The following is a 144179-nucleotide window of genomic DNA, read 5'->3' on the forward strand; positions in this document are numbered from 1 at the left end:
CTGTTGTTCTTGCCAGAAATGCCATGTCTTTTTCACTTCCTGTGAGCTGCACTAAATGCCCAACCAAACAAAATGTTATCTTTATTCTGTAAACGACTAATCTCCGCAAATGTAATACAGGTAAACAAAAGCAGACATGGCTAAAGTCCAGCATGAGTGAAAACCATGGCTTCTTTTATTATTAAACTACAAAAGTGAATGTAAAAAAAAAAAAAATGGTAAAAAGGTAAAGAAAAAAGGCCAGGTAAAAATAATTAGGGAAAAAAGGAAAAAATAATGCAAATGCAAACTGTATTGGAAAGCTGTAATATATCAAATATTCATTTTTTTAGGTTATTCCGTTTTTTTATAAAAAATACATACTGTGTACTGAGTAGTGTCTAGAAATATAAAAATAATCTTTTTTTGTTGTTACTTTCTACTACAAAACTCACTTTTGTATAGCTTTTGGCTACCCTCAGCCTTGTATTGGGAAAAGCAGTTTCCATGCAGCGTCTGGCGACTGGCACCTTGCCTTGGCCACCTGCAATGTTGATGATTTTTTGCACAGTTTGCACATTTTGCAGCAGATAGTATTAAACTGTTCACTACTATCCTAATCATTCTCAATGTCTACATGTAGAGTTTAACCGAAATAAGTGGTTCGGCAGTGTGAGGAATCGGTAACCACACTGCAACCCCACTGCCAGCCTTATTAAATAAGTTGTAATATTATTGTAAATAGGCAAAGTGAGTTTACTGAGCCTTGTTGTGATAACCCAATTCTAATCTGCCACCTTCAGTAGCCTGTTGATAAAAATTTTTGAGCTTGGTTCCTCATCCAACTTGGTTTGTCCAAATGAAACACTTGTGTAAACCACCAGGCAATGAGATTGCTGCCCTGTCTGTAACTTAACATTGGTTCAAAACTAACACACACCATTAGTACACAGCCGACAATGCTCTGATTGGCTGGATGTTGTCAGGATGTGTATCTTAACAAGTGAATTTCATCCATAAGTTAACATTGGTTTTTGGCCATATCAGGGACAACTGGAACTTGGTCATGTTCCCTGCTTACTAAACAAGAGTGCCAAAAACACTTACTACAATTTAAACCTGTGTATTTTGGAAAAATAATATATGTCACAGGGTGCTGTTCTTAAGAATTAGCAACATATTTTTTTCCTGTAAAACCCAATCATTATCAAGTTCAGTTTTTCGTTCTTTCAGCAGCTTATAAGTCTTGAAATGTTAATTCTTTGTGGGAAGATGAGCCTCGGGATAATCACTCTATTGATCTGTAATTAGAAGGCAGATTTGCCCTTGGCACAAATCATCTCTCTCGCTAAATATCGGTGTGTGAAATGACCAAAAGATTTATCTGATTTACTAAAGAAACAGCAATTTACTTAAAGGAACATTTAGAAAGTACAGATATATAGAACATGGTAGATAATTAATTGAAGCAATTTTTTTGTGCATATCCAGCAATGGGCCTGATTTATCAAATCTCCAAGACTGGAGAAGATAGACTATCATGGGAGAACCTGGGTGATCCTGGAATAGATCTGGCTCAGAAATGAAAACATTTGCTAACTAATAGCAAATGATTTTTAAGAAATCCATTCCAGGTTTGTTGGATGACTAAGGTTCTCCTATTCCTATGGCAGTCTATCTTCTCCAGTGCTGGAGAGCTTTAATTATTATTATTATTGTTATTATTATTAATAAACAGGATTTATATAGCGCCAACATATTACGCAGCGCTGTACATTAAATAGGGATTGAAAATGACAGACTAATACAGACAGTGATACAGGAGGAGAGGACCCTGCCCCGAAGAGCTTACAATCTAGGAGGTGGGGAATTATCACACAATAGGAGGAGGGATATGGAGTGGTTGGGTAAGGCTATGTACACATGTGCAATAGTTGTCATTGGAAAGGATCTTTCAGGACCCTTTCCACCAACTAATGACTGCACGATGCATGAACAATTGCTGTACATACAGCACCGTTGTGCTCTATGGAGAAGGGAGGGGAAGAACAATGGAGCGGCTCCCTACAGCGCGCTCTCCCCCTTCACTTTAATTACAATCGTTCGTTGCCTATTGTTCGTGGATCCACCAGGACGGTCGTTCGGACGATGGACGACGAGCACTGTACACATGCCTCTCGGTCCTGTGCCAGTTATCGGATGGGATCCATTGCACATGTGTACCCAGCCTAAGTAGTCAAGGTTTTAAGAGACAGAAGCAGATAGGTAGGAAAGTTTGAAAAGATGGAATAAATCAGGATTTAATAAATCAGGCCCAATGTATTTACAGAAGGGAAACTTATTGTGGCCTATGTTGTTGTATGATAGTGGTACTCATTGGACTTTATTTGAAGGTCCAATCCTTCAAAAACATATACTTCGTTTTTTTGGCAAATGCTGAAAAGCTAAGTTTCCTGATGGGTTAAAGCTTTTCCACATTAAATCAAGTTCTGCACAGCTCTTAATGCTGTTCAGCCTTTCCAGCTGTTGGAGGTGGTAAACCAGCTTCAATCATTTTGGAGTTATCAAAATTCCGTCTTTCTTGGTATTCATATTTTTGCCAGGTCAGTAACCTAAAATATTGCCAACAACATCCAGGAACTCACCAGCTACAGCCAGACTAGTAGCATTTTTCCAAAGGCAGCACCTCTATTTATCTTGGGAAAGGTTCATTTTAAAACATCCTATCCTTTTTCATGTGTAGTCTTCTGTGAATCACCATCTGGCGATCCCTTTGGGCGGCTTCATTACGGATACATTAGCACTGTATGTATAAAAGTTCATTAGCCAACGTGCAGTGTGACCCCTGAGTTTATGTATGGGTGTTCATTTCCCTTCCACAATTTCATACCTTCACTTCTGGCACTCTCCGGTGTTTATTTCAACATAGAGAAGGGATTCCTTACACTGTATTTACATAAAAAAATAAAAAGTGGCTAAGATGAAAGGACCGTTGACCAGAAGGTGCTGATCTTTGGGTAGTTACAGTGGAACTTGATCTATGCTTCTACCAGAAAATCCCTTTTCAGTTACTGAGCTTTATTCCTGGCAGCCACGATCAGGTTCCAGTAGGGAAATTCTCTGTTGTTTGCTGGGAAAGAGGAGAAGAAATAGTTTTCCTTTCAATTTCAGTCTGAGAAGTGATTGTTTACTTGATAGAATGAAGTTTTATTTGTTAGAGGATTACCTCCGTCCTCTACGGCCACCATAACTAACAAGATTAGAATAATGAGCATACAGTTCACTGCTTTTTTTATTATTTTAAATCTGCTTCTTTCCTCCTTCTAGCCCTCAGTGCACTGGGCCATGATTAATTTATATTGCTTGTAGGGACAAGCAGAGAAAGAGATATGAAAGTAACTTTGGAGTTTCAGAGAATGTTGTCTTAAAGAGATGAGCAAAGATGAGATGAGCTTTAGATAGAGGTCTATTTCTACCAGAGGCTAGGTGAGGTTTTCGCCTTATGTTGAACCCTGTAAAGGTGGTATGAGATAAGTTGTTGGTCTTTTTGTTTAGTTCTCTTCTGATTTTAGGTAAAAAATTCCAAAAGTGTATGCACCATAAACAAGTCTTACTTTTTTCAGTATGCATTCATACCCCCAATAACAACCAACCCCTTATATTTATCGTCCCCCTCAAACAGGGTCAACCCTTAGCCCGAGCAACCTTTGCCATTAAAATTAGCTAACAAGATAAGGAAATATTTTCCCCCTTATTAAGGTGAAGTGACTACATCTGTAAACATACTTGATTGTTGACTGGGAGAGGTGGGTGGGCATAGGCAAGAGTGGAATGAACGGAGTAGTCCTAGTGTTGCAAGCTTATAGGGAATGGTCTGAGGGCATTGGCAGGTAGTGGATGGAATGACCCAGAACTACTGTGACAAGCTTATGAGAAATGGTAAGTGGGCATTGGCAGGTAATAGATGGAAGGGCCCAGCACTAGTGTTTCAAGCTTATGGGAAATGGTGGGTGGCCATGGGCAGGTAGTGGATAGAGAGCACAGTGATAATAGTTAAAACCACCAGGGAGAAGTTGGCAGAATGGTACTGGGTGAATTGGTGCAGCGTTAGTGAATCACTTCTTACTTTACTAATAGGATGAGTTAACAGTCAAATGCTACCCTTTGGGGTGAAGCCATTGCCTATCCCACCTCAATAGGGAAAAAACATTAAAAAAACATTCAATTACTACCTGCTAGGTTCTATGTCTAATTTGGCACAGGATGTTTATGAATCCTAAGACCATTTCTGCCTTCACACGTAACCTATTCTTGCCCATAGCATTACTGTTTTACCTATACCCCCGCCCCCAACCACCTAAAATTCTGAACCTCTGAACAAAATCCTGAACAATTAACCTATCCATGAAAATGATCATTTATGGCTTATAGTATATGAAAACCCAGGCAATATTTTTACATACTACAGGTTACCAGTCCTTAGAGTGGCTACATTGATTTTTTATATGCCCCATTTTATTTTATTTAGTGGGGATTGGGAATTTATTGAGGACAAAAATACATTTTTATAAAGAGTAGTACAGGGTTACAATCATTCTGAATTTGACTCTCTTTCTTTGTATTGTTGTGCACCTCACGTATTGTCCCAAAGACACAATGAGTGAGAAGAAATGTCTCCAAAGTAAAATTCCCTCTTAGACTATTGTCAATGAAACAGGTTGTTGAAATGGGAAATTTTCCCTTACCTTCTGGGGAGCAAAGCAATACCATAAACAAGGAGCACTACAAGCTGACATAGAGCATTATCATGGCTCACATTGAACACTACAGGGCACTGACATAGAACACTACAATGACAATAATATAGAACATTACAATGGTGCAAGCAATGAGCACTACAATGCCATAGACATAGAGAACTACAATGCTGCTAATTTATAGCACAAAAATATCCTTAGATAGAGCACTATAATGGTGCTAACACATCACAACAATGGTGCCAGATGAGCAAAACTGAGCTGACAATAAGCGCTAGAATGGTGCTGATACAGAGCATTAAAGTTGCACTGACAATAGGCACTACAATAGCACTGGCTCTGGCCATTACCATGACGTTACTATAGAGCACTACATTTGCACGGCACTGTTAATAAACAGTACAGTTATACTAATACAGAACACTACAATGGTGCTAACATTACACTGTTGCTGATGCAGGGGACTAAAATGGCCCTGACATAGAGAACTATAACAGTGCTAGCAAAGAGCACAGCAATGCTGCCAGGGAACAAAACAGTAAGCTGGCACAGAGCACCAAAGTGGCACTGAAAATGATAATGGAGCTAACATAACACAGTACAATGGCGATATTATACAGTACTACACTGGCATTGAGAATGAGTACAAAAATGGCTCTGATATAAGGCACTATATTTATACCAATGCCAGTGGCACTGAGCACTGCAACGAGGTTAACACAGAGCACAACAACTGCACGTAAATGTGAAACTACAATAGCACCGGCAATAAGCAATACAGTGACAATAATACAGGACACTAAAATGCAATACACTGGCACTGATATAGAGCACCACAATTGAAACATAGAGCGCTACAATCGAAATAACACAAAGCACCACAATGGCTCTGGCAAAAAGTCAACATTTCTGGCGTCTCTGGTTTCTCAACAGATGTGGATACTTTTACAAGTTTGAGTAAGTTTTTTATTAGCACTTTTACATAATCTAACATTTTCATTTGAGCTATGGCAGTCCTTTAATCATTTAGCAGAAGGAAGCCTGTCTTCTTTCTTCTTCATTTCCAGTGCCTGTAACTTCTGACCTTTCCATCTTGTGGTAACCTATTTCCTATTAAAAGTTGACTGATCTAGGACAGATATGCCATCCTATCCTCTGCTGCTTAGAGCTCTATTGGCAGAACGCCCGGGAGGGGGCTGTCATTGTCTTTAAGGGTGATGAGCTCAGAATGGGCAGCAGATGTGACTACAGTCTGGGACATCAATAAACTGAAGGCACTGAGGGGTTTCCTAAAACCACAACAGGCTTTATTCAAGCTATAGTCTTTCTTTAATGCGAGGAAGGAACCAAACCAATCCAGGTGTTCCCTGCATCTAATGCATACTATGAAAGGATTACAAGGATTTCCTTCGGGCCTTAGTGATTTTCACAGTTTCACTTGTTGAGGCCTGCCCTCTCCTCCTCCGCTTGTTTGCATGAGTGCACAAACCACCAATTGATATTTCTCCCCCTGCTAACTCAGAATGAAGTAACTGCCTAGCTGGACCTAATGACATGAAAGTTTCTTTAATTCATTTAGAAGAGAATGGCTTAACTTTTGTCATGCTGGCATAACATATATGACTCTACGGGTGGTTGTTTGTGGGTACAAATACGACCCATTCTAACGTTGGAGTGATGATCACAATGTGATTGCAGGTGCAAAAATCAAATTAGAGAATGACAGTCCAATTTTTTTTGTAAGTTCATGGTTGGAATGGTTCGATGTATGCTGATTCCTTTCAATGGCGTCTGTTACTTGATGAATGTGTAGGGGCAGTGCTGACATATTGTGCTTTATCTGTGTGACTAACAATAAAAGGGGTCAACTGTTGCCACATGGTATATAGAATGGTATACAGATGAAAAAAAGTGTTACAACAGTGCCTATAGTAGTTAACAATCTTCAATCCCTAATGAGTATGACTTGAAACGCCAACAATGCTCATAGGTTGTCAGATCAGGAATTAGGTCAAACAATGCATTTTTTATATTCAAAGTAGAAAAAAACAAAATTTCCTTTACTAAAAAAACTTGATTTGGTAATGCTCATGCATCTTAATTTATTGTGTGAATTTTTTTAACAGGTCCGTCAACTTAAAAGTCAGTCCGAGTAATACCGTTTCTACATCATTCTTCACCACTGAGATTTTATACTTGCAGAGGGAAAGGAAGATTGGCCATCAGAATTAGTCACATTTGTAACTGAAGGGTTTCATGCTGAATACACAAATAATAATATTTAAATGGAGTGGGGGTCAATAGTGGTCATAAAAGAACCAAAATGATATGGAAAACGACTGAGATCAGACCTACCCCGGATCAAGCCATTCCAGGTGATTGGCACCTTACTACTTGTAGCTTCTCCTCCCGAGGCAGCAGACAACTGGCACAATTTGGCAAAAACTACACTGCAACTTAATTTCCGAGCCAAACATAGCTCAAGACACTAGAATTGTTTGGGGGCGGGGGGGGGGGGGGGGGGGGGGGGGGGGGGGGGGGGGGGGGGGGGGGGGGGGGTTTGGTCTGTAATGATCATATAGGAATAGCATATGAAAAGCAGTTGTCTGTTGGCTTTGATTGTACTTTATGGCCTGTGCTTTACCATATTAAAACAGATTGGATACAGATGAGATTATTTCATTTGCCCAATGTTTAATATATTAGTGTTTAAACATTGAAAAATAAAAAAGAGAGAATGTTTTTATTGTCCTCCTTCCATGCCCATAGGTCTAGGTGTCCTTATAATTCAAATACTTAATATTTTTTAAACTAAATACCATCCTACTTTTTCATTCCACAAGGCTGCACCAGGATTGGATACAGAAGCTAAATAAGTCAGCTTGTGTCTACTAAGTTTGCTGTTCTTAGCTTGGGGATTTGTGGACTTTCACCCAACTGTTGCCTAGTAGGAAGCTAATAAACGTGCAGTATTTTATAGGTGCATTTAACTACCTTTTAATCAATAGCACTTTGACGGTTATTTTAGATTCCAGGTTTAAAAAAAAAAACAGTTGCTTTGGAGAGGTTCTTCGAGATGAATCACTCTTGTGGTATATACTGTACCTCTGCTGTAACTAGTATCATTCTTCTTCTTGCTTATTTACAGAAGTCTTGCTGATGACTCAAAGAGCCTTGGTATAGTTAAGATCAGTAAACTATTAATGCTTACTAGCAGAAAAGAATGTATACAAAACATATGACACTTTTTACAGGAACGGTAATTGTTTTTATCCAAAGAAAGACACAGCTTCCAAGTTCACGTTTTACATTTTCTAGAAATAGTTATAAAGTGCTGGTAAAATTTCCTCTGCCATTGTAGACTTTTTTTTTTTTACTAAAAATGCTACTTGCCTTACTGTCATTCTGACTCCTTGGTTATAATACTGAGTCAAAAATACATGTAAGTATGCTAACAAGTAGTTGAACTATCATTTTGTTGTATCTAGCATTTATATTTAGGGCACTCAAAGAGAATTAAGAACAGAAAGTAGACATGGCAGACAGTCATTTCAACATTTCAGGAACAGGTCAATAATGGCAGGCTCCATTTTACTATGCACAGTTTACTTTATTTGCCTTTAAAATAAAGATATGTTTGCAGAATGCTAGTTTAGGATTTTGGTAGGCATTGTGTTCTGTTGCTATACGAAGCTGCTCTCTAAGATCTGATGGGTCTGAGGATGAGGTCCTGAGGTTCCAGTAATATGTCATGTAAATGAAAGTGGTGGAAGATGTATGGTTCAGAGTCCCGTTCATACTGGTTTCATTCCTCATGGGAGTAAAAGTGATATCCAAGGCATTTTCGGTGCCTAACCAATTACAATTCATTAAGTCATTTGCAAGTGAGGGTTAGAAGGTAAGAAAAAAGTTGGACTGAGCTAACTGAGTGGTGGAAACCACAGCAGACCCTTAATCCGTGCTAGAGAAATCTTGTTCAGAATAGCCACTCTCAGCCCAGCTTCAAAACCACACCTGTATAGGTGCTGATCGAGGGGGTGGGAGGAGGCTGGTTAAGTCTCAAAATTTGTCGGATGTCACATTTTGTACTTTTACAAAAACTGAACTACATCCTATGCACTACATTTGGTGCTCTCTACCCTCTACTCCAATATATGGTAGGAATGTATGGATGATGAGTTTGTTTGCTGGTGTGTTCTGAAAATGTGTTTATGGTTTGGACTCTGCCTAAGCAGGGGCTCTACTCCTGCCATATGGAGCACTGGTACTATATACCTGCTGTGATCATTTGCTATGGTGGTTGAGATTGCACGTAAGGAACTGAAAATAGGAAATGGTTTTCTAAAGATGCATCTTGCTGAATTTGTTTTTTGAAATTGTATTTTTATTGAAAATTTTTATGACTCAAATCTAACTACAAAGCCAGAAAGCTTTATTATTAACAGGAGATTTCTGATTCACATTGTTGGAGTGAGACAGACTGTAAGACAGATTTACTATGTGACTGTAGCTTGACTCATAAATCAACATGGTAGGCCAAAATAAAACAGGTCCCTGACCACTTCATCATTGTGTGCTTTGTGGGAAAACCTGACTAGATGTTTGTGAAACTTTCTAAAATCAGATATCTGCAAAACAGTTGTATTGTGGATTGCAGACAGGTTGATCTCAAATGCCAACTTCTTACCACAAACTGTTTGCAGGGAGATTTTTGAATGCTGAACATAATTTATCATAATATAACTATCTTTTTTTAATTTTAGGTTGATGGAATCTTTATACAAACATGTAAAAAAAAACCCTCCCCATGTCCTAGGCACCTTTGCATTTGTTTACCTTAACCACTTTTTTACTGCTTGATTCCAAAGCAGGTCTTTTAAACTTCATTGGAGTGACCAATAGCCAGGTCCTGGCACATGGAGTTGGGATAGTGAAAGTGACACAGACTCAGACTTTTTTTTTTTTTGCATATATTTATTACTTATTTTTCAAAAATGCAAAGAGTCACATACACACAGAGCAATTAACTGAACAACAGAAAACTAGAGATATTTGTATACAAACATTACAGATAGTGTCAAAAGAAAAAAAAATCACACATTATCACTTCACCCATAAGGTAGTAAACAAGATAACTCACCACCAGCCCACAATTACATTTTAATAATTTCCACTATGACAGAAGCTCTCAGTAAAATCTTTAGAATCATATTTGCTGAGTTTCTTTTAGCTTCTGAATTGTATGGCATTTCCGACCTGAGCACCCACAATAGCCTACGGAAAGACCAATCAAAGTCCACACTATGTCCATGTCTATGGATGGGCCACCCAACCAGCAAGCATAATCAACAATGGGAGGGATATTTTAAAGCATATTTAACTCTCCTGAGACGCCCTTCAATTATTATTTTAGATATTGATAAGATGAGATGTATATGAGGACACTATCTGCATGGAGTTTTTAGTTTCTCCCTGTGTCTGCGTGGGTTTCCTCTGGGTACGCCGGTTTTTTTCCCACATTCCAAAACCATGCTATTATGTTAATTGGCTTCTAAAATTATTTAAGGACATATAACTATGGTAGGGACATTAGATTGTGAGCCCATTTGAAGAACGCCTAGCTATAGTGGCTTTAGACTTTGTAAAGTGCTTCAAACTATGTTGGTGATATATAAAAACTGGATAATAAGAATAATAACTCTTGGTGGCTTTGCAGTGGTATTGGGCATCTAAACAAGGTTAGGTCCTTATGATGATCAAAAGAAGGTTGGGGTAAGCTCATTAAGTAAGTAAATGAGGGAGTCTCTTTTCGCTTCTCTCTCTTTCCCAAAAAAAAAAGTATATATAAATATACTGTATGTGTTAATGACATATGACTATGGTAGGGACATTGGATTATTAGCCGCTTTGAGGAACAGCTAGTGACATGACTACGAGTTTTGTAAAGTGCTGTGTAATATGGCGGCGCTATATAAATACTGGGTAATAATAATAAATAAAACTGCATAAAATACTTACGTAGTAGCTGTTTTATTATTATGAATCCATTCTGTTCTTTCCCATCATCATATTTTGTTAGCACCATTGCTGGGAAGTGAATATACGTGCATGGAAGCTGGTCATTGTTTGCAGTGTTTTGAGTGTAATTTAGTTTTTGGATTGAAGGAACTGGTGTGGGAAACCTGCAGTGATATTTTAAACAGGAAATGGGCTGAACAAAAATCTTCCTGACTTACTATTGTTCTAGTCACTGAGAGGGAAACACAGTAGAAGCCATGCCAATTTTGAAAAAGGAATTCTTCACATTTTAAAGTCAGTGCTCTATTCACCAAAACAGGTATCAGTACGTCCATTCTCTAGTAGCACAATATTCTGGTAAGAGAGCAGGAAGGAAAAGACCTTCTATTTGCATAGCAAGCAAAGAAGTAAGAGCTGGGTAAATATTACAAAATCTTTATGGCCTTTCTTATCTTTTTTAATGTCATTGAGACATTGTCCTCTTGCCCTCGCCTATCATTAAAATCAGACTTTGGGATATATTCTTTAAAATCAGTGGTTAACATTTATCAGTGTTTAATAAATGTTGTATGCAAATGTGTGTATTATCTACAAAACTTTATGATAGCAACATACTTCACAAAACCTAAATATTACTAAAGCTGCGTACACACGTCCAATTTTTATCGTTGGAAATGAACGACGAACGACCGATTGGCCAAAAATCGTTTGTAAAAAAAGTAACCAACGACGCCGACGAACGAGGATAGTCGTTGGAAATGAACGTTGACCATCTATCGTGTGTACGGTCGTTCAGTGATCGTGCATGTTCTGAGCATGCTCGATGAACGAACATTTGATCGATACAGGCTGTATTGTGTATGTGAGTGTATGTGTATATATATATTCATATATACTGTGTGTATATATACGTGTGTACAATATCTTTGAACGATCGTGCCGTTATCTGTATGTACAGGATCGGTGCTATACGATCGTTCGCAGATATCGTGCAGGATCGTTCGTCGTTTGTTTACAAACGATAATATTTGGAAGTGTGTACGTAGCTTAAGCCTGTGCAAGAAACCAAATATTAAAAGGGCAATTTTGGGCCCTCTTGTTTCCTGGTACTCCCCATTACCCAAGGGTATGTATTTTAATTTTTTATATCCTTTTAGCTTGTTAGTCTTAGTTAGTCTTTTAGCTGGTTAGTAACATTCAGGGTCATCTTCACACATAAAGTGTATTAATCCACATTGATCTAGTCTTGCAGCGCTAGGCCCCATCTTCAAATCTTGGCCAGAGCATTCTCTGCATGGAGTTTGCAGGTTCTTCCTTTGTTTGTGTGGGTTTTCTCTGTGTACTCCGGTTTCTTCCCTCATTCTAAAAACATGCAGTTAGGTTATTCGGCTTCCCTCCAAATTGAGCTCAGAGTGTGGTAATGACTTATGGCTATGGTAGGGACACTAGATTGTGAGCCCCTTTCAAAGAAAATTAGTAAAATGACTATGGACTTTTTAAATTACTGCATATTATGTTGATACTATAAAACCTTCCTGGTGGTATGATTATTTTAGTATTTTTAAATGTCAAATCAGTACATTTGACATTTATAAATGTCAATTTTAAATTTCCCAGTGCTCCCGCCCCCTGACACACGCCACCGCACACATGTCGCATGCCCGGCTGGCATCTGCAACCCCTGGCCTTGTGTCTCCAATGTTCACACGCCGGGTTGTGAGGCCAGGGGACGCAGTGCCGGGCATCGCCAATGGGGTGCAGATGCTGGCCGGGCATCACCAAGTGGACACAGATGCCGGGCTGGTATCGCTGGAGGATGTCGCTTGCTCATGAGCACCAGGTAAGCCCTCATTTCAACCCCGAGTGTGGCTGGGGGTTACCACTTTTTGTAATGAAATTTCACCAGGGGGGATAAATACCATACAATAATAATTATCCTTAATGGGTAAGGTATTGCAAAACAAATCAGTCCTAACTGATCAGTCCAAAATCTTTGTGCAAAAAAAAAATGAGTAGCATACACAGTACACAAATATGTTTTACCAAAGACACAACATGACTACAATCTCCTTACATGGGTGAAGTTAGAACTTTCTAGTCCGAGGAATTGCAGTGAGTTAGGATGCAGTGTTCCTCCAATTATCACATAATATTTTTATAGTGTTAACATATTACACAGTGCTCTACAGAGTCCATTGCCATGTCGCCAACTGTCCTCACAATCTAATGTCCTTTCCGTAGTCACATCATTAACACAATCTAAGACCATTTTTTTAAAAGGAAGTCCATTAACATACCAGTATGTTTTTTTGGGATGTAGGTGGTTCCTATATGGGAAAACAAAAGCTCTTGGCAAGTTTGTCCTCAGGATCCGTTTAAACTTTTAAATTTAGCTAGAATTTATTTTAAAAGGTCAGCTTTTTTGAGTGGATGATAAAGGTACAAAAATAAAGACATTAGGTATGTCTTTATTTTTCTAGCTTCTGTCTTCTTCTTCTTCTAAAGTGGCAGAGCAGACCCAGGCACTCTACATATAAAGAGACTAGTGAAACCTTGTCATGGAAATAAAATCTGCAACAAGTAAAGATTGCACTTGTGAAGACAGAAATCTTCTATTATAAACAGATGATTCATACCATAATTCTGTATCACAGAGGCTTACACATAATGCACCCTGTCACGTTTACGAGGAAATGTCAGCTTGAAAATGACAATAACTTATTGTTTTTAGCAGGAGAAGTGGAAATAAAGTAGATACAGTAACTTCTTGTTAAAGATGTTTGTTAAAGGGAAAACTCTGGTTTCAATAAATGTGATGTAAGAAAGTTTCTAAGCAAGCTGTTTTGGAATCTGGTTAAAAATAATTCCATTCCATTCTTCAGTCAGCTAAGATAATCACCAAATAAAATTTCTGCCTTGGAGCCATGTTACAATATTCAGGGTTTTGAAAAATTCTAATCCCTCTGCTTCTGTAATTGGCTCACTGCCTCTGTGAGTAATCTATATTGACCTCTAATTAGAAGAATCCTTAGGTTCACTGCACTGAGAGTTTCATCATAGGTGAAGTAACTGCATATATAAAGCCCAGCTCCAGGTTTGATGGGCAGTCCATTTGGATCACCTTAGCACCACCTTCATTGGACTCTCCTACATTCAATGTTCAAACATTTATAGTACATATAGATTTTGCACAATTGTCTCTTTTGGAATACATACCTTTTTCAGTTGTTTGTTGGTGGTGGATGTCCTACAAGATTAAGAGAACAGTTCTGAAGGTATGACATTAACATCTTTTGTAGCATTGTATGGGGAGCACAGGCCAACATGGTATTACATTCCTAGGGGGGAATATTCATGACAGTATGCTTACAGAAAATAGGTTTAATGATCTATTTAACCTGAAGGGACCAAAGCTGGACAACAAAACAATAAGCTGGGAGCCCTGAAGAAGCAGTTAATATTGTACTTAAATTTTTTTTAATGTAAGTATGGAGGCTACCATTGCTGACCTTCTTTAGATAATGCTAGTTGTTGGGCTGTGAGACTTTAGGCTTCAGCAATATCTCAGTCAACAACTTGAAACAAGCATGCCGATCAGAAAAATCAGAACTTCTGAGGAAGTCGAGAAAGAAAATCCTAAAGGACCCTTTTGTGGAAGACCTTCAGAGGTCCATGTCCCCTAACTCCCCTCAGTTTCAGAGCTTAATCAGTCACCTAAGCATTCAACATAGGTAGAAGCATTGGATGCCCAAATTTTCCAGCATTCAACTCCTATGGGTCCTGTGTTGACATAGGGGTTAGAGATATTGTAGGTTTCCGGACTTCTGGACATGGATTGATGACAGCTGCCATTCATTGACAACATTGGCAGGCATAAAACAAAAGTGAAACGTCTATTAAAATATGACAAAGAAGCTTTTTCTGAAAGAGTTATCCTTCAATAAAGAACCTCCACAGTGCTTTTATCTTGAAACTAGGTATCTTCAGTCTGACAGACAGCATTTGTATCCACTTTTTCTGAGCCCAGGCTAGTCATGGAAAATCAGCAGTCATTTTTTCAGCTAGTTGATCTACAAAGAGGGCTTCTATTTCATTCCATTTCAATTAATATATTTTAAATTCATCTATATTGAAACCACGGCAGTACATAGTGTAAATGCTCTTCAATAGAAACAAAGCAACTTTTCAAGCCTCCATAGCCCCTCTTACGAACCAGTAAGTGGTATGTAATGTTAAAAAATAAGAGCTTTTTTTAAATAATGATACTTCACAAGTCTCATGAATGAAATTATACAATATTTATTTTAGCCAAAGTCTGTCAATGGGATGGAGGCCGTGGCACTTTTTTGCATGTGGTCAGTGTGCTCTCTTACTAATACTTGATTTATAAATATTTTTAAACTTCTCTTAAATGAATATACATATTATTAGGTGTTCATATTTACACTATGCCAGGACTAGCACAAAAGGTCAGCGGGTATGCATTCCATCACTGACAACTCAGTGGAACTACCCATTTCCATATAAAAACAAGTTGGAAGAATAAGAGTAATTAAATATAACTGCTATAATCGCCATCAGGCATATGATTTAAAAAACCTCCCAGACTTGGCTACATACTGTACACATGGCAGGCTGCCATACATTTTAAGTTATGACAAGCCTAACTGCTTGGTTTCTGAAGGGTTATGGTGGGACATGCTTCTAAGGCCCCTTTCAGACTTGTAGTTGAAAATCGCAGCTGTCAGCCACTCCCGTTCTTCTTTAACTACTTTGCTATCAATCGAAGACTATAACAACTGTTTAGTCATGCTTTTATGTGAAGGTGAGGCTGGGGTGAAGTTCTTGCTCCATAGGAGGAAAAGCAACCACATAGCTAGGAACCGCTGTTGAATGGGAGCAGTTGGGAGCTTAGTTGAACCTACAGTAGAACTGTGCAGTCAGCTGTAAGTCTGGAATAGTACTAAAGCTAAGTGTACATGTCCAATGGTTCTCATTCGATAATCAGCTCAGGGCCGCTATCGGACAAGAATCTGGTGTGTGTACAGTGCCCGTAGTCCATTGTCCAAACAACCATCCTGGCAGATCCACAGACGATGGACGACGACTGATCCTAATGTAAGGGAAGCGGAGAGCGCGCAGCAGGGTGCCGCTCGTCCTTCTTCTCCTCCCCTCTCCATAGAGCAGAACCGTTCTGTATGTACAGCACTCGTCCATGCATCGTGCAGTGCTTAGTCGTTGTAAAGGATCGTGAAAGATCCTTTCCAATGACTATAATTCCACGTGTGTATGCAGCTTAAGAGTGACAAAGGCAATATCTTTGCAATGTTTTACTGTCCCAAATTCCTCAGTGACACTCATCTGTTGACTGGTCCAGTGATCTGGTATGGGTGAAGAAAGCATGGTGCAGTACAGCATTGGTCCTTCAAGACCTGTCCATGCACTGCTACTCATCTACTGCAATATTCTACTCATTAGGCATTTACCCAATATGAAAGGGCAAGTTGGCTAACTGAATGTTTTTCTTTCCCAGACCAAAGGTTTCCCATGGAGAATAATGTAACTTAACATGAATATGAACTTAGCAGTTTACAAAGTTTCTGGTAGGGTCGGTTGATATTGTATCCCACCTATAGTATAGAAATAACAAAATTGTATATTTACCAAATCAAAGGTTATCAAATAGAAGAATATCATGTTTAAGGGTTTCATACTCTTTACCTTCATAGCAAATACAAAAAAATAGTCAGATAGTTTAAACTTTTAATGATATTTTCCAGGGCTCCAGGCGTCTGCACAAAATACCCCCTTTATAATCAACAAGTGCAGCAGGTGGAACATTTTCTGCTGCTTTATTCATACATGCTATAACTATTGCTGGAATTTAAAGCAGGTGGACCAACTTGTTTTTGTGTTATTTCTCTCAGTCCAATTCAATTCAATAACATGAACAGCTCAAAATTTTATTGAGCAAAAACAATACATGTAGGTGACTTCATGTTTACTTAGTTCTGTGTATACTTGATTTCATATGAAAGTAAAATCCCAAAGTCCTAAGCACACAGCCTGCAAGTGTTGTTATACACAAGCCAACCACAGTCTTTGACAGAGTCACTAATGCTGTGTTATTTTTTTGTACGTGCTTGTCCTTCCACATGGAAGAGCCAACTCATGATGACTGAAATGAGGGCTGAGGATCCAGCATGCTTTATGCTTAAAGAGGTGTTCAGTTTCAGAACCTCTGACTTTATTCCTTAAGGGGAATTGAATAGCTCCTGTCATTAAAATGTAACACCAAAAAAGTCTAGCCAGGCAACATATATTCAGACCACAAAAAACGGAAGGGGTCATTCGTGCAAAGGAATGGAAAAAAATCCTAGATGTCTAGATATGCCATGTAAGCCAAGTAAGAGGGATCTGAAAACTTGGCACTGAGGAAATCATGCCTTGATATTTTCACTGAAAGACAGAGTAATCCTGATTTATGCTGTGTTTGAAACATTAGAAAAGAACATCCCTGCCACCGCTTCAGATGCACATAATCTTGCTAGAGCTGGACATCTTGGACATCTTGTAGTAGAACCTAAATGCCAAAAAAGATGTTCCCCCATTCTCCATCATAATTACACTGCTTTTCCAAAAATAATGCTTGGTAATTGGTATAAAGTCATCCCTGTCCCATGGTTGTGGCCTTGGTGGAGACTACAAGTGGTTGTGCCACAAACATGGTCCACCATCTACATGATAACCTCAGTGCCACTCATAAGATCTTTATACTGAAAGTTTAGGTGACATCCAGGCCAATTCCGTCCTTTATTAACTGGATGCCCTCAACACTATTCAACCCGGAAGACTGAGAACTTCTTTCAGTTTAAATATTTAACTTTGAGTGAGAGTTTTGCAGTAAAAATTGTACTTTTTAATTAGGGGCTATAAACAAAAGAAAAAAATATTAACCTACAGCAGTCTTTCTGAGCCAGGGTTCCTCCACAGGTTGATAGGGGATAGAGCACTAGGCGTTTTGTTACTCTCAGGTCCGTTTTACTAACACCAATGATCTTTGTTGGCCATCTGTAAGGGTGACATTCTTCCCATTGGCAAGCAATGTAAGATACATTCTTCCTACTGACCAGCACACTAATATACTGTGAGCTGCAGATAAAGTATTTGGAGCAGGTGTTCCCTGAAGACCTAAATATTTTTTCAACGGTTCCTCCATGTTTAAAAGGTTGAGAAACACTGACTTAGAGTATTTGCTGTCTTTTTCAGAAATGATACAAACAGGATTGTGGCAATGGTTTTGGATGGGCGGTGTTCTGTGCAAAGGACAGGATATAATGGACTTGTTACAGCCTGTTCAGAAAGATAAATACTGAGCTTCAGTCACTGATCATTCAGAGTTACTTCCAGTTCCAAAAGTGAGGACTCTCCCGCTCACTTCCATATCAATAGGTACATGGAGTTCAATCAAAGTTGCAACACTCATGTAACATTTTTTCCCTTAAGCGTGTGAAAACACAATTGTGAATCATACCTTATTTGCTGTCACTGTGTTTTCTTTACTCCTCTGTCAGATGATAAATCATCTCTGTTTTCAACCCCTTCTCATGTTATGACATTTAAAATACCTTTCCCCCTCACTGACTTTGCCACGGCCATGCCAAAATAATCATGGTTTTAGCAGCACCCTCATGCCTTTGCACTGATGTTGTGTCAGGTTGTTGACAGGGTTGTTGGGTTATTGCTTCATTTTCGGCAACATAAAGATAACTAACAGGTTTTTGTGTTTCTTCTGTTCATTATTCTCTCAATTTGTTAAAATATAACAAGGTGTGGAAGGCATATTATGAATGTTTTTGGCTCCTTAGGAGCATAAACTGAGAGAGGCCCAAAATAGTTCCAGATAGCACAAAGGTAAACTTATCCGGGCTATACATGAATATTCAATCCTAAAGCAGACATAAACTGAAAGATACATAGAAAGTCTCTAATTGGAACACCGCACGGCACATGCAAAATTAGTGGCTCTATATGTGGCACCATTGCACTTCAGAGCCAGCCACTGTAGAGAATTTACCACCATCAGTGACTATCTAATGGCAAAGAGGACTGATCTGGACCCAGAAGTCTTTCTTGTGAAAAAAGTCCTGGCTTCTGGTGGCTTTTTCTTTAACTGCAACACTGCACAGCACATGCAAAGTTATTGGCTCTTTATGCAGCACCAGAGCATTTCAGAGCCAGCCACTGAAAACAACCTAACTTCATCAGTGGCTATCCAATGGCCAAACAGGATTGATGTGGACCCGAAAGTCCACCTTGCAGTCGGTGGTGAAGATGGCGGCTTTCTGGGAAGAGCAGTGGTAGAATCCCCGACCTATCCTTGCTTACATTGGTGTGCTTACAAACAGGTGAGTATGGGCCACAATCTGCAGGTATGCTGTGCATACTTACTGAATATGGCAGAAGCTCACTACCCAGCAACAAGTTAATTTCCACTTTAAAGAGACAGAACAGGCTAAATGACAAGTTCTCTTGCTTATTTTCTACCTTGTGCTCCTCTTTTGAAGCTTTTAGTCCAAACCTTGTATGAGCTCTCTAATAGATTTGGATCTTACACATTCTAAGTTTCTTCCTCCCATTTGTCATGTGGCACTTCTTGTGCTAGCCACTTGACTTCTTAAACCCCAACACTACATTCTGGCAGGAGGCCACATGCTTCTCCATATCTATATTTACCAAGGGCTTGAACAGAGCAATGACTAAGGTGAGTATTACTAACTACAGAAACTGTGCAGGATGGGAGTTAGAGCTGGGAGTGTGCAAATCAGTATTGGAACGATATCTAGTAGTAGGTAGTCATATTGACTTGGACTTGTTCTTGTAATGCTGAACTGATGAAGTTTTTTAGAATGCTGCAAAACAACTTTAACATTACAAGAATAAGTCCATTTGAGGGTGACTAATGACTATTAGATATACAATGACCTGGATAAACTAGAACCTTCACAGACATAGAAGAAAGATACTTTAATATTTTAGTTGAGTCTTATATAAATACTTCTTCCAAAATGGGACCCTGCAGTATGACTTTCTAGGAATTTATTTCACAGGTTTAAAACTTAAATCACTAATATTTTACCTAACTTGAGTTATACTATATGCTATATGTACTAATATATATGTATACTATAGATGCCCTGGCTTGGCATGGACCCTCTTATTCTTTTACATTTTTCTGGTACAAGGCCTTTCTGTGTAATGACACCTGACTGAAGGTTAGCAGCCTTCGGAAACCTGTACACCCTACCTATCTAATACCAAAATCAGTGATATTTCCATATGCTGGATTAAAAAAAATACACAACTCTTTGATAACTTTAATGCAAGGTACATAATTAAATAAAGATGTTAGGAGAAGTATCTACAACTTTTTTTTATTATTATTATTTTTATTATTACTATACAGTATTTATATAGCCCCAACATATTACACAGCGCAGTACAATAAATTGGGGTTGCAAATGACAGACAAATACAAACAATGACACAGGAGGAGAAGAGGACCCTGCACAGAAGAGCTTACAATCTATGAGTTCCACTTTAAATCAAACCTATACCCCTTCTTCATATCCCCTTTGTAGTAGTATAGACATGTAGGTCATCATATATCATCCCTACATGTAAATTACAGCCAGTGATCATACATACTGTGCATGGTATGCATTATTCTCATGTTTCATTATGCCTGTGGGGTAAATATGTGTTTTTTTCCTTGAACTCAAGTAATTTCTTCTCATACCAAATAAATCATAATTAGATATTCACCAGCAAGCAGCCCCCGGGCCAGCCTGACAAACACATCATAACAGGCTGAAAGTATTTTCTGTCATAAAGAAAAAGTGACGATAAAATATTCTTTGTATGAATTCCTGAAGAAATGGGAGGGAGGTCTACTCTCTTACTACAAAACAGACATTTCACTGAGGTAACAGCTATTTTATGCCAAGAGCACGCTCCAGGTTATGTGCAAACAGAGATTCGTCATATGCACACCAGAACATCCATCATTTTATTGCTAAGTGGATATTTAATAGGGATTTCCTCTTTGCATTTAAGTGTAGCTCAGCTAGAGAGTCAGGGCCCAATTTTGGTCATTTTGGCCTTTGTAGCGCTAGGTCCCAGGTTCGAATATCGTCCAGGACACTGTATGGGTCTCCCCGTGGAGTTTTCATATTCTCTTGGTGTTTGAGTGGGTTTCTTCCAGGTTTTCATCCACATTCCAAAAGCATGCAGTTAGGTTAATTGGTTTGCCCCCAAAATTGACTTTGGACTGTGGTAATGACATATGACTTTGGTAGGAACATTAGAGCCCCTTTGAGGGACATCTAGTGACATGAATATGGACATTGAAAGTGCTGTGTAATATGTCAATTCTAAATAAATACTAGATCAATAGTTTGTGTTCAGTCCACTCAATGCCATGGGACCTCATTCTGTATTGCTTGCTAAACACATGGAGCTTCCCTACCCCAATCATTGATTTGCAGAATCTCCACATTCTGTATGACTTCTTTCCTTTTCCTTCTTCTAATTTCTACATACTCAGCCACAGTTGCATAAACACTGTACACGCTCTTTTTAGTTCTTTAAAGAATAGAGGGCAGAAGGCACCCCACTGTACCCTCTGCCATAGAAAATGACATGGGTCATTCCTGGCCAGCCATTTAGTGATCTACCATAGCAGATTGTTAAATGACTTCAAGAAATTGCTGCACACATGTAATATGTGGGCCAAAGCCCATAAAAATATTTGTCTTGAGCGACAATGATTTAGAGCATGTATATAATTTTATACAATCAAGTAGTTAAAGATGATCTACTACCAATAACTTTAAGCTTGTTTGTGGGCCCTCTTACTCCTACTTTGCAGCTCCTGCCAAGTAAAATTACATTTAAATTGAACAAGGCCCCAACTGTTCTCCAGTGGATAAAACAGGCACTTCCTTTCCTTGTAACGAAATGTAATCATCTTTTCCATGGACTTAAGCAGGCATGATCCTCAATAGAAATGGGACCTGATTTATTAACGATCTCCAAGACTGGAGAGGGTAGACTATCATGGGAGAACCTGGAATGGATCATCTATATTCACCCGAAATAGCATATCGTCTCAAGTCTTGGAGAACTTTGTTAAATAAGGCCCAATGTGATCCCCTTGAATAGCAATTCTACTTGGTTTGGTCCACTGTTTAGTTGTATATTAAACCAACCACAGATTTTTCAATTTGTATAGTGTGGGGAAGGATAAGAGCTCCCTTCAAATGTTTACCTTCAGGGAAGATCTGCAAAAGGAATACAGACAGAAATAAATATTTCACCATGGTTCTAGCTGTTGTCTTTTCCACTATGACTTGTGTTGCTGTTGGCCAGTTCCCCTTACTTCCTTTTGGCTAAAACATTGTTAGCACAACAGGTAACAAATGTAAATCACTATAACATATCTCCTGATAGCAGTAAAACCTTGACAAGAGTTCTAACCCTTCCCCATTTATTCCAAAATGAAAGTAAAAATTGGTTCGACATGGCCCTGAAGCGGAACTTTCATATAAATAAAAACCTCATTTACTATTTCTTCTGTAGAGCCCCCAATCCCTTCACACCTGGCCTTGTATCTGTCCCTTGCCATCCTGGAATCCTCCTCCTTCATGGCACGGAAGAACCACCAAGCGCTGCTATCTTTTTCTCCTGCCTTTTCCTGCCTTAGTCACTAGATCTCGTAGGCGTGAGATTGGATGACGTATCCTCCTGTACAGTGGTCGCCAACCTTTTCAGACCAACGGACCACTACATTTACCGGCTCTGGACCACACATGCACGGGAAGCAGGGTGTCACTCAAAGGGGACTCCTTAGAGACGTCATGATGCCAGAACCCGACCACTAGGTCTAAGCCTGCGATGGGACAGTGAGATGGTTGTCCGGAGACATAACCTGCCCACTTCTCTGAGCCTGCGATCCGTACGGGGGACTGGGTCTGTGGCTCTGGACAGTGCTCCCTCCCAGCGGGTCCCTCTTCTGACCACGCTTGGGGGCACACCAGCCAGAGCCACAAACCACCAAAATTTTCTGTTGACAGCTGCACCTGTGTATGAAAAAAAAGTGCCAACCACACTGCGTATGAGTGAGATCAGCACTTTTTTTTATTACAAATTAGCTATTTTATAAAGCTTTGATATCGGGTATGCACAGAAAGAGCAGCCTGAAGCCTCCTGGGATATGTTCTGTACCCCTATTTGGTCTATACTGCAATGACAGTAAAAACAGAAGGAGAGGGTCTTTCCTTTTTTTTTTTGTTATCTACTCCTGTTTATAAAGTAAAAAATATGGTTATAGGTCCCCTTTAAGTATCCACTTTAAGTGGTTCAAGGTGCTTGACAATTGTATGTGGCTAGTGGACTCAGATAAATAAGATATTGCTTGCAGCAAAATTAATGTTTTCTGATTGCTTTAACAAGTTGGATCAATTACAGGTGACATTACAACCCACAGGCCACCTCTGGAAAGTAGCATTTCAGGTTAGATAACAAGACAGGTTAGGACAGTTCTATGACATCCACAATGATTTATAGATGATAATCCAGGTATAGTATACCTTCCAATAGACTGTAAATATTTTTCCTTCCTGTTAAGATAAAGTAACTAAAAGTCTTAGGTTTCATTTTTTTTTAATTTGAAGCTTTCATATAGGTATATAAGGTTTAAACAAATTCTCACATTTCTGAAACAAACTATTACGTTATTTGTCATTCCTCAGTATTACACAAGAAAAAATACCATGGATAAGAATAAATAAAAAAGAAGAAAAGAAAAGTTAATATGCAAATCAATCCAATGTTTAAACTTCAGATACAAATTGGAAGTGCTAAACTTGTTTCCTCTGCTGCTCCTTTGGTGCCCAATCAGTATGTTTGGGGTAGAGATGTATTAAGGCTGTACTGCTTATTGCCGAAGAGAAAAGCAAGGTAATTTGTGCATGCAGTGTGAGTTGTGGGGATCAAAAGAGTGAATGAACAGAATTACTTTGTTTTGTTCTTTAACAGCAACACACAAATAAATCTTTAAGAAGTTAACTAATTGTATGTTTTACTGTTTCAAATTTTACAGATTTTACCTCACTTCTTGTCTGGCTAAACTTTGACCCAAGAACAGAAAGCATGGGGAAATCTGTCTAATGGGGACCTGAATAACAAAGAACCTGATACGGGTTTCCAACTTTTCTCTACCAACAACAAAACTGTTGTGGGAATGTATACACTTCAAAGGCTAAACGGAAAATCTAGGGTGTACAGAGAAAGGTAGGGTCTGATTTCCTTCTGTCTCCAAGACTAGAGAAAATAGACTAACTTTGGAAAAGCTGGATGATCCAACAAATTTGGAATAGATCTGGTCCAGGATTTCGACCCCTTGTCAACTCAAGCAAACGATATTTAAGAAACCTATTTCAGGTTTGCTGGATCAGCCAAGTTTACCGGTCTCGGAAAACTTTATTAAGTCAGGGCCCATTATGTTTTGTTAGACAGTCAGAATAGGCATTCCTGGATTGCTCCCATCAGTTGGCACTTTACCAGCCTATCAGTTATCCCAACTTCTGCTCTGCCAAGCTGTGTTTTACATTTATACCTATGCAGACTTCCTGACACCAAGAATGAGAATATATATTAGAGTTATATATAATAGATTGGTGCAAAACATTTCACACTTCCTGGTCTTGGATGATCAACTTCTGCAGAGTCCCATTCCATGATGATTGGATTAAGGTGTTTGTGCTGTGTGATACGAGGAGGTGCTGAGAAGTTCCTGGCTTTCCCCCCTTCCAGATGAAATGAGTGTGGGGGCACATGCCTAATACCTTAGTATGTAACTGTGCAAAAATCAGGTCTTTGGGATTCCTACAACTGTTTTTTCTTTCAGTAAGAAGCTGTGGCAGAGGCACAAGCAAGTTTCACGTTGTTGGAATTACAGGCCGTCATGAGGTTTTTGTTTCTCCAGGGAAAGTCAGCAAAGGACATTTACACTAAGATGTCACAAACACTGGGGGAGAAGTGTCCTTCCTAGAGCACTGTCAAAACCTGGATATCTTGTTTCAAGACTGGGCATTTCACCGTTGAAGATGAGCCCCGCAGTGGGCGCCCCCCAACCTCAACTGACCTGGCAACCTGTGATGCTGTCCATGAGCTGATTATTGAAGACCGGGGAATATCCACCAAAAAGATAGTCCAGATACTTGACATCTCACGGGAGCGTGTTGGGTTTGAACAGTGATCAGAAGAAGGAGTTGAAGTATCCAAAGCTGTTTTGGTCCATTTTGAAGCTGCACGGGACTTTTTGGCTAGGTTAGTGACTGAGGATGAAACCTGGCTCCACATCTATGATCCTGAAACCAAGGAACAGTCAAAGGAATGATGCCACAGTGGGTCCCCGCGGCCGAAGAAGTTCTGAACCCAGAAATCGTCCAAAAAAGTAATGGAGTTCGTTTTCTGGGAGAAAGACAGTATTCTATTGCTGGACTGCCTACGTCAGGGCCCTAGTATCACCAGACAGTATTATGCTAACCTCCTGGACCAGCGGAAGGAGGCAATTAAGACAAAATGCCGTGGAAAATTGACTAAAAGAATCCTTTTTTTGCAGGACAAAGCACCTCTGCACACGCCAAACATTGTGGCTGCCAAATTGAACACCCTGGGTTTCCAATTGGTCCATCATCCCCCCAACTTAACTGACCTGTCCTCTTCAGACTATTATTTGTTCCTGAATTTTAAGAAACACCGGAAGGCGCAATGTTTTAAGGACATTTCCGACGATAGGGATGCTGTTCAGAGCTGGTTTGCGGTCCAACCAAAAGCCTTTTATTTGATCGGTCTAGAAAAGCTGCAACTATGCTGTACCAAGTGCATCTGTCTCAGGGGGAAATATGTTGAATAAATGTGTTATTTCATAATTCTAGCCCTCTTCTTTCTGGACAAAGCCAGGAACTTCTCAGCACCCCCTTGTATATAATGCTGTTTTTTCCTACACTGGTAGAACTGATAAAGCAGCTTGGAAATGTCGTTACCATTACAGGAATGGGTTCAGCTGAATGAGACTAAGAACTACTAGATATGTGGACCAGAACTGAACCACTCAATATTGCTCCCATGCATTCTTTCTGGGTGGCATGAAGGCTCTCGAATATAGGTGTGGTTTAAGGACATAAGGAAGCCATAACCACAACACATCCTTACCGCCAATCTGCACTTAGCCTTATACTTTACTGCCATTTAAACATTTTTGTTCTGTACTTTTTCACATCAATCTGACTTTTATCTCTTCTGTGGATGTGTTCCCTCAAAACATCAAAATAATTTATTTTTTCCAGAAAAGCTTTCTGCCCCACACAGCTCTGGTGATAAAAAGAATTTCTTTTTGATTGCATTAAACCTCTGGGATGCACACAGATGATTACATTCAGCCAGGTTTTAGTTACATAAAGTATTTCCAAACACATTTTGGAAGACCTATAAACCTCAAAGTAAAAAACTGCTTTTGCACTCATAATCTTCCTCTTCTCTATCAGCCCATATTAACGGATTTTATGCCCTAGCTATCAATTATATTAGACTGCTCACATTTATAGAAGTAACATATGCTCTACAGACTATCCCAAGTGTCCCAAATGATTTTCTCTTGAAAGAGGGCCTATCATCAAAATAGCAGCATCAGAAAACTGTTTTGTACAACGTCAGATATGTAAAGGATGATCTTCCAGGATGAGGCAATTTTGGCAATTGGTGCTGGAATTTCGGCAATGCCTGTTAACTTTTCATGATTGTGTTCAATCACCTGGTTAAATACTGATACATGGCTTTTAGAAGCTCATGGGAATCACCTGTACAGTCACTGCCAGCGGAAAGAAAGATTTGCCTATGGAACGTGAACAGTGCAACAGTCCTAGTAGGTAAGTATACATTTGGGGGTTGGGGTTCTACCCCTTAAAGTTTATGGTAATCATGTCCACTGTTACTGTGGTCAAACAACCCTATCTTTGATATTTCTGTCAATTAGATTCAAAATTATTCTGAAGTATTTTTCCAAGTTATTTCTAAGCACACCTCCGATTCAGATAAAATTGTTGTGATCTCTTTCTGATTTGACGCCAACTGTTTCATGGATTACGAGCAGATCTTGTGATTTTTTGGGAATGTTGAAGACTCTTTAGGCACTAAAAAGCCAACACTTTGGCTTTTTGATTGCTTTGCAGAATTAAAACATTCATAAACTTTCATCTGAGGGCCTTAGAAATCTGTTTTGATTTTGACATGATGAATTTACACACGCCAATAGCAAAAAGAACATCAGACCCTTGATATCTAAGGGTTAAACAAGTCAGGTTACATCTGCATATTCCCTAATGAAGTTCTAATAATTGGCACCAATTTGGAGCACCTGCTTTTATTTAAGTATGTTTAAGGGGTGGTAAAATGTTGGGATGTGCTTACTATTTCCACATAACAATTTATTTTTTTTCACTTAGATTAGGAGAATAGATATGTCAAGTCAATTTAATATGGTATTTGCTTGAGTATATCAAATGTATCTGTAGGCAGAGTGTGAATGAAGATCTAATGTTTGGCTGTTCAGATATGCTGAAAAAATGAACAAATTCCATGGAGCATTCTTCTTTATATGACTGTATTTCGTGCCCCAGGCTGACTGTGCCAGGCTTTTACAACAGGAGGAAGCTGAACATTGTCAGATATGAAAGTACACAAAAGCCAGCCTTAATGTTTACATTGCACAGCATACAGAAATCCAAGTGCAATCATGATAAGTGAACCAGACAGCAGACATTAAAACAAACATTGGGCCTTGGTAAAATCTGAGTCATCTCAATCTCTTAAATCCTTTTTGTTTGCAGTCTGAAGAGTTAACATGAAAAAAAAATCTTTGAAAGTACTGTAGAGCCAAGTATTTCCTGTAGACCAATTAACACAAACTATTGGTGGAAATGTAGATTTGAACTTGTCTCACATTAGGTGCAATCCAGCACTAGAACCATTGGGTAGAATGTTAAACAATGGAGGTCAACTTACTCAAAATAGTGGGCATCAAGTGTAGCCGTCAACATCCCCAAATAACAGCATGTAATATTTAGTGAATGTAATGCTAGGGAAAACTGCAGACATGCCACAGGAAAAAGTAACAGAATACACAGGCAGAGATTGTAAACATTCTGTAGGATGGAGGTTTTTAGAGACTATGGGGCTGATTTACTAATCAAATTTAGGCTGTTTACTTAACAAGGTCAAAATATACGATTATTCATGTGTCTTGTGCACAATTTCTGCCTTTTCTCAAAGTATTTGTACGCCACCCCATACCCACAATTTTGAGATAACCAGGTAACAAAAAATACTGGTAGGGCTGACAACAGTCCACAAAAAATGTGTGTGTTGTCAGCCCACAACAGGGCTTCTGACCTAAATGAGATGAGCATAATGATTTGTCTCGAGTGAAAATCTGTCTACAGTGGTCCCCCGGAGTCGTTTATCAATCCATCGCCTCTCCATTGAACAGAACAGCGCAGTGGGTGCAGTGCTAGTTCCATTATCTGTCTCTGGAAATCATCACAAACTATTGTTTCCAGTGACAATCATCTAAAGTCCATTGGACATCTGTATGAGGCTGTACATTTTTATCTCACTAGGGTCATTTTCACTTTATTTGCCCCTTATGGCTCACTTACCTACAATTTGGATCCTCCATTTATCTAAGGTTAGTTTAATGATGATTACCATGATTACAATAAAGGTATTTTAAAAGATTTTTAGACCATGGTAATATTAGATTTAGCAGAATTTTAAAATATTTGGCCTTGTGTAGGCTGGCTCCATACAATGGATTAAATTAAAGGGCTGAACCAGAAATGAGTGAAGCAATAGTTTTAAAATGCAGTTGAATTTCAGAGCATAACTACGAATTGTGGATCACAACCTTTCCAGATATTGTCTGAATTTGTTGGGAAGGCAGCATGAAGTTTAAGAGAGGTTTGATATCAGGGAGCTATGACCCTGAAAATGTTCTTCCACTTAAGAAAGTCAACGGTTTTAACACAAATGGTGAAAAAACACTTAAATAAATGTGAGAAGTAAATATTTCCTAACAGCTCTATATAATCACCAACTCTAGTTGTTTTCTGAAACAGGGGCTATTAACTGGTGGTCCTCTTCATAACATTCAATAGTACTTGTTCCCCTTCTCGTCAAACCACAACACAACCGGACAATCTAGACCAGGGGTGCCCAACACGTGGATCTACCGGTAGATTGCAAAGGCAACGTGGAGCCCTGCCTTTCAAAATAAACTCTACCATGCACAGGAGTTATTAAGTCCAAGTTCTGTGGAACCCTGGGGTTCTTCTAGAGGTTGCTGGGGTGTTCTCAAAGCAATGAGCAATTCTTGCCCAATGACACCAATGATCTTTTTGACTACCTATAAGGATAACATTCTCAGTGGCCAGCAATGTAAGAGGCATTCTTCCCACTGATCACCACACTATTGTACTGTGTGAGCTGTGGATATAATAATTATAGCAGGGGTTCGCTAAGACCTAAGAGTTATTTTAGGGCTGAGAAACACTGATCTGTACGTTAAAACGCTTGTAATATAACAACAGGGATGTTTTAGAAGAAGTGCTCTCTGGTTTCTAAAGATTTTCCTGGTGATTTATTAGTTATGTTTCAACAATGTTGTATTGCAACAGTTAGTCATTAGGGCACAGGCATCCGGGGAAGATCATCATTAGTGGAAATATTTGGATGATTTCTTGCGAAACTAAAACATATCCCTAATGTGTGCTTGTTTACAGAGAACAGCATAAAAAAAAACCCACAAAAGGGAAACATCACTTAAGAAAAACATTCCCAAACCAAATATATATATATATATAGAAGAAAGCGGACAAGGTAAATTCTAAACAAGTAAATACAGATTCTATACAGTGTATGAGAGCAAAGGAATGGGTAGAATATCTGTTTAATGGGTCAAATGTGCTTGCACACTGCATTCCATTTACTTTTTTTATCATTTTTGAATGTATCTAATAGGAGGATAATTATGCGTGGTCATGTGACACTCAAAGTAGAAAGAACAATAGATGGCACACTACAGTTGCCATCAGAACTTTGGATAAACTGAAAAAAAATGGCTTTTGGCAATGTGCATTAGTAAATTTACAAATGTATTTGTTATATACTAACAGAGATACTTTTGGGGGTCCATTAGGGACCAATACTATGTACACAGCATATTAAATGCATAAAAAGCTCCAACAGAAACAGGGAGATACCAAGTCTAGTATCATGTAAAGTCTCAATACTGCATTTCATCCGCAGTCTTCTTGTGGAGAAACAGAGACAATGTTCAAAAGTGTCTAGAATGATCAGAAAGCAAGTATACTTCAAGTAATATGTAGAGGTAAGTTACAAAGTGTGTTGCACAAAGGTATGTACCAATAATACAAAATATTCAATCAGATACTATGCATCCTAAATAGATATATCTATGGATAAATAAATTGTTAACTTCCTTGTTCCACAGATTATTGGGAGATTGCAGAAAATAGGAAGATTGAATACTGATAATATTTTTAAAGGCAGATATGTAATCCAAATATGTGTTGGTCAGAAAAATCCTCAAAAAAGTTCAGTTTTTAAGTGGAACAAATTTAAGGTCCTAATTTGGTCTTGTCTTTCGTATTGGGCTCTTGTATTATCATCTGCAGAGACCCCAAGACAGGGACAGTACCCTAGGCCAGGGGTGTTCAAACTTTTTGCAAAGAGGGCCACTAACCAGGATTAGTATGGACGTGGTCTGCGCAGGTCCCGCACAGTTTACTTCCACCAGGGTGACGTGAGGGATTCCTTGTGCACAATTCCTTGTGAGTCTGGTGTCAATGTGGGCTCCGTGCGGAGCACGTTCTCAGAGTGGAAGTGGTCCATGCTGGACTCACACAGCACACACCCACCATAATGACATTAGGGGTTTCCCTGTGATAACAGAGGCTGCCGGCTGGTGGAAATCTCAACACAGGCCGCAATTTGGACCGGACTGAACTTTGGACATCCCTGCCCTAGACTAACCAATGTCACCTAAAGTGTATATATGATGGGGGTGAACCTGGTGATCAGAGGAGACAGCATAGCATTGCTTGTTTATCAGTTGGCAGACTAGGGGTCTGCACCAAGCTGGCCAATGCCACTGAAGTTATGGCGATACTGTTCAAATCCCAAAACTGGAGAAAATAATTACAAATAGTTTGGTGTGTAAAGCATAAAAAGTTAAATACATAAAAAGATATTTAGCCAGTTGCCTGGAGTCCTGCTTCTTTGGAAATCCTAATACTTTTGTATAGATTTAAATTGAACTGCCCAGTAGATTATGGAATTGCAATGAGTCTTAGGACATCTGCATCCCACAAACAAGTGGAACCACTCTTTTAGCAATAGTTAAAGTATATGGAAAAAATCCCAAACATACCTGTTTCTTTTATGAAGTGCTACCTCCTTCCATAATACAAAAAGTGGAAATGTGCCATATGGTAGGTAGACAAATTTGTACATATACTCTGATATAGTCCTATTTATTTTAGAACTGGCTCTGTCTATCTTGAGACCTATAGTTTGTTCAGTTCTTCAGAAAATAGAGAACATTTGAAAGGTATGTAAACAGGCGTTTCCTTTCAACCAACCTTGGACACAACAGTGACTGCAAATGTTATTCTTATCATTGACCTGTAGCTGAGAACCTTTCCTATCAAGTGACCCCGAGATTATTTACACAATGACATCATCATACGGTTATCATTACTGTTCTTTCCAGAAACATTGAGAACATGCTATGCATTTCTGACTGCAAATGCTTAAGTTTTCCTTTACTTACTGCTTTTTGAGGCTTGAGGCTATTTGTTACATGAAAATGATTTCAGGATACTAATATCCTAAAAACTATCCATATAGTACATCTCTAGCCAAACTTTTTTTAGAGACCATTATCAGTTGTTATTGCTTTGTTATTTATGGATTATTAATTCTCTCCTTTTGTTCTAGTGACCATTGTAATGGAGATACCAAGCGATTGAAAATCACAAATCACTAGATCAGGAGGTGAAGGTGAATCATTCATTGGGGATACCTGTTCTATTGGTACAAATTAATTTTCCTTCATTTTGGAGAGCTTTATCCTTACTTCCTGTTGTGTGTCATAAATTAGAGGAAATCTTCATGAAAAAAGAAAGGTTCAAAGATACAAATAGAAGACGGTAAAATGCTATGTATTACACAACACATTGTATTATATTACTATATTTTAACTGTGTAACCAAGGTACCTTGTCATCCTCATCAATGTAAGAAGACATAAAAATGACAGGGGCAGAGGGAAGGGAATAGGTGTAGCTTGAGAATGGTGTAATTGTAATGTGGAAAGGCATGGCTAGGTACGGTCAATGGTACCCACCAAATGCAACTACTAAGTGTCATAGTGCCTCCATGGTCTCAAGTGATGTGAAGTTTGCAAAGTAGCTCTGTGCAAAGTGCTTTCATCATTCTATTTCTACCCATAGGTTAGCTTCAAGTAGTTCCTAAATTTAGCACAGCTGCATATTTTCCTTGATAGCATCAACAGTTCACAGATTGACTCCTTGCTTTGAGTTGTCCTTTAAATGAGCAGAAAACCAAAACACAGTATGAGAAATGACTGACCATGCTGATTCTTTTCCGCAAGGCTCTACGATTAGGCTTTTCTGACTTTAGCAAAGACATGATGGGGCCTGCACGCATTGAGCAATACTCTAACATTTGGGAGTAAAAGACCTGTTCAAATCAATGACATGACAAAGTCTGTGGAACATAAATCAACAGCAAACAAACCTTGAATAGTCAGGAAGAACATTTGCTTCTAACGGAAGATAATGTTTTCTCCAAATTAAACATCTGCTTGTGTTTTTCAACATGCATTTTAAATTCCATTAGTGACTCCAAAGACTTTTTCACACCCAGATTCCTTCTCCAAATATCCCCAGACATCTCAAGCAATTGTATTTTTCTGTATGTCTGTTTTCATCAAAGGGGTTTACCACTTAGACTGTTAAATTTTTCATAAAGCTCATTGATTAAAAGGTAAAAGGTGCCATGTCTACACGGTTTTCATTCTAGGTAATCCTAATGCAAAGTTTTAATGATGTTGCTAATTAAAGCATTGCCTTAACTTTTCATATCCTGGATATGTATGGGCAAGCAACTTGAGGGGGACTTTGTTCCTTCCAGAAGGTTTATCAGCAGAAAGCTTTTGCTGATCATGATGTTGACTTTCACAAACACAATAAAGCAGAAAATGTTTGTCCTTGCTGAGTTAAAAAAAAAACATTTTGTGATGTATGGTGGAAAGCAGTCTTCAAGAAATTGAAAAGAGGCCTGGGGGTTAAATTCAAATTAATTTAAAGCAATATCTAATATTAGTTTCCTATCATAGTAAAAGGAGCTAAAAAATCAGGACTGGGGAAGGGGCATGGGTGTACATGAGTGTACATTAACATGAAAATGTAGATATTGCTATAAAAATACACATATACTGCATATATATATATATATATATATATATATATATATATATATATACACCTGTGTGTATTCTACAAAGCCAATTTTGTAGGACACCAGAATGGCCATTATTTCTATCTAACAATTTGGATAAGGGTACAAAGAAGCTGTCAATCTTGCCCAGAACTTTTAGAGGGTCAGATGTCATTCACACGGTCTTAGCTGGTAGAAAAATTATGGTGATTGTATTGGCTTTCCAAGGAGGATGGGTATAAAGAAACTCATATTTGCTTTAGATCTACGTATATAGGATACTTATATTGGCTTACATAACACTTAGGCCTCCACGTGCACTTTTAACTGAAGTCTTGAAATCTGATGATATGCAGTGTACGGTGATAGGGCAAAGGTTAGAGACAAACTTTTCTGGTGAAAACTGGATTTATGGATTGTCAAACATTTATTCTGCAAACATCAAAGGACAACTCTGAGAACAATACAAGTCGCTGTTCTATGACAGAACATTTTGCTACTCTGACAAATTTATATGTGCGATCCTTTATTTGACCGAGTTAGTCTTTAGAGAACAGGTGTACACCTGATTTATGTATTGATGTGGAAAAAACTCATATTGGAAAGTTATTGATCAGACAGTCAGAAGACCAAACCAATTACTAAATGTGTGCGCACAGTCTGGTTTGGAAGATTTAAAGAAGGGGTAAAACTCATAAGGTTATATTTTTTCTGCATGTTATTATTATTATTATTAAACAGGATTTATATAGTGCCAACATATTACGCAGCGCTGTACATTTATTAGGGATTGCAGACATATACAGACAGTGATACAGGAGGAGAGGATTTTAAAGGACATCTTCCAAAAGTGAGAATAATTTCTTTCCTAGTCAGTTGTCCCCAAAACAAGTGTTACCATTGGAAGATCCCCTTGCCTCTTGTTCTGGGTTCTTTATTACATTCATTTCCATTGTCATTGTCAAAGACAAGGTGAATGTTTTGAAATAATTTTGTTAGCAGACAAGTTCATATTTTTCTAATTTGTTTGAAAAATGTATTATGTTGTCATTATCAGAAGTATTAGCTTCAGACAATGGTCGGGTCTACCCCTGCTATCTAAGGTCTATTGGTGGTTTGGTCAATGAAGTTTAGTAGAGGAATATCATGATATAAAGTTCTGGTTGGATTTAAACGTTGTGCCCCTTCCTCCCTTGACTAACTGTGCTAACTGGCTAGCAAGCTCCCTACAGAGACTACATTTTACCCATGATGATTACAAATGGTCTTGAGCAAAGTCCTTCAGTAATAATCTAGTGAAATACCATACCCAGCCAGACAACAATAATTTAGAAAATAATTATCATTACTATATTCTGCTTTTATCAGGATCATGTGTCCAAGGTTCCAGGTCTTTTCTCATGTGTCCAGCAGTAAGTGGAACTTTAAGCAGCATTTTCCCCAGAAAAGTAAGAAGTTTTAGCCCTTTGATGCTCTTTATCAGTATCACCAACCAAGCAAGACTGTAAACAAAGCTTTATGGTTTTTTAGACGTGTTCCTATCATCATTATAAATGACAACTTTGTAGGCCTTTAAAAGACCCTTATTTGGATGCAGCTTTTATATCAGATTTTTATAATAACCTCCAGATTATGTTATACCTCTAATACAGCACGCAAAAAAAAACATGCCTAGTGAACTCTCAAGTCTTGGTTTTGATATTGTTTAAATTGGAAACACATGCAGATATTTTCATCTGTAAATTGTCAAATGACCAATTACTAAAGTGCCCTTGATTCTATGAGAAAGGCCTTGGTACCAGCCAGTGGATTGGATACAGCTGTGCAGAACCATTTGACAAAAATTAAACAAATATGGTTGTTTCATGTTTTCAATATGGAAAAAAAATGTTTTTAATAATACTGTAGAGACGTTGTTCAGTGTAAAAAAAGTAAATCTGTTCAAACAACCATGAGATTCGCTGAAATCAAATATTAAAAGATTGTCAATTTTTATTTGGTGATTTTTTTAGTTTGGTTTTAAATGTCTACCAGCCAGTTTGAAGGCTCTGATAGCAATACCAACCATAAATCCAAAGCTTTCCACCACAGAACTTCATGTTTGCACCAAGATGTCTCCAGTCTTATGTTATGCCTTCCTTCATTTACCCAACAGATTGAGAACCTATCCCAACAGACTGGGGACATCCTGTCAATACAAAGAATAGCTGACCTGCCCACCATCACTATGGCACAACCAATTCACTGAGAATGGTGCATAGATCTGGTCTGCATCACAGAGGTAAACTCAAGTTATGGAAGAGGTAAAGAGGACCTTATAGTACTACTTTAATGGCCCAAAGCCTTCTGGAAAATGGGAGGTGAATAGGACACTGTAGCATTAATTGATTGAAGATTTCTGGAGCTAAAATAGTAAGAATAATGGAATGCAATGCACACACAATGCTAATATGTGAGAACATTCTGTAAATACAATGCGTCTGCATCAGTTCTCTAAAACCGTAGAAAATAGATTTAATGTGAGAACTTGGGTGATCCTAGAAACCTTGAATGGACTCCAGGTCTTTAATTGCTTATAGTTGGCAAATATTTAAATCTTGAACCAGATCCATGGCAGGTTTTCTGGATCACCCAGTCTATTTTTTCCAGTCTTGGGGAGCTATAATGATTCAGACCCAACAAGTCATTGGTCTACCCACTTGGTTGTGATCACTATGACACCATGAAGTGACTCAGAATGGTTCAGATCTTCTCTGCATCACTAAGGTCCACCCAAGTTTTTGAAGGGGTGAATAGGAACCCATGGGTGAATGGCCCAAAAATTTCTGAAAAACATAAAAGAGTAAAAGTAATGGCGTACAATATATACTATATAATGACTAAGTATGAGAATAATAAAGAAAGGGCGAGACAGACCTTCCTAAAGAAGTCTGGATTGCTCACAGGCTTGTATACTCTGACCACATAATGTTGAGTCAGGACTCACTGGAGAAAGCCCTAAATGTAGGAATGATTCAAAGCAACTGGTGGTGAGAATTAAAGAGGTAAAGTGGATGGACAACATTACTTGAAAACGTATATGAGCCTGCAATAGCTCAGAGAGACAACCGCTGACAGACAGGCCTGAAGTGCACAGTCTATGGGATCACAGAGAGTCAGACCTGACTTAACAACTAAACACACATAGAAGCATAAAAGATTGCTACAGATAACCTCAGGACATCCCAACTAGATGAAAAGTCAATCAGTGGGTTTAGAGGTCACTTCTTCCATTTACCAATGTAAGTGCTGGTCTATGACATATTTCTGCTGTAAACGTTTACTTAATGAAAAAGTGACAGTTGCACTTAATCCAAGAATTATAAATTTATTTATGGATATGATTTTGTGGGGATTTGGGAAAGTAGTATTGCAAGTTTGGTTAAGATTCTTCTTTTGGTCTTCTACACCATAACTTTTTAGTTTAATATGTAATAAAATACACAATATGAAAAGTTGCCTCTTGACGGTTTCCAATTCCGCAGGACGAGATGGTGAACTAAGATTATGGAAGAACCCTAAACCGACATGACAGATTGTTAGAGGGGTTGGCTGTGTGAGGGACAGGACAGGATTACAGACTGACACATGCTGATAGCTAAACTCAATTACCTTTCAGCTCTCCAAATTAGTTTCAGATAACTCCTACCCTCCAAATCAGCGGAAAAAATGTTCTGTAATATAATACACCTCGCTACTCCAATAGGAGCTCTCAGTATATTGAATTGGAGCTCTCATAATAAAGTGATTCTGCAATTTGCATAAAAATTGTATTCCATGTGTTCATATACATGAAACAACTTGCATTTTCTTGCCGTAGCACACGTTTACCTGTAGAAACATCTATCATCCTTCTATAATGAATTATGATTGTGCTTTGTTTTGTGCACTTTTGGATAACAGTAGAGTTAAGAACCTCTGCCTGTCTCTTGGTTTACATTGATGTCTGCGTTACCATTGAAGACTTTCCCTAATTTCCTATCCTAATGACAACATTGGCATTGTCTGAAAGGCCCATTTCAGACTTGTGATTTACCATGAGCCCATACACACTCCCATCCATGCTCCCAACCACTGCTATTCATCTGAATGCTGGTGAAAAATGTTGTGCATACATTTGTGGTTGAGTTGTGGTTGAGACACAGTTCCTGGAAGTGACATGTTGCTTTTGCCAATGAGGCTGCTTTTTCTGCTTTAAAGGAAGAACTGCAGCACAACCACAAATACAAAGATGATGCCTGCAAATGTGTCAACCTGTGGCGCTACTTGCCATTCCTGGGTGCATAGCAGCTTACTGCATGGTGTCAGGAAACCTGCAGCTCCCTATGTTGCCTGCTGGTGGCACTGTGGTTTAGCATGCCTTGTATCTGCTTCTACGTGCAACCAGCAGGTGGCTTGCTGCAGAGTCACCTCCAGGTTTGGCAACACCTTTGACTTGGTATTATTAGGGCTAAATATTCTGGCTTCACAAGCCTCTTACTGCCTAAGCATTGAATCTGTATCCTAGGATCTAAATCATGGCTCTAGCCATTTGCCCTCTTTACTGTCAGGAAACCTGCAGCTCCCTGTCGCTTGCTGGTGGCACTGTGGTTTAGCACGCCTTGCAAGTGCTTTTACAGTGCCGCCAGCAGGCGACATAGGGGGCTGCAGTTTCCAGAAACGGTTCGCAAGCAAGTATGTAAGAAGACTAGGAGTGAGGAATTATTGTATTTATATTTAAGTTAATCCCAGTGGTATAGTCCAGAGAACCCATAGTACTATACCCTTTCCAGGAAAAATTGGGAAATTCACCCATCCCACTGTCCCCTCCACTCCTGACCCCTGAATTTCCAACATTTGCCTTTTCCATGAATTTAAGTGTAACTATAAGCATATCAATATCTATAAAGTTGTAAAGATAAAAAAACAGCCAGTTGGAATGCTGCCTGTTGTATACCTTAACTACTGCTTAGAAGTTCAACCACTCAATTTTTGCATGTATTGGCAGAAAGAGCATTAGGTGAAAGTCTGAGTTAAACCCAAGGTGGGAGCGAACCTCTGACTTCTGTTTCAGACATCTACTATTGTTTCCTCTGTATTGTATATTATATAAACACTTTCTTTCGCCTAGCTTGAGGTCAATCCCCTGTGTTCGGAGCTCAGCTTCCTACTAAAAATACATTGTTCCTGAACTTTGTTCACACCCAAAATGTATTTATATGTATTTACTCTTACTTAGTCTATTCAAAAAAAATGAAAAAAACTGGCATTGAGTTACATTAGATGACATATTACTATTGTATATACCAGTAATAATAAATCAAACCACATAAAACTATACAACCTATACTGTATTGTTTTAGAACAAAGATGTGGAAAAATACGAACTTCTTCAGATTGCATTTTACTATGCTGTGTTCACTACTAAATAAACAGAATATTATGCACAAGACATACTTATGTTACCAATCCCAGTCCAGAGTAAACAAAAGAGAACAGCATAATACAAGAGAACAGAGGCTGGGTGCCACTGGGCCATTGTTCAGTGTGAGCGGAATCTGCAGACATTCCATTGTACTCATACAGGTGTGTTTGTAAACTGAACAAAACTCCCCATCTAGTGGTATGCGCAGTGTGCTTTCATTTTTCCAGGTGCATTATTCACTAACTGAATGCTGGCAATCTGGAAGCAAAGGTAATCCAATGTATCTTTCTATTAGTTAACCATTATTGAGGAATGGTACATTGGATGGATATAAACATTTACAATGTTGACCATCGCTTATGATTGCTAGCCACTTTTTTTGTCATCTAGGGGGCGATAAAGAGCACTCCTATTGATCATTAGAAACTGTTTCGGCAAAGGTAGAGTTTACAATTAGTTCCATTGGGGGTGAAATGTTCAAGCAATTTAGGCTGCTCACTTACCCAGATTTATTTATTTGTATTATTTTTTTGCAAAGGTTAGGTAATGTGATGATAGTTCAACATACAAAGAATACCTAATTAGGCACAAAGGAATCTAGAAAACAGGGTTTATCCTGCACATGATTGGATGATGGAGGTCAGAAGAGCTACATGTATTTATTAAATTAGAGTAAATATGTTTTTTTCTAGGGGATAATTCACTTTACAATATTCATTCTCTAGTAAGTCAACCCCATTATCTCTCTTTTGGTTGGCCTAGAAATGTGAATATTGGGTGAAAATAATGGTGAATTTTTATGGACAGTGGTTGCCAACCTTTTCAGGACCTACGGGCCACTAAATAAATGGACTCCAGACCGGGGAGCCGTGTGTCACTCAGAGAGGAATAAACTTCCCCCGAGTGACATCATAATGCCAGAACCCACCCACTCTCCAATCACAGGTCTGAGCCTGCGATGGGAGAGTGGGCAGGTTGTGTCCAGAAACAGAAACCGCCCACTGGCCTGAGCCTGCAATCCGTACTGGAGACATGGTCAGCGGCTCTGGCCGGTGCGCCCCCCCAGCCGGGTCCTTCTCCTTACCCCACTAGGGGGGGGGGGTGCACCGGCCAGAGCCACAGTTACCATTCATATTGAAAGATCAGTACTCAAGCATTTGATTGGAAGTCTAGATCATGTACTGATGTTGGATGAGAAGATCTGGTCTGGCTTAGTTTTACTAATCATATTAAAGATGTTTAGTCAGGGCTCTTGACTCTTGCAGGTAACTCATAGTTCTCCACACTAAAGTCACCAAGTCTTATGGATTTGGCTTTCTGGACAGGGGAACAGTCAGGCAAGTACAGAAGTTGCCCTCCACCAAACCTGGTCACAAGGTTGGGGATCAACAAATGTCTATCATGTCTTTGTATGTTGTAGCATTACCGTAACCAATTATATTGAAAGCCCAGAACTGAAACATTTGAAGGGAATGTGTGAGGTCATGTTGGATGAGAAGATCTAGCTTGGTTTTTTACAATTTGTACCAAAGGTCTGAATCATACCAATTGTACAGAAGTCAGGGCTATTGTCCAGGGTCACTTGAAGTTCTCCACGCCAAACTCACTAAACCAGGTCTTATGAATCTGGCTTTCTGCAGAGGGGAACAGTCAGGTAGGTACAATAATAGGCCCTCCATCAAGTTTAGCCACAAAGGTGAGGTGAAACACGTCTTTCTACGTTGTAGAATTACCATTACCATGGATATTGAAAAACCAGAACTTAAACATTTGAAGGGAAGTCTACATACTGTCATCTAGTGTACCTTTAACTCCTCACTGTTTTATGGTTATACACTATTAAAAAGTATAAACATTAGTTACTCATAAATCATTAACAGGACAACAAAAACCAAAGTGCATATAAAACAACATCATGATGGGAACAAACAGATGAACTTTGCCCGTTTTATACTATTACTCTTTTATTGTTGCGGATTGAGTAGTTGTGGTGACATTGCATGTAGTGACTTATTTAAGATAATATAACCATCCCACACTCCATTACATGATAAGAGGGCGAGACACAAATGTCCTATCCCTCCATAAAGCTCAAAACAAGGCTTTCTTTTTACTACTTTCCTGTTTTATGATTATTTTCCTAGTGTCGGGCTAAAGACCAGCTGATTTTCATCTGCTGTAAAAGCACAATGTACAGTAATAAATATTATCTGTAGGATTTGCCGCTCTTTTTTATGCAGCCATGTCAGGTTCAGATTAGACCTAAAACAAAACATATGCCACAGAAATAAAGACATGTTACAGAGATTCAGATATGAAATTTTCATAAATAACATTCTCAAATTTATAATGAAGATATTTCCATATAACATGAGAATCCTAGTATAAAAATAGAGAACATTTCAGAGTATTTTTTAATATAAAGTTATATGGAACTTTTAGCAGAAATTTAATTTTGCTTGCTGTTCTGTGTTTTTGTAGGTTATTTGAGCTATAGATCATGGTCATTTGTATACTTGGGAATGTGGTTAGCATTCTCTGTACAGTTGTTGTATTAAACTTATTTAGCCTTAGGGTATGCTTAGCTATGAGATGACAATTGTGATGGCAACAAATATCTTTTTATGGATGGCCCCCAAACTCACCAAGTGCTTTTTTTTGGGTAAAATATTAGGTCAAGAAATAAACTGCTTTTCTTCATCAATCTAATACCTTCTTCCAGTGCCTGAGTGCAAGCAAGTCATATTACCCTTGTGAGTCTATGGGCAAAGATGTCTGTGCTTGTCAGTCAGTAACTCTTGACTTCAGGGCCACCGTCAGAAATTTCTGGGCCCCATACTAGGTAAACTTCCTGGGCTCCTCTCTAGCTTTTCTAAAATTTCCAGCATTGCAAGTCAAGTTCTTTTTATTTGGGTACAGTACAGAAGAACCCCATACACACTCCTAATAGGGGCCCGGTCTGACATGTACATTTAGAGATCAGCTGACATTTGATGACCGTCTTGGCTGAAATGGATCACCATTTCTTTAAAATATGTGATATGACTGAATGGACAGATTGAAATGTTTATTACAAATGAGAAGATCTGCTGCCAAAATTGTGCTCAACCAATCAATATTAGAATTGGTACACTATCAGGTGTGCCTGAATGCTGCACATATGGTGTGTCAGCCCTATCATTTTCCCCAAATAGAAAGTGATCAAAATCAAATAATATGTATAAACAAAAAAAACTACAAGGAACTGGTCTCTTCACTTGTCTCTTCACTTCAGATCTGATTGTTTTATTGAAATGTAATCTAATAAAGGAAGGAAAATAGAAAAGATTTCAAAAAGAGTCTTTTTTGGCAAAAAATGTACAATAGGTTTACTTATGCAGACATAATACTTGCTTCACTACTAACCTAATTGCAAAAAGTTATCAATAACATATAACCAATGTAGGGTTCATTTTTTAGTTACATAATGGCATTTAACAGTTCACCAAATTTGTTTCTGTATTTCCAACGCGTTTCGCCAGTATGGCTTCCTCTGGGGATTCTGAGAGACCAACTAAGTAAGAATATAAGTCTGGAGGATTGCTGGATAAGTTCAGCAATTGATTCTTTGATGAAGTGGAACCAGTGGTAATGTTTTAGTCTTGTAGATTAAAATTAAGGAGTTTAGTGGGTATGAGTGGATAGCTGTTAGTCCTATCTGATTTTTGCACTTGTTTTATATTGTGGTATAAAGTGTGCAAAAAGTCAGGAGTCAGCTTCCAAAAGAGGGAGAGTTAATGAAATGTATAAAAAGAAACAAAACATTAGTTTAGAAAAGTTTTAAAAAAAGTTTCAAACTCTTTATACAAAGATATTATGTAAAAGATTTCATGTGAATATACACTGCATTCATAGGAGTTGTGGTCTTTTTGTTCCTATTTCCTCCAGTTTTAATGAACAGCCCAAAAATAATAATTGCAGTGAAATATACAAACAATAACCATTGGAGAAATAAAATTGATAAAACAAGCATGTAAAGCACACCAACAAGTACAAAAATGAAAATATTACAATGAAAACATAAAATACTCTAAATCCAATTGCTGGTATTAACGTTGTTCTGTTCATGACATTTTCTTCTATTTATTGATAATTTCTGTTTCAGGGAGGTTTGGATGTGTTGAATAGCTGAATGAATAGAGCTGTTCACCAGACAGAAGGCTTTAATGTTCTGTGAGTATTTACATTATAAAAACAGATTAGCTGTTCTACATACTTTAGAAATAAAGAAGATTACTGGGGAAATTGAGGTGGAATAATATAAATCCCAAACAAAAGGAACAAACAGACATCAATATTCATGAATGTCACAAAATCTGGAGTATCCAGTTGCTATGATTCCCATAACCTGTTATTACACACCTAAAGATTGAAAAAGGCAGGTGCTTTCATTTCTGGCCCCTAGACTGGAAAACATAATGGAGGGACCACATAGATATGGAAGGAAAGAAAGGAAGGAAGGAAGGACCCCCAGAATGGAAAACATAATGGAGGGATCAGAAATATATAAAAGGAGGAAAAGAAGGGATCAGAAAGGGATTCAGAAATGAAAGAAAGTGGAAAGAAAAAGATGATAAGAGAAGGAAGAAGGAAAAGGGGAAAAAATTAAGAACTAAGGTGGGGAAAGAGGAAGAAGGTAGGAAGGAAGTAAGGAGGAAGGACAGGTAGTTATGCAGAGTAAAAAGGTAGGAGAGGAAGGACCCCCAGAATAGAAAACATATTGAAAGGAGGGGAGAGAAGAAGAAGGAAGGAAGGAAGGAAGGAAGGAAGGAAGGAAGGAAGGAAGGAAGGAAGGAAGGGATAGGCAGAGTAGCAAAACAGGAAGAAAGGAGAGGGGATGAAGCAATAAAGGATTGGGAAGGAAGAAGGACCTGAAAATTGAAAGAAGGAAGAAAGTCAGAAAGTCAGGAAGGATACAATAGAAAGAAGGAAGGTGGGGAAAAGAAAAGGAAGTTGGAAGGAAGGATCTACTGTAAGAAAGACAGGTAGATAGGGAAAAAGAAGCAAGAAAGTAAAGGGGAGGAAGGATTGGAAAGGAAGAAGGACTGGAAGAATGACTGAAGACGATATAGAGAAGAGAAAGGAAGGAAAAAAAAAGAAAAGAAAGAAGGAAAAAGGGATTCCCCACCTCTTAGATTGTAAGCTCTTCGGGGCAGGGTCCTCGCCTCCTCCTGAGTCACTGTCTATATCTGTTTGTCATTTACAACCCCTATTTATTGTACATCACTGTGTGATATGTTGATGCTATATAAATACTGCTTATTAATATTAGGGGGACAGAGATACAGGAACAAGGGGAGGAAGAAAAGGTGAAATTAAGGAAGGAATGTAGGAAGGAGGATGGAATGAAGTGAGCATGGGAGGAAGGAAGTGAGGAAGAAAAGAAGTAAGTGATAGCAAATGAAAGACAGAAGAGAACAAGTCAAAGAAGAAATACATCAAGAAAAGGTCAGGGTGCTCGGTCCAAAACATAACAAATATCAAATATGTTTTTCATAGTGTATAATTTGAGAGTTGTGCAGAAAAATGTTCCTGCTTGAAATCTGAACATAATCCATTACATTTAATTTTATTACATTCCTTAAACCTTAAAATATAAATGTGTATATTATATATCTGTGTACCAATATCTATTCACATGAACCCGTCAGTTACTGATATGTGGTACTTTAAGACCCGGCCCAGGCCTTTGCAGCCGTAAAGCCGTCACCTAATAAAAACAGATTACCAAGAACCATTCTAAGATATGAAGTTTGTTGCTTCCATATTTCCAGACAGGAGCAGTCAGCCTGACATTTGTGACACAGAAGCAGAAAAATTGACCTCCATCAAATGTTTTATATTACCGCACTTGATACTGTACAGTTATCCTATATGTAGTGTGTCTAAGCATCAGCGGCTGCTATCTGATTTCCAGTAGTATTTGGAACTCTCTACTTTGAGACGCTGCCAGCTGTCCTATGCCAGGTGGTGGGGCACATTATCGAGGTGTGTGGTTTCCATCCGCTTCTTTCCTTTGGGATCAGCTTGATAGATGGGGGTCTACAGGTCACATTTTTCACTTTCATGTTTTTTGTTTTCTCATAGAAGTTAGGATATGATTCATCTGCACTTTGCAAACACTTCCTAATGTTTTTAGCTGTGAAATCTGTTGCAATATTTTTTTTTTTCATGGTGCTTACATTTTCTGTAGGGCTAATAGAGTACATAGGATAAACCATCCACTCATCCGCTAATTTTGTAGGTTTTAGAGTCCAAAATTATATGCTATATGTATTTTATGGATAAATTGGATTCTCCTAGCAGGACCCAAGCATGACATAAATGTAGAGCAGTACCTGCATGCTCACAATGCAGAGAATATCAATGTAAGACAAGATGAGTATACAATAGCTAAGGTGCCAGTTCCATATTATACCTGATATTCTCTGTGAACTTAATATTGCAACCCCCCCATCTTATGGAAGTAATGGAAGGAGGTATGTAACCCTCTTGGCTGGATTCAAACTTTTTTCTCCCTATGCCAGTTTGATTGTACAACCCCCTGAAGCTGAAAAGGTAAAGGCACCCCCAACCTTCCCCTTGGCCCGCTCCTCCCAGTGCTCTCACCTTGTCAGTACCCAGCCAAGTCTTCAGGATCTTGCTGAGTTTTTTTGACAGGTGGGAAGTAAGGTGGAAAATGCAGCATTGCCATACTCGTTTTCACCCTCATCAACCCTCAGTGGAGCAACTTTAACTGTTACTGGGAATTTGTGGGACTTAGACACAGCAGCAGCTAAAATATACAACATAGTTTCCCAGGTTCTAACCAACCATACACTGATACTTCACCTATTGTATGTCTTTGCTGCACAAGCAAGGGGGGTGACCATGCATACACACACGGGATGTATTTGTCAATGTGAGCTAGGCTCCCCACTGAGTACTAGAGCCATCAGTGCATCCTCTGGTGGGCCAGTCCGATGGTACAAATACCCCTCCCCTAGTGTCTATGGCATTTTATAGCCAAAGTTTAGGCAGCCTTTTAAAAATCCAGCCCTGGTAGTCCTAACATACAAATACATACAGGGACTTTACAAGTGCCATGTGCTTCTTGTTTTATTGTGCCCAGCAAAAGTGGACACAATGGGCCTTATTTATTAAAGCTCTCCAAGGCTGGAGAAGATACACTTTCATCAGTGAATCTGGGTGATCTTAAAAAGTTTTCTGTTTGTTAGCAAATGTTTTCAATCCTGAGCCAGATCTATTCCAGGTTTGTTTATCACCCAGCTTCACTGATGAAAGTGTATCTTCTCCAGCCTTGGAGAGCTTTAATACATCAGGCCCAATGATGGAAATATAGTATAATGATTATATTTGAGTGCACCCCTGTAGGAACCTGATTTATGTATGGTGTATGCAGCACTGTTGTCATGTACTTCTCATGTTCATGTTCTGAGATAACAAAGGTGGACATGTTTTAGCACAAAGAGTGTAGACAAAGGACAAGTAACTCAATTACATGGACCAAGAAAATAAAAGCTGATTAAACCCACAAGTGTCTTTTGTCACAATTATCTTTCCTGTATATTGGCTTTTCAAAATAGTAAATGTACTAATTTAAGGCTGGATGAAAGGATTAGGATAATATAACACAATGGTTGAAACCTGTTAGATATTTATACATCAGATTTAAAATGAGGGGCAAGCGAGGAGGAAAGAGGCACCGAGATCCAAAAGAATGACAATCCCTGCCAAAACCACAAATCACAACAATTCAAACCAAGTAACCTAAGCATAGCACCCCTCTGCCCTGCCACTATAGTGTGCCAATACACCACTTACAACCTAAAATAAAAAAGTGAATGGCTGTTTCTTAATTTATTTTTTAACAAACAGAATAATAAGAAATGACAGTAGACATTGCCTAAGCATCCAAATGTCCCTGTGTGACCACAGGTGAATCATTGACAATCCTCGAGGAATGGAATTGTTCGCTGCCAAAATATTCCTTCTGCAGACAAACATTAAAAATAGAGAGAGAAAAAAATTTGGCGGGTTTGTAGACTAGATGTCGTTTATTTTATTTCCCCTTAAGGTAGGTTGGATTCTATTGCTGCAAGCTCAGCTACATCAGTAAAACATTATTGTTGAGGGTATTAAGCATTCCTGACAAGGTGTTACTTGCCTGTGTGATTTACCTTAAACCCAGTTTATGTTGCTTTAAGGGCTTTAGGAACAGAATAATAGTTTACTTATTTGACTGAAGTACATAGCTATAATAATGGAGAAAAGATACATTCAGCAGTAAATACAAGCACAAAAGCACAAAACTATAAATATATATATATATATATATATATATATATATATATAAATAATTATAAATCATCATTTCTTGCTTTGGATCATCTGATTAAACACTGAACATTTGTAAATTCTGGGATATTGATCATAAATAGAAATCTGTGCCTTGCAATAAAGTAATTTATAGTAAGTATTTCCCTAGTGGTTGAACTTGATGGACCTATGTATTTTTTCAACCTAACCTACTATGTAACTATGTAATATAGTAAGTCATATAGTATTTCAGGTCAGAGGAACAATTATCTATATTACACAGTGCACATCAATTCAATGATGTTCAAGCCTATAATTTTTGTAATTAGGCAATGTAAGGATTATTAATAATGTAGACTGGACACTGACCAATCAGATGCTAGTTTACAGTTAGAAATGTGTTTTGCTTTCACCTAGTAGGGATAATTTAAGGATTTTTGCAAAGTTGTCTTTGTCTCTAAAATCATGTTTTGGCTTACTTTCACTTTTTCAGTAAAATGCATTGCAATTCGTGGCTGACAACTTTTTTGGTAATTACTGGAGGAGTCAGGGGGATCCATGAGAGTATGTCCAAAGTACAAAAACATTTTTTTTAGAATTAAAATATAGACATTTTAAAGCTGGTAGTGAGGGGAAGGATGGGCCATTTGTATCATAATTTAGCTCATGAACATATTTTGAACAACAGGTTTTTGTCAATGAGTATTATCTCTAACATTTTCATTCATTCTCATAGGTCACTTATTGTCTGCAGTGGTTATTGTTTGAAAAAAGTTCATGAAAAAAAATAACATGTTGAAAAAAATTAAAAATGTAAAGTTTCCAATAATGTTATTATCAGGCTCTTCTCTGGACATGAAACATGGCTGGCCAGGAAAAGAAGGGGCTATTGACTGTGTCCTGTCCATACCAGGCCCATGGGTAGTCAGAAAAAAGGTAAAGACTGAGTGTTTCCCTTGTCTTGGACATGCCAGACCCCTATGCACTCAATAGACTTGATTTATCAAAGCTCTACAAGACTGGAAAAGATATATCATCATGGGAGCACCTGGGTGATCCAGCAAACCTGGAATAGATTTTATAAAAACTTTAGCATTTGTTTGGCAAATGTTTTCAATCCTGGACCAGATTATTTTTATGAATATTTTCATGAATATCTTCTCCAGTCCTGGTAAATATGGGGGTATATATTACCCTTTATCCATAAAGGTTTTAGGAAAAAAGCTTAGAAATAAACACAATGAAACATTGAAAAAATAATTTATTTAAAATAAAAACACAATACACAAACACGTTTTTATGTAAATTCAATGCACGTTGACTACCATGGCTACAAAGATGCCTTGTCGGCATTTGCAAAATTACCAGCAGCTGAAACTGAGGACCTACCTAAACCATCCATTTAATTTCCAGGCAATTTGAAAGGTTTCTGCATTACTTTTGGTGGTGCGCATCTTTAAGTTGCTGGTAGGTGATTGTACAATCAGATGATAACTTCTAACAATATTTGACAAATAATGGAAACCCAAAATTGTAACAGCTTGTGTCATTGATGACTAAGTTATTTAAAGAAGTAAAAGATCCTGCTGAAGTCCCCCACAATCTGCATTATGTCAGAGCTCATTGAATGAAATGCTCTCCCGCTGGGTTTAGCTGTATTTGACATTTCTTAATTCCATCTCGCACATATTTGTGGCAGTTTGAACACCCAGATGTGCCAGGATTTGTGAAAAACAAACTTGCATCATTGTCAGCTGTGTGACATGTCAAAACAAGCCACAAATAGATGGGTGAATCTGATATTGCCATAGGGCTCTCAGTGCTGGCACAGACGAATACGAGCTACAAGGGGGCATTGAAAATATAACGGAGGGCAGCTTCGCATTTTCCACAGGAAACACAAATAACAGGACTTCATCGAGGGCCCAGGACATCACCATCGGATTCAGGATCAGCAAATAATTGGTATTTCAGTGTCTTGCTGACTAGGGATATAAGGTTTATTCATAAAACTTGTTTTATAGCTAGAAAAAGGTTTCTATGATATGTGAAAATCCACATAGGAACCTAACGCTGAAGTTTGATCTGCTTCTGTCCTGCCTTGTTCTAATTTTCTTTTGATGCCCTAATTACATTTTTACAAACCATTTCCATTTTATTTACATGCCTTAATATAGACCCCCTGGGGTCACTAGTGGGGTGCAGTGCTTGTCTAGGCTTGTGAGAGGGGCTTCTTTAAATCAGCCCATAGTTAAGTAATAATAGATAGCGTACACTCACAACCCATTCTAATTCCAATGGATAACAGGATTTGGACAGGGTCAGCCAGACTGGGGAAGAAAGGATGAAATGATAATGGACATTCTTCAGCCAAGAAATAAAGTGTTCTGAATATGACTTGCTGCAGATTCTAATGAACGTTAGGAGAATTCTAAAAATGTGCAATAAAATTATAATTAGCATCTTCAGTAAAGGGACCTGCACAAAAGTGAAAACTAAAGAGAAAGCTATAATACAGATATTATTTCGTTCAAAGGTAACAGATGTTATTATACTTTGAGTTACTGTTGTTAAAGCTCAACTGTTGGCTTCCCCCACCTCCCAAATTTTCTCCTTTTTCCTATAGATCCAACCTTCTCTTAATAGTGCACACAGTGGGCCTGATTTATTAAAGCCCTCCAAGGCTGGAGAGGATACACTTTCTTCAGTGAAGCTGGGTGATCCAGCAAACCTGGAATGGATTTTCTTCAAAGTAATTTGATATTTACTAGCAAATGTTTCAAGTCTTGGGCCAGATCCATTCCAGGTTTGCTGGATCACCCAGCTTCTCTCCAGTCTCCAGTATTCTCCCCAGTCTTGGAGCTCTTTAATAAATCAGGCACAGTGGATTAAGCCAAGTGCAGACCACTGTGGTGACATCCGGAACGGGGGACAGAGTAGGTATATACCACCCTACAATCAAAGGATGCCCTCAGAGATCCAGGTTGAATTGTACTGTTTAGAAGACTTGGGACATCTATTGACAGAATAGTCATTCTGCAGGGGCTGCACCAAAAAGTATTCCGCCTCAAGCTGATTTTATCTTTAAAGCTATTGGAAAAAAAGAAAGAAAAAATGTCGGGAGTTAGGCTTAATTTTTCTTACTCTGCCATACATTTTTTTATACAACACTTTTGGCTTGCAGTCCTCTTCCACCTGGGCAGCTGGTGGAATGATAACCACAACATCCACCATTTCACCCATGAACTTATTCATCATTGTACAGACATGGCACACAATACTCCTGGCCTAAGGGGCACTCGGGTGTCATTATGTGAATGCTTCTCAGTCCAGAAGGAACAGCCGCTCACTACCACCACTAGAACATTCCCATGAGAATATTGGACTGACCAGAAGACTGCAAGATTTATAAAACTATGGAGGAATGTGGAAGAGGGGTGGGGAATAGGATGCTAATGTTCAACTTTAAAGTTAGATATGCAGTGGGGGTATGTGGTCTTTATTGTGATGGACAGAAAATAAGGAGCTCAGGGTGGCATCACCATACGGAAACTGTGTACCCAGCCAGATTAAAATCACCTCTCCATTGCTAATATTGAACTAGTGTGAAGTTAAATCACTTTGCAGGAACTTAGGATAACTTCACCTAATTTAGGTAAATTGTGAGGGTGGTGATTGAGGGAAGCCTAGCTAAAATAACCTATTTATTGATCATTGATTGATTTTTGTTTCTCATGGAGACCATCAAAATAATCAACCATCAGGTAGGCCCAGTAGTCTTTCCTTACTTGTCCCTCTTTTTGGTGGATATATATATACCTCTATAAAACGTATTAATTATAACTATCCATATATATATATATATATATAAAGGTTTGCAATAAACCTTTATCCAGTCTCTAAATCAGTGTTTCTCAACCAGGGTTCCTCCAGAGCTTGCTAGGGGGTCCTTGATAATTTGGACCTCTTAGCTCAGTTTAAGTGACACCATGATGTTTTTGGCTATCTGTAAGGTTAAATTATTCCCACTGGCCAGCAATGTAAGAGACATTTTCCTTCTAACCAGCAAGTGAATGTACTGTGAACTGTGAATATAGTAATTATAGCTGGAGTTCCCCAAGACCTAAAAGTTATTCCTTTGTTATGATAAAAGTTTGAGATACCCTCATTGCTCCAAATTATTTTTTTAAATGTTAATATAAATGTAGATATGAAAAAAGCCTACAAAACGAAGGTCTTCATAGTTTGAGCTAAACAGGTCTTTTTTCTTTATCTCCATAAACTAGTAAGTATAGAAAGATTTTACACTAGGGCAGCAGTTAGAAGATATATTAAAAACAATTAGCATTCAGTTCTCTCAAATAGTAAAGTCTCAGCTTTTCTGCAGGATTACTCATTCAATATCGAAGGAAGACAAGTAGACTGCCAAACCCAAAGGAGAAACGGCTTACGAATAAGAGATCAGGAAAACAGGTTCAATCACCAATTCCTTTGTTACCTGGGGATTGAGGTGTTCCTGCAGGATGATGGATCCATACAAACACACCCTCCGCTCACAGATATATAGCATTGGATAATATAGTAGAATTTTGGCTACGTACCCTATAATTTGGAGCAATTTCCCAGGCTGTGTTTCAGATGGTTGCCACAGGAATACATTCCATCATCTCCCTCTGCGACTACACTGTGCCAGAAGAGGGTTGATTTTAGGAAACAGGAGAGCAAAAAATGCCTGGAGAGCAAATGTGCTTCTTCACCATAACCTTCTTTACTGTTCTAGGCTTGTCCAACATCTTTGTCTCTGATGGCAAAGAAACAGAAAACTACTAAATCACAATATCTATTATTTACAGACTTGGAAAGACTTGTGAGGATTAGGAAAATGTTTATCTGGAACAGGAATGAGGTTGGGAGTTTGGGCCTTCTGTGATGTAACTGTTAACGTGTAGCTGCATTTTGATGAAAAATATATTAATGTGAAGACAAGAAATGAAACAGATAAATGATTGCAGGACTGCACAAATATAAGTATGAAAAGAAATGTATAAATAAAATATAATAATGCGATGTAGTTCTCTGCAATTGATCTGAATTATACATTTGAAAATTGGAAGGTGTCTGAAAGAATCATTTACACTATTGTATACTGTGTTAGACTACAGAATATAACTAAGAATTAAACTTTTAAAGTAAAGACAAGAGAGACTGTTGATGCAGGGAATATCCAATTGCCTCACAGGACCAGGAAGAATTTTTTTCCTCCTGTTGGAGAATATTGAACCATGGTTTTTATTGCCTTACTTCCCATCAGCTATATCTATAAGGTTTTATCTGAGATTTGTTTATTTTCCTAGTGGTAGGACTTTATTTTTCAACCTAACCAACTATGTAACTATGATATCACAAGATCCATACACTTCATGATACAGCTATGCAAAAAAGTTCATAAACAAATCAAAATATTGGGGTAATTGCAGATATCAGCACTGCCATTTCAACCCCCTTAGGTCTGCTGCCCTAAGACTTTGCATGTTTATTTAATTATAAGCAAGATAGGATTTTAAAACATGATAGCAGTCTCATTAGTCCTGAGCAAGCCTAGCTGGTGACACACACTGAATACTGTGTGAGATTGGATGTACATTGGTAATGGTTGGCGCTTTCACTTGCCTGTAGCATCATTCTGCCTAAATCTGCATCTTCCTCTACCTGTTCCTTTTATTACTCGGCGATAACACTTTAAACAGCACAAAGCATTTCTAATGGAGACCCCCCATTGTAGAGGAGTGTAAGTAACCTAATAATGCTGACATTGATGGTAAAGGTTCATGTGTACCCTGTCTTTGGTTATGTGACAAAGCTGCAAGATGAAGTAAAGGCAAAATATTGGCAGTTACTTGACCTGTAGAAATTGTATCAACCAATTATAAATGAATGAAGCCTGACACTATATCATAAGAGTTACAGCAAGGTATCATCAAGCTTCATAATATCTTAGGGAGATCATGTCATCATATCCGAGATGGGGGTGAACTGCAGTAATCTCAGGTCCTTTGGGTATAAGGACAAGGTTGGGTATTACATAGTAGTGGGACAATGACTTACTGGAAACATGCTGGTCATAATGAAAATGTATGGTTTTAATTCCAGAGGTAAATTATATTACCATCAAAAATAGGCAGCATGGTGGCTGTAAAAACTGTAAGAAATGAAACTTTAACAAATGCAACAAAAATTTATAACAATGAAGAAGTAGTATACAAATGACATACGTGCGGTGAAAACAGGACACGGTGTACACGATATGTGTGAATGGCAACCCTTGGGGCATTCCATTTACATACATCAGACGTCATCAAAATATACAATTATGAGTGTGATGCTGCTTACACGTACAGATCATCCAGACGTGTTGGAACTAGGATGCCCTACAGTCAGTGTCTCTGACTACAGAAAAGAAAGCAATAGAAAAGTGAGACTGCCAACATGTCACTTGAAGACTAAACTGCTTATGGAGCTTAAAAATGTTGGTTGGAAACTTAGTTGTGACTTTAATAAAAACAAAAACAAGCATAAAATTTCACTCACAAAATTGCCCATAATTACACTTAAATTTTAGTGTTTATGTTTTTTGTTTTCTTGGGTGGAAGGGCTTTCCCAATACTCAGGGCCTTTTTTTTCTCACATATGTAACCTTACCTGGAGGATTTTGTACCAGTTCCCCATAGCATATCTGCCTGGCCTTCTTCCTAGATACCAATACCACCTTGTCTGCCATCTGCCCTGACCTTCTTCCTAGATGCCAATGCCACCTTGTCTGCCATCTTCCCTGACCTTCATCCTAGATACCAATGCCACCTTGTCTGCCATCTCCAATGCCACCTTGTCTGCCATCTTCCCTGACCTTCATCCTAGATACCAATGCCACCTTGTCTGCCATCTGCCCTGACCTTCTTCCTAGATGCCAATGCCACCTTGTCTGCCATCTTTCCTGACCTTCATCCTAGATACCAATGCCACCTTGTCTGCCATCTCCCCTGAGCTTCTTCCTGGATACCAATGCCAGCTTGTCTGCCATCTTCCCTGACTTTCTTCCTAGATACCAATGCCACTTTGCCATCTGCCCTGATCTTCTTCCTAGATACCAATGCCAGCTTGTCTGCCATCTGCCCTGACCTTTTTCTTTTTTAAATAAATGAAGATTGAGAGCCACTGTCAACTTTTTATTATGGCCTTTTTACCTGCTAGGAAGATTACACCTTTCTAATTGTCCTAGTCCTTATAACAAATAACAGAAATCCTACATTTCTGAATTGCCATAAAAGCAGGAAGAAGAAAACTTTCAATGTGGTTACAAATGGAACTTCCTTACTTTGGTATCATTACCTTTTCCTGAATAATTAAATTAAAATATATGCTTAGGTACATCAGCACACCAAACAAGTGCAGATCACGGTAATGCATGTCTGTGGGCAAGGTGGGTTGGGATTGGCACTGCATCATGTCGATGTGTATTATTGCCCATTGCAATACAGCTCATGGTAAGGTGAGTGTTGCTGCACCATGGTAATAAGAACTCCAGGCAAGTAACTATATACACAGATGAAATGCATAAGAGGAAGCTGCTTTACCTGCCAAAGCATTTGTTTTTTCTGTGCATTGAGATTTACAAAGCTTGGCCGCGTCTGGCAGCACAGGAGACCTGACTTTTCCCTGTTGCTGTTATGTAATGTAAGGTCTCCTCCCTATCTCTATCCTGGGACTGGACAATGAAGAGAGAAGATGACCAATGTGCCCACCTCTTTGCCACTCTGATGCCATCTCCTATAGGTAGGATCCTTGCACTGTGGCATAACTAATTGGCTACTTGTGCTGCTTTTTCTTCCTTTCTCTGAGCTCTGCTATGCAAGGACTGTAAGAGACAACTACCAGATCCAAATCAGGTACCTTACATTTAAATAATGATTAATATTAAACAGTATTTATATAGCGCATAATACACAACACTTTACAAAGTACATAGTCAGGTCTCTAGTTGTCCCTCCAAGGGGCTCTGATGTACATACTTCAGTCATACAGTCTAAAGTCAATTTTTGGGGCAAATAAAATGACCTAACTGCATGTTTATGGAATGTGACAGGAAACCCATGCAAACACAGGGAAAACCTGCAAACTCCATGCAGATAGTGTCCTGGTCGAGATATGAACCTGGGACCTAGCGCTGCAATAGACAAAGTACTAACCTCTGGGCCACTGTGGTTTATTGATATATTATTTAACATAGACCTTTATTTGTTTGTATTTTTTATATTGAATTGAAGTTCACCTTATATAAGATGAATATGCTTTCATATAATTTACTGTACATTTTATTTTTAGTTTTAACATTGTAATTGAAGTTTTAGCTCATAAATGTATTTTTATTTGCCAGACATACTGACACGTGTTTTTTGCTATGTTGCAGATAAAAGTTTTCTTGCAGGGGAAAAGGTTAGCTCATTAACACGTCCAATGGAAAACACATCCTTCCTATCAATATAGAAAGCATTATGTTTTCTGCTTACCCATAATGCCACTGCAGATTTCACACCTCGTGGCAGCACAGATCACTCTTTTATAAAGAACCTTCTTAAGATGTTCGAATGATGTCACAGGTCGTCCTCTGAAATTCAGGACCCTGTTTTTGTGCTGTGCCATTGCGATTTACTGCCTGGCCTTCCAAACGGTGCGGATGTGAAGCGATGGAGAGCCCACATTTTTCAGACTAATGAAAGCGGGTCTTTCTTAGCATAAAAACAGTCAAACATACCCATGCAGATCTCTAAGCTTTTGGCAAGGTAATAAATGCTGTTTATTCACAGCTGGCAGCCCTCTGTGGCAGTCTATGTATATGTAGAAGTGCAGAGCTATTTAGAACTTCCCCAAGTTGTTGGAATTACTCCCAAGTCGTTCTTGCTTTTCAGAAAACTTCCCTAAATGTATGAAAAACACTAAATGGTCCTTCATATCCAGCAGGGGATGTCTGTCTGAGCAATATTACATTACCAATATAAATATCCCATAGAAAAACAAGCCGCAGATTTACTGATAGCATCCTTATTGAAGGGCAGCTGCAACCAGAGAGCTAAATATAACATTCATATACCTCTACAGAAATGGTTTTAGCTGTAAAAATATTTGTCAAGTAATGTATGTTTTCTTTTGATTGACCCATCTCTGTCTATGAATGCCGAATTGAAGGACCAACATTCTTCAATAGCACTGCTTTGCTGCCTGTCTTGGATATCTAATGAACATCAACATACGTGTATCTCTACTCTTCTTGGAATTAGATTTCAGCTGCTGTTAGAAACTTAAATTTTGAGCAATTTATATCATCTGAATAAAATAAAAGAAGAAAACTATCCATTGAGTATCCCTTTGAAACCGGTAACTTACAAGGTCTGATATTGACTGGTCCCAGTCGGTCTCCTAATAACCCAACTCGTTACAAAGATCCTAGAGAACTATATATATATATATATATATATATACCGGTATATATATATATATATATATATATATTATACCTTTTCTAGAATTTTTTAAAATTTGTTCTATAACACAGTTGGACCTCTTCTTTCTCATCCCATCTTTGCCATTGGCAAGTCCTCATTGATGCAGAGATTTGTGATAACATTTGTGAATGAAGGGCACCATGGTCCAAAACACCTTGCATGTATAATTTGTCTTCTTTCTTTCTACTTTAGAGATTCTGGACTTTATTTAGCCAAAGAAAATTAGGACATTTTGTGGATAAAAGGAATTACTGGGGGCAAATGCACAGGAGAAGAGGTGAGTATTGTAAGCAGAACTACATAACAAATTGACTTATTCCCATCCCCCTGGTAAAGCTTCCAATAAACGCAAAGGCCCTGATTTATGAAAGCTCTCGAAGGCTGGAGAGAATACACTTTCAAAAGTGAAGTTGGGTGATCCAGCAAACCTGGAATAGATCTGGTCCAGGATTCAAAACATTTGCTAGCAAAGAGCAAATGATTTTTAAAAATCCGTTCCATGTTTTATGGATCACCCAGCTTCACTTCTGAAAGTGTATTCTCTCCAGCCTTGAAGAACTTTAATAAATCAGGGTCATAGACTACATGACATATATTTAAATGGCCACTGCTGACCTAGCTGCACCTTCTAATCAAGTTGAGGACACCTCCAGGTTTACAGACTTTAGGAGTGGCACCATACCATCCAATGCCTCCTCCATCTCACCTTTTCACAGATCCCCCAAAGACACCCTAGCCAACAACTTGGCCATAACAGTCACTTGACTGCTCAAATTTATTTAGCAGATTTACTGTTAGTTCCTGTCCTGGAGATACAACAGGAAATAGGAGGAACATTTTTCAGTGTTAGTAGAAAATTACCTTGTGGACAGTTGTTGCAGGAAAATCCTTCTTAGCAGGTTCATCCTTTTTTTCCACTTTAAAAACAAACCCATGACAAACCTGGTAATGTAAACTGAACAAATTAAAAAACGGACTGTAAACTGGAACAAATGTATACGTAGTGGTTGTTTACAATGAAAGCTGAATGTCATAATGATCAGTAGATCCAGGGATATAAGCATTTAAATGTGTATGCAAATCTTGACGCCTCCTTAAAGCAAGACACAGCTTCTGTCTTCTAAAGTTTTATATCATTTTGGGATATAAGATCTTGATGGCCAATATTGATGGAAGGTTGGGGGAGGAGACAAGGTCATTTAACTTCAACAGCTGAAACATCAGAATCTACTTATAAACTAGGTATTCATCTCTTTATCAGTCTGAATTGTCCAGGTATAAACTAAAGTATGAGGCACCACATTCTGGCATCTTTTGGGTTTTTATGTAATCATTCATGACAAATTCCCCCATGAACTGTAGGAAGAAGCATGTTAAAAGTCAAGACTGCTTCTTCCAGAATTCAGTTTGTTTCCCCTTGCTTCTTTGTTTGCACATGTTCGTTCCTTCAAAATGTCATCTTTGGCAAGTCCCAGGGCATAGACTCTTTCCTTCAAAATGTCTCTTGACGTAACTTTTCTTATAAAGTTTTCTTTAATCAGTAGTGACAGGGCACGGAACATGAGACTGACTGGACAAAAGTCAAGGGTAAACCGAACATTACAGGTGGAAATCTGTTGATTCCTCCATGATCCTTGTCCAATTGGTCCCATGTTGTCCTGTCTTCCAGCCTCTTCCAGGTGTGGACCGGACACTGAATGCCGCCATTTTCTTTTTTTTTTTTTTTTGTGACATTATTTGAATCTCGCACTTCGCAGGCATGAGGTCGGGTGACGGGCCTTTCTGTAAATCCAAAAAATACTGCCGATCAGAATGAGGGTCCTTCTCTTCCAACTTAAAAAAAAATTAAAACAAAAAAAATGTTCATCATATAAAAGGCTTCACCACGCTTTTACATATGTAAAAAGTTGTTTTGTTTGAAACCAAGAATGTGTTGTCTGGAATTCACCTTTACTGGGAAACTACATATATTTTCCATGAGAACGTTTAGTTTATTTAAAAGTAATTTTTAATGCATTTTTCACTTTCGTTGTGTTGTATACCATATATTCATCAACCTTATTAAAATAAGATTCTATAAGGTTATAGTATTGGTAATCTCACCCAAAGGGCACTTCAACACGTTTATCATGGTGCATCAATGATTGTCTCTGTATATTGAAGTATTCTGCATTCAGACAGGTTCTATTTTTTTGGTTTATTGTGCACTGCATTGTGACGTTAAAGACTCAAACAGAAATAATATTTATTTGAAATATTTCACAAACTAAGGCATCTTTATTTATTGGCATGTCAGATGTTACAATCTGCATACTTGCTAAATGAGAAGATTTATCAGCAGATAGGCCAAAACTATGATAATAATAAATATTATATATTTAGCAGGAAACCCTGGAATAAAAGAATGACTAACAACACACACTGTGCCAAATATCAGTTTATTCTCACCTTGGGATTATGGAGCTGCATAGTTCTGGCTGTTCTGTTGTTGGTACAGAGACTCCCAAAGCAATATGAGGTTAGTGCCCAAATAATTTATGTGTTGGGTCTTAGTTTAGGCAATAAATGATGTCGTGCCTAGGACATAGCAGTATAGTAGGCATCAGCTGGGGACAGGTTAGTAGGGAACTAGACGTGTCATATAACTGTGGTGGTTGGTGATCTGCAGAAGAGCAGACATTTGACAACTTACCTGCCAGGAAGGTGAGTATCATGATTCTTCTTTCAAAGTACAACACTCTTTCTGTTTTCTATAGTATTGAGAGATTATTATAACTGTTAGACGTCAGGCGTTAATGTTAGTTGTTCGGACCAGAGGTCAAGGGGTGTCAGCAACATGTCCATAAGCTATAACCTGCCAGAGAATGTGATAGCTTATACCTCCTATTGTGTGCTTAGTGGTGGGCAATGAGATCTTGTTGCATTGCTCTGGGCCAGTGAGGGAATCAACCCATACAACGTCCAATAGGTTAAATGGTTCATGGGCATTATTAGCACCAGTGATGTGTTGTAAGGGGTCAAATTACCAGTGTGGCATCAGCCTTGTGGGGTGTTTTAAGGTTCAGGGTACTTTATTCCCATTGGCCTGAGTAGCTACAGTATACAAACTAATACAAAAAGAGGAGAGGACCCTGCCCCGAAGAGCTTACAATCTAAGAGGTGGGGCAATTAACACACAATAAAAGGGGGGATATGGAGTGGTGGGAAGTAGTGACAATTTCAAAAGACAGAAGAAGATAGGTAGGGAAGTTTTAAAAAATAGGTTTTGAGTGCTTTTTAAAATGAACATAAAGTAGGAGCAAGCAGAATAGGACAAGGAAGACCATTCCAGAGAGTTGGGGCAGCTCTAAAAAAGTCTTGGGGCCGTGCATGTGAGTCTCTTCAAGCTCTAAAATGTTTATTACCTCTGTTTATGTATGTATTTGTGGGGTGGGCATCTCAGAAGCTTATATTATCTTCAGCACATACGTATACATGTAAGGATATCGCGGCAGTCAGACTCCAGCCAAAAAGAATCGAGTGACTGACTCCCATCAGCAGCACCTCGGACAAGGCGATAAGCTCTATCTTGTATTTAGAGACGGCCTGTGGAAATTTCTCAAGCTATTACGTCAGCTGTTGTCACAGCTGCAGATCCAGGTTACAAGTCAGAGCCTGTTCTTTATTCACATTTCATATACAGATAATAGCAAAGACAAACTTCCCAATGTAATGAGCAATCCTAACCAATGGAGAAATTAAAGCTAGGTGTTGGTACTATCCAATGACCTGTCCTCCATAATTCAATGGGCCTGTGCCATATAGAAGAATAACACAGAGAATCCGGTTGCTTTGGGGTGCAAGAATTAGTTTTCTTTCTGACAGTTGTATATTTGAAGCACTTGGTCTCTTCTTTAGTTGATGATTTTCATTATTGCCATCATAATAAAAAAGCTGTAATCATTGGATGAACCTATCACAGATCTGTTATTAATAAACAGTTTGCAGTGTGTGAGGTTCAGCAGTTTATAAGACAATTTGGGAAGCTTTTGTTCACTTTGGGTGAGTTTTGCATTACATCAAATATAGGAATGCAAGGTTTACAAACAGTGCAGATATATGGCTGCAAAAATCAGTTTGGAAGATGGACTGTTTCATAATTTCCCATGGCACCTTTGAGTGTCTAGGAAAGATCAATGGACTGTAGAAACCATGTCCGGTGCTGGTAGCCTGGAAGGTGTTTCATTAGTATATGGTATACCAATAGTATGGGTGGGGTATCTGATATATCTATCCCCCAGACTATAAAAAGCAGAGGAGAAGATAGAGTATCATGGGAGGACCTGGTGATCCAGCAAACCTGAAATGGATATCTTTTCACTGGAGGATATTTGGTAACTGTTACATTCACTGCTTTATAAATAGACCCCAGTGTGTGAACTCTGAGCTCATCCAAAGGGGTCTATAATCAGAGAAATACTCAGGCATCACTACCTATTATATATGCAAAGCAATTAATGTAATTTTTAAAATTATGCAGTGTATTAATCAGTTTGAAACACATGCACTAGGAAGATACACCTGCAAGACATGTTTTGTGAATGTCACATTTACCACTTTATAAAAATACCATTAAGGTGATATTGAACCATCTTTCTAGCATTATTTAATCTGACTCCTCTAATTATAGCACAGCTTGTCTCCTAACTGTCATTGAGAGAGTACGCACTTGACAGTTATCAAGCAATGTGTTGTGGGATTTGGTGCAGATTAGAAGATCCTCAAACACTTAGAGGCAGTATTGCTTGCTGTAACATACAGGAGAGGAGTATAGAGGGTGGGGGGCATTACGGGAAAAAAGGGTTAAAGATGGTGTTTCCTTTTAACATCTGATTTAATTCCAATGCAAATTAGTTTGGTTGCATCTGAAATCAGACATCACAATCATGAAAGGCAATGGCCGTACATCTGGAATGTAAATGATTTCCTGAGATATTTTAATAAAATCTTAGAAACATTTTAAACGACACAGAACTCTCTGTCAGCATGGCTGAATAAATGGTTGCTTGTGTCCTTTTTCTCCTTCCTTTTATTAAGACTGAAATGCTTGGTGCATGGAAAACTGTCTATGAGCATAATTTTCAACAAGTAAAAATGAATCTTTTTGAATGGATCCCATTTAAAGAGTTGATAACATGCACAACTGGTAGTTAAAGGCTGGTACACAATGACAGATCTGATCTAGTTTCTGATCTTATAAAGCAATGGGCACTGAAGTGAATCTAAATGGAACTCAATAGCCAACCAATCATAAAAATTTATTTTGTAAATATATGTGATCAAAAATGCAAGTCACTTAATGTTGATTGAGTCCAGTACATCAAATTGATATGAACATTTTCTATTAGAGGAAAATACATGGAAGGATAGAATTCTATTTATGTGTGTACAGTGTTTTCCAACTTTCAAGTAATTATTTCAGACTGATAAGTTTGTCACCATACATAAGTATAAGCCAAACCCTTTTTTCAATATTGAATATAAATGAAGGATGGTTTGCTTGTCCTTTTACATACTTAGGTTCGCTTCTTGCTGCTTTGTACCCCGGTAAGGGAGGAAAATCCCCCCAAAAAGACCCAAACAGCAAATGTATGGTATAAATTTGTTTGGCCAAGTTATGTGGATACCACAATAATTGAGCTCTATCACTGGGTAAAATGCTTTAAAAGAGGAAATGATGTGCCCTCTGGGATGACATCATGTTTGGAGCCTATATTGGATGAAAAACATTTAGTTTAAGAAGAAATAAAGAGGTACAGTATATGTGGAGTATTGATCGGTGATGTCGGAGATGAGTCCTTGGTAAGCCAAGCAACCATGGCTGGTGACACAGCACTACCTTGAGCAGGTCACTTTACTTTTTATGTGCACACTCTTCTATATATTTGAGTTCTGCATTTCCAATGAAGGGTACTGCAGCATAAAATAGATTTCCTAGAATAAGTATTAGGAAGACCCTTTTCTGTTCCGGCATGATGTGCCTCTGTGTACGAAGCCAACTTTAAAATGACATGGTTTGATGATTCTGATGTGGAGGAACTTGACATGTTCAGAACCATAATCTCAACACTTTTCTACGAATGAACCCTTTTGGGTGAAACATGGCAGAGTGGGAAGTCCAAAGGGAACATTTTGCACACTATCTTTAATGATGTCTATATAAGCATTAAACTGGTTTTAATCACAGAGATCGTCAGGGTGTGTTGTTCTTGCTCTACTACTAGTGCACGTTTTGGAGCTCAAACTGGCTTCTTTGTTGCCAAAACTTTGGACAGCTCCATAGGCATGAGAGGGTGTGTGAGAGCACTGAATGTTTACTTGTTTATATCTCAATCATGGAAAAAACTCATGGGATGATAGGAATGATATGGAAAAATGATTGCAAGCTAGGTCTGCTCATCTGATCATACAACCGCTTTTTTTTTGGCTAAATGAGCACAAATTTGTAATATTCCAAATTGTTAAACCTACCTAAAAAGCCTAATCTGTTATAGCTTCTATATGGGCTCAAATCTACATTAATACCCAGCTTTAGAATGAAAGTCCAACAAGCTCATATATTTTTAATAGTCAGATACATTCCTTGATACATATTCTAGAGAAAATGTACTTCTCTATGTTTGGAATATTCATTCCAAACATGTCAAACAAATCCATATTTACCCATGTTTGGAATATTTGGGAATGTTTTAGGAAGGGATGATACGTACGTATGTAGCAAATTGGTAATATATAAAATAATCATATATCATACACATAAGAGATATATAATACACAAATTGTAGTAGGGTTAACAAATTTGTTTTATAGAAATAATATTTTGATATTGTGACAGTTATCAATTAATGCTCTCTTGAAAGGTTTTTATTTCAGTATGTGTTGCCACTGGGGAGATATGCTTCCACTTCCTTGTCTTATGGTCCGAAAAATACGGTATATGTTGAATATTCCTAAATATCTTTTTATATATATCAGAGATTATTTTGAAAGAAGGAGGTCAGTTAGCAAAAGTTGCAATCTAAGTCACATAACGCTGTCTTTAGAGGATGATTTTCCTGATTGTCCCTTCCGGCCGTACAGAGGAGGTCACCAGGAAGCCATATCCATGCACTCTGCACCTCCACAAAGACAATAGAAATGTTCTGTGCAAAAATGCCCAGAAACCTTGTTTTCCTCTGGGATTTTAGACATTGATGGATGGATATTTAGGATTTGTACAAACAAGAGGTAGTCTTCATTTTTAATGATCTCCCTTTATAGCTTCCAGTGTGACTTTGACAACCATCATGGCTGACAAATAGATAGTGATTGGTGAACTTGTCTATGTATAGTTTGCTTCAGGTTAAGAAAATATTATTTTATGTTTGTGCATCCAAGCTGTCACCTGTTGTTAGCTTGTAATCAGCCAAGAGCCTTGTTACTAATGCAAATAGCTGGCAACATTTCCATGGGTTGGTGATTGTAAGGGCAGTTACTTCTACACACTGCAATAGAAAAGTCTTTACTACTGATTCGTTGTTATCGATCCTACTACATATCAGTCTTCTTATTTCTATTTGATTATTGTCTTAGTGCACATCTGTAATATTCAAACATTAATCAATTTCCAGAACTCAAAAACTTGCTGGATACTTGTATGAATAAAGTTCTATACTTCATATTGATTAATAATGTTTGATTGAATTACGAAATAAAGAATCAACTAGTTGCTTTATTAAAATAACTAAATCGATTGTTTGAATGAGAAAATCAACTCATGTACAACTAGACTAATGGTACACTTCTTGGAGAATTCATGTATGTATGTAAAATTCATTGAGGGAGAAAGAAAGTACATAAGACATGACATCTCATCCTCCATTAAGTAGGATAGGTGATAAAGATAGTATTGCTGTCTGTGCACACTTAGGTGAGCAGTGTGTACTGGATCTAAATGGTCTATTCTTCTTCATTTCCATTCTTGCATATGCAGGAAATCATTAACTTCCTTTCTTTTCCTGCATGTTCACTTCCATTAACTGCATGTCACCTTCCTCCATGTGTGTGCAGTCCTTCTTCCTGTCCCTTGCTTTACACCTTCCATGTGACCTCAGCAAAAGTGCTATGGTTAACCTGCAAAATGGTTTCCAGCAATAAGAACCTGTTACAAAAAAAGGTGACCCTAGTCAAAAAGGGCCTGAGCCAATGGGCTTTGATTTACATCATATGGGTTTTGCTTACACATACATGTCAAGTGCAAGTCAACTTCAGAACAAATACACATATGCTGTAATTCTGTATAATATTTTACAATTATGTCAACCTTCTGTCAATAGAAAAACAAAAATGTACATCTAGTTTCATCTCCAACTGGAACTGGAAAAAAGTTTTTTTTTTTTTTTTGGGCAAAGATATTAAATAAAGAAGTACAGAAAAGGTGAAGGCTAGACAAAGCTCAGCTAATTTTAAGTTTAAAACTTGCTCAGGGAGTGCATTCAGCAGATGATGCAAAGGTAGTGAGGTCTTGTCCCGGTACGTTATGCTTGTTATGTTTTTAGGGGATGAAAACAATATATGATGCGTCCAAGGCCTGTTAAGGATGTGAAAGGTAGACTCAAGTGGAAGAGGGCAAGAGAAGGTTTCCAGTTGGTGGTGGTAGTGGTACCAGGTGGTAGCGGTATCAAGGATCCTCACAAGGGGACAGAAGTTAGGTTCTCGGGGAGCCCCTAAGAGTAGGAAGTTCACGGGGATGCTTAATCCGGGTAGGCAAGTACCTCTAGTCAATGCAAGCCCAAGAGAGGCCCAAACAGAACAGTAAATGAAAATTAGGATTACATTTATGCATTACATGCACAGTTCTCCAATGTTCAGAGTGTTTTAGGAATCCTAGCAAATCCTAGAAAATTTTTGAAGTGGGATGTCACAGAGACAAAAGAAATTTATGAAGCTAATCATACTTCAGGGGACATACAAATATCTTTATTTAGGAAAGACATCTGTAGTTCAGGTACACTTTAAATATCATGTCTTTGTGATCAATTTTCTGTATAACAAACTGTAGAAAGTCCATCTCTGCCTAACACCCTTACACAATTTTTTTTATGGTGTTTCAAATCTTTTAACATTTTTCATATTTACCAAAAGTCCATAAATACCATGCAATTCCTGGCTGTGTAACGGAACTTCTCCACTATCTCCCTCATAATAAATATATTATCGGTTGTCCTTTTATTTGTTAAAACCACACTGATACCCTCCTAACATTTCTTCTGCATAGATTTACATTTATTACTTCAGACAGCATCTTATATTCTACATTCAGTAATGTTTTGAGTAGTCTGCAGGAATAAAAAAAAAAGTTAATTTAGGCACATGGACAGAACTGGAATGTTAGCACATCACCAGTGCCTGTTGCCACCGTGGTGCCACATTTTTAGCTTTCCTTGTTCGCAGGGGCCTTCCAAAAAGGAACAACGGTGCTCAGGAATCTGCATAAAGCTTCCTCTGTCAGTGTGACGTTTTCACACGGTAACTTCACTATCTTTATTTTGCTTCAATCAGAAGAAAACACTTTGGGAACCAACTGTTAGCGTTGTCGTATTCTTGGAAATGTTACACTTCAGGTGGAAAACAACAAGAGTGGAAGTCAGGGAAAGAGCTGGCAATGAGAGTTCTGAGGGCACCAAGGGATACGCTGTACTATAACATTTGATAAGGAACATCGCTATGCTCTGTCCAAATACATTCAAATGATGTTTAATCAAAACACCAGCAAACATTTTCATACAAACTTACTGAGGGACACGCTCTTCCTGCTGATTGGCTGAACTTTTGTCCTAGAATTCATCCACCTTTCAAAGTATATCTAAAGCCACAAAATGTTTCTAGTTTTGATTAAGAATTTTTTTCTTATCCTATCAACAACATTTATTATTTCCTCTACTAATCTACAGATACATCAGGAAGTAAAAGAAAACTCTCTAAAGTATGGAAATTCTCTTTTAGGCTGCCTTTATGCCTATACAGTGTTTTAATGCATGTTAACACACCCCAGAGACCAATAAACCACACTGGATGCTTTTTTGGGTTCACACCACATGGCACCACACCGCATAGTGTTGGAATGCAGGTACATTGCTCTAGTCTGGGGTAACATGCATAAATAGCACTCAAGTGAATAGAGTGGAAAAACCTTTGAATTAGCCTGCAAGAAATTATATATGTGAAAATCTGTGTATTACAATAAGTTTATGTCCTTTACCAGGAAGCTTTATACATTCACAAATGAATGCACATCTAAAGCTTTTTTTTCTTCTATTTTTTTGATGTGTGAGATTGAGCACTTTTTTACATTATAGGAAAGCTCCTGATAACGCATGACCAATCTTCTGTATGCACATAAAAGGGATAACTGCTCTTTTATTTAATGTTAAAAATGTGATGGTCACTTTAACTGATTTCCCAGTCTCAGTCCCATTGGGGATTTCCCTTTATTTTCTATTCTAAAGATGCAAAAGGAATTAAAAGGATTTACTGGAACATTTGTCCCCATGGAAAGATTTCCCGCCTACTTGTGTTCAAGAAGCAAGTCCAAAATTTTTTATTTCCTATAACATTCTGCTTTGGCTTCAGTGGTCACCAGGACAAATATAGAGGTCAAGAACATTAACCAATCCAACAGAAGTTTTACCACTCATTATTACAAGGGGTTATAAAAAAAAGGGTTGGGCTGTACACAAGCTATGATGTACACTAAAAAATTTCCACTTCTAATATAAAAAATATAAAAGCGCAAGAATGTAAAGATATAATAGTTTTAATAAAACCCAATTGGCTATTACTTTCCAGATGCAACAAAACAAAAAGTGCTGGATTGGACTAGCCCACACAATGACCAGTAAAAAATCTTTGGTAGGCCCCAATCTTTTGGCCACCAAATCTGGTTTATTATGTCTTCTGGTGGCCCTTTGCCACCTTACAAAAATTATCATTGCGCCAGGAAAGCTATGTGAGACATGTGGGCTTTCCTTCTCTCTTCCTCTGGTGGGCCCGGGGTCCCAAGTTGAAACCTGAAGGGTGACCAAACAGTTGATTTAAGCTATGATCTTAGTAGAATCCTATCTCCTGCCGTAATTCTGTAGGACCAAACTCTCTAGAGCTCTACACTAAGTAAAACCAATGCTCCCTGTGGAGAACACTGGTTTTGAATCAGATAGATGTCAAAATTTCAACAGCACAATAATAACAATAATACATTTTTTTGGTTTTTGCTGCAAAATTTACCTATGATAATTAATTGTCATTGCAAAAATGTGGGGTAGATGTCAATCATTAAAATAATGTACGTGTATTGCAAGCTATGTCAGGGTGACTCAGAAGTACTAAATGCAAATATTTTTCTCTTCTTTATAGTATTTCATATCAAATATCACAGTCTTACCTACTGACTGACATTCCCAAGTAATATTACAGCACATTTGTCAGAATTTACTGAAAGACTGTTTCTTTCTCATGGTAAGATTTCTGCACATTTTAAAAGAAATTATTTTAGATTTAGCTTCTTCTTTTAGCAAGAGATGAGGTAATAATAGATTATAGTATTATATTTTAGTGCTAACATTGAAAAACATCAGCAATAAACTCAAATTTACTGATTCAGACCAAATTTTTTATGCTGTCTTATTTGGACTAAATAGATCACAAATTAAATTATCCTTCCTTTTAAAATTCTCGATTAATGAGTTCATAATGAGTTGATGTGAGCTTTGATTCTAACACAAATATGTCACCTAGACATGACTGAACAAAGAGGACCATTCAGCAACAGAGAAGTAGTTGTCATCACTAGTTGCTTACAGGAGATACATTGTTCCTTTAAAGTTCAACCCCAACCTCACTTGTTCCTAATCCACGTGTTCTGCAATCCCATTCATTCTTTTGAACATTGGAGTGCAGACCCACCACTTCCTAAACTAGATTTTGCTTTTTTTAGGGCTGTGAGCCCAGCTGTCAGTGTCACAGCCTGGAAGGTAGTATCACCAGGCACCATAGACTCATAATACTGATTAGCTTGGCAGTGTTCACACATCATACATGAGTGCCATAAATGAAGAAAATCACCAAAACCAAAGGATGAAAGGAAGGAGTTGTGATGTCACTGGACTGGCCTGCAGACATCATGAAAACCAAATATGTATAGGGTTTATTAAAAAAAAATACATTTAAAGGGAACTTTGGGAAGGGTGTTGGGAATATATGAAGGATGGTTGTACAACTAGTTCTGCTTTAATATATGACCAAATTTAAAATTTAAAAATAATAATAATAATATTATATAGCACCAACATATTATGCCACACTTTAGAAAGTCCGCAGTCATGTCACTAGCTTTCCCTCAAAGGGGCTCACAATCTAATGTCCCTACCATACACAGTCTAGGGTCAATTTTTGGGGGGAAGCCAAATACCTAACTGCATGTTTTTTGGAATGTGGGAGGAAACCAGAGTACCCAGAAGAAACTCATGCAAACACAGGGAGAACCTGCAAACTCCATGCAGATAGTGTCGTGGCTGGGATTCCTGGGTCCTAGCATGGCAAAGGTCAAAGTGCTAACCACTGAAACAACATGCTGCCCACACAGTTCATCAAATTTACCTACAAGGGAAATAAATAAATAAACATATTAGAAGGCTTGCATGTGCTACAGATAAACATACATGCACATTATACGCTGATCCAAAAGCTACATACACATGTGCAAAATTTGTTGTTGGAAAGGATCTTTCACGGACTGCACAATGCATGAACGAGCTCTGTACATACAGCCCCGTTCTGCTCTATGGAGAGGGGAGGGGGAGAATGACGGAGCAGCACCCTGCTGCGTACTCTTCCCCTTCGCTTTTATTAAGATCGTTCGTCGTCCATCTTCCATGGACCTGCCAGAACGGTCGTTCAGCTGATGGACGACGGGCGCTGTATACATGCCAGATTCTCATCTGATATTGTCCCTGAGCCAATTATTGGACGGGAACAATTGGACGTGTGTATGTAGCCAAAGAAACATAGATGAAGCCATAGACTGCGACTGGTTATTACATCTAGGCCTGATAAGATGGCAGTCACAACAACCCAAATTTTCCATAGGTATGTTAAAGGATACAGCTTTGGAATTTTGTGTGATTTGTTTTTTTGAACATTGTTAGCCAAAGCCAAATTACTATTAAAGAAATGTAGGCAGGTTAGCTTAATGCATTTAGGGGTAGGACCAGCCATTTTCCCCCAAAAAATTATCCTAGCAATGCATCCACTAACGTATTGGTACGAAATGGGCAACAAAAGAACTTTTCAAAGCAACCCAAATACAACCCTTGATATAGGAAATAATGGCACAATGATATCAGTCCTATGAAAGTTTCATGGCTTTGGTTCCTTGTACGGTTTCCCGGTTGAACTCAAGTAAATCAGTGCTTCTGGTCTTCAGACTCCTCACACTTTCTTTAAATTCTTCCTCAAATTACAGAACTTTCAATCAACAGCATTTGATGCTGTTGCCAAGCATTCATATTTGATCAGGCTGTGCTTCTACATATCTCCCCCTTCCTTGCCCTTTTCCTCCCATAAGGCCTTCAAGCTCAATGTGGCAGCCAAATTAAGCTTAAATAATTCCTTACTCAACAAGCCCGAGCCCTGACAATTTCTTAACAAGTCAAGCTTTGCCAGGCCAAGTGCCTGGACCCTGGAGGCAAAGACATGCCCCAAGCACAAGCTTGCTCATGTTTCACACTAACTCACTAAATAATTCCCTGACCTGAAAGCACAATCACGCTCAATCACAAAGAAAGAAAGCCAATTTCAAAAAGGAACTGTGAAACTGCTTGTGTGGTTTGAGAGTGGGAAGGGAGAAATAATCCATACCTAATATATAATTTCTGTGTAAAATGAGACACTCTGAACAAATTATTGATTTTTTACAGTACAACCGTGTCATAGGTCTCTGTTCATTGAGCCTGTGAACCTGCAAAAATGCAGAAAACCTGAAAGAACTTTGATCCTAGGTTTGAATGGAGAAAGTGTCTGGTTTTCTATACGGCTTACAGAAATTCTTTCTTCTAACTTCTTAGATTTATAGAGGTTTAATTTAAACTATTCAGAGAATAAATCATAGGTAAACAAAGCTTTCTGACAAGTCAGCTATGCTGTTGTCTCAGCATGTGTGCTAATATAAGGTAGGGCATAATATGCCTCCGGGCTGGAAGATAAGGATACTGGGAGTGACTAAGATATTTTATGAGTAAATAAAAGAAAGGCTTACCGGTTTTATGAAAGGGAGTGAAGCCTGAATTCACTTACAATAATACTCTGTTCATCTGCAGTTGGCAAAATATTAATTTACTTTATTATACGAAAGAGTCATTATGGTGAGAAGGAAAAGTGTAAGCAAATAACTCTATTCATACATGGAACAGATATTTGACAAATTAAATCACATCAAATCTAACACAATCTACCCAGAAGATAAATACTTCGAACAAAATCACACAATAAGGGGACTTATAAACCAATAAAAACCAATAAAATAACTAAAGCAAACAGTCAGAGATTGAATGAATATGGCACAAGTCAGTATACCTTAGAACAAAGTTTATCTATACAAGATCATTATCACCAAGATGATTTAGAAACTGGGAATTTCAAAATGGAACTTACAAAGTCAGCAGTCAGCTGTTAAATTGGAATAATTACTGTATATCATAATTATATATATATTATTATAGTATCATATTATAGTTTCATTTTTTGTTGCTGTAACCATTTAAAAATGGACATACTCAAAGCTCTGGGAAAGTTCCCTAGCAGAAAATCCGCTCAGTGGTCCAGTGCCATTTGTTTTTTAGGTTGAAAATTGTCTGTTCCACTTCCAACGGGCCAAGGCTTTTAGAGATAGATGTAAGAGGTGTCACCATGCCAAGGTAAGAAAAAATCTAAGGCCCTCAGCGTAAGGATGTGGATGCTTATGAATCTGGAAAGAAGGATTATCAAATTATTTAAAGTATAATTTGGTATAAAAGGATGAATAAAAAGATTGAATTATTCACAGTAACAGTGGCCAAGTTTGGTGCAAAAAACCATACTTCAACATTCAGAAGAACCTCATTATCTGTGAAGCAAGGTAAGTTTGGGGTTGTTTTGTTGTGTCAGAGCCTCGGCAACTTTCAGTTACTGGCTCTGATTTAGTTAAGCTCTCTAAGGCTGGAGAGGATACACTTTCATCAGTGAAACTGGGTGATCCAGCAAACCTAGAATGGATCTGTAACAGGATTGAAAACATTTGTTAACAAATAGAAAATGACCTTTAAGAAATTTATTTCAGGTTTCCTCGATTACCCAGAGGAATGGTCACTTGGTCAATGTGCCTGATTTATTAAAGCTTTTCATAACGAGGGAAGATAGACTATCATGCAAGACCCTGGGTGATCCAGCAAACCTGAATTGGATCTCGTCCTGGATTGAAAACACTAGCCAACTAATAGCAATGATTTTTAGGAGATCCATTTCAGGCTTTCTGGATCACCTAGGTTTCCCTATGATAGTCAATCTTCTCCAGTCTTGGAGAGCTTTAAAAAATCAGGCCCAATTTCAGAGGCTGATGGAATGTTCTGCAAAATGCCTACATCCAGCAATTTCTGCTAAAATGGGCAATGCCAACATTCAAGACAAAGGGTAAACTTACTTTTTCACAATAGACCATAAAATCTAAGAATATTTGTGTTAAGGATATGAAAAGGACAAATTTTCCTTGTGCTTTAAGTCAAGTGTACCTTCCTGTTTAAATGAAGGCTGGCAGCTTAGCAGCAAGCACTCTTGCCCTTGTAGCACTAGGTATCAGGTTTGAATTTCAGCCAGGACACTGTCTGTATAGAGTTTGTACATTCTTCCAGTGTTTGCATGAGTTTCCTCCCAAAAATTTACTAATAGGTAAATTGTCCTTTGATGTTGTACTGGCTTAGGCTAAGTACACATGTGCAATAATTGTCGTTGAAAAATGAAGAATTGACGACTGATCAACAATTATGCACGAATATTTTGAACGATCGTATAGTGTACAATTCTGTACAAGCTGTAACTATACGATCATTCAAATATAATCCACCAATAATGTACACACACTGGATACGATTGTTTGAGCGATGCAGGTAGTGACGTGTACTAGAGAAAGCGTACTGCAGAACCATCCACGATCACTGAACCACTGTCCACACAATAGATTGTGAACGATCATCGCCGAATCCGATCCACCGGGACAGTCATTCGTTTCCAGTGACTTTCCTCATTCATCAGCGTCATTGGCCAGTTGTTTTGCACTTTTATTGTTAAAAATTATCGGCCAATCGGTCGTCAGTCGTTCGTTTCCAACGACAATTATTGCATGTATGTACGTAGCCTTACGACTTTCCTAGAGACATTAGTTTGTAGGCCCTTCAGAGGGACATGACTAAAGTGATGTGTAAAATGTTGTTTTTATATACACAAAAAAATATATGTATAATAATGTTTAAATATGTAGGTCAATAAGTTACATGGGAGGTAATAGTAATTACAGCCTTACCTGATCCGTCGGGGTCCCGCGTCATCCATCGCTGCAATCTCCGTCTTCTTCTCTCTTCTTCTGGCCAGCTTCTGCATCTGATGAGTCACTGGGGAGTTCTCGGTGACGTCGGTGTGTGTGTACGTTGCCGGCGGTGAGGGGCGGGAAATTCAAAATCCATTTGTATTGATTTCAATACAAAATAACTGTATTGAATGCAATACATTGGATTCATATGTGTAAAAGCAGTACATTGTTTTCAAGAACATTTTTTTTTACAGTATATATATTGTATAATATGTATTTAAAAAAAATATATATTATAATTATTTAAATATAAAATATTTAGATTTTTTAATTTATTCAATTGTATTATTTATACATGATTTTGTGTTCCAAACTTTATTATACTCATACTATTATATTATACTGTAAAATAAATGTTCATGAAAAACAATGTACCGCTTTTAGACATATAAAACGGGAAAGAAATGAACCGCTAGGGAGGTTAACGAATCATGCTATTGTACTGGTGTGCTAATAATTATTACAGCTATCAAATTATTTAACAAGATGACCAGAAATGATCCATCTATCAGTAACCTCACAAGCTCTATGTTTGCACATAGTCCTATATACAGGTCAGGGATACTGTTTAGTCTGGCCAGCTTGCTTGGAATGGCGTTCCAGGTCACAGAACAGACAGTTTAAATATCCAGGCTGTTTTGAAAAGGCCAAGAGATCTGCTAAGCAGCATCTTTATCGCATTTCAGCTGATGTTGTCAGTGGGTTAAATAAGTTTTCATTGACTGCATTTCTGCTCTGAAGCAGACTGAGACAAATGAGTGTTAAGTAAACTCAGTGACAGACTTGCTAACGTAAGCATTCCAGCTTCTGCATGCTCCTGCCTGTATCATAGCCTCAGATTATGACACCTCCAGAATAGCCTAAATTAACACACATCCAGCTGTCAGGCTCTGCCTCCTGGAACAGCTGAAAGCAAGCTTCAGGGAAATAGGGACACAAAGCTCGGTCATGTTTGTCTTATGAGTTATAAGGTACACATAGGGGCTTAATGTGGACCTTTCAGCTACTTTTCAAGTCTGCATAAATATAATTCTCATGTGTCACAATATACAGAAACTGAATACTTCTTTTGAAAAGTTCCACCTTTTATCATTTTAAGGTTGCTGGAGAGGTTGGAAGTTTAGGGAAGTGGTCTGGGTAGCAAGCCATCATGTGATGCTGCATGAAACATCTCAAAACCGCATGGCAACCAAACTTCTGTATAAAAGGGATTTTGTCTGCTCCAATTTCTTTCAATGATAATGTGTGTTTTTGATAGATTGAGAATTGGTTGGCAGTGGTGAACTGCAGCGGTACCACTCTGAAAAGCCACCTACCTGAAGCCTGAAGCCTTACTAAGATTGGGACGGCAGCATTCTACAGTAGACATAACTGCACTCCCAACTTAATGGGAGCAGTTGGGAACCACTTTGTCCATGCGTTTGCATTCCTGTGGTGGACTATGGCACAGTTCCTTAAAGTGCCAAGTCACTTCGGGGTCTGTGGTTGCTTTTTCTTCTTTGCAGGAAGACCTGTACCTTAGCCTTAACCAAATTCAACCTCACTCAATTGCTGGTATTGACAGCATAGTAGTTGAGCAGAGCCTATCCCTTTCTGCAATAAAGAACTTGCCTGCTCGTAACTTTTTGTTTTTTACCTTTAGTTCCACTTTAGGCCATTTTGCTCAATACAGTTATTTGGAACAGGCGGCTGAAGGATAAGCCACCTGATTGAAATCAATATGAGCAGACAGTGGGAAGATCTTTAAATCACAGTCTGCAGCTCCATCGTCCGTGGATCCGGCAGGTTGGTCGTCCGGACGATGGACGACACCGACTGTACACACGGAAGATTTTCGCCCGATAATTGGCCGATGCCGATTATCGGGCGATAAAAATCTGCCGTGTGTACGTAGCTTAAGGGTATACAGTATCTGAATATTATGGAAAAAAAAAAGGTGAGTATGATTTTTTTTTATTGTTTACTATCTATGTTTACATTACTTCCAATGAAGAATTTGTCTCACCCTTTTTATTTACAAGCTATGGAGTGTTTGTGCTAAAGGTTAAAAATAAATCAGTTTCCAGCTGGCGTTCGGGTTTCCGATCAGAGCTTCTGTTTTCTCAGTTGTAAGTTTGTGAGTGTTGTCTCTTTCTTTGATTGCTTTACTTTGCTGACCGGGCAAATATTAATTATCATAATATCACTTGACATTCCTTTCGTTCTCCTATTTTTAAACAACACAAAAAGCTTGTGATGTGCTGCACCCTCTTGGAGGAATGTCACCCCAACAAACCTTAGGACCTCAGGCCTTGAAACACACCCTGAAACTTTAGTATTTTGAGCCAAGTTACCAAGTGTCATCATTATTGACAAAAGCCCACACCCAAGGCCAAACATAGCCTAATGTTAAAGTGGACCTCAGCTCAAAAAGAGAATATTTGCATTTTAAATGGAACAACTTAACAAGAGAATTGAACCTAAGCAGTACCCTGCCAAATGTACATTTTGTCCAGAATTCCTCATGAAAAATAGCAGTGCTGTTACTGTGTCTAAGCACTCCTGGGCCTTGACTCTTAAAGCTAAAGTAATATAGCAGCATATTATGTCAAGCCATCTATGGAACTGCTGTCTTTGACAGCTAGGACCTAGGTGATTGCTTATGCCTACTTCTGCTTTGTTCATTCTGTGGTTCTGTGTTCCTCCACTTCTTATGCCATTGTTTTTCTTTACTGTTCCTTTTTTTTTTTTGTTTCCCCAATCATTAGATTATCGGGTATTTAAGGAGAGAGCACTGATATAAGAAAGCAAAACCTTGCTATAACCAAACTGGTCCTCTCCACACAGAGATGACAATGTAAAACAAGGCATGGTCTCTTACTGGGGTTCCTCATTTCAGGTTTTTGATAATTGTAATATATTTTTGTGAGTATGTTAGTGACCCTCACTCACAGGTGGAGCTATTTTAATAAATATATAACCTCTCATGTAATCAGGGAAATGTTGAAAGATTTAGAGGACATATATTAGTCAAAGGGTGATAATCATAACTGCAAGTTAAGGCGGGGCACCTCACTCGCTAAACCAACCTTTCTCAACCAAGTCTTGAAGATTTCTTAAAAAAATTATCTGGTCATAGGGAACCCCTGCTAAAACCAATTTATTGGAGTTCAATGAGGAAAAAGCTTTAAACTGGCCAACAACCATATGCATCCCTTTATAGTGATAGCTATACCATATACCATCTTAAAGACAACTAGAAAGAAAGTCATGCAAATGCCTTTTCTAAATGGTCCCAGAACTATGTAAACATCATCAAATAGGGGTCAATCAGCTACAGTTTGAGGAACCCCTGACAAACCGTGAGAAACCGTGGTTGAGAATGGCTGCTCTACACAATTTGCAGAATGAGGAAGGGTAATACCCTTTCAGATTTGAACTTGTGTATGTCAGTGCCATGGAGGTGTCCTCTGACTTCCTGGCCTTATCACTAGGACAGGAAAACAGGATAACTTCAACAGGGTCACATACAGACACAATTTATTAGTAGACTGGGGAAGGGTAAAACCAAAAAACCAGAGATGGGCAACTAAACTAATAAAAGGAATGGAGGATCTCAGCTATGAGGAGAGATTCCCTGAAATGAATTTATTCTCCCTTGGGGGGAGACATTTAGGGGGGATATGATCACCCTGTATAAATATATAAATGGTCCAGAGAACTATTTTCCTCAATACTCACTTTAAGGTAATCAAAAAGTACAGGGGTGCACTCTGTGACTGGAGGAAAAGAAGTTTAATCTCGGGATAAGGAAGGGATTTTTCACTGTAAGGTCTGTGAAAATGTGGAATCAGCTCCCTCCGGAAGTAGTTTTCTAGAAGCACAGAAAATAATTGGTGATTAAAATTTTAAAGTAAAGATAAAAGAGACTTGATCCAGGGAACATCTGATTGTTTCACGGGATCAGGAAGATTTTTTTTTTTCACTGTCGGAACAAATTGCACCAAATTTTTGCTTTCCTCTGGATCAACTGTCTATAGGTTTTTTATCTGGGATATGTTTATTTCGCAAGTGGTTGAACTTGATGTCTTTTTTCAGCCTAACTGACTATGTACCTATGTAATCCTTTATTCACTCTATCCAAGTATAAAAAAAGTGTCTGGAGTTCTATTTTAATTTCAGTAATTCAAGCTTTTATTAATTGGAAACTTGAGTTTCAGGGTCCGTTTCATGTTAATTAATTTATTTTGCTTCCACAAACTTTGGTATTGTAAGTGGAAGCTTTTCATTTATCCAGCTCATTTTATATCAAGTAACTGGACTTGTTCTTGTAGACATGTTTGTAGGAACATTGCCCAGGATTTATATCCAATAAATCTTATTATGTATTATAAGTTTTGCAAACAAAGAGCATAGCTACCTGCCCCCTGAGACCTCCAAACTCCTTGTACATGGTCTTATCATCACACGTCTGGACTACTGTAACATCTTCCTCTCTGGTATTCCACTAACCCATCTTTCTACTTTACAATGTATTATGAATGCTGCAGCCAGACTCATCCATCCTTCCCACCACTCCTCTTCTGCTGCATCTCTTTGTAGTTCTTTTCACTGGTTTCCATTTCACCTTAACATTAAATTCAAGCTCCTGTGCTTTGCCCTCCACAGTTCTAGTCCCACTTACATTTCTGACCTGGTAAAATAATACTACCCCAGCTGCTTTCTCCGTTCCTCTTATGCTATCTATCTACAACTGACTTCCTCACTCATAACCACATCACACGCATGGCTCCAAGACTTTTCTAGAGCTGCCCCAACTCTCTGGAATGGTCTTCCTCATCCTGTTCGGCTTGCTCCTACTTTCTGCTCATTTAAAGAGCACTCAAAATCCATTCTTTCAAACTTGCCTACCCGTCTTCTTCTGTCTTTTGAAACTGTCACTACTTCCCACCACTACATATCTCCCCTCTTATTGTGTGTTCATTCCCCCACCTTCTAGATTGTAAGCTCTTCGGGGCAGGGTCCTCTCCTTCTTGTGAGTCACTGTCTGTCATTTGCAACCCCTATTTAATGTGCAGTGCTGCATAATATGTTGGCGCTATACTAATCCTGTTTAATAATAACAATAATAGCAAAAACTGTTTGACTTTTTTTTTCTTCTTCTCTCTAAAACTTCTGAGAAAGAAAATCTGAGAAAAGCAGTTGGATGGTTGAGTTATTGATGTCCTTAATCAATTGTATTTTCTTAAGCAGTTAATATAATATGATTATATAAAAATACCTAAAACATAACCTACCCCTGATACCCATAGAGAGAAACATTAGCAACTATGAGATAATTAGTTTTTTCCCCAAAATACAGCAAATAACATATTTTTTTAGCATTTTTTCCATTTGAGTGAAATGCACTGGAATCAAGACAGAGGGTGAAATAAAGGTGGGTGCTGGTGGCTGTCAATTGTTTAGTGTGCTTGAAATAGGTCATAGTTCTATTATTTCTATTTTCACAGAAGAACAGTCACTGAAAAAAATTAACATAAACCATAATCACTATTGGTTAGTATACCCACCACCTACTGAAAGTCAGAATAAAAAAAAAATGAAAGAAGCACCAAATAAAATAAACTTAAATAGCCTAAATACACGCCTCTTAAAAAAAACTCAATCACAGAATAAAAGGATAGACCTTTTTTTTCTTTCAAGCTAATTTTCAAGAAAATTTCAATGAGCAAAATTAAGAGTTTCATAAATCACTCTGCACATCCCTAGCATCCACTAACATAATTACCATAACTGAACTATTTAGAATCCATCTCCACCCAATGACCCAAACATGAACCTATGGGAGTGGGCAAAACAGAAGTTTCTAAAAGACCCAGGGGAATAATATTACATGATGTTTAGATATATTTTTTTTTATCTTTGCTTCCTGTTCATTTAGTAGGGGAAGTGTGGATAAATATCTCCCATAGACATAGACAGCAATAAAAACCTTTTTTATAGCAAAATAGAAAGTTGTTGTTGTAGAGCTCACCATAAATGTTGCATTCTATAACAATGTTTCCCAACCAGGGTTCAGTGAATCTCTAAGGTTCTTGAGAGGTTGCCTGACCTCTCAGATCAGTTTAACTGACTTCAATCATATATATGGCTATCCCTATTTAATGTACAGCGCTGCGTAATATGTTGGCGCTATATAAATCCTGTTTATTAATAATAATAATAATAATAATAATAATCTGAAAGGGTGACTTCTTTCTACTGGCCAGCAATGCAAGAATCATTCCTCCCAATGACCATCACTCTAATATACTGTGAGCTCTGGATATAGTAATTATGGCAGACATTTCCTGAGACCTGAATGTTGCTTTTTTAAGGGTTCCCCAAGTTAAAAAGATTGTGAAACACTGTTGTTGATAATGCAAGGGTCTGCCTAATTGGATAAATATTTATTGCATAGTTAAAAAAGTTCCTTTGTTGTGTATGGTGAGCTTAAGGTTGACCTCCATGCGGCCTGAGCTCATATTACCCAGGACTGAGCAGTGCTCACAAGTCAATACATGTGCAAAAAAAAGATGGTCACAAATGTTTTCAATAGTAAATTGAACAGACCAAAAGGCAGCAAATTAGAGCAGTTTATTGTCATGGTTTACATACACTTTAAAGACACCACATGAACTCTTATGAAAACTCCATGCGTTCATGTTGCTTAACCTATTGAGAAATCTTGCCTATTCAAGTCTACCGACAAAATGTAGGTCAGCCACCTTTCTTTTGCTGAGCAGTGCTAGTCTGTACTGGAAACTCTTACAGGGGCAGAAACAATGAGGTCTTCGAGAAATATCTCTGAAAGCGGAGATATATGGTTTTCTTCGACAAATGATGATTTACAAGAAAATACACCAATTTAGTGCAGCCAAAGTAAAACAAAGTTTATTTAAAAAAATTCAACAGTCATGAACACTGTGCAGAGTGGTCATTGTGCTATTACCCTCTATTGGTGTTCTGGATAGGATCGGTTACATTGGTGTTCAATAGTGAAATGCCTGCTTTTTTGATTGTTATTTATTGTTACTATTTAGTGGTAATATATCCTTATTTTGACATTCATTGCCAATGCCCTCTTATGTTGTTGGTCAGGGAGGAAGTGCTATTACATTGCTGGTCAACAAATATGTGCTCCCTACAATAGTAGACAGTGACCTTTTACATTAGCAGTTAGTGATCAGTGCCAACTTTTAATGATCAGTGATGAAAGGTCTCTTTCATTAGTGGTCAGTGATCTCTTTTATTGATGTTCAGTAATAGGTGTCTGATGGTCAGTATTGAAGGTCCTTTTATTATTCATAAGTGGTGAGTTCTCTCTTTTCATTGGTGTTCAGCGGTGAGGTCCCTGCTTTTGTTAATGATCAGTGGTGAGTGCTTCCTTTTTTGGTAGCCAATGTTACGTGCCCTTTTTTCATTGGTGGTTAGTAGTGAGCACCTTCCTTGTAGGTGGTAATTAGAAGCTCAGAAACATAAGTCATTGGTGTTCAGAGGTTACTTTTTTCAAGGGCCCCACTGGTTCCATGCAACCAGAATTATGCAGGCACATTTGTAGGATATCACTATTCCTCACAATGCTTGTATATCTGGTTGTTGTTAGCCTTAGAGCATCAGGAAAGAAATCCAAGGCATGTTCTTCATGTACCCTGGTCTGTTCATGCTGATATTGCAGTGAGGGAATATGGAGGACGCCAGTACTGGCATCTCATTCTGCAAATCTTCTTTTACTGGCCTGTTTTTCTTACCCCTAAAAAAAGTATGGCCCCTTTTTGACTTAATTATTTTTTCTCCTGACACCTATGTGTTCTGGGTCAGTGAATTAGATTTACGGCAGGATAGTTAACTATCATTTGGTTGACATTTTGGTGATGGTAGCTCCCTATATTTCTATTAGAACAGGTTCCCATGAAAAAACTAATCTAGCAGGAAGGGAACAGTGGGTCTGCTTTAAACAAAATAGGATTCTGTATCCTACAGAGTTGATTCAGCCTATGGCTTTATTTATTTGATCATAAAATCCTAATTTGCAGCAATGCACATTATGCCATTTTTAATTACTATTAATGCTCTTGAAATGTAGCAATGCCAACCTTCACAAATATTTGACATGTACCTCTGGCCAGAAGCCACGTGCCTGTGCCTACAATCAGCCCTGCAGTGATATAGCACATTTCCACGTCTCCTGTCTCTGGCCAGCGTTAGCCTGGATGTATTTTTCTGCATGCCTTGGCTACTTTTTTTTTAATAGCTTTGAATGATACTGTTGTGTTTAGCACCGGTGGTGATAATGAGGAAGAGAAAATATAAGCATAAATATAAGCCTGATTTTGAGCACTCCACTGATTTAATCTAAGCTGTTCTGTGCAGTTCATAATCCCTCCTTTCAGGTTTGGCCTTTCCCCATGGGTCATCCGAACAGAAACCCCATTCCTGATGCATCAATTTCTAAAACTTGCTGAGAGTGTGATTGTCGCTGGCAGCATCAGACAATTGGGATCACACTTACAGAGATTGGAGCAGGGAAGGAGCCTGTTTGATTGCAGAAATAATTTACAACACTTGCTCGTCTGCCTGCCTACCCACTACGTAAAAAAGTTCATGATTTTATATTTAACAGGCTGATTGGGAAATACAGGGACATAATTAGAATACATCTAAAGCCAATAAAATTTCATATAAGCTTGAACATGCTAATATCATTTTAAATGTTATTGCCATTACATTTTGCAGGTTTTAATAACTAATATCTGCTGATCCTACGTGAAGATCCTTCAGTTGCTTCCTGTTCGGGGTGACAGATATCTCTCAGTTATGCCTCTCTCACATGCATGATGGCACACAGTGTGCAGGGATGGCCCAGCGTTGTCGCTATCATGTTGTCACATCTTTAAGTTAGGGTTTACATTTAAAACCGCAGTCGTTATCAAACATACAACACAGTTTTAAGTAGGCAATAATCAGTTTAATCAAGCAAATTAGCATTAAAATAAGGTACAAACTAGACAGTTCTTTCAGTTTACAAAGTCTATGTAACAGTTTTTTTCTAGGTATTTGTCATTCTTGGGTAGGCAAATGAGATGGTTTCAAAAGGTCATAGATAAAATTACCACTAAAAAAGAAAGATTATCTTTAAAATGAGACAGATTTTTCAGAAGTTATTAATAAATGCCGCAAATTGTTGTAAATTGTGCAGATCAGTGCAGTGTTAGGAAGTGCTCATGGCACAGCCTGAAATCGAATCCTAATTCAAACCTGTTTGCAGTATCTATTTTGTAAAAAAAATTGTAAAAAAATAAATTCCTGGCTCCTGGTGGCTTTTTGTTTTAGCCCTACACTGTATGGTACATGAACCTTGGTGTGGAGTGTGGAGTTGTGTGGAGTGTGGAGCTCAGCTCCGGTGCAGCACACAAAGACAGCTTCTGGAGGCAATCTAACATCATCAGTGACAATACTATGGCCGAAGAGGACTGCTGTGGAGTTGGCAGCAAAGATGGTGGCTTCCTCTGATGCAATGGCCTGGGACCATCCACTGGTCGTGGACCTGTCATTGCTGCAGGGTGGCTTCACACAAGTAAATTTTGTGCCATAATCAGCAAATATGATGTTCATACTTGAGAAATTACCTAATGTTGTCCAAAAATGTGTAATATGGAAAATGTGTAATAATATGTGTATTGGCACAATTATGAATGCAGAGTCCTGTGTCATATGGAACAGAGTGCACCAAATACAGCTTCACATATTTTATTGTACTTAGTGTGGATAATCTGAGAAAATCTTCTGCTCCAATAGAATTTTTTTTTAATTTTTAAGTGTATGATGACAAGGGATCCCACACGTGTGACGTTGTTCAACGTTATAAAATGATAATTTGACACCAAATGGGGGAGTTAAGTCCATGTTTGCACAGCGGAGAGGTTTGCGTTGTGTTTCTGCCACCTATTCAAGCTATGGATCACTGCAGTTCGAAAGTCACCCAGCAGCTCAAATCCCCTTGTTCTTGTGTATTAAGGTTACTTTTTCCAGTCCACTTCAGCCGTCACTCAATGTGTGATCTCTTTGAAACCAACAAATGAGCCAGATGGGCAGTTCAATAGCCAGACACCTCAAGTCATAACAGTCTAGTGAGGCAAGCTAATTCTGCTTGCAAAAGAATTAGCCTTCATTAGGCTCTAATGCCAATTTTTTTTTTGTTCTGTGCAGGACTTAACAATGCACATCCCTTTATTGCACACACTGGCAAAATGTATTAGTGCTACGTGGCATGGAAAATGGCCTGGGCACTTTTGTAGAATTGGCGCTTTGCGATTTAATATCATCAGTCTCGCTTTTATTCTAAGAAGTGGCCACTGCAATAAATTAGCTTCATTCGGCCCCGGTAATGCATCAAAAATGACTCGTATATTATGTTCTCCGTTTGTGTTTCCAGAAATGTTCATTTCATTGGATATTTATTTATTCTTTTATTCCCTGTTCCTGTTGGCAACCTTCCGTTGAAGGACAGATGCAGAGAGATTGGGCTGCATTCTAATGGTTTGTACCATTGTAGCATAGAAAAAAATGATCAAAAGGCTCCCTATTTATTATTTCCCATACTTGGAAAGTGCTATCATATTATGCAGCACTTCACATTGAAACATTAACATGGGGCATTAGCCCAAGAGATGATCCTGCTAATTGTCTTTCCCATGCTAATGATACAAAAAAAAGCATTGCACCTGTTTAATATTAAGCAAGCTAGCAGGGTAAACCTTGGGTAGAATCACATACATTAAATCTGAAATTAATGCTTTATTGGGCTGAATGGAGGCAAATTTGAGCAACACTAGTGTTCTTCTTTACCTAAGAAAGATTATGTAGGAGGGTGAGAGGAAGGGCAGAAAAGCTAGACCAGCACAGGGATATAAACAGGGCAGTGATGTGCAAGGAGGGAAGAGGCGGTGTAAAAAAATTGACTTTCCTTAAGTAGTCAAATTCTTTAGCAATTTAAAAGACATATGAATAAAACGCTGTTGGAGAAAATAAAAATGTATTTGTGTAATTAAATTATTACATTTGTATAAACTTTTAACCCTCCACCTTACTCCGGCAGAACCAACATACACTAGCATCCATCAATGATCCCCCTAAAATCCTCTCCCACCAGCTGTGCCCAAAAACTGAACTCAAATAAACTGGTATGATGCTATCTTGGATGTCCCAGAATGCCCAAATGTTGGGTCCATCGCTTCTTCCCTCATTTATATATTTATTATTTCTTCTTAGAGAATGCAAGGAGAGAATGCAAAAATAAATGTATTACAAACTTGCATTTTGTTTTATTTTAACATGCTAATTTTCTGGGAAAAAAGGCCCCCATGGTTTTAAGAGCCCACTGTTGCATAAAGGTAAAAGTGTATCTGTTGCCTACAAATTCTGTAATAAAAGGCATCCATCCTGGGCACCATGGTTGGTTGTGTGGGTAGTTCCCCCACCATTGCAGCTCATGGGTACCCGGGTAAAATCTTGGCCAGGATATAACCTTGCAAGAAGCGTGTATGTTTATCCTTGTATTTGTGTGGGTTTCCTCCGGGTACTCCGGTTTCCTTCCACATCCCAAAAACATGCAGTTAGGTTAATCGTCTTCCCTCAAATTGTTCTTAGACTGTGATAATGACATATGACTATGGTAGGGATATTAGATTGTGAGCCCCTCTGAGGGACAGGTAATAACAAGACTCTGGACTCGCTGCATAATATGCTGTGCTATATAAAAACAAGTAAATAATAATAATAATAATAATTCAGAGGTGCCATTTCTGACTGTACTTAAGGTCTCTGTAATGAACAATGTGCACCATGGGAGCAGCTGGGTAAGCAATATTAAAATACAAGTTTACCCTATAATGAAACTATTTTGTACATATTTTATTATAAATATGTTGCTACGCTTCAGCATTAATAGATTTAAAATATTTGATACAACTCTAGCTAAACTGATCAGATAGGAACTACTTGCAGAAATCAGATGTGCTCTGAAATAAGGTTATCGGCTCTAATTTTGGCTCAGGGCTTATTAAACATTTACAGACAGACTAATGGCAAAATAAAAAAAATCTTCTTATATATAATTAAGGACGAATACAGCTTATTGGTTGTCAGAAGCTTTAATTCCTCCTGTATACAGTCCTGACATAAGACAATGAGCTTATTAAAACAAAATACTTAAGACAACATGGCTGAGCAGACATTGGATCAGGCTGTGGGTTGAGTTAGAGCTGCAGATTTAGCAATGGTTTAAGAATAAAGGGTGAGTTATTTACTAAACCCTTCTTAGTTAAACATCTTTTTGTTTTCAGCAAAGTTTTAGACCACCCTTGTCTGGATTTGGCAGTTTTGATAAATGGCTTCTTTAGGGCAAACTCCTTTGTGTACAGTTTTCTTCACCAGAAATGTTCAGGATTTTAGGGACATAACAGTAAGCCATCCTAATGTTTCTCTATGATGACAGATTTTGAAGTGTAAAGCGCAATAAATAATAAAGAAATGCAGCATGCAATTTATCAAAGTGGCATATGACAAGGCATATTGTCACATTTGTATCCAATCACTCAATTGTAAAGGTGTCTACAAACATTGGATGTTGCATAATCCAGCTGCTAAATGATCCCCAATGGGGAACCATTGTACAAATATGTACGATCACCCGAGTACCTAGATTGGGCAATATTTTTTTTTTATATATATCTATCTATATATCTATCTATATATATATATATATTGTAGGAGTCTTAAAAATAACCTGTGCTTTGCTTGGACTATGTGGACAATATAATAAATTCATCCTGACGGACCCTGTGCCCCCTCCTTTCCTGTACACACATGCAATTTTCGTCACTGGAAATGATCTTTCCTGGCTCCTACATGAACCCCTTCATAGGCACCATGTCACTTGCACTCCAGTGGAGACCTCATGTTTTTGTGTTGATACACATGGCGCGGGTATGGTCCACTACTTTTGGGGCTGATAAACATGGACAGATCTGTTTCCAATCTTGAACTGAACTGACTGATCTGATCTGTAATTGTACGCTTGAAAGTCTCAGATAAAAAAGTAATTAGAATGTTGTTCTGAGGTTATTGATCATTTATACACACAACACAATGGGCCTGATTTTTTAAAGCTCTTAAAGTCATGAGAAGATAGACTATAAACGGTGAGCCTTGGTGATCCAGCAAACCTGGAATTCATTTGGATCAACCTAGTTCACCCATGATAGCCTATCTTCTCTAGTCATGTAGAGATTTAATAAATCTGGCCCAATATTTGCATTTTCATTCAATATTTACCAATATGTTTGATATAATTTGCAGTGGATTACTGAACATGTATGTAAAATAGCTTATGAAAATACTCTTTAAACACTTTGATAGTTGTCAGTACTAAATAAATCTTAGAAATTCACATTGTTTGTAATTGTGTAATCAGTACAGCACATATTATTTTTCCTAATAAAGTACCCATCAATACAGGGGGTTCTTTAAGGAAAGGTAAATGACATATGATTAGAAAACACTGTGTGAAATCTGACTTCTTTCTGTGGAATCTCATGTAAAAGCCAAACTATGGCTGTGTGTTTTGCCTCACCTTGTCTTACCTTGTCACATCTAAGACTCAATCTAGAAGGTATCGGCTTGTTATCCAAGACATAACTCTCCAGTCACAGCAGAAGTTTCATGGCTGGCCTTTATCATTTAAATTGGATTGGTGTTTTTCTTTTTACAAATCTGCAACTAAATAAAATTCTTATTTTGGATTTTAAAGGGGGGGGGTTAGTGTCTTTTTTCCATCCCTGCTGAGAGTTTGCCATAAAAGAATTACCCAGCCACATGGGGGTGTCTTATTGTCAAATAATCTGAGCAGAATCATTGTGTTGATTCACTAAGGGAGTCAAGAATGTTTACCTTCTTTAATGAATAGTATATATATAGGACGAGTAATTGCCCCAAAGGTTCCTATTTGTGCCATACACCTAATACAATATTTCAGCAGAGTGAAAATGGAAAGAGGGGGTGCAGTGAACACCTCCCCTGAAGAATCAGAATCTTCTACCTGTGAAACGTGTTGGGCCTGCCACACACATAGAACTTGTTATCTTCACATGGACTTTGAAACAAAAAAAAAAATTTGTCATGTATTTTGCATTAACATGATACTAATCTAAAGAGTATCTTAGATTTTGTAGACCATATCTAATAAATTGTTTGTTTTAAGTTTATCTGACTTGGTATCCTAAAACTCCTATTTTCCCCTCTTTGCATTTGAAATACACATCATGTACACAGGGGTTAAAAAACAGGATTGATTCCTATGGTTGGTCTGAGCATTTCAGCATAGTTCAGATCTTTTATGAAAATCAATGGGGTTGCAACATACGTGTCAACTGGGCAGAGGACCTTGCTAAGTTTTTCTTTTTTGCACAATCTGTGCATTACTGGCCAAGATCAAATATAAGTTCATGGATCAAGGTAAAACGTTTACTGTGCCTAACTAGAGTGTTTCTTTAAAGTGGACCTTACACTAGAACAGAAGTCTGTTTCCACTGGCTGGACCCCCTCCTCCGATCACCTGCTATATCAGGGGTGCCCAAATATATATATATATATATATATACACACACACACTGAGTATTAAGCTAATGAGACATAGAATGGCAGAACATTGCACAGACATTGCACTACAAGACTATAGTGACAGGAAAGCTACAGTTCACCTGTCATAGGAGAATGACGTGTTGCACAAGAAAAAGAACTGCTAATCTGTACAGTGGTATCTTGGTTTTCGACCCCGAGTGTGAACTAACATGGCCACCCACCAGCAAACAGCAGGGAGGGGTAAGGCAGTACCCTTACTGCCCAGTAGATCGACCAGTAGATCGCAATTGACCAGTAGATCACGATCAACATTTTGGGCACCCCTGTGAAATATGTAGGTGAAAAAGTTACTGGTAATAGATAAAACAGTATTTCTCAACCAGGGTTCCTCCAGAGGTTCACAGCGGTTCCTTGGGCAAATCTGTATCTCTCAGGACAGTTTATTAGATACCATATATTTGTCTCCTTGTAATGGTGGCAGCCTTACTGGTGACCAACACTGTAAGATGCAGTCGTCCCACTGATAACCACATTAATGTACTGTGTGCTGTGGATATAGTAATTGTAGCAGGGGTTCCTCACAGACCAAAAGTTATTTCAAAGGGTTCCTCCATGTTAAAAAGGTCAATAAACACTGGGATAAAGTGTATACAGAAAATACTGACATACTTACCTTACCCTATCTTCCAACCGCAGCTCCTAGGCATGGATGCCGCCATTTTCTTCCGGTGTAGTATCCTATAGCATGAAAAGCAGACAAAATCTTGAAAGAACATCCTCTTATAATGGACATGGGTGTCTTCTGTTAAGATTTGGTCTGCTTTTTGTGTTCATAAGGACTCAACCTAAAATGACAGTGATGTGAAAAGATGGGGGTGAGGTAGGTCCAGTTAGGTTTCCCAACATATTACTTAGCAAGTGTTTTTTAGTGACAAATAGCAGAGTTTGAGCCTGGCCAGTGTAAGTGGCTCTTCCTTTTTAGTAAAAGGTCTGCTTTAGGAAATTTCATGACCTGAATAAATATAGACTTTCCCCATTCTACACATCCTCAGTCACAATTATGTCCCTGAATCTCACATCTGGTGGGTCTCAAGCATATGCACAATTGCTTTTCTGTCATACGGCCTTCTAAGAAAAAAAAATTTACATTGTGTAAAATCTATAGACTGTGCTGGACCAGTTACTCTAATTGACCTGCGTTTCCTTCTTTTCTCAGAGCTCCTAACAAAAGATTCTTTTCATTGGTGACTGATGGGGACACTTGTTGGATGTGCTGCACAGAATTACAACATACATTGTATCTGTGGCGCGGAAAAAAATAAAATCGCCGTATGGAAACACTTTAATTGCTCCAGGGGGCCCCAACAAAAGAACCAGCAGATTTCATGTGAAAAATTCATCTCATGGCATGACGGCATTAAAAAGAGCGGGAACATGATTTGTGAAGTTGCTGTATTAGTAATAGTACAAACAGCAGTAAGAATTGCTAAGTTTCCCTAAGTAATTTCGAAACTGACATGTTCTAGGTTTTACGAAAATCAAATATGAAGGAATTTCAGTCATTCTTAAAAGGCCTGATGTATGCTAAAGCAAAAGAGGATATTTTGAAAAGGGTAAAAATGTTGCTCAGGTTGAATCTATTACTAAAACAAAGTTAAGCAACCATTGGCCATAACCAACATTTTCCTTTTAATCTAAGACTTTTTGCTTAAATTTCTATCTAAAGAGACCCTGTCTTTAGTGATAAAACACTTCTAATAGAAGAGAAGACTATGACTAATATTGCTCAAATTCGTCTTAGTTCAATTCCAGGACTGTTCAGCCAAACTGAGGCCAACCTTTATATTCATCCCATTGAATCAAACTAAAATGTATTTTTCCAACTGCTTGATGTGAATTGTATACAACAACTCCGAGTCCTTTATTGTATGCAGGGGTCACTCCCATGCCACCAACATGCTCACAACCAATTTGGACCTATGAACCTATTGTTGAGGTATACAACGGACAGACTTGCCATTGCCTGGTGGTTGTTGTGGGTCGGTAATTGCTTTATAGATATGTCACTTTAGGTTGGGAATGTTATCATGTTTGCAAAATTGCAATATGCCTGTAAAGGAACTTTTTTTACTGAAAAAAATAATATCAGACTTTGATCTAAACCTAAACCGCTTCTCTGGTGGCCTTGGACCTGTTATTAAAGTACCACAGCACCAATGGCTCGATAATGTGACCATCAGTAGGAGAAATAAGAAAGACCCAGCTTACCACTCTAAGTATACTGCATGTGTGCTTAATCCTTAGAATATTGGAATCTAGGTACCCATAGGTGCTTCTGGTCTTAGGACTTAGCAGCTCCCCTGGCAGGTAGCTCTTAGTCCAAGACTTTATTCAGGATGACTGTCTTCAAGTTCATATATGATAAGTATTTAGCCAAGGAAATTAAAATTGTGAAGCTCCTCATCTACTTTTTTGTACTTTTGCCCATTTAAGCTGTTTAAAAAAAAAACTGTCTGGGCATAGTCCAGGCAGGTCCAAAGGGGCCCGGGGGCCAATTGCAGCCCGTGTTCAGATTTGCACTGGCCCGCAGCCTCTGTCATAAAATCAAAAATACGCGGCCCACCAGCAATGTTGACCACAGTATAAAATACACACGTACAAAAAAGCTATTCTATATTTTATTACAGTTAATTAACTGTCTTGCAATTATCGGCCCGCTACTCGGCGGGCATAATCAGCAGGATGGGAGTCCCCATGTGTGCACAGAGAATTCCCTACATCATTTAAGTTGACTACACCCAGTCTGATTCCAAGAACGTGCTCTGCTTGAAGCCCACACTGACACCAGACTCCATGCACAGGGAATCCCTTATGTCACCCTGGTAGGCGTGTACTGTGTGGGACCCGCAGAGACCACGACCACACTAACCCTGAGTATGTGCTGAATGGTCAGCCCCCACACATTTTCACCTCACCAAATCTGGCCTTCTTTGCAAAAAGTTTGGCCACCCCTGGCATAGACTAAATAGTGATAACATAACCAAATATAACCAAATATAAATATATAATATATGTCTGTTGGCTTTTGGCAACTGAAAAAACGCATCAAAAGATGTTATCATAAAACTGGAATACACAGAGAATATGTGCCTTGAAGGGCATTGCTATTCAAATTTAATTGCGCCCCAATAAGCATATGTGATTTGCTGGGACACGCTATACCCTGTGTTATGTTGTGTTGGGAAAAACTTACACCTATAACTTGACCTATTTTTTGTACATTGGCAACCAATGTAAATTGAATAGGTTGCCTAATCCTATGTTTCTCAATGCAATAAAGCTTGAGTTTTGAAGCTCACTGGGTGTAAATGAGCCCAATGGGTGGTTGGATAAGCATTGCTGGACTGGTTTAACATTCTCCTATGTATGTAGGTATCTTTAGATTTGACAACTCCTTTGATGTTCAATCCACAAGGGATGAACATCGCTTTAAGCTCCAAGGCCGGCTTGATCATGGGACCTTTTGGTGCTTTTGCCAGAGCTTCTCTTGAGCTAATCCTGGATCCAAGAAGAATCTTTAATTTGGGAATGAAAATCAGCAGACTTCCAATGTTTTCATAATAAGGTTGAATGTCTTCTACATACAGTGCAATTTTTGGTGTGCCAATGGGTTTCCCATTCCATTTTCAGCTGAAATTTTCTTCAAATCTCCCATTTCTTTACAACACTGCGTGATTAGATCTGTTTTCTGCAACTGGTTAGATGACATTTAACTCTCTACATTTTTTGTTTTCTCCCCCAGTACCCAGAATCTCTATTCCTGTGACTAAATACACAATCACACTTCCATCCCTACCCTAAATGCTTTGCGGTTCTATGTGATTCAGAGATGTTTTCAATCCTCACTGTTAGTCATTGCGAGGATTATGAGAAAAATAGATTATTTCTATGCACAGTAACTGCAAGAACGAAGTGAGAGGAGTTCATATGAATGAGCCTGGTATGAAATTCATATGTGTAGGTTACCAGAAACATACTGATTAAATGAATAAAGTGCAAACTAGCAAAATTGCAGGAGGCATTGTCACTCAAAAACTTACTGTAGGACATTACACGCAATATTATTGCATGAGGGATGGTGACTAATCTACTACTGAGTAATTTTTTCTTATTTGCAATGATGAGAACTCAAAAAGAATGCAACCAGATATGATTTGGCGTAGCTTAAAAAGGTGATAACATAACAAGTTGTAAAACTTTTAGATAAACTAAAGCTAGAAGACTCCATTTTGTGTACTAAAAATACTTCTGGGATTTGAAGCTTCATCAAGAAACAGACAGGCCACTTCATTTGCTGCCTGGTGGATGTCCAGCATCATCTAGCTAATTTCCTCCAAGCCTGTCCTTAGTTTGCCAAAGTCATCTTTTGGATTTCGGTTCTTTTAAACTTGGAGGCTCAGCTTCACATTTAGGTATTGATAATGACAATCTGAACGCAAAAACTGTATACCAAAGAACCCCCACTCTCCCAGAATGTCATCTCCGATCCAAAAAATTTTTATGTACAAATAGCGGTCACCTGAGATGAACGGTTGTACTCGTCACGTGTATACAGTGTATACAGTGGTCCCCCAACATCGTTCATCAACCACCATCACCATGGCCACAGGTCAGTAATGACCAATGTTTGCTCCTATGGAGGAGAGTACAGTGGGGTGCGACTTGTTCATCCTCCCCATTCCATAGAACAGGACGCTGCAATGTGTACATCACTCGTTCATTCATCTGTCACTGAACACGATCATGAAAGATTGTTTCCACCAACAATGCTCTGACGTCCATTGGACTTCTGTACGTGGCTTAACCGTAAGAACCATACTTGCTGGCTGTATTTATTTTCTTTTTCTAGTAAATTTACATGTTACAAATTTTTAACAGAGATAAGTTGCCCAGGGTGACCCCACTGCTTCTTCATAAACAGTTAGCCATCATTGCCACCGTAGGAGAAGAAGAGTGTTACTGGCAGAATCATTAAATGTCTGGTAAGTTGCAATATGCTACATTTTGTTTTGTTGGCTTATACATACTTTATGTGATATTTATGGTATATTTTCCATATTGCGTGCTGCTTTGGCTGGAAAGAATCACATGAGGTCTAAATGGAGAAATATTCCCCTGAGATGAACTGGTGTCCTGGCCTTGGTACTCTATATTGCTATCTCCCTCACAGCTTTTTATTATGAACTCATGTTCAGCTGTCCTGGCAGTTGCTCCAGGTTTCCATGTCAGTGCAGGCAAGGCTCACACAGAGATGTTATTGAGTGGCATTGGACGACGCTGACAGCCTCCATAATGTGCAGATAGAAAGGAGGACCAGGTCATTCTTTCATGTGTGTGCCATCTTTCTAATAGGGAAATATCCATCACGGTTGTTGTGTTTCAGGGCAGACATGAAAGAACCCAGCATCTGCCAAAACAGCTGAGGAAAGAAAACAGCATACCAGAGTCATTCTATATCAGGATGTATAGCCGGGTATTCAGTACGTGCTAAATGTATATACACAGATCATTTATTACACTGTAATCTCCAACCCAAAGAGGACATGTCATGGCTGAAGTCTTATTCATCAGCCATCTGTTTAATTCTGTTACCCGTTTAACACTGTTTTTCATTAACTGAAATTTCAGAGCTACTGCTTTCCATAGAAATAAACATCCTGATTCCTTTAGCCTGTACATTGATTAAAAATAAATATGTTTTCAAAGGTAAAAATAAATTAGCTACAAAATGTTATACGACAGCAGAATCTATTTAAAATTAAAGTAGAGCTTTGGGAAATATTTTTGGTAAAACTGGAGTGTACTAATTGGACTTATCTTTATGTTGTTCTTCCTGACATTTTTCAGAAAATAATATCAGGGATGCTAGAATTCATCTGAGACCGGATGGACAAAGGGCACAAGCTGGAAGCATTGAACTAATAGCACTGCTGTGTTCTAGTCTAGTTTTCAGAGAGTTAGCTTGGAAAAATAACATTGCATACACTTTCTGTTTCTATTTGAAGATATTTTGCAGAAATGTTTTTCCTTTAATACAGGTGTTCATGTAACCATGGGGCATTGGTGTCTGTTGGAGGATCTTGTGGCACTGGTGCGCCTTTCCTAAATTCAATACTGCTTTGAATCTTAGGTAGATTTTCGAAAATTATCTCATGCAGAATATGAATAGTTACTAGGGATGAGAGAGAATGCCTCGGGCATTCTCGCGAAAATATCCTGAAAACTTCCGATGGGTCCGCAAAATTTTGGCGAACTGATTCCGCGAACCGAACCCATTGGAAGTTCCAGGAAATCAGTACAGGAGGATATACAGGGCTGCATTCATTCATGCAGCCCTGGGAATCCTCCTGTGTGTGATCCCTGGGCACTAGAGGTTAATTACCCTCTAGTGCCTGGGGATCGCAATGGATTTCCAGGGCACTACAGGATACTTAACCTCTAGTGCCCGGGCATCGCAGTGGATTTCCAGGGCTGCATTCATTCATGCAGCCCTGGGAATCCTCTGTGCGATCCCCCAAAATGGGGACAAGTCTCCCCATTCAAAACCTCCAGTTCTCTCTGATTGGCTGAGGAAAGGAAAATCCTGATGATGCTTGAGCCTCTAGTGCCAGGGATCGCACACTGAGCTGATCAATGAATGCAGCCGTGTCTGCATTAATTGATCAGCACAGCCCGCAATTTTTTTTTCAATAAAATTGAATCTCGTTTGGCGAATTTACACTGGCCGTTTTCGCTTACAATTTTGGTAAGCAAGAACGGCTGAATTTGCAGCGAGACCACGTTTTAAAAACTCCCTTGCTCATCCCTAATAGTTACTTACAAACCACTTTTTCCTATTCCCAAAAAAGTTTCCTATTATAGATTTATGTATCTACATGGCATTTGAAAAGCAGAATCTAGATTACCAGTGGTGGTGGTTTGGCTTATAACAGTGAGCTTTAAGGTCCTGTTGTCACTAATGGCGTTATCTGCAAGTAGTTTGAATTTCGTTACTGTAATTCGGAGATACCAGCAGGTAAAAGCATACGTAAGGTAGTCCATACAACTGTGGTTGGACTCCCTTATAACTTATATACAAGTCTATCATTGTTGTCTCTAGAAAGTCAAACCCTTGAAACTCAGACTCAAGTATCTTCACCTGTTTTTCCCTATAGGATAACCCTAAAGTTTGCACTATTACTTGTTTTTTTGACTAACTCAATTCTGGGCACCTTACTACCACTGGAGTTTTTGTCCTTTAGATCTGTCCACATAGACTTCCAAGACACGTGATATTCAACAGGCTCTTTATTCACACAAGTGTGCCACACAAGACTGCCTGCTCTTTTCATGTACAGAACCTGTTATATTAATGTGTTTCTACTAAAAATTGGTTAGTTTCCCACAAAAACCAAACACATTAATACGTACTCGGTAAGCTTGAACCTGTCTAGTAGTTAAGGCAGAATAGCTCAGATTTTTGGTATGAATTCAAACAAGAGTCAGTTAGGTTATTTGCTTCCCCCAAAATAGGCTTTCAATTGTGTTAATGAAATATGACTATGGCAGGGATATTAGATGGTGAGCCCCTTTAAGGGACAGTTAGTGACATTACTATGGACCTTGTAAAGCGATGTGTAATATGTCGACACTACATAAATAGAAAATAATAATAATAATAATGAATATTAGAGGCCAGCAGAGGCACATGTACCTCATACCATTTGACCATTGAGAAATCTCCGTTTTTCGTGCCTTGATGTCCTCATATTACTGGTTTCTTTATCCTTCATGCCTTTAACATAAAGTACACTGAAAACATCAGTGGCAGATTAAATGTTGAGAGACCATGAAGAAGTAGTTTGATCTTAGAATGTAAAAAGCACAAACCAATGCATTTCAGGGGATATTGAACAATCCTTTGCCAAGACTAATAAAATATGAATGAAATAAAAATAAATTGAAAAACTATATATTGCTTACAATGCTCAGGTTCAGTCACTCAGCTTCAGTCACAATTAAATAGATTTTCTTGGCCTCCAGGCCCAGTCACAACATAACTGAAATAAAAGAGGACATCCAGTAGTAAGGGGGGCATGTTCAACTGGTATTGGCAATGATAGATCCTGCACAGTTGTATCCTGCACTTTTATTAAGCAAGAAAGCAAGCAAACACTGTTTAAATGCAGGAGGGCTTTACACAGTAAACAACAAGAAAAACATCTGCTTGTCTGAGCCTCTACCTAAACCCAGGTCAGCTTTTGACCCCAAATGGGTTCCTCAAAACAAACAAACAACTGATGGACCTTTTTAGTGCTCTGTTAGCGTTCATTACACCTAGTAGTAGGCTCACATAGCAGAGAGAGCCCTCAGGATTAGTCAACTTGCATATATAAAGACCGATGGACCGCTGAGATTAACAAACAGGTCTCTCTACCAGGTAAAAAATGAACCTAGGAATGAAGGTTTAATCCCACCAAAGCTTTTCAAAGCCACAACAGAACTGATTCAGAACTGAGAAAACAGCCAAAACAAATTTTGGATTTTCTCTACATTAGCCGAAAATAATGGGGCCCCTCATCATGTGTTATGTGTACGCACCTTTAGAAACCTAGAAGTGACCACCATCCATAATCTTGCCAGCCAGCCTCACACTCTTCACAACATGGAAAACTGGTAGCCTAATTGGCTTTTGCCTACAGTGGTCGTTCAGTGTTTATCTACCTGTGGTAATGCTGTTAGGACTATATTTGTTTATGTTTCTTTAAGTACAAAGACTAGATGGTTCCAATCAATCTGTACTTAGAAATGTGTACTCCTTAAAAAATAAGAAGAAAATAATAATGATGATAATAATAGGACAACCGTCAAATCACCCCATACAAGTATCCAAATTCTTCTTCATGCATACCAGCCAGAAGGAGACCTGAAGTTTGCTATAATATGTGTGTGTATTTGTCATGAGCAAACACCCTCACTACTGTAGCCCTTTCAATGCTTATTGACTAACGTATATATTTTCTGAGAATATTCTAAGAATGTGATGTTATGTGCACTCTTCTAGTATGAGTCTCAGTTGCTTTCAAATTCAACAACTTGACACTAACATTACATAACTGGCACTTGGCTATTACTTAGTAAAAGGCCCTTCACAGTGTGGCATAGCATGGCAGCATAGAGCCACAATGCAGTGAATGCAAGTCTTTTCATATAGACTTCCCTTCCTATGATTCATCATGGTCTGTTGCCATCATTGTGATATATGCAAGAGTTGAAAGAATTCAGAAGTCAAAACTTTGGATGCAAATGAAGATTCTTTGCTTTTTACAATTGTAGCTTTAAAGGGAAGTATTGTACATTTTCAATTAACCTGTTTTGAGTTGTTATTGTAATGTTTATTGGCCATTTTCAGGTTGTCCCAACACTCTCCCCCACCTCCCACCTCCAGTTCTTGCCCATTCTTCTTGTTAAATGAGTATACTATAGCAACTACTATAGATTGCTTTAAGAAAAAGCTGGATGCTTTTCTAGAAGCACTGAATATAACTGGGTATTAAGGCTTAAAAGTAAAAATAACAGTGACTGTTGATCCACAGAACATCCGATTGCTTCATGGAATCAGGAAGGATTTTTTTCCCCTGTTGAAGCAAATTGTACCAGGGTTTTTTTTGCCTTCCTCTGGACCAATTATGTTTATAGGGTTTTATATCTGGGATATATTTTTTTTTTCTTAGTGGTTGAACTTGATGGACTTATGTCTTTTTTCAACCTAACTTACTATGTAACTATACAAACTTTTTTTCTTGAGGTCTTCTGTCTGGTTACATGACGCCATGGGTTTTCGTCCTTCTCCCACTTTATGGTTCCTAAAACTGCAAGAAATGATACCACTTCAGACCTGCCTCAGGATCAAACGATGATGTGCGGCTCCTGGCAGCTGGCACCTTGGTCATTTGTAACACAGAACTGATTCTTAAGAAGTCAGTGTCTGCACATTTGACAACTGTGAAGGTTTGGTACTGTACTGCTCACTGCCACCTCCATTTATTCTTCATTGGACTGCCATAGGGAGGAGTGACATAATAATAACCCCCCTGAGGCAGTGGTTCCCTGGCGCGAGGAAGTATTAACCACATTGTAACCTCATGGCCAATCTGAACATAACCTTAGCGTGTATCATGTTATGTGTAACATCAACATCATTTCCTACATTATTCCAACATAAGCCCCTGGTGGCTTGATGATCTGCACTCAGAGAGTGTGCAATGATGCCCGGGGCTCTAAGGAAGTGGGAAGAATGGCACTGGTCATCGATCATTTGGAGGCATTGGACCAATATTCTGTGGGCAAGACTCCAGAAATAGGGCATTGCGTTTGGTCAACTGTTCAGTGTCTATTGGACAGCCCTTCTTATGAGTATTCCTAAGAAATAAGGTGATCAGATAGTTAAAAAATCATTGTAATAATAAAACCAAAGACGTTCAGTAAGAGAGAATCCACGTAATATTTTAGCGCTATATAAATACTGGTAATTAATAAATATAGTAAAAAATAAAAATAATAATATTAATTGTGGGGCAATTAGTTCATATATATATAAAACTGCCCATTCACTAATATTTATGGCAGCTTTAGTGTGGGAAGGAAAATTTTTTTTTAGTCTCAGGATGACACACTACACTATACTTTCATGCTTCATATAAGAAATTTAATTTTTTCGCTTTATTTGTCCTTTAAAACGCTCTGTTGACAGCTGTGTGTTCAGCTGTTACCAAAAAATGTGGGTTTGCACATTTTATTTTCAGATGGATATGCAAGCTTGCAAATTGACCCAATGTGTGGTTATTTCTGCTGATGTGAAGGATTTTCTAGGTAATTCTGTTTAGTCACGAGAAGCTGAATTCTGGGTTACATTCTCACTCAATAATCACTTTCAGTTTTCCTAGTGGGGATAGTGATTTTTATGGTTAACTTGCAGGCTTGCAGACAGGAGAGTGGTTGCAGATGTCTAGAGTATGAGATTTCACATTTGTTTTTTGTGTCTACAAAATGCCCACTGTCTCGAAAGGGGTTAACCAAAATTGGGACTTTTTCTATCTGATATAAGGCTACAAACAGACATTAGATGGCAGGCACACTCCAACCACCACAAGATTTTTTTTATAAATGTACTCATTGTGCCCAAACCAAACATGTCCAACCATTATATTATACCAATATAGGTTATATTATAACATTTGTAGGCATTTTATAGGGTAATGATTCTTTAGGTTCTCCACGTTTTTGCATGGGTTTCCTCTGGGTACTCCTCTGGGTTTCCTCCCAATTGCCAAAAACATGCAGTTAGGTTAATTGGCTACCCCCCAAACTTGACCTTGACTGTATTACAAGACATATGACTGAGGTAGGTACATTAGATTGTGAGCTCCTTTGTGGGACAGTTAAGCTACGTACACACTTCCAATTATTATCGTCGGAAAACGAACGACGAACGTTCCTGCACGATATATATGAACGATCGTATAGCACCGATCCTGCACAGAGAGGTAACGACACGATCGTTCGTAGATATTGTACATGTACGGTTGTTTTGGTAAATAAATGTACTCATTTTGATATATATACATACTTTTTCTTGTATTTTTGTCTTTTGCTTAACAACCAAAAAAAACCCAGTTAAACTTTGTTTACTTTTCAGAAGATGTTTGTTTTCAGACTTTCTCTTTCTCTATGTTATTCAAAATCTAAATGGTCAAACAAGTGGATAAGGAGGCGAAGGCGTTACTGATACATTCAGTTGTGAATGTATATATTTGCCTGGACTATTAAGCATTGCAATCAACAGTTTAGATTTTAACCATAATAGTTATGAAAGGATTGGTAAACAGTAGTTCCATCTGCTGACTACAATTAGAAATACTCATACACATTACATTATTATTATTATTATATATATATAGCTACCAAAAGCCTATCTTTTCCCTCACCCCCTTCCCCGTTTTTGTCAATATTTTAAACTAGGCTAGGCAAAAGTCACACTATTTTATATATATTGCTGAAGACCCCTCCTTTTAAACCAACTTTCTGAAATACAAAAATATACATTACATAGAGCATAACATTGGGATGCCAAAACATTGCCTAAACATCCAATATATTTATTGTTATATTTATTTATTATATATTTATAATATATAATAACAATATATTTTTTGTTGTTATTACTATTATTATTTTCTTGTATTTATTAAGAACCAGCATATTTTTTATATTTTAATTTTATTTGTCTTATTCTTTTGGAAACATTAATCCAGTTTACATGCCCTTATAGGAAAAATAAACACTACATGGTACCTTATTTTTTTTTCTTCTTTATACTGCGCATTCTGAAAAGTTTTTGCAGCTCCTCCACATTCCCTTTTCCCAGCAGATTTTATGGAAGGCTATTAAAATCGTTCTAGAGGCCTGAGAGTCTGTTATTGTTGTGTCTGGCTTTCAAAGGTTGTATTTGATCTCGGGGTGTTATAGATTCTATAAAAATGATTTATATGTTATTTTGTTGTTGTCAGAAATTTCTTGGCTTGAATTTAGATTAAACAGTTTACAAAAATGTGCAGAAAGTCAGCAAAGATGTCTAGAGCAGGAAGTGATATTTGCTAACACATAATATGCTGCATATTTCCCTGCGGATTACACAACTCCAAAAATAGATGACTTAAAAAGGCCGTCCTAATTTACTGTGTGGCTGTGTCTGGTGCTTATAAATTGTCCCTGGAGAGCACATATTTAGTTGAAAATTAATAGGAAATAGCTCCTTATTGCATGGTCTTTGAAACTCCTTATTCAATGAGTTACATTTTCAGGAATATACGCTGTTTCAATGGAAGTAATGGAGAAAACATAAAAACAAGCAAACATCATCTTTATCTAGAAATAAGAGTTATTGTTAGCTTTCAACAAAAATCTTGGCATAAGATTATATTAATATTATAAACTTGTTTTTATATAGCATTAACATATTGGGTCTGATTTATTAACGCTCTCCAAGATTGGAGAAGATGATGGGAAAACTTGGATGAAACCTAGAATAGATTTCTTTAAAGTCATGTGCTATTTGGCAAATGTTTTATATCCTCGACCAGCTCCATTCAAGGTCTTTGGTTTCCATGATAGCCTATTTTCTCCTGTTATTGGGAACTTTAATAAATCAGGTTCATTGTGCAGCACTTCCAAAGCTCATAGCCATGCCATTTTTGTCCCTGAAAACATTACAATCTATACTCCCTTCCAAAGTCATAGGACATTGACACTATGGCCAATTTTGGGAGAAAGTCAATTAATTTAACTGTATGTTTTTGGCATATGGGAGGAAATCCCTGCAAACACATTGAGAACATGAAACATCTATGCTGATGCCCTGACTGAGATTCATATGCAAATTTTAAGGTATTTTGGCATGTGACTTTACTGCAAAAGCCTCACTTATGTTAAACCTTCAACATTCCCAAAACTACTGCTGTGTCTCTATTTTGGATATGTTTTCAGCAACCCCAATAGCTCTAATTTAAGATGAACTTTTAACAGCTCCTGAACCTGTTAGAGGATTGGGAGAAGATGTTGTCTTTTCTCACTGGTTCCAAAAATACACTCTCATTTAGATGAACTCAGGTCATTTTTTTTTTACTTTTTTTTTTTTGGAAATGATGAAAGTAATCTCAACTGTACATTACATGGCACAAAAACTAAAAGCCACCAAAGTAGGGTAAAGGTTTTTGGCAAAAGAGTCTTTGCATGTCTCTCCTTCCAACTTTTTGTTTTTTTTGTTTAGTTTTGCTTTACATTTAAAGAACCAAATATATTTCAGTAGCTTTGGATGAAAGTTTGCTCTTGTTTTTTTTCTGACAGGAACAGGGATGTTAAAAAAAGGTTATCATTTCTGAAAATTCTTTTATTGCTATGTTCATGACAACTGCAATTCCATTTCTTGTGAAGAAGTGATCACAAGAAATGAAATCTCCCTGATGCAGACATATATATAATTACCTGACAGGAAGTTTAACTGTTCTCCATCCTATCCACAAAAATGTCAGAAATTATGTTTTATTAGTGTATCTCTCTTGGCATTCAAACAAAGAGCAACTGCACAAAGCTAACTTCAGGAGGAGGTGAGGCGAAATCCATTGTGCAAGTCTATGCTCTGACTCTGGTATTAAACATAACTCCTAATTTAAACATCATAATGTTCCTCCGTTCATCTTTCTGGGATTTGCTGCTTTGCTAACTGTAGATTACCCAACCACATTTTTCCTTTGTTGGGCAGCGGTTTCATTTCCTTGCATTTTTATTTTCAGATCCCAGATTAAATTGACCACTTTTCTTTCATTTTAGCACTTTGTTTTTTTCCCACTAAGGCCATTTTGGAAACCATAGAGAGAGATATAAGATTCTCCTTTCCTGTTTGAGCTAGGCCGATAGTAACAGTCTAATGAGATAAGTGCTTTTGTCTAGACTTAGTAATTGTCAGTCATGGGATAAAGACTTGATGTGTTTTTTACTTTCAGAGTTCAGGATTTATTTTAACTTCTATAATTTGTCAGCCTGTCAGATCTCACACTTCATATATGACAGAAACTGCATTTTTTTCAAGCAGATTTTGTGTTCCTTGAAATGGCTCCACAAATAACATTTATGTTGGCAAGTGAATGTTCTCTGCTGGATTTAGGTGCTTAGCTAAGCTTAAATTGATTTCCATATCAGCTGTGGTATTACAGACGGCGCTCAATTGTTTAGGCCAGTGATGTCCAATTTGTGGCTAGGGAACCGCACCATGTACAAAAAAGTAAAAGGTAAAATGTTGTCTTAGGTGCTGCCCTCTAGGGATGGCATGGCCCAAGGGTCTCAGCCTGCCTCTTGGCATTTCCTTCTTCAAAAATGTACAAAGTAGAAGCTCTGTTCTTTCTCTGTGTTCTCAGAATACCGGGTAAAACCAAATTCCGTTAATTGAGGTGGTAATGTTGGGTAAAACTTATTTGTACTAGGTCATCAATTCAAGTGATCCTCGGTGATGCACTGTATGGGGAAACGTTTTTAGACATCCGGCCATCATACCTAGAATGGCTGAAAGTATGTAACACTCCTTTATTCATTCATTATTCATTTCAATTGATTCTACCGAAGGAAATTTCCTTTACCCCAGCGTACAAAGACAGTTTAAATTAGCCTTTTTATTCCTTTTTAGCATCAAAATAAGTAATAAATAACATCAGGTCTTCAGGAAAACCACAGCACAAAGTACATTAGTGTGGTGATCAGTGGGAAGAATGCCACCCTTACAGATAGCCAAAAAGATCATTGTTATCAGTTAAACCGACCTGAGACACAAATTGCTCATTACTCAAGGAACCCATAGCAACCCAGGGAGGAACCCAAGGGTTCCACGGAACTCTGGTTTAGAAACACTGGTTTAAACAATTTCACTCCTCTAATTGATTGCCAGTAGTTTTGGAAAGACCTTAGCATAAGTGTACCCTGGGGCACAATATGAGCTTCTTAAAAACATGGTGTGATGAGTTTATATGATGGAACTAAAGTTGTTTGATCAGAGACCACACATTCTTTGGGATGAACTGAAATGTATGCAGGCCAGGTCTTCTCATCCTCCATCAGTATCTGACCTCACAAATGATCTTTTGGTTCAGTGGTCATCCTTCCCACAGATACTACAAAATGTTGTAGAAAGCCTTCTCAGACTCCGCCAGAAGTGAAACACGGTATCAGCAGGATGGGAGAGAAAAAATGATCTCACCGTTTAAAATGTAATTAGATCAAAGCAATCAGAACTTTTATTGCTTGCTCAGTCCTGGTTTTGCGCTTAATGTGTGTTATACCCTAACTTGAAGTCATTCAGGCCAACTTTCTCCTATACAAACTATATTGAACAACCTGGACTGCTAAGGTCAAATCCTTACCTCTTATATTTTTACTACATGCCACAATTATCAAAGTAAACTGGCCTTTCTCTAATCTCATTTTCCAGTAAGCGCCTGCACTAGCTGAGCTGAGTTGAGCTGTTTACATTGTTTCTGTGCACTCATTCTCATGATACGTTAAAAGTGCATCCAAGTGGGAATTGTGTCACTGTGAACACAGTGATTCCACACTGCCAGGAAAATCATGTCAAGGGGAATAGACAGAAATTGTACATTTGTTTTTCTGAACTCCAAAATTCTGCAGAAAGATATGATATCTGTTTTTGGAAAAAAAAATATATTGAGAAGCTTTGAGCTGATAAAGCACCTAAAATTATTTTTTATATGGGTATCACACAATAAATGCAGTGTCCGGGGAGCCACAGGGGCTAGTATTTTAAAACTTTTTCTGGGGATATCTGCACAATACTAGCTCAAATGTTGAGCCCGATTTACTTAAGAAAAAGAAAAGGACTGGGAAAAATTTGTCCTGATACACTTGCAACATGGGCCCACATGTTGGTCTGAATATTTGGTAAAATATAAATATAAAATTTATATAATATATAAAATCAGCCTTTTTCAACATTTTAACCACTGAAATATGTTCCAGGCCCCAGAGGAACCACTACTAAAGAAAATTTCTTGGTGACCAGTGGAAAAAGCTGTCCCTACAGTGGCTAAAATACCACCAAGAACAGACACCAGAAAACATCAATAAAGTAATGCAGCAGGCCTTACACAATGGTGTTGGCTCCAGAGCTATGCAGGCATAGCAAACAGGACGTCAGTCAACCACAGTTCAAAGGACCTATAGCAGCCTCTAGAGAAGCCCTGGTTTAGAATGGCTGGGTTACATGGTCACCAGGATAAAGTACTATTATTATTACACAGAATTTATATAGCACCAACATATTATGCAGCGCTTTACAAAGTCAGTAGTCATGTTACAAACTGTCCTTCAAAGAGGCGCACAATCTAATGACCCACCATACGTCATTTTCACCTATAACACAAGGCCAAATTGGGAGACATCCAATTAACCTAACTGCATGTTTTTGTAATGTGGGAGGAAACCTAAGTACCCAGGGGAAACAAACACAAATACATGGCGAACCTTCAAACTCCAACTATTTCTCCCTAAGACAGGAGAGTGGCAGTGAAAACACTTACCAGATAAAATAACTGATCCCAGAAAGTACAAAATCCCAGAGATCTCCATGATCAAGCCCTTATTGGGTAAAACATGTCAGAAGGGTGAGTCTATTTAGTACTTTGCACTGGGAGCAATAAAATTTGTAATTAGTGTGCAGCAGTTTTTCATTTAAGGCACACATAGAGGAGTGGGGACAAGCTCTAAGAAAGAATTGGGAACTAAAGAGAGCTACCGGCGCCAATTACATGACTTGAGTCATTTTCACAGCAGTAAAACCAAGTTCCAATCCTTCAGTCTTGTAATAAATTTTTTTTTTTTTTGTCTTTGTCTGCTTTAAGTGATATATAAATATTATGCGTATACATTGTATTATGATTTATTTACATTCGGAACTCCCCAGTATCAATCTGTATATTGCCTTCACCATGTTGACTGTGCAGAATAAATTATACTCATATATAATTCTAATGTATATTTATAGAAGAAGTTGGCAGATTGTCACAAGAGTCACATATTTTTTTGTAAGTGGATTTCTGTTATGGCCGATTTATGTTGTCTATTGTTTAAAGAAATTATGAGAAATTCATGACATTTAAGTCAAATGCCACTTGTTTACATGAGCTAAACGAGGATTAGCAGCTCACTATATTTGTCCTATTGCCGCTCAGTAAAGGCCAGATACAAGTTTTTCCTGCTCTTCTAAACCCTTTGCTTAGGGGGTAAATATATATCAATATCAATATATTCAAAACACAAACTTCAATTTTGTGATTTACTTTTGATAATAGGATTGGGATCCTGATATGCAATGTTCAAGGACATCTTTATGTCAGTTGTAAGTTTTACAAGTGATCTCATTGATCATATTTGCATTGGTTTGGAAATAGACTGTTGTGCCATTTAGAAAATTTCAGAGTTTATAAAATGGGGAAAGAGTATGGATAACTACATGTAAACACAATGCAGGCTGCTCAGCTGGAAGTTGCTATTGTGTTCATTTATTTAGGATGGCAAATTGTCTATAGCACCCCCTCCCATATTCTCATAGACCTGAACAAATGTTAAGGGAATGCCAAAGGTCAATTAGATTGTGTTCTATAGTGATGATTACTGTACACCAGGAATACGATGTGACATGAAAATCTGGGAAATTCTACAGAAATTAATTGACACTACTTTGCTCCATTTAGATGAACATGTGTTCTTTTTTTCCTTCGTAAAACTTTGTTTTTTGGAAATGACGAAGGTAATTTTGACAGACACCTGGACTGCACTTAGTTTTTCCACACAAAGTCTGTGGGCTGAACTTTCAGGAATGCTGATAAATCATTTCCCTGAGTCTGAGACCACTAAGAAGACCACAATGACTGTTAACCAAGCTATAAAGGTTCCATTATTTAAATTTAAGCCCTGGATTTATGGAGCACAAGTATTTGAGCAGTATTTAACAAAATATATTGAAATATTAACATCAACCACCCCTCCCCTTCAAATGTACCTACAATTTTCTTTCTGTTCCACATTTAAAGAATTTTTTTTGGATCATGGAAGGAAACCTACACTTATGCATTCAAAGTCTCTAGTGGGATCTGGGGATCAAGGACCAAAGCCTAGAAGGCAACAGTGGTAAGCACTTAGCCACAAGAATATTGATACTGAACTGCCTTCAAAGACCAGAACGTAGATAAACAAAATACAAAATTCAATGATCAGAATATTGATATACCCTTCATTTAAACATCAAAAATTAATGGGTAACCTTGTAACATTTGAAGATAGAGAGCAGCAATAACAGTTGTAAAAAAAAAATGTATCCAAAGTCCAAAGTCTTTAGGCGCCATGCCCCTTTTATCTCCCTTTTGGACCTGTTACCAGCAACCCTTTTAGGAATCTTCAGGCTGTTTTCATGATGCAGTAAGTTTTTTTCCACTTTACTTCTTCTCCAGGTTAGTCTGTTTGCAATGATTTAGTGCTGGTGCCTATTTTTATTGGACGGTGAATGCAACACACTGTAATGACACCCCTTGTGTTATTGGCCCATGATACCCAAATATTGCATTATGTCTTAAATTTCCCTGGTTGAATGACCCTAAGGACATGTTTTGCTGAGAAAGAGGTACTGGGGAGGGCATCTCCTAATAAAAGTTATCCATTGCAGCCCTGGCTGCATTTTTTGAAACACTGGCTGGAAGACAATTTTACAGAAAGAAATGTAGTACTTATTTGGACTTTTAACTATGTTACAAAAATGATATATAAAAACATTTTGATAATGAGTAGGCTGTAAACAAACATCAATAAAAATGAACAAAAGAGGAACAATTCTTCCTTATCTTTTGTGACCTTGTCAAATGTTAGCTTGACATAATACATCAGTAATAATGATTTAGTAAGGGGGACATCCCTGGTAAACTCCAGTGATATTTAAAGGCCTGTTAAACATTGAACCAGCCTTGATCCTATCTTGATGCCAATTGTAAACAGTGTTTGCATTCTCTGGTGCATTACAAACAAATCTGGCACTAATAAAATGCATTAAAAGTCCACGACAGGCTTCATAAATCAGAGCTGAGGAGCAAAACTAGGTAAATGACAAGAAAATTGCTGTGTTTGTTGAATGTTCTTCACACTAATTAATGTATACATTGGCTTGACCTCATCACAACAAGTACTGTATATGCTTAACTTTCAAGCTAATTATAGCCAAACTCTGCGCTCCAGGACATAGATATATTCCAGGACATCAGAAAGCACTCATTAGTCAAAACAGAAAGCTAAACAGATAGCTAAAGCCAAGGATCCATCTGTGCAAAATTGCTATTTTTATTCAGGGCAAATTATGGCAGGGTGACTATCCCAAGACAGTGTTTCCTGATCTTTTTAACATGGGGGGACCCTTAAAACAACTTTCAGGTCCACAGTATATAAGTGTGATTGTCAGTTGGAAGAATTCTTCCCACATTGGTGACCATTGGGAAGAATGTCACCCTTACAGATAGCCAAAAAGATTATTGGTGTTGGTGGTAAAACAAATTTCTTATAGTTCAAGAAAGCCTTGCAACTGCTTAAGGAACCCTTCAGTCTCATTGAACCCTGGTTGAGAAACATTTACCCAATGGCTTCCTAAATGTACTTTAATGCCAAAGCATGTAGTTGTCTGTTTTTAACCCATACAAAATAGATAATATAAACTAGGATCCTCAAGCCACCTTTTTATACAATTGTTTTTCAGCATAAATTCCACTGAGATTAATCTAGATCAACCATTTCCAACCAAAGTTCCTGCAGTGGTATGTAAAGGTCTTTGAACTGGAGCTAATTTATTTCCCATTTGATGGTGCCTGCATAGTTCTGGGTTCAGAACCACTTGGTAGGGCTAGCTGAATGACTGCAATAATGGTTTTAGGTTTAGGCTTCTTTACCATTGACCTTCCAAAAATTGGTTTTAGTAAGGGTTCCCCAGGACCTGAACATTTTTTCAGGGGTTCCTCAGGGGTAAAAATGTTGAGAAAGTTTGACCTAGATGAACTCTAGGCTGACATAAAATAACTCAAATAATGCATTTGTATTTTCATTAAAACATCAATTAATGTGTTTTATAAATGCTGTATATGGACTTTATTTGGACTTTGCAATCACCCTGTGTAGTCCCTGTAGACTTCAGAATTTGGGAGCGAGACTCATGCTCCAACAAAGAAAATGGAAAAACAAAGATAAGCTTATTAGCCCACAGATTCTCCTTTCACTGTTCATTCACAGACTGGGGTGGGGTCAAGACTTTTATTAGTATTTAACCGTTGCAGAGAATAATCAAGCTTTCTTCTTTTTCAGACAGGACTGTAGTGTTTGAAACAGCTATTGACATAAATCATTTGTTCAGTAAAACATCTTCTTTATATAGTATGTATTTAAATAAATCTATGTAGCCATTTGTCAGATGATTCAGCTTTCAGTAAAGTCACTGAATGACATGGAGTCAAAGCTACACACCTCAAAAATAGGGATATTTTGTTTTGTTGCCATTCCCTGCCTTCTGTTGATAAATGAACATGTATGTGTGTATTTAGATGGAATATGTCATCCTGTAGATTGTACAACTTGTTGTATTTACCGCCAATAAGATTTCATAGAGTTCATGTTTCATAACTCTCAATAAATAAATGCGGAGAGATTTTCTCATATGTAAAACTATAATGGATATCTCTCACTAATGGAATATTTGTTATTGCCACTTTGTAAGTCAGAAATAGTCCTATCCTCAAGGGTGATGTTGGGTAAAAACTGGAAAATCACCGGTTATTGAGCTGTTTCTGGTCACCTTTGGATTGGCTGGAAGTAATGGGTTACTGCAATGTACACATCAACACTGCTCTTTGTACTGCCCTAATAAATTAGTCCAATGGTTTGGTAATATTTTAATCTCCTTCATTGATTTTAGTGACCTGTTAATCTAACACAAGAAATCAATGTGTTTACATTAGTTCTCGGTTACTGTTTGCCAGCCAAAATTCCCAACACATTTTTTTTTCACATTAGCGCTCCCCACCTACTGCTTACACAAACACCAGATAAGAGATACTGAAGTTTATTCGATAAATATATGTTTTAATGAAGGTGTGAGCAGACTGACTGGGCTAGTCATTTTATTTACAGTAACCCCACTACTAAAGAATATTCAAACCCAAGATCAACATTTTTATACAGCTTACCACTTCCTAGATGTAATGGCTGTATTAGTTTTAGTTTTAGGGATAGGAACATTTCCAGAAAATAAATAAAGATAAACTGAAAGTAAAAACAGATAGTTACCCCACTCACCCTCACCGCAATGAAGAGAGGAAGACATGGACATTTGAAGAAGAACCCCATCTCATGTAAATAGAATAAGAGAGAAGACTTAGGACCGGAAGTGACTTGTAGTTTAGTTAGAGGTGGGTAGTAGAAAGGGGGAGTAGTAAAGTGGGAGTTGGAAGATCAGTTTTGAAACACAATTGTACTCATATATATAAATACTGTTATCTCTTTTGGCTTACAAAGTGAATCAAAAAGTTTAAATTGGACCCTCCTACCTAAGGCACAGAAATCTGGCCACTGTGGCCTAATTTCCCTCCAATCTACAAATGTAGCTGTAAACAATATTAAAATAATTTCCTGTTTACCTAAAAAAGTAACACAGTAGAGGAGCCTTCTGATGACAGGGACATGCAGTGGCTGTTTATGGCTATGATGTTGAAAGCCCCTCTGGAACTTGAATAATACCACCCCTGGTCACCAGAAGTATCACCTTTGGTCAATCTAGCTTTGGGTAGACAGCCGGTGGCATCGTTTTTTGGGGTGGAAAGGGAACTAGACTGCAGTGGGCAGATCTCTGTGTCTGGAGATCCTAGGTAAGGGGTCCAATTACATTTTTCTGTTTGAGTAGCAAAAATCAATAATATAAAATATCAATAACAATATTCCTTAATTTTTAATAGTAAATAACCAAACCTAGAAAAGAAGCAAAGGATTACTAACCTTTTCCATTGCCTATGTCATCAAAACACAACTCAAAAAATTCTATGCTGATTTCCAAAGGGAAATCATCACTTCCAAGAGTGTTGATCTGAGTTTCTCACAGTATTCAGTAGTTCCTTTAGTAATGACATGAAGGCCATGGAAAGGAACCAATATTTCAGGCTCAAAAGGTACCTAAGATAAATTAAAAAGAAAACTTTGAACAGTTGTTTGTGGAGTTTACTAAACTAAAGTGGTACTCAGGCACTTGGGAGAGGAAGCCAATGAAAGTGTAAGCAATATGTATAGAATGGATTGTTATGGTTTAATCAACCCTACAGATAGCAATGGGGGCCTCCACTCTATGCATTTGCAATAGAATTTGAGAACTCTGGTGGCTATTGACAAGTTCTTCAGTTCACATACACAGTTATGGTTCCATTATACCCCATTTGCTATAGTTCTGCTGTACATTAATTTTAGTGCCCCTGGAGTCTGATCTTCTCTATCTAAAGCTTCAAGCATTCTCTAATGGTATTTTTTATGCTCACAACCCCTCAAAGGGTGCATTTCCCTATAATGAACAATAATAAGAATATTAATGTTTTGTACTTCAAAAACAAAGATCTTTTTGCCTAAAAATATTTTCTGCTCTTGTCTATTGTATTGGAAGGTCAGCGCAGCACATTTCAGCTCCACGGGTGGGCTAGAGACATCAGTGTATCAATTATACATTCTACAAGCAGCGCTTGTACAAGGGCACTTGGCGCTCGAAGCAAATTGTCAACCTTGCACCCTCCCAGTGAACCGCAGGCCTTTGAAAATATGAATAAATGCGGATGGGAAATATTACTGAAAAGAATGGGAATATTTAAAGCTGTTATAAATAGAACAAAGCCAGGAATCTTTCTTTAGTACTTTGGAATAGTCTTCCTGCTGGAAAGAGCTTTGTATGAACTTTCATTGTCACAGTACTAAAATTCCCAGCATGCCCCATGAATTGGCACAAATTTTTGCATAAGGATTTTGTATTCTCTACAAACACGTAATATGGAAAAATGACTACATTTTAGTTGATGCGGTCAACTAAATGTAGCTACGAAGACATATGACATTAATTAGACTTTATTTGTTATTTTTAGGTCCTGCTTCTGAAGAACTTCTGACTGCTTATTTCCTCACCTCTGTTATATATTTTTAAAGACCAGTTAAACCAAAACATTTTCTAGTTTTGGATAGGAAAGGATGAAACTCCCTGTTTGTTTTTTTTTTACCCATTAGGCCAGTTTATCCATATTTACCCAAAGTAATCATTGTTACCATAACAGGAGTTAATAGGCAATCTAGAATTTTACAGTTGTCTTCAGAAAAGGTGAGGGTAAACTTTCCAATCTTGGACACAAAAATGTTAAATTAAAGTATATTTCTCAATAGCCCCAAGGATAAAAAACAATTTTATGTGAACCAAATGCCTTTCCATACCAAGGTAATACCTTGTAAAAAAAAAGTGATAACATCATCAGTATGCAGCCCATACCACGTCTAGGGAGCAAAGCTTTGGAAGGGACCTAACTTATGGAAGGGGGGGGACACAAGACCAGCCTCTGTGCACAAGAATCGGAGCAACAGTGAGTGGTCTGTATTACAGGAAACTCATGCATAGAGGCAAAACTTCACAACTTCAGCTGAGTAAAAACATCTATACATGAAACCAAAATGAAAGAAAACTAAGAACGAAAGGGGAACAGCCATAACAAATGAGGGGCAGTTCCTTTCAAATGAGAGACAGTTGGCAGCTATGGTTTTACATATATGATCAGTGTAACATTTTAACAAACCTCCTTGCCCTCCCAATAGAATGTTTTATTACAAACCTAATGTAGTTAAATTACCAAATACCCATCCACCCCTCCAAGTTCTACCCAAGGCCAAGTAACGTTTCCTTCTCATAGTGAACCATGCTCCTATAGTTTCTACTCCAAGTCCTTTTACATGTGTTATCCATTATTCTCTACCACTGCAAGCAACTTACAAGATACTTGGACCAGAGGCAGTTTCCTCCTCTTTTTCACAGCCCATACAGTTGCAGCTATGGCATCATTCCAACAAGCCGTCCTGCATTCTATAGTAGGATGTGTAGTGCCAACCTACATTCAATACTGTTGGTCAACGGAGGAGAACATCAGATGTTGGGGGAGCAATGAATTAGGTTGATTTACCTCCTTAATCATCATCTGCTAAATAAAATCAAGCAGTTAGTCCTTTGTAATAGGCAGGGGACCCCAAGGTTCAGCTTTAAGTAGTGTTGGTGTTCCAATTCTGGTTGTCCTTATATTCGACCCGAATATGGCTGTTCAAATTCGGATAGACCCGACCCGAAAAAAACACAGTATTCAACGGTAAAAATTCGGGGGAAAAATGTGTTTAAAAATAAAATAAAAATTGATTTTAAATAAATTTATTGAATGTTTGTGTTTTTTTAAACTAACTTTTCTTTTTACAGGTTTTTCCACAATAACATGACGGCTGTGCAGCCGTGGGAACCCTCCTGTCATTGCAGGATCTCTTGGCACTATAGGTGATTAATGGGGACTTGTCCCCATTCATCACCTGTTGTGCCCTGTGTTCTTGGATAGAGAAAAACTATCCAGGAACCCATAGGACAGCGCGGATTCTATGTGTTTTTGGATGGAGTTTCTCTATCCAAGAACACAGGTCACTACAGGTGATGGATGGGGACAAGTCCCCATTGATCACCTATAGTTCTCGGATAGAGAAACTCTATTCAAGAACACATATAACTAGTAAAGGGCAGCAAGAGCAATCTGATTGCAAAAGCAAAAGAGCCTAAAAAAATTTGAAAAATTCCAATTCGGCATTTGATCACCCAGACAATTTCTCACTATTTGATCCAATAGCTGTTGAATCAAAAAGTGAGATATTCGACCAACACTGGCTTTAAGGCGGATATGTATTTTAACCCTATCCAAAGTTAAATTAGTTTTTCTATAGATACATAGGGCCTGATTTATTAAAGCTCCCCGGGGCCTGGGTGATCCAACAAACCTGGAATGTATTTCTTAAAAGTAATTTGCTACTTGTTAGCAAATGTTTACAATCCTGGACCAGATCCATTCCAGGTTTGCTGGATCACCTAGATTCACTGATGAAAGTGTGTCTTCTCCAGCCTAGGAGAGCTTTAAAAAATAAGACCCATTCCTTTACATCCTAGTAGGTGTTTACCGATGTTCCTTAGCTCGGTTATATTGCTTGCTATAATTGTACCTTGTTTAAGCATTCTTTACCTCTTAAGGACTATCCGTCTAATTGTTCACTGATATCCATTGATCTTCCAATGCCTGTGGCCAGCTTAAGTTATCCCATAAAACTATCAAGTGATTGCATTTTCTTGTACTTGTAAATGGCTGTGCCTTGGAGCTATAGAGATAGATCATCAGGTATCTTCCCCTTGCTGAATCTATTTAAGTGATTATGAGGGAATTCATGTTTAGAAGATGGTTATCCTGCTTTGCTCGTGATTAATGTCTGTGTTCCACCAGCATCTCCCCGCATCCATGCAGTAAGTGTTTTTAGTGGAAGGAATTTGCTGTGGGTCAGACTTATAAACAAGCACCTCCGTTCATAAAGTAGATTTGGGAAAGTGTTTTGCAAAGCTTTCAAGAAGTAGCCATTTTGCTATGTGTTTGTTTGCGAGGATTTGACTAGCGGTGGTCTAACAAGTGATGTGTGTGTGTACAGGAAAAAATAATTTTATTCTGTGTACAGAAGCATGAAGTTTAAATGATGTACAGACGCTGGTTAACATACACAGAGGCCACACAACGAGAAGCATAAGCAAACAGGCTTTTTTGTAAGGGCCCTGGGGCTTAGCTTCATGGGGCCCCAATGCAAGATACCAAATGGGGCTCCACCACAACTCATTGATAACACAAACAAATGCCTCACACATTGGAGTTGAGTTACTAATAGAATATAGGCTGTGTACATAGCAAATTGAATGAATATTTTTGCAATTCCTTGTATATGTTTGGGTAGATTGTCTCTTGCAAGGTAATAATTCATTTTGGTAAGTGAAAAACCTAAATTATTTTAGTAAATTATCCCCATTGTAATAAACCTGAGGATATTCGGCATTGACAACAGAAAAGGCATGTACACTTTTCTTTTTTGCAGATAAACCTTTTATGGAACCATAAGCACAGTTAGAAAGTGACTTTAAAGTAGAACATCAGAAAAAAATTAAAAAAATAAATAAAATGAACAATCATTTAAAATATAAAATACAAAACTTTTTTTTTCTGGAAAATGTACTTATAACCCTACACAATACTTTGCAATTAGATGCCCCCAATCTGATGTGCATGTAATCATGAATGTATCTCTTTGTATTTCTCTATATCAGTGATATAGCTGCTTTGGTATCTTACTACATGTAAGTGGCATATAATATTGCTGTTCTCAAGTCTTTTATACCTTCAACTTTTATCTTACAGGTATGCATTACTACGTTTTTTTTATCTTGGTGAAATCAATAAATAAAAAAATTCCAATGGGATTTGTTCTGTTTATGCCATGTTCAGACAAACTGGGACTTGTCACTTTTCCAGCTGCTGTTCTATTGCATGTTCTTCAGTATTACATCTATTCATAAGGATGGCTTTCAGGGACAGTCTGTACCTTCAGCGGGTGGAAGTGAAAATCTCATTTCTAGTAAACCTGTATCCTTGGTTTGCCACAAAAATGTCTTGCTGTGACGAATTTTAAGTGCTGTGGCAAGCCGGAACCCATCTACTAACACAATTCTTGTTCAGTCTTGTAGCCTACAAATAAAGCCGGTTTTCAGGATATAAAGTACTAAAAGGTATTTTTGCTTCTGTTAATGGAAGTCATTAATATACAGTTTAAGACATAAAAAGATAATGAAGTCTGTTTACTAAGTGCACGAATTAAGACTTATAAAGAAACTTCCATAGACATTGTGGGCATCAACATCTCAGCTTTCATATCCTGGAGTAGAAATTGCACACTTTACCTTTGATTAATTTCTAGAATGATAAATAATAGCTTGGAACTCTCTAACTTTAAATCTCATATTGTATTTCACGTGAACAAAATTTATTATACATCGATTTACAGAAAAGCTTAGGACAAGTTAGTAAATGTCTTACTATTAATTTTGTTAACTATACAACATTTCAAACTTTGGAATTAACTTGCAATGTTGGCAGTGTAAATTTGCAAAATAGTACTAATTACCCTAATTTCTAAGTGTCCCTATAAAAAGTGTATCTATAAAATTTCAATTTGCACAGTGAAATAACTTTCCTAAAATTTCCTAACCATAGAATGATTGTAATATATTGGTTTTTCAATATTACTGGGTGGATTATCTTGGATTTGGAATCAAAAGACCATTGCCACACAGGCCTTTGAATCAGCTCCAATGAGCCTTCTGTTTGGCTTGGGGTTTTCACTGCACACAGGTTGGAGGAATTCCAGTATCTTCTAGTTCTTTCCTTCCCAGGGGGCCAGTTTAACTGGAGAGTAAAATGTGATGATACTGGATGACCATCAGCAAAAAAAAGGCACTGTGACATTTGCATAACTCCCCAGAGCAAGCCCACTACTTGTGTAAGGATTACGTGTTCTTAAAAGGAGTAATAAGTTTTGTGATGTTTTCACAAAAAAAAAGAGATGTACCACACCCTGTTGTCCCTCGTCCTAGCATTGTATGGATAAGCTCAAGGACACAATGATGAGGTCACTTGGTATCAAATAAAATATGTATCCTATATATTTAAATATTATCCATTCTGACTTGATAAATTATTGTACCTCATTTTACCTAAAGTACAGGAAAATGCTTTGAGTATAAACCTAATGCTCAAAATGGGCCCATGACTTTCAAAACAGTAATGAGTAGAAAATAGAAAAAAAGTTAACATTTTTAAATATATCCATGGTATGGTATCTTTTAGGTATTTAAAAGGTGAAAAAATACACATGGGCTCAGTTTGTATATCTTTTAAAAAAATATTTTGTTATTTTGAGTTGGGTATATTGGGTATGATTGGTATGATGGGTATCTTAATTTTTTATGATGGGAGTCTTAAATTTTTTTTGGTGCATTATTGTTGGCAGTAGATGTGTCCTTATATAAGAAGTGTAATACACATCTCTTGTCTCCAATTGCAAAAGGTTTGTTGTACTCTTTACATGAGGACACAACACCATCTAGTGGTGTGTCCTGAGTATAAACCAAGGTTCCTTTTATAAATGGTATTTTTGTTGGAAAGTATTTTAGTTTGTACTCAAGTATATAAAGTATTTTTAAATAGAAATGTTTAATTAAATATTTAATAAATCTTTTGATAATGGAGGACAGAAAGAACCAGGAATGGCAAAATATTAGCAGAGTTGCTTTAACAAATAAAAAACACAGTAAAGGATTTGTATGAATTTATTAGTAAATCAGGAAACCTTTTAACTTTTAATTAGTTTGTAAATTGTTTGAGAAATTGTCACATGCCTTAAAATAAACAGAAATATACACAAAAGCAGCTTTTACAGCTAGGTCATTTAGATTCTTGCTGACTCTTCTTTAAACCCTAATCCAGTGGGGCATGAGTCAGACCAGACTTTTATCTTAATGACCCCTGGCAGGCAACCAGTACTATCCTCAATACAATTTAATGTTTATATGACTCTTTTTAATATCTATGACTTGTCACATAGACAGATATCATTCATACAGCTATAATAGGAAATTTTATAGTTCTACTAATTGGCAAGAAATTTGTGGTTTAGTAAGATCATGCTTATTGTTTCCATGTATATATTGGTCCACTGTTTTATAACTTTATTGAACTGGAGTGTAATTTCTATAGCACTACATCATTATTTACTGCACAATATAACGATTATGACAGGTGCTAAGTATGATATAGAAAGTTCTGTGTAGACTTTAAACCTTTGTCAGCTTCTATAGTATGTTTGCTTTATTACGTTTATGGCTAGTTATTCTGGGATATTGCACAACACAGAGATTTTTTTTCCTTATATAGGCTTGCCTATATAAAATTATTACAGTACAGGTTATTGTAGAAGAAAACACGTTGGGATCATTTCCTGTTGGAAAAGAAAACGGTTGGGAATTTCTCCAGTGTGGACACACACGTTGCAAGAAAACATTTTTTAGTCCTAGTAATATAGGAGAAAGGTTCAAATTTAAATTATTATGATTGTGGAAATAGAATTATATAGAATATATTTATCTCATCACAGATGTTCGATATTGATAGCAATTACACCTGCCCCCCCCAAAAAAAAAATATATATATATTATTATGTTAAAGAAGCTTATGATTGGTTCTGGCTGAGCTATTCATGGGAGCCTTGCTTGTGGCACCAAAATCAATAAAACAATAAATAGGTTTAGTTATTTTTGTAAAAATATTGATTGTGCTTATGCCTACCCACTTAAAAAGATAGATTCAAGTATTCCGAAATACCTTTATATAAACCTCATGCCTTCTCATGAATTGCTACCCTATAGTTAGGAGTAAAATAATTGGGAAATAACCCTACTTTAATGCAGTTAATTCTAATATCAGCTTAACACTTATAGATTACTGACATAAGCAATGGAAAGTGTAATGACATTATATAGTATTGCTTGCCTACAGTAGAAAATTGCATTTTTCCTATGCAGTCTGGCCTGGGATCTGTATCATACAGTAGTCGCACAGAAAAACAGATCCAACGTTATGCATGTATTCCAACTGTTTATATGAATTGCAGCTTTAAATTCTATTATACAGTTAAGTCCATAAATATTTGGACAGGGACAACTTTTTTGTAATTTTGGTTCTGTACATTACCACAATTCATTTTAAATGAAACAACTCGGATGCACTTGAACTGCAGACTTTCAGCTTTAATTCAGTGGTTTGAACAAAAAGATTGCATAAAAATGTGAAGAACTAAAGTTTTTTTAACACAATCACTTCATTTCATGGTTTCAAAAGTAATTGGAAAATTAAAAAGCTGAAAATAAAATGTTAATTTCTAATACTTGGTTGAAAACCCTTTGCTGGCAATGACAGCCTGTAGTCCTGAACTCATGGACATCACCAGATGCTGGGTTTCCTCCTTTTTAACTCTCTGCCAGGTATTATTATGAGCACACCAAAGAGCCGGTCTACATTTCCAGCTGGAGCCTTTATGGAGCATTACTTTTGCTCCCAAATGGCAACAATAAAACAGTTTAAAATCAAATATATATTCAACAGAAAAGTTATGGTATCAGGACAGCAAAACCTAATAGAGTATATTATACGATACAAGGTCTGAGCAACTGAATGACTTTTTGGCACGCGGCAATGGAAATAAAAGGACATCAGTGCGCTATCTGTCCTGCATACAGGGATCATATAGGGATTTGTGTTTAGGAAGTCTGTTACAAAACCCGGTTAAGCTGTTATCGGTTTGCCTTATGACTCCACAATGAGGGGCTATAAAGCAGGCGCATGTGATAAGGAAAATGATATGTCGGTACAAACATACCACACCTACAGCTCAAATATTTGTCTTGTGTCATGTTCTGTGACAGCATACTACAATGCTTGGATTGTGATTCTGCTTTACAGGGCGTACAATTCATTCACAGTAGCTTGGATTGCACTGAATAGAATCAACACTTAGCTAGCATTCCCCTCACTCAACAAGACCATTTTTTATTTTTTGTACAGTTATACAAAACTATTACAGTAAACATTATGACAATTGATTTCATTACGGGACACAATAGGTATAGGGATGCCAGTAATGAGATTTACGCTAAGTGCCATTCACACCTCTGTGTTAAAAATAATTTGTGCCATTCAGTTTTTTTTAAAGATCACAGGTATGTTAAAGATGATTTGTAGGCAAAAACCTCAAATAAATGCAGGTTTGTATTCAATTATAATCAAAATGTATTTTTATAAATGCAACCAGTATACAGAAGGGTTTGAATGTGAGAAGGAGAAGCAAAACAAGGGTTCAATCAGATTGTGTGTTGACAAGAAGCAGAATAAGATTGGGATGAGGTCATGGTTCATGTTTCTTCTCCTGGGCTCAGTGGAAGTGGGTTGAAGAAAAGCTGGCCATCAGACCAAGTAAACTAAGTGGCAGAAAAAGAATACAGTGGGAGAAATCTTTGAACTAAAGCTGAATATTGCATGAAATGATTTGTTATTTTATGTTGTTAGGTTATTTATTTTATCTAGGTATGTGTAGCCATAGTAATGCTGAAAAGTTATGTTTATACCGCCAAAAAAAACAATTGGGCCTGACAACATTTATACATACCTCTCATTTTAAACTATAAGACACAAAGAAGTTCACATAATTGAAATACTTACCCCTCAAGCTTATACCAACCTTCCCTTTTTTCTATTTGCTCAATGTGCATGCTGGAGGTGGAGGTATCCTTGCACCCAATCAATCAGGTTTATACTGCATGAGGCTATGGCTTATTTCCTGGTCCCCATCTGACAGTGCTCATGTCTGGTAGCTGGACACAACAAAGAGCAGACACAGGCTTACCAAAATTTGGATGTACCAAATGTTCTATTTGGTTCTGGCAGTTGATTAGAATGACAGTTTAATAAAAAGATGCTGGGTAGGAATGATACCATTTGAAGAGAAACTGAAATTGGAAAGAGCAATTGCCATAGTATACAAGATTTCATAATATATGTTTTCATTGTGGCAATCTCTGTCCTGAATTTGACCTCCCTCTAAGAGCTCCAAGCACCCTCTTGTTATTCAGTTGCCAATACTGGAATCTTCTCAGATTTTAATTCTGACCCAAAATTTTATGAGTGGCCACTGATGGTGATGATGAAACTCATCATCTAAAGTTACCATTCTCACCGCATCTGGCACCAGAGGCCAACATAGCCAACATTGGGGCCCTGTGCAGAACTGACATGCCCCCCCCATTGAATTGACTTGGAGCCCTTGTGGGAGCACCCTTTGGCTAAAGTGGGTCTGAGCCTTTGTGCAGTGCCCCCCTTGCCTTGCCCCTTTCTTGGCTTCTTACAGATGCCAAGAATGCATCAAGTATATCTACTGCACTGCCAATGCACTAACAATGAGCCTGATTTCTTAAAGTTCTCCAAGACTGGAGAAGAAAGACTTTCATGAAGTATCATGGGGTTTTCTGGTTTACCCAGGTTCTCCCATGATGAGTTTATCTTCTCCAATCTTGGAGAGCTTTAATAAATCAGGACCAATGTGTTTAGAAAAAGGGAATGGAGAATGTTTTGGCAGAAAAGACATACAGTTTCCTTGCACCACAAATGTGACCTCCTAGAAGTTTTACTTTTTTGTATGACTTTGTTTATGTAAACCTATTGATTGGACCTCCATAAACTTAGCACATGTTTACCATTGAAGGCCTATGGATTCACTTTAACAGAACTTTATTTTGGCCATTAGCCGCGGTCAGAAAAGAATCTCACAAAGCATAAAAAGAAAATAAACCTGACATGTTATCACACAAGCAATAAACTGGAAGTTATAAGCTTTCACACTGTACATAACCCCCTGTACTATGGCAGACTCTTTGTTACTCAGTAAACTCTTGCTAAGCTTCATATTGCTGTGGATCGGATTAACAAAAACCACAGACTTAAGTATTCATGCCTGTGCATTTTTTCTATTTATTCTAGAATAATTTGTGACACGGCCAAATTTCTGTGGTACAGACCTGATCCTGTTTGATTTGCTTCACAATGTATTGTGGTTCATAAGCAAATGTCTGAATACCTGCCAGGCTCTATGGCTAGGTGGGTGGAATAAGATGCCGTTAGATAATGCTGGCCTTCAGCTAAGTGAAAGAGCACATGTGCAGGAGTAAGAAGTACTGTAGGTTGCTGTGAAGAAGAAGGGTAGGTGAGAAATTGCGAAGACTGCTCAGCACCTTTTCCAGATAATAAGCCTAAAATACTTAATTACAAAATGTCTGGAACATTTAAGATAACTTATTGGATGTAATCAAACTTAGTGCAGTCTTTCCACCTGTAACATAGTCTTATATCCTGTTGATCGTGCTAGTGGATTTGTTATTTTTTCATTTCCTGTAATACAGCTAAAAGCTATTAGTTCTGCAGGGAATTAACTGCAGCTTTGTTGCCCTGACACGGGATGGCAAAGGCACAGCCTATATAGTAGTGGCAACTCTGTTCTGGATTCAGGAGTGGTGCAGCATTGTTGCCACCATGGAGAAAGCTTAATGTAGACTTCACTGAAAAGATTGACAGGCATTTATAGGACTATGCAGGGGGACTTTAGGAAAACTGTGGGTGCTGATGTAGTACATTTATTGGTAGGCCATGAAAAACCTGAACGTGCCTTGAGTGGCTGCCAAATTTTGTTTTGTTCTATTTGGTAGGAAAATGCTCCTTCTAGTTCTTTCAGTAATTTTTTTTCTACCAGATGGGCTCAGAGTAAGATTAGGTAGGCTAATAGGAAGGGGTCCTATTGTAAGGTAAGTAGTGGAGGAAGGACAACCCTGGTCCCATCTTTTCCTGATAACCCAACCTTTGTAGTAATGCCTGTGTTGCAAAATAAATATCTTAGTTTTTGAGTAACACTATTTGGAGAACAGATTTTTACAGTGATGATAATGCAATAAGGAAATTACATCTTCATTTCCCATTTTTCTTATGGGACCCTATGTGATTTTTCAGCTTGCCTCTACAAGCGCTGCTAACTCTTTTACAATGTCATTGGCAAATTTTGGTAAATTTTGATTGCTTGTAAGTATTGGATACCTAATCTCAAAACCACAATTCCCGTATGAGAATCAGATTACCACTATGTGCCATGCCATGAGTCAGGTGCCCATATTACATTTTCTTATAACACAGTGATTGGGACACTTTTTGAGGATTTCACGACTTTCCTGGAATGGGTGCGCGGCACCTTCCAAGCTTTGTTAAGTGCTTGTTTGCTTGTTAAGTACTTCTCCTGTATTATGATGATCACTCACACAGATGAAAGCGGTGAACAGTGAGTCACTAGCTACAAAATGCAACAAATGTTCCTCATTCTCCTTCTTCTTCCACTCACTCACGTCCTAATGTTACAACTTCCCCAATAATCTAAACAACTTTTAAACACAGTTACAAGAACCAAAGTGTGATAACATAGCAAAACATTTAGCAATAGGCCTTTGCACTTCACTGATCAAACCACTACCTTATTTAATTTTTATGGACATAAAACTGTTATGCCAGGATTATTCTAATTATAAAGCAAAAAAGAAAATTCTAAAAAAATGTTTACCTGTTAAAATAAGAAATGTCCATTTTTGCACACTGCAAGGCAAAAGCAGTGACCACAGTAGATCTCACTAGTAGCATGATCATCCTTTCAAGCCCTTCTTTTGAAACCCATTGGGTTTTTCATATGCTCATAGTAGGAAATTCCCACTGTTTGCCCTGGTGACCACTGTCCCATAAATAAAGAAAGTGATAGGAAATCAAAAGTGACAAAAGGTGAGGGATAATCATAAGGCTATGATCACATGAATGGCCCATAGGAATTTTCTTGGCCGGCTCCCAGAGGCTGCCAACCATCAGGAGCTGCCCAGAAAATGCCTAAAAACTGCCTTGTTGGTGTTGATAAGCAGTCAGTGAGTGGTTGTTATCTTCCCCCAATGGTCTCTATAGTTTCTTTATTGGTAAGCCGCTTGAGACACATCTTAAAGCACCCAAATGACAGTTGCTGTATTTGGAGTGAGAAAGTGGTAATCCCACCATTGCCTCACAGCCCATGTGAACCAGCCCTAAGAAAGAGACACCTGTTGCAAGCAAAATTGTCTAGGAGTAGATTTCCCTAACAGGACCATTCCGTATTCTATACAAAAATAAAAAAAAAATGCCTTTCCATACATATCACCCTAGCACAGAAAGTGTGTTTTATTTATAGGATCACCAATATCCTGCAACATCAATTTTCAGGGAATTTGTCAAAGTCAAGGAACTATAATTTCTAATCAGCACAATTACATATATATATCATATGGAATTTTACTTTGGAAACCGAGAAAAACAGACCCACTGAACACAGTCCATGATATGGGCCTTTTAAGCATTTAAAAAAACTGGACGGACAATATTAAATTAAACAGAAATTACACTTTTTTTCACAGAGAATTTTAGAACTGTAATGTTGCAATGTGTAACATAAAAGAGGAAAAAGAAATAGAGAACAGTCAAAAACAGAACACTCTGCTGATTTTTTAGAATTGCTAGCTAAAATAATAATCTGCCAAGGAAGCAAAAAAAACAGAACTTGTATTTTATAAGAGTACACAAAAAAACTAACATGGCTCTTATGTGGCATTTACAATACAGAAGTAGCGATTATGTAAATGTTGCTTCCAAAAGCCGAGAAACTAAAAACCAACTCCCCAGACAAAAACAACTCTAATAATCGAGAAGTGGCTCACGGACAATACAATATATTTTGCATTTAAACATACCACCACCCCAGTTTTCATGGATCTTCAAGTAAAGTTTTACTAGGTAGCTGAGTATTTTGATAACATCAGAATTGATTTATTCGTTATAACAGCCAATGTGAACACACACCAAACCTAAAGCAATAATATGCAAATTAGAATGAGGTCAGCCCCAAGTCTGAAGGTGGTCAACTGCAAGTCAAGAGGTACCTCAGACTCATTTCAAATGTAAAGCTACGTACACACTTCCAATTTTTATCGTTGGTAAACGAACGACGAACGATCCTGCACGATATCTGCGAACGATCGTATAGCACCGATCCTGTACCTACAGATAACGACACGATCGTTCAAAGATATTGTGCACACGATAGATGCGATCGTTTGAACGATACAGGAGGTGACGTGCACCACAGGAAGTGAGCGAACGTTCGTTCACCGCGCATGCTCAGACGTACACACGGTAGATGGTCAGCGATCGTCGTCCAATCCGATCCGCCGGTCCGGTCGTTCATTTCCAACGACTATCCTCGTTCGTCGGCGTCGTTGGTTACTTTTTTTACGAACGATTTTTGGCCAATCGGTCGTTCGTCGTTCATTTCCAACGATAAAAATTGGAAGTGTGTACACAGCTTAAGCTTATCATTTGTAACATTTAATTTAGGTTTGTCGACATGCAAAAGTGGCCAAAGCTATCAAGCTGGTTGGCCAGATTTCTATTACTACTTTGTACCTTTCTTTTATGCCAGTTACATTGATCACAATCTGCCAGTTTTGGAGTTAGGAAATGTGGATGTTTGGGAGGTAATTAATTGGGATAGAAAAGGAATGACTATAGCAAAATTATCAAAAATGAAAAAAAATTGTATTAAAATAGATCTTGCAAGCTGAGATTTTTTTTTTTAATTTTTTAATTATCGCCTCTTGTGTTTAGTGTGGCAAAGGATCATCTAAAGGGACAATGCCAAATTTCTTCCCAAAATAGCTCTCATACCATTATAAAAGATGACAGGTCCTCTGTATTTGTAACTTTGGTTTCTTGGTGAGACTCTTGAGAGCTAGTGCATCTAAAGCTGTGCTTCTTGGCCATTCTTAAAAAGGGGGAACCCCCTGAAATAACTTTGAGGTCTTCAGTAAAGACCTTCCTTAATTACTATATCCACAACTCCCAATACATTGTGTGGACACTGGGAAGAATGTCTCTTACATTCCTGGTCATTGGGAAGAATGTTACCATTACAAATAGCCAAAAAGATCCATGGTATCTTGTAAACTGACCCGAGAGGCACAAATTGCTCATTGCCCAAGGAACCCCTAGAAACCATTGGTGGAACCCTGAACCTGTTGAGAAACATTAGTCTAAAGCCTCTTGTAAGTTGGCTTGGCAGAACCCTTAAAGGTTGAGTGTTTTTGACATTTTGTGATGTAGAAAGGAATGGTTTTGCACCTCAAACGGTGGGCTTGGTTTATTAAAGCTCTTCAAGACTGGAAAAGTTAGACTATCATGGAAGAACCTGGCTTATCCAGTAAACCTGGAATAGATCTGGTCCAGGATTGGTCCAGGGTTCAAATAATAGCAAATGATTTAAAAAAACAATTCTGGGTTTGCTGGATCCCCCAGGTTCTCTTGTGATAGCTTAATTACTCCAGTCTTGGAGAGCTTTAATAAACCAGGCCCACTAACTAGAGAACTCTGATAAATTAGAACATGCCCCCAACTAAAAGTTATTTAGTTATCAGATTTTCTTAACTGGAATCAAAGGGATTGTAAACTTACTTTGTAATAATGGTTGGCTGAGTAAAGAGCAATCTGCAAGTTCTTCTCATTTTAACTACCTCATCTTGCTTGGCATTTAATGTAGATTTCTATTTGGATTGGAAATGGAGGCACTTGGTCACCGTCAATCAGTAAGTAATTAGAGAAACAAATGAGTACAACTGACCTTTAGGTAGACAGTGAGAAAAATGTCCAATGGCAAAGAACAATACAGTTCTGAAGGCCATATGTGCAATAAGAAGACTGAAATTGCCAGAAAGTCCACCTCAACTTTGTATACACAGCCACATTTAATACCATCGTCTGACCTTCCTTAGTTTACTATTAGAAAGCACAGAGACAAATATTTGCTAAGAGGGTAGCTTAATAATATTTTCCTGCAGGTGAACTATACAAATTTCTCTGAACATTCTTTCCATTCATGGAATGTCTTTAGCATTACAAAGGTGTTATGTAGATGAATATAAAAAGAAAAGCATCTCCTAGCCTCCTATTGTATTTTACAAGGTTTGACTTGCCAGTCCCATGTATGCTAGATACATACCATAGGTGTAAGAAAAAATGAAGAAAGAAACTGGGTTTTTTTGGTAATTGGGTAGTAAATTCAGAGAATTATATTCAAATTCATATAAAACCCAACTCATAATTCAGTAAATGAGTGAAACAAATAAGTGATACGGTCTTTCCCCAATCAAGATACAGTGGGGTTTAAGACCATCCATCGGACTAGACATAAATATCCCTGATACATATTAATAGGAATAACGAGCAGTAGAAAAGCGGTAACGTCTAGTGTCCCGATGAATTTCGCTGAACGGCTTCCTCAGGGTATCTGCGAGCTGCATTGGTTGATGTCAGAGAGTTGAAAGGATTATTTACACAGGGATAAGTCAGGTCAATGGGTGCTAAGAATTACAGTTCACAGCTTCAACCTTTGGTGAGAGAAAGAACTATTTAAATCCACACAGAGGGTAGCAATAGCCTCCCAAGAGTGAGTCCTCAAATCTCTGACATCAACTAATGCGGCTCGCAGATCCCCTGAGGAAGCTGTTTGGTGAAACGCGTCGGACAACAAGAGATTTCCAATTTTCTACCGCACGTTATTTCTATTAATAAGTATCAGGGATATTTATGTCTAGTCTAATGGTCTTACACCCCACTGTATCTTTCCCACCAGTTTCTTTCTTCTCTTTTTCTTAGGTGTTGTTTAGATGATGCAAGAATCATCTCTGGCCAAGTAAATGATAACATGACATTTGAGGAAGAAACGGCTAGCATGATATTTAGGCTATTTCTTGTGCAATATTAAATCAGAGTATATAATTCCTAGTGACAGGTTTGCATGAGGCTTCTAATACAGGACAATCAGAAAAATGTGTGCACAGGCATTATTTAATTTATTACATCAAAGCATCTGGATGTCACTCGAAAGAAATACCATATCAGATGGACTCGGTTCTTAGTGAAAAATGACAGTGTCTAATTAGAAACACTTGATAATGTAACAGATACTAATAGAGTAATCTATCCACATAACCATCTGTACTTACAGATACTTTGTATTGCAACATAGGTTGTCAGTTTCAAAGCTTTATGCGCTTGTCCCTCATCTGTTTTCTCCATTCTGTTTTTATGCTTGAAGGGCCATGATACATTAGGGCCTATTAATAATAAGTGGAGAAGTGTTTTCCACTTTCCTGATCTCCACTTCCAGAAACCTGATCATCATCTTTAAATATTGTATTTATTAACGTGGGAACAGGTTTTGTATTGCAGCAAGAGACTTCTAAAACCTGAAACTAGACGTACTGTAATACCTTTAAAGTGTAGGTCAGAAACACCATTCATTAAAAACTGATTGTCATATTTGGAAGTAGATTGTGTATACTGGTGATTGCTGCAAAATAGCATTTGTTTTTATGAGTTTAGACAGAATAAACAAAAGCAAAATTGTACATGTAGGCAAAACTTTCTTTTTCACTTTTTGGACATGGTATAGAAGGGTAAAACTTTGAGGGATTATTTTTGGTCTCTGTGTCCTGTTGTAAACACAACAAAAAGGAGGAGAGGAAAGCTCTGCAAATGACATTGAATGGTCACCTGTTAAAATGTGCCTCATTCTCCTTTTACCTTTTGTTCAGGGTGCCACTGTAAAATTTTAGATTTCTCAGAACAAACGGAGAGGGTTACTCTACAAATCAAAGACACAATCAACAAAAAATGTGGATAAAAGTTTTAACCCACCTACACGTCAGGTTTACCATCTGTGCTGCATTGGGGTGTAGTTTCTTCACTTCCTTGGCTGTAGACAGCCAGTTGCCATCAGCCAGCCAGTGCTGGGACAATAATATTTGGCACCCAAAGTAAAAAAAAAGGCCAAAGGATCCCCCTTTTACCATGATTATTGAACAACCACAGAAGCATAGATTACATCACCCAAGGCTTCCATCTCTTCGGCCTACCACTTTGCCAGACCCTGCCACCGGCCCATGCCCCCAAGTGTTCATCTGTTTTGCTTACCCCTTGTCCCAGCCTGCCACCAGCCCATGCCCCCAAGTTTTTATCTCTTATGCCTACCTCTTGACCAGCCCTACCACCAGCCCATGCCCCAGGTTTTCATCTCTTATGCCTACCCCTTGACTGGCCCATGTCCTCTTGAAAGATTTTCCCTTTATTTCTTTTCTAAAGAGAACTTAAATTTTGGATTTTCTCTTACTTTCAGTTACAGTACACTTAGCATAACAGTTTTGAAAGTCACCCTGAAGGATTTCTAAACGAGGGTGGCACAACTCTACATAGTAAAAGCTTTGTTTTCATCTGTGATCTTGGTTTACATCTAACGTGTCCTTTCTGAGAAATATACGATACCCATACATTTTACAGATTATTTTTAGAGAGATAAGGAGCAAGCATGAGTCCTATTCAAAACAAGATATGTTTTTCCTTTAATCTTTTTGGGCATGGTGTCAGATTATTGCTCTGCTAAATAAACACTTTTTTCTATCTTATTTTTTTTTACGCAGCTAAATACTTGCCTGGCTATAAAAAAAACACCAGTCAGTCACGTACACGGACCTCACTAAACATTCCGTTGCTATTACATAATGTAAATCTTGAAGCAACTGCTGGGCTGAATGGATTAAGAAAGCACATTGTTTGGTGTTTATCTTCCAATATTTACAGTGAGTGCTGTAAGTTCCTTTGTGCTTGTTACATCACATGACTTATACTGTGTTCTACCCCACAGATTAAGTGTTCTTTGCAGCACAAGAAACTGTATTTGTCAAAGCCCTAGCACTCGCCCTGATACACTACAAAGATTAACCTGCTTTGGTTATACATTAATTATTTATAGGTCAACCCTACCTTGGACTTCACTGTACAGCATTTATTGGAGTACAAACTGAACTCCTCCCAACCAGAGTGCAAGATTTAAACATGCACGTGCACACCTAGGCCATTCTAAAGGTGCTCGTTAAAGGTAAATGGCAGGGATGGAGTTTAAAAAGAACTGCGCTGGTGTACAATTTACCTATGTAGTGGGTTCAATCCTTGAACTTCTTTCATGTTTGTTTCATGATAAATACTGGTGTGGCACTGGTTTGGATAAGGTTGGAAAACAACTGGTGGGAAGCCACTTCTCTTGTTGGGGAAGAGAAGTGGCTTCAGGGGAATGCTTAACGTAAGGAAAACCTGCCTAAGCCAGGAATATTATAATTTTTGTAATTATTCCTTTCCTCCTAGTCAAAATAAATCTTTAACCCATGCAATGTATAATTCGACTCCAAAGTTTGGCTTTGAAGCTAAATTTAAAGCAGGTATAAAAGATCAGCTATATATTCAATAAGACACATTTTTAAAATGCTACTAGGGTACCTAAGAACACTATGTTGCAATATAAATACATGAGTCATAATCATATTTGCGATAGGTTATTTGGGCAGGGATCAATTGGTTAACCATCCTACAGAAATCAAACCACCTTCTGATCTTCAACCCATATTTTATTTAGATATAATGGTACAGTTGATTGTAGTTCAGGTAAATTATTGAACAATTGGATGGTTCATATTTTTTTGTTGATTGTAGGGATCAATATTTGATATAGAAATATCGATTAAAAATACCAGGAGAGAAAATCTCATAGTTAATACCTAGTATAGGATAACATTGTAGAAGCCTTTATAAATGTGTACAGGAAGGAGCAAGACAAACATCCATTAAGGTATGCACATTCAAATAGCTTGACAAGGAAAAATAGGAGGAGAAAGAAAATAAATTACCTTATTAACCTGTGACTGCTCTTTCACTGTCCAATCAGCTTGGAGGGGTGGAGAGAGGACACCAATGTATGACTTAACTGTGAATAGTGTCATCCACCTAGCTGAGTAATAAGTCTGTGTAAATACCAGGATGGATACACAGAAAAACAAATTATTAGTCATTTAGATAATTTATCTATGCATACAATTTTATCTATGCCATTTTCCCGACGTTCAGCTTTACATTTGTTCACTGTTACAAGTAATGATAAGAAATCTCCCCAAAATCTGACAAAGTCTGTTTTCTCAATCCCCCTTTATCCTTTCTGCTCAACTTATAAAAAGGCTTCTTTATTGCTGCTTTCTCTTACTTATTCTGTTATTGGGAGGAGAGGTGTAGTAATAATCTTTGGAAAGGATAGCAATAAATATAAGTTCTAAAATACCCTGGCCAGGAGTGTCTTCAGTGTTCTTGTTTCTTGGTTGAAGATTACTTTTAAAAAAGGAAAAAAAAGTTGCCGCAGCTGATTCATCACCTTTGGCAGTTTTATAGTTTGTCCCAATCTGTGTCACTGTCACTTTGTCTAGACAGATTATTCTTCATGTAAAAGTATAAAAAAGACACACAATTACAATTTCTATTGTACCTATTGTCATTACAAATAATAATTTCCCAAATTTAATGGAATACAATATTTTTGTTGATAGTGATCCTTTAATGACAAGTCCATATTAGGAATACAAGCATACCTGTAAATCTGTCTGCAGGATAAAAAAAATAACCTTTTTGGCAATGATTAGACATTCTTGTCTGTTCTTTGTATTTATAGGCCAAAGAACAGGATAGATATGGATTAATTATTAGCAGTATAATAAAATGCCTGACAGAGTACATAGATCCAATTCACATTAGTTTCCAGTTCAGCTTAATCTCCAACGTCTCCACCAAAGGCAATAACACACACATGGGAGGAATTAGAAAGTCACCAAACATACAGTATATTACAAGCTGGACCGTGCAAATGAATTTAAGTACCATTTGTAAATGAATAAGTATAGAAGATTATCATATATATATTTATATATAAATATATATTTATTTATATAAATTTATATATTATAAATTTATATATATTTATATTTATATATATAAATGTATATTTATATATATAAAATATACAAGCAATAATTTCATATACACAAGCAAATTCATGATTAGTAATCCTAGAAATAAAAATCTACTGGAACATACCATTGATCAAACGCAGCATAGCAAGCTTTCTAAAGTGCAAAGCCCTACTGTACTAGCGTTTTAAAATTGTCGAAGCTAAATTCAGCTTTGAATGAGTGTGCCGTTCCAACGTCCTAGGCAGATCACTGGAGATCCGGACCGCTCAGTGCTGTGGCACAATCACAACTGCTGGGCTCCAAAAAACAAAAAGTTCATGCTTCCCTCTCTTAATTTCTGTTTAGCTCCCAGTACTTTTAGTTTTCAAAGATTCACTGAGCAATACACCAAGGGAATATATGCTCCAAAGATTATTTCGTCGGGATTAGTTGTTTACATTGACTTTTTTTATTGTACATGCAAATATTAATGGGGAATTTTTAATGAACAAATGTTGAATCAAAGGCCATTCAATTGTGTAAATTAGAGGTTTTCTTCTACTTCTAGTTATTCATGGAGTAATAACAACTGAAAAACACAGTGGAAGTGAAAAGTCAAACCTTGGTGAATTGGTGAATCTTGAGTAAAATCTGTGCCAATCGTGGTACAAATATTGATAGATGCCCTACATACAAAGCTATCTGTTTACTAGGTCTTGTACAAAATATAATTTGTTCATTTTAGGTTTGGCCTACAGAAGCTACTAACACCATTATATTAACCTACCAGTAAGTTATTTTGAAGGCCTACACAAGGCCACCCCATTAGGATACAACTTTGTTTTAGAAATCTGTAGTTTCCTTGGACTCCAGTTGAGTCAGTCCAAAAATAAAGAAGATCCCTATCCTTGTGTAAAAGCTCTGTGAATTGGGCCATGTGCATGTTTTTAGGGGTGGAGTGTGAGCCTTGGGTTTAGGCACGAGATAAGGAAGCCTTTAAATAGGCTCTGCAGCTTGCCACTGGACTGATATTTGCTAATCTGGCTATTGCAATGACTTACCTGCTTGCAGGAGCCCTGCAGTGATGACAGGTTCAGAATCCTGTTCCAACTCCACAACAATCCTTCTGGGTCCACGAATATCCCATTCAGCCATTACATGACCATTGATGGTGTAACTCACAATTATGTAACTCGTGTAGCTGACTGCGTATGTGGCCATGCCGCTTACTGAGCCAAGCTCAACACTAAACAGCACATTTTCTTTGCAGTTGCAGGGGCTAAAACAAAATGCCACCAGAAGCCAGGGCTTTTTTTAGAAATTTTTCTGAAAAAACAGCATAAGTGATAGAAGAGAGAAAAAGAAACCAGACATCCCCAGCACTTATATATTGAGGGGATTTCCATCCAACAACTGTGGATGTGTTAAAATTTTTATATGCTACAGTCAAAAACCGGGCAATTTTTCATTGACCTTAAAAAAATTTAGTCCATGTCTAACCTCTACAAGATCCAGGCAGGAGGTCTGTCACGGATTTGTAATTGTTTGCTTAGCTGCTAAAAATATAAAGGTTATTCACGTATTTCATGAAATCAGCTGTCTGTCCGTGGGTCTTGCTATACAAACTTATGGAAAAACAGTGAAACAGGCCAATGCTTTTGGACCACAAGATTGTAGCTGGAAAACACATTCATTGTTGATCTCATTGACTTAAAGGATAACAGCACTTGCACATACACTCTTCATGTAAACTGACCATAGAACATTACGTTTCCTTCTTTTTAAAGAATCCTAAAATACACAGTATTTACATTGTCTTGAACACATTAATAAAATTTCATTTTTATTCTTTTTTACATCTACAGCGTTTAACAAAATGTTACTTAATAATCCTTCAATGAATACCCTTGTTCATTTTCTGTCCCTGCCTTCCAACCATTCTCCTGCATTGAGACCTTGTTACATGGGCTTCCAATTATGTGGTCGTGCAGAATTTACCACTGTTAACTTGGATAACTCCACCTTTATTATTGGAAACCTCCCCAATTGACACTGAAAATCAATAGAAATTGCCTCTTTATCATGGTCATTGTAAAAGTACAATGATTTTCAATCAGAGAAAAATTATTCCTTTACATTAGTGATCAGTTAATGGAATGGCCTGTTACATTGCTCACATCCCCTTGGGGACAGTGGAATGCATGGTAGGGTTTGGAAGGACCAGGATCACAGAGGGTCAGCTATTGGTATTAATATGGTGCAATGATGTTGATTTTACTAAAATTAAGGAATTTATTTGATTCTTGAGGAGATTCTAAGGAAGAATTCATAGGTCAATATAGTCCCATCCTACCAAAAAAAATATATATTTTTTTGCTTCGGCTGTGACAGAGCATTAAATATCATTGAACCTGGCCACGATATTAGGGTCTTTGAAGGCAAGCATTTCAATCAATTGCCAGCCATCACCGGTATGGTTCCCCTTTATTTACTATTACAGATCAGTAATGTTTTATCCATAATGGGTATAGTGAAAACATTCCTAATGTATGTTGGCACCAATGGTCACCTTAAGTCTGGAGCTATTCCCGGCAGTACTTCTTTAGTTATCCTCTTCTAGGTTGAATGGGGGTCAGCATTACTTCTTTAAGGCTAGGCCGTAATGGACCCATACCTAGTCGGCAAGTTGATAGTAAAGGAAAATAATGCTTCTTGTCAACTTAGGAACTGGTTTTCCTCCTATGCTTCTTCTTCTGGCCTGAACAATGCTGTCCATGAAACTAATATCAAGTCTAATTTAGGTATTTTATGATGTAATAAAGGATACACAGCTGTAATAATTGTGTTTTATATTTCTTCTTACAGTTTTAAAAGAATAGGTGAGTGAGGAAGGATGGGAGAATTGGAAAAAAAGAAAAGGAAGAAATAAGAGATGAATATGATCCACTGTTACGCAACTCTGAAAACGTTATACATAACAAGAGTATGGACTGCCCATCGATAAACGTCAAGTTATGAACTTTGCCCTTTGGTATAAACTTAGCTCGGCAGACCTTTAATGAACAACTTTATATTCATCAGACATTTCTTTTTTATCTCAGGTTAATATTTGCCACTAGGCAGCCAAAAATTATTGCTCTAATGAAAACAACAGCTTGATAATATGTTGATTTTGATCTATCAAAGTATGAGGAGCGTGGTTTTATATGAAATAGCTGTGTGATTGCCAGTTATTGATTGCCCTCAAACAATTAGAGTTAATAAATGATCTCGAGTGAGAACTTTGGACTTTTTGTGGATTTTTGTGTGTGGCAATTCAGGTGTAACATGGGTGGCAAGCCAAAGGTTGGCATGGCCCTGTCTAAAAAGTAACATTAACTGTTTTGGTACTTGAGGGACCATAAAAATGATATTTGTTGAAGGTTTGTTTTAGTGTGTCTACCTTCTTTCTAAACTGGAAAAGAAGACGAACAAATGGCCAAAGGCATGTGGAAACTGGACCATCACACCTGTAAAGGCTCTTTCCAGTAACATGGGTCTTAATATGGAGTTGGCCTCCACTTTGCCACTTTCACCAATCATTCATTATGCTACGTTACCCATTGTGGACTTCAAACTGTATGTTTACTGCTATTGTTTATTGTACAGCACCTTGAATGATATATTTATTGTTATATTTCATTGTACAGTTGCTCTGACTTTCTCTACGCATCCCCTGATGAAGCCCTTTGGCGAAACGGATCGGGTAGAGATTCTTGAGCTTTCTTACATCTGTTTCAACATGTAGTCAGACAACTGACTGTTTAGTAGGCAAGGCATATACCTATTAATGTGTTACCTGGGGCTGACTTTATCCTGTATGTAGTTTTAGACACTTTTGTTTTCTACGTGATTCACACCAATTATATTGTGATTTATATATTTTGTCTACTTTAAGAATATATTGAAGTTTTTCATTTGCCAAAAAATCCCCTGTCTTTTTACTCCACTTTGCCACCATAACAGCCTCCAGTCTTCTAGAAAGGCTTTGAGGTGTCTGTGGAAGCTTGTGTTCAATCAGGTGGTCCAAATAAATTTGATTTTGGGATTATATAAAAACAAAAAAAATCAAAACTTGCAGATTTCAGCAAACAGTAACTGTTCAGAATTTAGTAAACTGATAAATGCTGATACAGCAGTCACTCCTCTCCCATTCTACTAATAACTGTTTCCACTTCTCTGGGAGGGCTTTTCATAGGCTTTTGGGGTGTATCTGTAGGAATTAGTGCCCTTTCAGCCAAAATAACATGTGTAAGGTCAGGTGTTGTTGTTGGATGAGAAGACCTGGCTCAAAATAGATGTTTCAATCATGTTTCTCCACATCAAACTTATCAAACCATTTTTTTATGGTGGTTTTGTGCACATGGGTGCAGTCATGTTGACACAGAAAAGGGCCTTCCCTAAACTGATGCCATACAAGGCTGGAAATACAAAATTGTTTAACATGTGTTTTTATGCTGTATCCTTTACCAAAATCTCCAATGATGAACAATTTGAAGGGCAGTCTACATACATTTGACCATATATTGGGAATCCTATGTGCAGCTTCGATAATTTTGTATTGGAAGTAAAGGTTTTGGATAAGATGGTATTTCTGTAGCACACAAAAGGATCATGAAGTCCACATATATATAGTGCATTAAGTGACATGTCCTACAGAAATAAATGTGGTTTCAGATAAGAGGAGTATCAGGCTTGAGGGTGCAGAAAGGGCTTGTTCAGATAGAAGGTAGAATGGTGGTTCACTAAAGGTTTCAAAAGCTTGGCATCTTACCAACCACTTAATATTCCCAGCTTCTGTGCTGCTTCTTAAATAACCAACGTTTTACAGTGGACAAGTACTAAACCTGCTACAATTTCCGCCAGTTATTCTCTATGAGCGGCCATGGATAAGATGCTAGATGTAATGTCTCAACCTCAGGCATGGTTCACAGATGTGAGCAAATAGTAATCCTACCTCAACCTTACTCGCTGTAAATGACCCAAACATCAAAATAATGACCTTTTTAACATAGAGGAACCCTTGAAGTAAGTTTCCGTTCTCATGAAACTACTATAATTTCATAATATATACCACTCACAGCATATTGGCTTGGGGTCAGTGGGAAGCATGTCTCTTACATTGCTGTCCATTTAAAAGAATGTCACCCATAGATAAAATGACCTGAGAGGTCCCAATTGCTCATTGCTCAAGGAACCCTTAATAACCTCTGGAGGAACTCTAAGGTTCTATGGAACCCTGCTTGAGAAATGCTGCATTAGATGAATGACATATAAAACGTCAATCAATTTAATTTCAACATTTTTAGTGCTGCTTTTAGAGTGTTGCTTTAAATTTACAGAGATTGTAAGTACATGGAACCTACTTTCCTTATCCATTATTTATCATAAAGTAAAGTAACTGTGACACTATATAGATGCCATGGTGCATACACTTAGTTGTCTCAATAAGACAGGCCTTCAAATATAATTATTCTTGTGCTTGAACAATGACAATCCCCCTAGGTGCAGATTGTCATCCTTTCTTGAGACATATGAGCCAGTTTATCACTTCAGAGAATTATTCTTCTGTGTAGCACCAACATGATTTATAAGAGAGCCATTAAACCCATTTAAACAGAGTTGCATTTGGCTTTGCCATGCTGAGCCAGGGCGTATTTCCTTTACGCAGGAGATAACACACGGGGATGGCGCTGATGATGAAAATAAAAAATAATTAGTATAAGTCATTTTTAAACAGCTCCAGGTCATTTATACAGTTTGCAATAATTCAAAGCCATGTCAGGCTGGCAGTAGTTGTGATATAAATTATTTAAATGAATAGTAACAAGTTTGAACAGAAGCATACACATGGAGAACTCAGATGAACAGAAAATAAAGCAAATAAAGTCTACTGAAGATAAATATTTTATTGCTGTTATTGATAGAAGGCTGATTTGAATGGTGCACAGAGGACTTTATTCTTTTTGAACGTAAAAGTTTCTTAACCTGTTGCTCGGATAAGTTTTTCCGTTAGTCCACAGAGTTGGTTTAATGCAAATTTATAATCAAATGTTCAAGTAATTCTCTGTTTACAATGAGCTAAATTTAGAAAAGAAAAAAGTGTGAGCAGACAGGTGATGTCCTTCCTGAATAAAATAATCCTCATTGTCTTTTTGCAGTTTTTTCTTCACTTGACACTGAGCTGTGTATGGGCAACTTAATGGTGCTCTCAATTATAAAAGAACTCCCATGCACATGTGCAGAACTTATGTCCATCCCGGCTAGTTTAGCTAGTTAAAGATTGAAGAACCAGAACCTGGTAGAGAACTAGATGAAGATGGTGGGTCCTATACCAAACAAGGACAGGTGAGTATAAAATGCAATTAACCATTCTCTTCTGTAATAAATGATAACCTACTCACAGTGTTTTACTTGTTAAGTTTAATTCTGCTTTAATTTTACATAACTGGCAAAAAATGTCAAATATCAATACTATGGGCTTGAGGGAATATCAGAGTCCCTGTTTAATAAATAGAGCCCTAAGAGTTGTTTTAATCTTCTTATCTCTAACCTTATTTTTTTTACCTACAATCATTTTATTTTCACATGCAACCTTTCTTTGGATCAGCCTCTTAAAGTCCCTGTACAGATAACTTTGAACTGGAGTAATCAGTTTTGCTGCAGTGCTAACAAGGTACATATTGCTGTTTTTCCTTTCAAGACCCATAAGGCTGGGTACACACGTCCAATGGTTCTCACCCAATATTCGTCTCAGGACCAATATCGGAGGGGAATCTGGCGTGTGTACAGCGCCCATCATCCATCGTCCGAATGACCGTCCTGGCAGATCCACGGACGATGGATGACATACCATCCTAATCCAAGGTAAGGGGGAGACATGCAGTTGGGTGCCGCTCTGTGGTTCTACCCCCTCCCCACTCATTACAGCAGAATGGTGCTGTATGTACAGCTTTCGTTCATGCATCGTGCAGTCCTTAGTCATTGGATTGTAAAAGATCCTTTCCAACAACATAAATTGCATGTGTGTCTGTAGCTTAAAAGTTATTCACCTGCGGTACATAACAATAGGGTCTCCTTCCTTGCCTGATGAAACTGTGTTGTGTGGCAGAACTGGGTAAATATTTGGCCTGAACAAATGGAAGAACAAATCCTTTGCACTTTGTAGGTCCCCACTGGGGGCATTCACCTTCTGTTTGTCCTGGTGATATAAGAACAAATATTTATGTTGCCACCAGAGCAAGAGACAAAGGCACATCATCCAAAACAGATACATATTCTGCTACAGGGAAGACTTTCCCTTATTGGTATTTAATGCAATCTGCAGTATGGGCTAATACGAATTAGATATTTGTAATCACAGTTAACGTCTTAGCATAAAAAGTAGATCCAGATACTAATATCAGAACCAAGACGGCTCTTTGTTTACTGATATCAAAGTCGATAAATGTATTGTTGGGGGTTCTATAATCTCAGTAAATGGTAAATAATACCTGTAAGTGTTTGCCTTACATAATGGGTATGATTTAATAATGTTCTCTAAGACTGAAAAAGATAGACTATCATGGCAGAACCTGGGTGATCCAGCAAATATGGAATATATTTTCCTAAAAGTCATTTGCTACTAGTTGGCAAATGTTTTCACTGTTCGATCAGATCCATTGCAGGTTTGTGGGATCATCCAGGTTTTCCCATGATAGTCTATCTTTTCCAGTCTTGGAGAGCTTTAATAAATCAGGCTAAATACCTGCAATTAACTTTACATAGCAAATCTCCTTTTCAAGATGCTAAACCTATGTGTATCAGAACTGTCTGAACCAGCCATACTCAACTAGGGTTCTGTGGAACCATAAGGGCCTAATAAAAATTGCCAGGGGTTTAATTGAGCTGTGGCTTAATGTCCTCACATCTAACAATGCCTGCATAGTTTATGGTCCAATACCACATGGCAGGGCCAAAAGCATGACCCCAATAATCTTTTTACCTGTTTATACAAATTGCAATTGGACCATTATGGTAAGACAATGTTAACATTGAAAATCAATATGCATTTTTCAAATTATTTTTATTTTAGCAAAAGTTCTCCGAGCCCTAAACTTTGTTTTAAAGATTCCTTGGTGGTAAGAAGGTTGAGAAAAAGTGGTCTAGTCCATACAAAGGTAATAGATCTCTCAAAAACAAACCAATATATCAAAAAAATGTATCACAGCCTGCTGATGTTACAGGGGCACAAACATGCTACAATCACTATTCACTTTAATTAAAAAAAAAATATTCACAATTAAATAACCTTTTCTGACCATACAAAATACCCAACATCTATCAACCATGCTCACTGTTGTTTTGGCTTCTGATCTGTGACAGTCTATGTTGATCTATGTTTGTCGTACGGCTGACATCAACAAAATATAATCAGCAATGTTTTCCAGCCAGCCTATTTCAGTGTATCCAAGTCATTTTTGTATTCCCATGCTCAGCCTATTCGATAACTTGTGTTATCACTGCTGCCTGTCATCCCTTAACTACAGTAACTCATTAAACATGGGCTGTGCGGGAACATATCAGGAGTGCTATTATTCCCTCCAACTGGTATTTAATCAGTCACCGAGGAGTTGAAAGAAAAGCAGATTAATAATTATAGTATCAATCTGTCTCTGTACAAAAGAATAAGGCCTGTTATAAATTAGGAGATGACCTAAAAAAATAAATAAGAAAGGGTGCTTTTACTAGGATTGCTTCACTGTGTAGAAAAGTCCCCGTGTTTATGTGTAAAGGGAAAAAGTCTGCTTTGAAACTGTTTTCCATGAGTTTCTTCTGGAAAAAGATAATTTTATTGCAAGAGTCTGGTAAATTGCACAAGTCATGTTCTATTTTCTAATATGATATGTCAAAGGTCATGATGACATTGCCTGAGATGAGAAATAGACACTGGCCATTGATTTGGTTTGGTGCCCAAGGTCAATGATACCCGACTTGTAGATGAATTAATCTGGTACCTGATATAGCCTTCATAGTTCTGGCACCAAAGTCACTTTATGGAGTAATAGAGTAAGCAATGCTGGACAGGTGTAGAATTTAATGGGCAGCATGTTGGCTCAGTGGTTAGCACTCTGGCCTTTGCAGGGCTACATCCCCAGTTCAAATCCTGGCCAGGGCACTATCTGCATGGAGTTTGCAGGTTCTCCCCATGTCTGTGTGGGTTTCCTCCCACATTACAAAAACTTGCAGTTAGGTTAGTTGGTTTCCCCCAAAAAATTGACCTTAGACTAGATTAATGACTATGGTAGGGACATTAGATTGTGAGCCCCTTTAGTGTCACGACTATGGACTTTGTACAGCACTGTGTAAAATCATAGCACTATATAAATGCAGTGTAATAATACAGTAATCAGTCAGGAAGTACCTGCTGTTTTTGGAGATTTCTCTCATAGTTTGCAAGAGGACATTCATTTTGCCAATTATCATAAATGTAAGATGTCATTTCTTCATTGACTATGAATATAAGAGTATAACTACCGGTAATATTAGGCTGCTTTTTACTGATCACCAAACTGTTAGGTGCATAATAATACTAAAATAATTTGCATAATATAATATATTGTGCTTATATTATATTTATATGTATATATTTATATAAATATAAAGGCTATAGCATAATATACTAGAATACTATAAATAATATAATAAAGCATTTACAATGCAATATGTCGTATAACATATTAGAGAATCAGATTTTAAATTTATTCCATTAACTTTATTCCATTATTTTCAACTTTATTATTTGATAAAATGCAGAAGAAAAAATAACTTGTTCAAGAGGTAAAGTAAGTAAAATGTTATTTTTCATTCCTTTTTTTGGCATTTATATTCCGTGGAATTAGGTTCATCTTTGAAATGAATCCTTTCCTTGCACAACAACACAGGAGAACAAAAAAAATCATGTGTACCGATTCTCAGATTACAATGTAGAATGTAGGAAATGAAGTTGGCAAATTGAAGACACTGAAATACTGATTATAAGTTAGAGTCACCATCATCTGTGACTTGCTGAAAGAAAATCATCTTATCATGCAGAATGAAATCCTCCATTGTTCTGGGATCAATGCTGAGCTATGTGCCTCAGTACCATCTGATCAAAGGGACAGAAGACTTTCTATTCATTACTATTATCAGACATGGAAGAGCAGGAACGGACTGTCTACCAGCCATGTGTATTTTAGCTTCTTCTACTGTACAGGGTCAAATTTTTATAGCATTTGTATTTTATAAATTAAAAGTATGGAATGTTTTCATTAAGCGCATAATTACAGAAGCCTTTATTTTAAAGAGACCTAGTCAACCTTCAATATGCAGAGCACTGTAATAGGGTCTTTTAACCTCCCTAGCGGTTCATTTCTTTCCGGTTTTATGTCTAAAAGCGGTACATTGTTTTTCATGAAAATTTTTTTGGCAGTATAATATAATAGTATGAGTATAATAAAGTTTGAAACACAAAATCATGTAAAAATATTCAATTGAATAAATTAAAAAATCTATATATTAAAAGAAATTTTTACATTTTTTTATTTTTATTTTTTTTAAATACATATTATACAAATAATACTATTTTATTATACTGTAAAATAAATGTTATTGAAAACAATGTACTGCTTTTACCCATATAAATCCAATGTATTCTGGACACAACCTGCCCACTCTCCCACCGCAAGCTCAAAGGGGAAGTTTCTTCCCCTTTGAGTGACCCACGGCTCCCTCCATGCACAGTCAGGAGTCCGTGAGATTAGTGGCCCCCGAGCTCCAAAAGGTTAATGACCATTGTTCTAAATAATTCAGTTTGAAGGCGCCTTTATCTAAAAAAGAAAAATTTGAAAGTTGGCAAGTTCTTTATTATATAAGAGACAGGTGATGCCTCCTTTGCAATAAAAAAAAAGTACCTGCCTGTTACAATTCTTTAACTACACTTACCTCTCCTCGCTCTGGCACCAGCATCTTTACCTGGTCATCTTCCAGGTTCGGGGTCTTTGGCCATTTTGAATGACGTAACTTCTATGCATACGCACAGGAGTTCATTCAGGCAGCTGTCTATGTCAGGATCGTACACTGAGCTGCACATGTGTTATAAAGAAGATTGCAAAGTGGCAGATACGCTTGTTGCGTTACAAGAAGGCCATAGCCAGTGACTACTATTCTTTATATTTGAAGTATAGTTCCACTTGAGGTTATACTCCCCCTTTCAGTGTTTCCAGCCTTTGCTGCAGTTGTCACTGAAAATCATGGTCTCAGATGTTTCCGATCCTCATAGGAATTGTTACGTCAAGTTCAAGGTCATGTGACAGTGCTTAAGTTTAGTGATTGGTTGCTAAGCTCATGCAATGTCACATGGGTAGAGATAAGATGCTCCTTGTACCACTGAGGCTATATATATTTATTTAAATATATAGTATAACTGGATTTAGAAGGGAAACTTTACAATTTACTATTTTACAATTGCTTTGAAGATAGTATATTGTGGTTTTTGTGTATATTTATTACAGTCACACTTACAAATAAAATAATATATAATATAATTAATTTTATATATTTTTAATCAAAAGTATATCTAAGCCTTCCTTATAAATATCAATACATTCTACCCTTCAACTTTTCTATCATTGTTTTTTTGTCTTCCTTTCATTCCTCAGGCTTTTCACTTAACTTGCTGTTCACTTCCATTAATAGCGGTGACAGTGCTCCTAGAAAAAGGGGAAACTAAAGCTGCGTACACACGGCAAATTTTTCTCGCCCGATAATCGGTATCGGCCAATTATCGGGCGAAAATCTGCCGTGTGTAGCTCCCTCCATGCACAGTCAGGAGTCCGTGAGATTAGTGGCCCCCGAGCTCCAAAAGGTTAATGACCATTGTTCTAAATAATTCAGTTTGAAGGCACCTTTATCTAAAAAAGAAAAATTTGAAAGTTGGCAAGTTCTTTATTATATAAGATACAGGTGATGCCTCCTTTGCAATAAAAAAAAAGTACCTGCCTGTTACAATTCTTGAATTACACTTACCTCTCCTCGCTCTGGCACCAGCATCTTTACCTGGTCATCTTCCAGGTTCGGGGTCTTTGGCCATCTTGAATGACGTAACTTCTATGCATACGCACAGGAGTTCATTCAGGCAACTGTCTATGTTTATGGAAGTGCTCCTGAGCTATTCTAGACCTGTTTTTGAAGAAAGGACCTTTAATGGTTTTAATATTTTTTTTCACAGAAAGAAAAGGAACAAAGGGATAAAAAAGTAAAATTGAAAAAATGTAAACCTACAGCTAGAGCTGTAGGCACATGGGAACAGGGGCAGGGTGTGGAGGATTAAGGTTATTAGGACATGAATTATCATTTAAATATGAAAAATGAGTGGAACATGTTAGAAAGATTTTTTACTTTTCCAGTGGATTTATCCAAAGATTTTGCATATAGGAATGTTGGTAATATTGCCACTGATCTGCTTTATAAAAGAAAACTCATTTGGCTGCTAGGAATTTTCTGTTTTCTGATTTTCTAAGATCAGTAAAGGTATTTGTGCAAGTCACGTTCAAAACTAGTGCGGCACGTGATCATGTAAATCTAGTGATGACTTTTATGCATGACTGGTGTTCCTCTTTAAAAAATAAGTTTTTATGTCTCTGTCTGGAGGAACC

Source organism: Pyxicephalus adspersus, chromosome 4, assembly GCF_032062135.1.
Source record: "Pyxicephalus adspersus chromosome 4, UCB_Pads_2.0, whole genome shotgun sequence".
NCBI classification, from domain to species: Eukaryota; Metazoa; Chordata; class Amphibia; order Anura; family Pyxicephalidae; genus Pyxicephalus; species Pyxicephalus adspersus.